General features: G+C 39.3%; 8 protein-coding genes across 9 annotated transcripts in view; 3 read left to right on the forward strand and 5 right to left on the reverse strand.

Annotated features, from left to right (window-relative positions):
• Nucleotides 1–19,314: 19,314 nt before the first annotated feature.
• Nucleotides 19,315–20,655, reverse strand: LOC134803154 (keratin, type I cytoskeletal 10-like). 2 transcript variants are annotated; one of them, XM_063775859.1, is made up of 3 exons: nt 20,508–20,655; nt 19,579–19,774; nt 19,318–19,548 (listed from the first exon to the last, which is right to left on the reverse strand). In XM_063775859.1, the coding sequence occupies exons 1-3, from the start codon at nt 20,565–20,567 to the stop codon at nt 19,439–19,441; spliced, it is 366 nt and encodes a 121-aa protein (XP_063631929.1). In that variant the 5' UTR covers nt 20,568–20,655; the 3' UTR covers nt 19,318–19,438. The 2 variants fall into 2 exon arrangements, with proteins under 2 accessions (XP_063631928.1, XP_063631929.1); XM_063775858.1 differs by having other exon boundaries at nt 19,315–19,774.
• A 3,608-nt stretch (nt 20,656–24,263) lies between these two features.
• On the reverse strand, nt 24,264–36,989 carry LOC134803195 (uncharacterized). Its single transcript, XM_063775896.1, has 6 exons — nt 36,893–36,989; nt 33,468–33,551; nt 30,553–30,654; nt 30,002–30,119; nt 26,753–26,829; nt 24,264–24,482 (listed from the first exon to the last, which is right to left on the reverse strand). Exons 2-6 carry the CDS (start codon nt 33,525–33,527, stop codon nt 24,408–24,410), a joined length of 432 nt encoding a protein of 143 aa, XP_063631966.1. The 5' UTR covers nt 33,528–33,551; nt 36,893–36,989; the 3' UTR covers nt 24,264–24,407.
• A 19,194-nt stretch (nt 36,990–56,183) lies between these two features.
• Nucleotides 56,184–63,468, reverse strand: LOC134803494 (zinc finger and SCAN domain-containing protein 12-like). The gene is made up of 4 exons (XM_063776293.1): nt 63,289–63,468; nt 62,447–62,660; nt 59,320–60,357; nt 56,184–56,866 (listed from the first exon to the last, which is right to left on the reverse strand). Exons 2-4 carry the CDS (start codon nt 62,650–62,652, stop codon nt 56,188–56,190), a joined length of 1,923 nt encoding a protein of 640 aa, XP_063632363.1. The 5' UTR covers nt 62,653–62,660; nt 63,289–63,468; the 3' UTR covers nt 56,184–56,187.
• An 808-nt stretch (nt 63,469–64,276) lies between these two features.
• LOC134803076 (uncharacterized) lies at nt 64,277–102,717 on the forward strand. Its single transcript, XM_063775783.1, has 17 exons — nt 64,277–64,389; nt 64,507–64,593; nt 64,939–65,019; nt 66,525–66,698; nt 67,310–67,456; nt 70,094–70,211; nt 71,562–71,734; nt 74,787–74,888; nt 75,760–75,892; nt 76,246–76,379; nt 77,167–77,301; nt 78,264–79,740; nt 80,331–80,510; nt 97,757–97,851; nt 98,668–98,751; nt 101,906–101,999; nt 102,349–102,717. Exons 1-17 carry the CDS (start codon nt 64,387–64,389, stop codon nt 102,447–102,449), a joined length of 3,318 nt encoding a protein of 1,105 aa, XP_063631853.1. The 5' UTR covers nt 64,277–64,386; the 3' UTR covers nt 102,450–102,717.
• Nucleotides 81,002–84,536, reverse strand: LOC134803236 (uncharacterized). The gene has a single exon (XM_063775933.1). The coding sequence runs from the start codon at nt 84,288–84,290 to the stop codon at nt 81,198–81,200; it is 3,093 nt and encodes a 1,030-aa protein (XP_063632003.1). The 5' UTR covers nt 84,291–84,536; the 3' UTR covers nt 81,002–81,197.
• A 3,000-nt stretch (nt 102,718–105,717) lies between the features above and the next one.
• On the forward strand, nt 105,718–110,406 carry LOC134803491 (uncharacterized). The gene has a single exon (XM_063776290.1). It carries the CDS (start codon nt 105,772–105,774, stop codon nt 110,077–110,079), a length of 4,308 nt encoding a protein of 1,435 aa, XP_063632360.1. The 5' UTR covers nt 105,718–105,771; the 3' UTR covers nt 110,080–110,406.
• Nucleotides 110,407–126,602: 16,196 nt separating this feature from the next.
• LOC134803077 (gametocyte-specific factor 1-like) lies at nt 126,603–126,908 on the reverse strand. The gene has a single exon (XM_063775784.1). It carries the CDS (start codon nt 126,906–126,908, stop codon nt 126,603–126,605), a length of 306 nt encoding a protein of 101 aa, XP_063631854.1.
• Nucleotides 126,909–130,556: 3,648 nt separating this feature from the next.
• LOC134803270 (probable tyrosyl-DNA phosphodiesterase) overlaps nt 130,557–144,179 on the forward strand; it is an 18,170-nt gene continuing 4,547 nt past the window's right edge. Inside the window, exons 1-12 of the mRNA XM_063776018.1 lie at nt 130,557–130,668; nt 130,747–130,845; nt 131,253–131,385; nt 132,557–132,795; nt 134,663–134,839; nt 136,615–136,717; nt 138,104–138,226; nt 138,525–138,620; nt 140,408–140,578; nt 141,589–141,757; nt 142,895–142,997; nt 143,653–143,752. Of these exons, the coding sequence (XP_063632088.1) occupies nt 130,632–130,668; nt 130,747–130,845; nt 131,253–131,385; nt 132,557–132,795; nt 134,663–134,839; nt 136,615–136,717; nt 138,104–138,226; nt 138,525–138,620; nt 140,408–140,578; nt 141,589–141,757; nt 142,895–142,997; nt 143,653–143,752 (1,550 nt within the window). The 5' untranslated portion in view covers nt 130,557–130,631. The remainder of the gene's footprint in view (nt 130,669–130,746; nt 130,846–131,252; nt 131,386–132,556; nt 132,796–134,662; nt 134,840–136,614; nt 136,718–138,103; nt 138,227–138,524; nt 138,621–140,407; nt 140,579–141,588; nt 141,758–142,894; nt 142,998–143,652; nt 143,753–144,179) is intronic.

Genomic DNA, 144,179 nt, shown 5'->3' on the forward strand with positions numbered 1-144,179 from the left:
AATTCAGTTTTTCATCTACTAATAGACCAAGATATTTTATTACATCAGTATTCTGTATTGAATCACAGTTACAGGAGTTGGAAATAGGGTAGTCTGTGCATGAATGGAATTTTATAATGGGGTAAAAAGTAAGCACTTAAATGTCAAAACACTTTGGTCACAGAATAGTTAATAGTAGTACCATACAGAAAGGAAACTTCCTACAAAACCGAAGTTTGACAGCGTTTCAGGGTCGAATCATGCCGTCCCTTTCTAATATATGGCACTATCCCTTTCGGCTATTTAGGGTTGTCAAAAATCAAGTGATTATCTTATCTGTGGTCGTGCACGCAAAAGGAAGTCAAGTGGTGCCAACCCTAATAATTGCTCGGAGCAATGCTGAGCCGAGCGGAGCCGAGTTTGACCGAAGTCAGGAGTTTCGCACCCCTGCTTTGGTTCAGAAATCACAAGTTTCGGCAAGTTTATACCACAAATATCACGGGATTCACTATAACTAGCAAAAAAGCAGAGCTTTGTAAGGGCTCGCGGAGGTTTTCTACCTTAACGTACCGAACCAGTTGCTGTCCGGTACGCCTGTCTGTTACAGCTTTTACTTTGTCCTTTAAAAACGTGTCCAGACGACAAAATCAAATTGCCAATATCATCCACACGTAATATACAATTTCATAAGTGCATTACATCCTACACGGTCGCCCAGTACTTTTTGTAAGGAACCCAACTGGCTTTCCTACATAATGTTGGGTCAGCGAGCCAATGTTCTTGAATTTATTTTTGCGTCCACTCCACACAATTGATCGAAAAACTATCCCGTCTGGACACCTACTGGCGGTAATCACGCTGCTCCGCACATAAACTAACACACACAGTTCCACTAGGTACAGCCAGGGTCCAGCATCAGCTTTATCTTGGGTACTGCTCTTCCAAGTTCTCATTAAGACGTGTCAGATGACCAAAACAGCGTGTGCCTATGTTGCACCAAACCTGAGTTCCACTAGGTACAGTCAGGGTTCAGCATCAGCTCTATCTTGGGTACTAATCTCCTAAGTGCTCATCAAGACGAGTCGGATGGCCATAACAGCGTGTGCCTATGTTGCAACAAACCTGAGTTCCACTAGGTACTGCCAGGGTTCAGCATGAGTTCTATCTTGGGTACTGTTCTCCCAAGTGCTCATCATGACGAGTCGAATGTCCAAAATAGCGTGTGTCTATGTTGCATCAAACCTGATCGAGTTCCACTAGGTTCAGCCAGGGTTCAGCATCAGCTCTATCTTGGGTACTACTTTCCTAAGTTCTCATCAAGACGAGTTGCATGACCAAAACAGCGTGTACCTATGTTGTATAATACCCGAGCTCCATTAGGCACTGTCAGGGTTCAGCATCAGCTATCTTGGGTACTGAAAGTACTGATCTACCCAGTGATCATCATGACGAGTCGGATATCCAAAACAGCGTGTGTCTATGTATGTTGCATCAAACCCGAGCTCCACTAGGTACTGCCAGGGTTCGGCATCGGCTCTATCTTGGGTACTACTCTCCTAAGTGCTCATCAAGATGAGTCGGATGACCAAACCATAATGTGCCTTTGTTACACCAAACCTGAGTTCCACTAGGTACTGCCAGGGTACTGGGTCATTTTGCTGAACTGCACGCCGACGTTTCGATTGGCGTGCAGTTCCCATACAAGTTGCAGTCGGGTTGTAGTCCGTCTGTATCGGCCCTAAGTCACTGAAGTTTGTATTAATTATGCTTATCTTTATTTATAATTTTAGCAGTTCCAAGCAATAGTAACACTAAAGGCGCCATTCATTAATTACGTAAGACAATTTTTGCCAGCTTTTGACCCCCTCCTTCCCCTATGTAAGAAATAATAAGAATAGGCTGACCCCGTCCAGCCACCAATATAATTTATTTTCAAAACAATATTTTTATGAATGTTTATTTGTACCTGTACAAAGGTACTTGAGCTCGTTTAAGCTAACTCTGCACCGTGTTTGATAGCATAGAGTGTGGAAGTATTATTTTAAACGTCATAATTTCATAGAAATTAAAAAAAGGATCGCATCTTTGTGATCTTACTTAAGAACTATGAAAACCCCCTCCTCCCCCTTGTAAGAAAAAATAAGATATGTTCGACCCCCCTCCACCCCAAAATCGTCTTACGTAATAAATGAATGGCGCCAAAACTGTATCTCGAACTGAAAATACCCGATTTAAGTTTGCTAACACAACATGACTGATCATCACATCGTCAGCGTCACAGAACATACGAGTAAATTGACCTCCGCAGTAAATATACAGCAAGATTGATTGTTCTAGTAGGTATTCACAAAAACTTAATTGCTAAAATGGGAATCAAATCAAGTGAAGCGAGGTGGGTTGAATCCAAAATTGTACCCACTTTGGTATTCATCGTTGTTAATGGCCTAAGCGCCATCGACATTATTGAACTTGAAAACACCACATAGGTATCGTATTGTCTGAATACCCACAACACAAGCCTTCTTAAGTAGTCAATTTGTATAAGAATGTCCAATATTTATTTATTTATTACTAACGCCATCTGTTAGAGAAAGAAATAATTAACCAATGTTAATGATAAAAGGCGCACTGGTTCAGTATAGTAATTTATTTCATGAAACCTGAGAGAAGACTGAATAAAAATATGGTGTCAAAAGGAACATAAAATTAAAAGCACAAAGGAATTCAAAATTACAATAAAATTATAAAAAGTAAACGTATAAAAAGGTGCGTCGTCCACATTCCCCCCTTTTTCATTAAAGGGGGAGCTTGATCAGCTTCCGCAGGGGCCGCCGCAAAACACCTCCAAGGCTGTGCACATCCGCAACTCTTATGATGCCATCAGGGCCTGGGAAGACAGCAGTAATGCGTCCACGGGGCCAGGAACCCCTTGGAGAATTACCGTCCGCAATGAGCACCAAGTCTCCGACTGCTATTTGGGGAACCTCACCTCGACCACGTCTGGGTGTTAACGTCGGGAGATATTCTTTTAACCAGCGGCGCCAAAAATGCTCTGATAATCCGACAGCCTTACGCCAGCTGGTTCGTGATAGGAGGTCCGTTTCTGATGATGTGACTGGAAGTGGGCGTCCCGAAGACGAACCCAACAGAAAATGCATGGGCGTTAGTGATTCCTCACTCTGAGGGTCGACGGAAACATGAGTTAGTGGCCGCGAATTTACCAAGGCCTCCGCCTCAGCCAAGAGCGTACGTAGCACTTCGTCAGTTGGAGCTCGCTCAGTGAGAGTCACCTTGAGTGCAGTTTTCACGCTCTTCACAAGCCTCTCCCAGCAGCCACCCATAAACGGCGCCGCCGGTGGGATGAAACGCCAGTTGATTCTCTGCGCAGCAGCGAACTGGGACGTAGCGTCGTCGTATAAGCGTCGAAGCTCCCGGCTGGCACCCACGAAAGCAGTTCCATTGTCCGACCACAGCTCGGATGGGGTACCTCTTCGAGCGGTGAATCTGCGGAGGCTCATAATCGCAGAATCGGTTGTGAGACTGTCTACGATTTCTAAGTGGACTGCGCGTACCACGAGGCAGGTGTACAGTGCGACGTATCTTTTTTCGCGTCTTCGGCCAACGGTAACTTGTATTGGGCCGAAGTAGTCCAGCCCTGTGAATGTAAACGGCCGTCTGTGGTGTCCAAGGCGTGCTTCCGGTAAGTCTCCCGTCACGGGTTGAAACTGCTTGGCCCGGCGTATTCGGCAAAATAAGCAGTTATAGGTGATATTGCGGACGGTACTTCTTAGCGACAATAGGTGGTAATCTTGTCGCAGCTCGTTCACCACGGTTATCTAGGCTTCTTAGTCTCGAGAAAAAGATGGCCCGTGATTTTCAGTATGCAGAGCGTTACCGTGAAAACATACACGACATGTTTCGGAAAGGTTATGCTGAACTGTGCACCGAAGAGCCTAGCGCCAAGTCGCCCGTTTGGATTTTGCCACATTTCGGCGTAACCAATCCAAACAAACCGAACAAATTAAGAGTCGTGCACGATGCTGCTGCTAAAAGTCACGGTGTTTCGCTAAATTCACTTCTATTAACCGGCCCAGATTTGTTACAGCCCCTGCTCGGAATCTTATTGCGTTTTAGAGAGGGAAAAATTGCCCTGACTGGTGATATTCGCGAGATGTTTCCTCAAGTTAAGATCCGAGCAGAGGATCGCGACGCTCAGAGGTTTTTGTGGCGCGACTCGCCCAAAGACCCTATCATGACATACCGTATGTCGTCTATGATTTTCGGTGCCGCTTCCAGCCCTTTCACTGCCATTTATATAAAAAACAAGAACGCAGTGGAATGGCAGGAGCGCTTTCCAGACGCAGCTCAAGCCATCATAGCTGACCACTATATGGATGACTGTATAGTTAGTTTAAATTGTGTTGACAAGGCCGCAAAACTTGCCGCCGAGATCACCAACATCCACAAGCATGCTGGCTTCGAGATGCGTTCTTGGACCTCAAACAATCCCTCTGCGCTGCGTCTGCTGCCCAAAGAGAGCTTGGCTGAAGTCTCTGTAGCTAGAAATGACGTAGATGTTGACCTTGGACGCCTCACTGCCCCTGTGCGCACACTGGGACTTATTTGGCAACCCGTTTCAGATAAGATTGGGTTTAATATCGGAATAAAGGGAGAACGTTTGTTGCCAAATAGGCTCACTAAGCGCGAAGTGTTAGCTCACGTCATGCGGGTTTTCGATCCACTCGGTATCCTGGCGCCAGTTGTGATTACGGGTCGCATCATGTTCCAAAATGCGTGGCGTAAGGGGATCGATTGGGACGAGGAGCTGTCGCAAAGTGACAGTGCAGCATGGAGACTCTGGTTCGACGATTTAATTGCAATTTCTGGTTTACAGATTCCACGCTGCTACTTACTTAGCGAATTAAAAATTGATAAGTGTGAGCTTCATTTGTTTTGTGACGCGAGCGAGTCGGCTTTCGCTGCGGTTGCATATTGGCGGTTCGTCTTAGAAAATGGTGAAGTGAAGCTGGCTCTTATATGCAGCAAAGTCCGCGTAGCTCCTTTAAAACAAATCTCCATAAATCGCTTAGAGCTCCAAGGAGCGTTGATCGCAGCCCGTCTCGCTTCTACGATTTGCGAAACACACAGATTCAAGCCTATAAATCGCGTATTCTGGTGCGATTCTATGACCGTTTTGGGGTGGCTTCGAAGCGAGGCGCGCTTATTTAAACCATTTGTTTCTCACAGAGTAGCCGAGATTATGGAAATAACCGACGTTAAAGAATGGCGATGGGTGCCAAGTCAACTCAACGTAGCCGATGATGCTACACGCATCAAGCGAGTGTCGTTATCTCCAGAATCGCGCTGGATTTCGGGTCCTGAATTTTTGCTCTCTTCGGAGTGGCCCAGTGAGCCCAGTTCACCAGAATATCCAGGCATGGAAGAAGAGAGCAAACGTGCAGCGCGTCCTGATTTAGTTCATCTCATTAGTGACGTTGAAAGGCACGAGCCAGTCTCAGCCGATCCTAAACGGTTCAGTTCTTGGGTGAGGCTGGTACGCGCAACAGCCATAGCTCACAAGTATTTGACGTTACTTAGAATTCGTTGCCTAGCTAGAAAGGGGCTAGGTGTAAACAATTTAGTCCGCTTAGAGGGGGGCTTGTGTAGTTTTGTGTTTCAGCCATCCAACCAATGGCAACAGTTCGCTGCCCCGCGCTCTGTGCGGGAATCTGCCGCGGGCCTGACCGCCACAGATCTTCGCCTAGCCGAACTCCACATCCTGCGCCAGTCCCAGCTGAACACATTTCCTGACGAGATGGCCAGCCTACATAGCCATCCCGCACAGCTTATGCCACGCACCAGCCGTTTATCCAAGCTATCGGTGACCATCGGAGACGACGAACTTATGCGTTTGTCTGGCCGTATAAGGGCAGCGTCGCAAGTACGGGATGAGATGAAAAACCCCATCGTGCTTGATGGCAAAGATCTAGCTGTGCGCCTGCTTGTCGAGCACCACCATCGCAGGGCTGCCCACGGCAACACGGAGACCGTGGTGAACGAGCTGCGACAAGATTACCACCTATTGTCGCTAAGAAGTACCGTCCGCAATATCACCTATAACTGCTTATTTTGCCGAATACGCCGGGCCAAGCAGTTTCAACCCGTGACGGGAGACTTACCGGAAGCACGCCTTGGACACCACAGACGGCCGTTTACATTCACAGGGCTGGACTACTTCGGCCCAATACAAGTTACCGTTGGCCGAAGACGCGAAAAAAGATACGTCGCCCTGTACACCTGCCTCGTGGTACGCGCAGTCCACTTAGAAATCGTAGACAGTCTCACAACCGATTCTGCGATTATGAGCCTCCGCAGATTCACCGCTCGAAGAGGTACCCCATCCGAGCTGTGGTCGGACAATGGAACTGCTTTCGTGGGTGCCAGCCGGGAGCTTCGACGCTTATACGACGACGCTACGTCCCAGTTCGCTGCTGCGCAGAGAATCAACTGGCGTTTCATCCCACCGGCGGCGCCGTTTATGGGTGGCTGCTGGGAGAGGCTTGTGAAGAGCGTGAAAACTGCACTCAAGGTGACTCTCACTGAGCGAGCTCCAACTGACGAAGTGCTACGTACGCTCTTGGCTATGGCGGAGGCCTTGGTAAATTCGCGGCCACTAACTCATGTTTCCGTCGACCCTCAGAGTGAGGAATCACTAACGCCCATGCATTTTCTGTTGGGTTCGTCTTCGGGACGCCCACTTCCAGTCACATCATCAGAAACGGACCTCCTATCACGAACCAGCTGGCGTAAGGCTGTCGGATTATCAGAGCATTTTTGGCGCCGCTGGTTAAAAGAATATCTCCCGACGTTAACACCCAGACGTGGTCGAGGTGAGGTTCCCCAAATAGCAGTCGGAGACTTGGTGCTCATTGCGGACGGTAATTCTCCAAGGGGTTCCTGGCCCCGTGGACGCATTACTGCTGTCTTCCCAGGCCCTGATGGCATCATAAGAGTTGCGGATGTGCACAGCCTTGGAGGTGTTTTGCGGCGGCCCCTGCGGAAGCTGATCAAGCCCCCCTTTAATGAAAAAGGGGGGAATGTGGACGACGCACCTTTTTATACGTTTACTTTTTATAATTTTATTGTAATTTTGAATTCCTTTGTGCTTTTAATTTTATGTTCCTTTTGACACCATATTTTTGTTCAGTCTTCTCTCAGGTTTCATGAAATAAATTACTATACTGAACCAGTGCGCCTTTTATCATTAACAATTAGCACGAATGTTAATTCATCATTTTGCCAACAGATGGCGCTAGTAGTAATACAAAGTTTATTTTATTTTTTTAGGTTTATAAAATGTTATTTTTATGTTTGATAACACATCTAGACATGAATTTAAATTACTATGTTAAATTTCAAACCTAACAGTGCAGTAGTTTTTCCGTAAAGTGTACCACAAGAATGCATAGTTCGTCGATTAGTGATAGGGCTCGCTTCGCTCGCCCTAATAACACTTGTGCATAAAGTTTGTTTGATAATAATTCACTGATGTTGATATTTCTTGATCGAAACATTGTAGTTTTTTTTATATCAAAGTAAAAATGCGAGACGTAATTTTGGATGATGGCGGTAGCAGAGCCACCTAGCGAAAAAAAGATATTCAGTAAAAAGGCTGGTTCAGGTAACATATATAAAAAAAAATAGGTAATCATTTCAAGTAAATTTATATTAGCAGGGTACAATACCAGGCATAAGTTGATTTTGAAAGCCTGAGCTACCAAGCATCCTGAGAGAAAGAGAGAGAGAACTGATGTTTGAAATTTACTCATGGACCCGGTCAGTCCATGTCACCTTAAGAGCGCTATTACATTTCGGCGTTGAGCGAGTTTAGGTATTTTACGCGCTGCGGCAGGCCGTGCGAGCTCAGTACGCCGATCCCTTCTACCACACTCGCACTACAATGATGGATTAAACATTCTTGATCCTTCGCGAAGCATATTGAAATCAACCATAACAACACTAACTGTACTTAACTTTTAAAGTTCTAAAACTGTTATTTGGTAAGTACGAAAATACTAAATGCAGTGCAAATGTACATAGGGGCTGTTCATAAATTACGTCATCTATTTTTGACGATTTTTGACCCCCCCCCCACCCCTCAAATCATCCAAAAATCAAGCTTCGGATGAATCTGTTTCCTCCTACGTCATGTTACCATCATCCGATGTCCAGACCCCCCCCCCCCACTCCTCCCATTTGAAACGACGTAATTTATGAATAGCCCCATACTCGTACTTATGAAGGTATATTACTCGAAAGAAATTATAGGTACCTACTCGCTTATTTACATGTTTCGTCATTGCATTTGGTACCTATAGGTTGTAAAGTTTGTATCAACGAGGGTTTAAAAACGAACTGGTACTGAGGATCTGATGATGATTAAGGTGGTCACGGATACCAATCAACCATGTAGTAACATGATTAGGCTCGTTTGATTCGTCTCAACAAGATCTTTGACACTGAAGATACACAGGGTCTGATGATGGAGCTGGAAGGTGGCCACGGGTACCAGTCTATCATGTAACTAAACAACTTCGTGTTTGGGCTCGTTTGATTCGTCTCAACAAGATCTTTGAGACAAGACAGTACTCAGGGTCTGATGATGGAGCTGGAAGGTACCATTACCAATCAACCATGCAACTAAACCACATCGTGTTTAGGATCGTTTGATTCGTCTCAACAAGATCTTTGACACTAGGTGATACTCAGAGTCTGATGATGGAGCTGGAAGGTGGTCACCGGTACCAATCAACCATGCAACTAAACCACTTCGTGTTTAGGCTCGTTTTATTCGTTTCAACAAGATCTTTGACACAAGATAGTACTCAGGGTCTGATGTTGGAGCCGGAAGGTGGTCACCGGTACCAATCAACCATGCAACTAAACCATTTCGTGTTTAGGCACGTTTTATTCATCTCAACAAGATCTTTGACACAAGGTAGTACTCAGGGTCTGATGATGGAGCGCGAAGGTGGCGACGGGTACCTGTCAATCATCATCAGCTCCATCATCAGACCCTGAGCAGTATCTTGTCTCAAACATCTTATTGCGAGGAATCAAACGAGCCCAAACACGAAGTGGTTCAGTTACATGGTAGACTGGGGGTAAGTAATAGAACGTATACAAACCTATAATATATTGCTCAGAATATATAAATTCAATTAGTATAATTTTGAATGGCATAACGTGCAATAAGTATAACGTGCGATACGTATAACAATGAATTCTGTAATTTTATAATGTATAATGAACTTTACATATAATATCGTTTCTGATAAGTATAAAAAGGTATAATGTTGAAATAATATAATATACAAAACAAATACCACGCAATAAACCTAACCTTTTATTTTTTTGGGGGGTAACAGTTCTAACCTAACCTAATACTTTTCTGGTAGCAGTTTCTTTCTCTGAGGGGTCACAGCTCTAACCTAACCTAACCTACCTTTCTGGTAGCAGTTTTTTCTGTGGGGGGTCACAGTTCTAACCTAACCGAACCTACTTTTCTGGTAGCAGTTTCTTTCTCTGAGGGGTCACAGTTCTAACCTAACCTAACCTACTTTTCTGGTAGCAGTTTCTTTCTCTGAGGGGTCACAGTTCTAACCTAACCTACTTTTCTGGTAGCAGTTTCTTTCTCTGAGGGGTCACAGTTCTAACCTAACCTAACCTACTTTTCAGGTAGCAGTTTCTTTTTCTGGGGAGTCACAGTTCTAACCTAACCTAACCTACATTTCTGGTAGCGGTTTCTTTTTCTGGGGAGTCACAGTTCAAACCTAACCTAACCTACTTTTCTGGTAGCAGTTTCTTTTTCTGGGGAGTCACAGTTCTAACCTAACCTAACCTACTTTTCTGGTAGCAGTTTCTTTCTGTGAGGGGTCACAGTTCTAACCTAACCTACTTTTCTGACAGTAATTAGTTTCGATGACCTATGAAATACTAAGCTATCCAAATAATTTTACTGATGTTTTGTTCAGATACTTATATGAGATGTTATTCATTATTTTAATTTATATGCATAATGAATGTTATATTAAATGTAATTAGTTTATTTGTATGTTATACCAAACAGCGGTATGTATATTGTATGTTATATTATTTTTATGTTATACTAATTGAAAATATAGATTTAGTGCATTATACATAAGATTAGTATACGTTTTGAACGTTTGTAAATTGAAATTATATCAAAAGTTCGTATTCATTATGATACGCACCCGTAGACTGGTACCCGTGGCCACAGTCCAGCTCCATCATCAGACCCTGAGTACTAACTTGTGTCAAAGATCTTGTTGCGACGAATCGAACGAAGCCAAACACGAAGTGGTTTATTTGCATGGTTGATTGGTACCGGTGACCACCTTCCGGATCCATCATCAGACCCTCAGTACTACCTTGTGTCAAAGATCTTGTTGCGACAAATCAAACGAGCCCAAACACGAAGTGGTTCAGTTACATGGTAGACTGGTACCCGTGGCCACAGTCCAGCTCCATCATCAGACCCTGAGTACTAACTTGTGTCAAAGATTTTGTTGCGACGAATCGAACGAAGCCAAACACGAAGTGGTTTAGTTGCATGGTTGATTGGTACCGGTCACCACCTTCCGGATCCATCATCAGACCCTCAGTACTACCTTGTGTCAAAGATCTTGTTGCGACAAATCAAACGAGCCCAAACACGAAGTGGTTCAGTTACATGGTAGACTGGTACCCGTGGCCACCTTCCAGCTCCATCATCAGATCCTGAGTACTATCTTGTGTCTAAGGTCTTGTTGAGACGAATCAAACGAGCCTAAACACGAAGTGGTTTAGTTGCATGGTTGATTGGTACCGGTGACCACCTTCCGGCTCCAACATCAGACCCTGAGTACTATCTTGTGTCAAAGATCTTATAGAAACGAATAAAACGAGCCTAAACACGAAGTGGTTTAGTGGCATGGTTGATTGGTACCGGTGACCACCTGCCGGCTCCATCATCAGACCCTGAGTACTATCTTGTGTCAAAGATCTTGTTGAGACGAATCAAACGAGCCTAAACACGAAGTGGTTTAGTTGCATGGTTGATTGGTACCGGTGACCACCTTCCGGCTCCATCATCAGACCCTGAGTATTATCTTGTGCCAAAGATCTTGTTGAGACGAATCAAACGAGCCCAAACACGAAGTGGTTTAGTTGCATGGTTGATTGGTACCGGTGACCACCTTCCGGCTCCATCATCAGACCCTGAGTACTATCTTAAGTCAAAGATCTTGTTGAGACGAATAAAACGAGCCTAAACACGAAGTGGTTTAGTTGCATTGTTGATTGGTACTGGTGACCACCTTCCGGCTCCATCATCAGACCCTGAGTACTATCTTAAGTCAAAGATCTTGTTGAGCCGAATCAAACGAGCCCAAACACGAAGTGGTTTAGTTGCATGGTTGATTGGTACCGGTGACCACCTTCCGGCTCCATCATCAGACCCTGAGTACTATCTTGTGTGAAAGATCTTGTTGAGATGAATAAAACGAGCCTAAACACGAAGTGGTTTAGTTGCATGGTTGATTGGTACCGGTGACCACCTTCCGGCTCCATCATCAGACCCTGAGTACTATCTTGAGTCAAATAAATACATATAGAATGTCAGGTCGTTTCAAATATTTTTAATCCTGTCCGGTAGTTTATTAAACTGTACCATTATAAATTATAATACTATAAAAACAGTGCTAGGATCAAAGTCTCTCGTTGCGGTTTACACGCACACAGTATAGCGTTTTACACGGCGCCCGCCGCACACAATGATAAAAAACCTCGTCGTCGCCGTTGAAAATGTGCGGAGCCGACCGACACACGTCCTGCCTCTACAAGCTCTGCCGCGGCACTGAGCTGGCGCAGCGCGCGTCATCGGTAATATAGAGTAGTTTTCAAAAAATTGCCAAAAAATTATAGTAGAATTTCATAAACACTAATGTATACCAACAGTATAAGCAAACGTTGCAGATTGCTTGAGTATGAAAATGACTTCGATATTAAGTAGATTTTCGTAGGAATTGACACTTGTTTCGGAGAGAAAATCGAGTTCGTTTTACTTTGATTTTCTCTTTCTCAAAGGTATGTAGGAAAAATATAGTTTGATATGCCTAAAGTACAGGGTATTAGTAATACAAAATAGCCAGGTTTAGCAGAGTAAAATTCTCAACATTTCCAAATAAGAGCTCGCCATTCAGTGCTTCACGGGGTTTTTCGGAAACGACCATCAGAAAAAAAATCATTACTAATTTAATAAGTCCTTTTTCTAATATTTACAACGATATTTATAAAGATAAGAAGACGCTTTTACTGGAACAAGTACTCATTGTTTCTAATAATGAGCGCAAAGTCCTGAATTTCGTCGACTAGTATCATCAATTTTGCATTATTTCGACTTTTCTTGTAAGAGCGCTCTTAATAACTTGATTGTGGGGTTTATGCAATTTGTTAGTTAATCATGTAGGTAGGAAAGTAGTGACCATAGAAGTAGACAATGTCAGAATGATAATTTAAGTTTTATTTATTACTGTAGTATGTTATAGAATGTCGTTAAAATTATTGATGACTTATGTTTGTATGAAATTAGTAAAAATGTTTTCCTGTTCAAGTCCTGTAATGTTTATGTATAGACTGCAGTGTTGTACACGGTTACCCCTGATGGATTATGTACAATAGGGATGTTTCCTGTACTTAAAATAAATTATTTCAAACCGTGCATGAAATAAAGCACCAGATAATTATTAGAAAAACATGGATAACAGCTATTTTTAAACACAATTTGTATTTCATAAATCGGATTGAAATATAAAAAGTAGGTGAGTTTACCGTGACGTCACTATATTTGTTTTCATATAAATTCCATATTAAAAAAAAATCGTTTTGACAGTTCTAAAAAAAGAAGCTGATTTGACTAGTAGGAATGTAGCCTATTCATTGGGCTCACAAGCTATTGCAGGCACTTTAGTGGCAGTCAGTTAGCGACTTATGAAAGTAAATTATACTCTACAAATTATTAAAACACTGACTGTTGTGTACTCTATGTGTATGTGTCCTTTAGGATGATTTAGGAATATATAACCTTTGCTAGACCCTTAAAGTAATAAATGGTTGAATTGCCATTTGCAGCACAGTTAGTAAATATGATTTCATACCTAGAGTTGCGCAATGATATAATTTTATGTCCGGTACAAGTTGATGTAGAACTTAATACAGAGGGTACTAAACTAATAAACAAGGTGTTAAGGCTTAAAAGATTTTTTTTGTGGGAGATAAGTATACTAGTATACATACATAGTGATTCAGAGTGAAAGCAGAGGGTAAATATGTTTACTATCACAACAATTGATATATGTTAATAATGTTAAAGATGTTATTAAATAAAAGATAATGATGATATATGTGAAAAGTAAGCTTGAGTCAGTCATTAACTATAGGAACTAAAAGACCGAAATAGTTCTTTTGACCGAGAGCAGAGCACTCTCTGTAGTGAATGAGCAGGCACAAGCCTAGTGAAAAGGTGTGATCATGATCAATTTGAGGTTTATTAATCATAATTTAAAATAAAGTAGTATTCATAGCTGTTGCAAAATTGAAATGCTTAGCAAACTAATATTTGTGATAATAACTTGGAATTTGGAATACAAGAGAGTCAAGAGACTTAAAAACTTAAATTATGCATGTGACTGTTTAAAATATTACCTATTTATCTTTGTGTTGAAATTGTGATGAGATCACTACAAGAGTAACAGTAATATGAATATAATGAAATTGTGAAAGATATATTCAATTCAATACAACTGGTTATGAAGTAAAACAGAGAAACTTATATTATTAAGAGATAGTTAAGTACCTGACCAGTGAAGATGTTCCCTAATATTTATTTATTTTATATATAGGTACTTATCCATGATCATTAAAAAAAAAGTGAGTTAGAGAATTTTGTGACCTTAAAGAGAAGTACTTATTGTATAATAATTTGTAACAACAGGAGTAATTATAAGAGAGAATTTTTAAAGAATAATACATTTTGTGACCTTAAAGAGAAAACGTATTGTATAATAATTTGTAACACAAGAGTAATTATTATAAGAGCGAATTTTTTAAAGAATAATACATTTTGTGACCTTAATGAGAAAACGTATTGTATAATAATTTGTAACACAAGAGTAATTATAAGAGCGAATTTATAAAGAATAATACATTTTGTGACGTTAAAGAGAAAAAGGTATTGTATAATAATTTGTAACACAGGAGTTATAAGAGCGAATTTATAAAGAATAATATAGCAATTTGGTAATACGAGTATGTCAAACAATAAAGAGTGATTCAGTATAAAAGACATGCAATTATTAAATTTGAGTGAGCTATATATGGTACATACATTAACAGTGAGGTATTGCAGGTGGAGAGCTGCAATGATGTAGTAAATGAATAATAGTGAATCAATGATATGTAAATCCATTTATTTTTGTATTCAATGAGTAACAGTGAGGCAATGGCATGTATTATGTACCTATTGATATAGTAAATGAGTAACAGTGAAACCAATAACATATTAGTCCATGTATTGATGTAACGAGTGACAGTGAGTTAATGATATATGTGAATCCATGTATTTTTGTATAAAATGAGTAACAGTGAGTAACTGACATGAGTCCATGTATTGATATAGTAAATGAGTAACTGAGTCAATGACATGTAAGTCCATGTATTGATCTATTAAGTGAGTATCAGTGAGACAATGACATGTTAGTCCATGTATTGATGTAACAAATAACAGTGAGTCAATGATAAATGTGAATCCATGTATTTTGTATTAAATGAGTAACAGTGAGTCTATGTAATGATGCATTAAGTGATTAACAGTGAATGACTTGTGAATCCATATAATGATGTATTAAGTATCAGTAAGTCAATGACTAGTGAACCCATGTATTGATGTATTATATGAGTAACAGTGAGTCCTTGTAATGATGTATTGATTTAAAGTGAGTCAATGACATGTGAGTCCATTTATTAAGTATCAGTGAGTCAATGACAAGTGAACCCATGTATTGATGTATTCAGTGAGTAACAGTGAATCCATGTAATGATGCATTAAGTGATTTAAAGTGAGTCAATGACATGTGAATCCATGTATTAAATATCAGTGAGTCATTAACATGTGAACCCATGTATCGATGTATTAAATGAGTAACAGTGAGTCAATGGCATGTGCATCTGAATCCATGTATTGATGTCGTTTATAAGTAACAGTGAGTCAATAACATGTGAATGTATGTATTGATGTAACAGTGAGTCAATGACATGTAAAAGCATGCATTGATGTAGTTTGTAAGAAACAGTGAGTCAATAACATGTGAAGGCATGTATTGATGTAGTTTATAAGAGTGAGTCGTTGCAGGCATTTGAGGAATGCCTGTAGTGATATAGTTCATAAGTTGAGTAATATTGATTCTATTGTTCTGTTGTGCATTAAGTATGTATAATGTGGATTACTTATGTTTAACTCTTTAAAACGCAGAGACGCGTTGTACTCCAGGATTGGCCGAATATTAGCATTTTATATTCTGTACTAGTTTATATTATATAGTATTATTCCAAGCTTAACAACGTAACGGCTTAATAAAACAATATGGCTAATACAGTGTACCAACGTACGATGATTGTAATATTAGTTCTAATGACAGTGCGTAGGGCTGATATATGTTATCTGTGACTCTTAGCTTTGCCTGTCAACTGGTGAAGTATGGCGGCTAAATGAGAAACTTGCTTTGTAAAACGAATATTAATTATAAACCTGTCAAGAAGAACATCGTCTTTATATTTGAAAGCAGCATAATAATCCCCAGAACAAGGCTCACAGGGTGGGCTTTCACTATGTACCTAGATTTTTATACTTTAACCAACGTGTCGGTTCGTTGTTATTATTAAAATACGGGTCTTCATACTCTTCATAAACTAGTTTGAAAAGTGTTTTTTTTATATAAAAGGAGTTAAAAAGAGGCTACAAGTTACGTTTTAAAGAAAACGGGCCCATAACCTGTATTTTTGACGTGATAACGACTTATAAATCGATGAACACCGGTAGCATGCACGAAAAAGTGTCACGTTATGGACAGATCTCCATGGTAACGTTACGGCCACGTTTCCATGTTTTCTTATGACGTTATCACGCAAAATTATCGTCCGTAAACCGACTTTACAGACAACCATATTTTTTGTATTTCTGTACTCTGTTTTTTATATTTCACGGCATAGTAAGTTACTCTATGGTTTACGGTTTATGCTAGTGCTGCACTCTGGCGGTAGTACTAAGCTCTCTATTACATACGACAGCCATATGTTAAATCGGGCATAATACAACCGTCGTAAATTCTACTAGGGCCAAATCCCTTTCTATTAATAGTAATAATTATGAGATAATAATAGATGTGTACGCAGCTGGTGGTCACGCGAATGATCTGCGCCTGTGCCGAGATGTGGGCGATTAATAATAACTTTGTACTTATATTATTAATATTATAAATGCGAAAGTGTGTCTGTCTGTTACCTCTTCACGCTTAAGCCGCTGAACCGATTTAGTTGAAATTTGGTATAGACATAGTTTGAGTCCCGGGGAAGGACATAGGATAGTTTTTATGTCGGAAATCATCCCTAAAGAGAGTGAAAAGGGGGTGGAATTGAAAGAGTTAATGAATTGCCTAATAATTGAAGTAAGCAATACGCGAATTGAATGATTGCTATTAGCATTATCCAGGCGCTATACTTTAGCTGCTGTCACTAATTCCACGCAGACGAAGTCGCGGGCAAAAGCTAGTAAGTTAATATTGATACAGGATTTGTATATAGAGTCTGTGCGGAATGAGAAGAGTCGTGGAATGTATTGGGTCCCATACACACACTTACAGACTTCGCTTTTTGTACAGACTCTACTCAGTAAATGGGCATTTTCACTTAACTGTGTACCATTGACGGCAGGTTAGCAATCGGTACAAAACTGACGGTCAATGTCAAATCCCATACATTTTCCCATGACAAGTTAAAATGAAAATGCCCAAATACACAAGATTTGTATGTCAAATACCAAAAGTTCGACCAAAATGCCCGACGACCGGTCTGGCCTAGTGGCTAGTCCCTGACCCTGCCTGTGAATTAAGCCTAAAGCCTAATTGGTAAGAAAACTGATGTATGGAGTTACCTCTCTTTCTTTACTTATATTACTCTGTGGTGTCTGTTGAATCATAGAGTATAATATAAGTAAAGAAAAAGTGGTAACTCCATATATCAGTTTTCTTTCCAAAACGCGCGTTATTTCGTAGTCGACATCTAACGTCAAGTAGTGGAACTATCAGTACCGCTACTTGACACCAGACGGCACAAGTATCGCTACTCACGAAAAATGTACTGCTAAAACAATTTACAACTAATATTAGAAGCAGAAGGAGTTGAAAATAGAGTTTCGAGTAATCCGGTTATAATATTAGCTGAAAAATGTTTGTTGTTTTTGTTCGCCGCGACATCTATTGTCGACTAGCAGTACTGACATATGGTTGAATACAGCTTTTCGCGTTCACCAGTCTGCTAATAACCTTATCTTTTGACCGCTGGTGACCGCTATGTGGTTACACTGTCACGTTTTGACATTTGTAGCCTGCCTCTTTCGCACTCATGAAAATTATACGTGAGTGCCTAAGGGATGGTTCACATTAGACCGGGTTGTGCCCGGGCCGAGGCGTCCGACATGTTATTTTCTATGACGGCTGATCGGTGATCGCGTGGTGCTCCCCATAGAATCCCTCCGGCCTCGCACGGGTTACGCATCGTACTACTTTGATACCTATAGAAGTGTCCTACGTAGGCGATCTCGTTGCAAATGCGAACGCCTTGGGCCCGCCGCGCCGCGCCGCGTCGCGCCGCGATGCGATCGCGAGTTGTTCGCTTACGAAAGACGCAGCGTTACACGAAACCTTAACATATTATATGCCTAAACCTTCCTCAATAATCACTCTATTGATAGGTGAGAACCGCATGAAAATCCGTTCAGTAGTTTTTGAGTTTATCGCGAACATTCATACACACAGACTGCAGACGCAGCGGGGGACTTTGTTTATAAAATGTAGTGACGTGTTATTGATACTTGTGTCCGAACGACGTTACAAACATTGCGACACCAATATCTACGCAAAAATCCGGACAAGTGCGAGTCAGACTCGCCCACCGAGGGTTCCGTACTTTTTAGTATTTTTTTATGTAGGTATTTTTTTTTAATATATGATTAACGTTTATTTATAAGGTAGATACAAACATTAAAAATAAAATAAACTAACTTATCTATAAAATAAAACTAAATTAAAACTAAAAACTAATACTAAATAAAATAAAATAAAATTAAATTAAAATACGTCTAAGAAATTGGGCCCCTTTGGCATGGTGCCGAGGACGCTGGCAGCATTTCCCCGCTGTATTGCGAAGCTAATACGTTGAGCGAGAAAGCTGCCAGCTCTTCGGTCACCAGTGAAATCGATAAGCCTTTTTGAAAGGTCTTTAATCGTCTTTTATGTATTTATATCACAAAACATATTATAATACAATTTGTTGTTATAGCGGCAACAGAAATACATCATCTGTGAAAATTTCAACTGTCTAGCTATCACGGTTCATGAGACACAGCCTAGTGACAGACAGACAGACGGACAGTGGAGTCTTATTAATAGGGTCCCGTTTTTACCCTAAGTTTAGGGTAAAAAATAAGCAGCAGTAGTGAGATTAGCAAATTTTATCTATTGCATGGTGTAACATATATGTAGCTATGTAGATAAATACAAGAAGGTTTGGTCTGACATTCAACAAGATATTACATTTTTGGGAATTATCGAAAGTCTTATCAACTTAAAAAGATAACCTCAATTATATTTTGTAGAAATTTGTTTATTATCAAAAATAGAAATCACTTATTTGCTAATTATCTAGCTTATCTTACTTATCTTGCAAATATCGAGAAGGTGTTTGTCCAACCCACTTATACAGAAATATCTCATAACTAAAACTAAGATTCATAGTAATGAGGCATATGTGTATTTACTAGAGTTAGACCAAGAAAAGTCTGCAGCGATTTTCATAGCCCACGCAGTGCAAGTGTCACACGTCATAATTTCATAGAAGTTGACGTTTAAATTGACACTTGCACTGCGTGGGCTATCAAAATCGCTGCAGACTTTTCTCGGTCTGACTCTAGGTACTAAATGCAAGTAGCGATTTTGTATTTATCTGTTTGGCCTGACGGTTGACTAGTCGAATACATTAAGTCCGCCGTTGTGTTTTATTTCCTATGCAATTAAATAAATAAATAAACGTCAAGGTGCCATAAGACCAACAACAAACTAAACTAATTCTATTCGGCTTCTTCTGGCTCCTCCTCCGCTTCCGCCGGTTCCTCCGCTTCCGCTTCCGCTTCCACTTCCCCGCTAAACGCCCTCATTGCTGATCCACCTCCATAACCACCTTCTACCACATTTACCCCACCATAATCACCTTCTACCACATTTACCCCACCATAATCACCTTCTACCACATTTACCCCCCCATCTACAAAATTTGATCCCCCAAAATTGCCATCTGCGACATTTATTCCATCGTGTACGATGTTTGATCCACCGAAATTGCCATCGGCTACGTCAATTCCTCCGTGGACGAAGTTTGATCCACCGAAATTGCCGTCATGGACTGGCTGAAAAACGATCATAATATTAGAATCTAAAGCGGAATAGGTTTATGTAGGTTTAATATAATTAATTAAACATAAAACATTAAATAAACTCCAAAATAATAATACAAACTATCTATAACCTTTCAGGTGGCATGGCCATTTTTGAGTTGTTGGAATTTTGATTCTTATCATCATCTTCCTCGCGTTACCCCGGCATTATGCCACGGTTCATGGGAGCCTGGGGTGCGGTTGGCAACTTAATCGACCGAAAAGACTGATCGAAAAGCGACTTCCAACACAGAGGGTAAACTGGGCCTTATTGGGATTAGTCCGGTTTTCTCACGATGTTTTCCTTCACCGAAAAGCAATTAGTAAATATCAAATGGTATTTCGTACATAAGTTCCGAAAAACTCATTAGTACGTGGTCGCACGCTTTTGCGGCTAAGCGCTAGGAATTTCGATTATATTTGAACTAATCAAATATCAAATTTAAATGACGTAAATTATCCGGGAGCCGGATCCTGCCACTTCAAGGGATAAATAAACTTAAATTAAAGCAGAATCATAGTCATCAATGTGGAGACCGTGCGTGGACGGTCTCGAAACCGCTGTGGGGAGCGCGGGGGTGACATACAGCCTGGTGACAGACAGACAGTGGAGTCTTAGTAACAGGGTCCCATTTTTACCCTTTGGGTAAATCTCTAAAAATGATCATTGTAACATCAAATAAATAAATATATAATTTTAAATTACCTGACCGTCCACAAAGTGAATGCCTCCGGCGCCGTCATCATGTGGAGGTCCAGCCCACATTTTTAATAATTAATTAATACTTAATTAATTAATTGACACGTAATACCATCAAGTAACCAGCAATAACGTTTGTACTAGACGGCGTATAATGTCCAGTTCACCAAATAAGTATTTTACTTATCTAGCAGATAAACGTATTATATAGTTGTCGCAGATTAGAAGATAAGATGTCCAAAGTGTGTAATTACAGGAAACTTATCTTACAAGCCAATTCGAACCTGTCATCAGACTGATATTTGAATCATGTTATTTAGTTATCGTACATTTCGTAGTACATTTCGACATATACAACTGTCAGATTTCGCATCCACGTCAAATCAACAGTTGATTTTATTGCATGTTGATTCTATCAAGTGTTGATTCGATCATTTGGTACAACCAAAACTCAATGAACTCGGGGTGGTTCGGTTTGGTTTGGTTGTCACTTAACTGTGGATTGCACATTGCCCGTAGAACCGATGGCCGTTGGGGCGGAAAGGTTCTCGAGTGGCGACCACAAGGTGGACTGATGACCTGGTTAAGGTCACAGGAGTCCGCTGGATGCGGGTGGCGCAAGACCGGTCATTGTGTCAATGTCCAGCAGTGGACGTCCTCTGGCTGATATGATGATGATGATGATAACTGTGGATTGCTAATGTAAAATTTTGACATTGTACGTATTCGAGAACTTATGATTTTTCCCACATCAACGGAGATTAAACTTGAAGTAAGAATATCGGAAGTATAGTCATCTTTTTCTTACTCACACGAGAACATAGAAAAATCACCGCCGCAGCGGGGTTAAGACAAGCGCAGATAGCTGCCGCACTGGCGGAAAGTCAAATACGGCCAAATACTTCCCGTAACCCAGCGATTGTGTTAAAACGATACGTCAAACGTCGCTAGTCGAATAGGGGTCCTTGTCCGTACATGTATTGTATAACTATCAACATTGTCGTCGCCTGCTTGAAAGGGGCCTTGACCCCCGCTCCGGATTTTTCCTGATGCAAAGGTTTTCCATCGCAATCCAACGCGGCAACGCAGCGAGCGTGATGGGCACCTTTGCGTCGGGGGGAGCCCGGGACGGGCTTCAGTAGGCAATTTATTTCATACTTATTGAAGTGAAAACTTCTTTAGAGGCGCTGTGCACTTTTTAAGCTGGGGAAAAAATGTAAAACTTGAGACAGCGTAAGGCGTAAGGCGTAACCCTCTCTTTCTACCGCGCGGCGAAAATGTATGCCTGAGCCTGCTGTTTCATTTAAGAATAGGCGGCGTAGGGCGCTTGCGTGACGTCACGTGTGACGGACAATGTCATTGTGTGTTTTGATTTAAATGCCATTTAGTGAGTTTCCCTCAAACTGGTATTAATATAACTGTAGTACTCACAGTGATGTGCTTAGGTTTCAAGTAAAGCAATGAAATAACGCTAGATGGCGTTTACCTCAATTATACATAGTGCTGCAGACATTTTGCACTAGATGGCGCTGTTATTAATATTTTGAGTTACAATGTCGTTGAGTTTTCACTTCTGCCGGCACTCCCGGGGTACAACCCGTTGTTTTTTTAGTTTATATTTATATTTAAGTTTAGTTTTATGTTTAGTTTATGTGTTATTTAAATTATAAAATAAATTTGTTTTTATTAATAACATTCAAATATCATTTTGATATTACAATTATAACATTGATTTCAAAGAATCTATCTATGTATATAGTACATATTAAATATAAAATAACTTATTTTAATAAACTAAAACTACAAACAAATTAAAATTAATACTAAAATAAAAGAAACTTACCTATAAAATAAAATAAAAACCTAATTATAAAAAGAATACCCCAATACCCCCTCCAGCAGGTCCGCCGGTGCCAATGGTACCCATTACGCTGGCGCCGTTTCCTCTTCGTTTTGATGTCAGGGTACGTTCGAATTGGCCTCTAGGCCGCTAAAAATATTTTTCGAAGTTATTGATTAGAAGTGCAGTCAATGATTGATTGCAATAACCTCATTTTATAGGAAATTAAAGAAATGTCTAATTAATAATGCATTTCATGACATTCGTGAATTTTGTGACATTTAATTTTAATTTATTTCATCTAATAATAGTAATCTAATATATTTATTTTATATAAAATATTTTAATTCATTTAAGAAGCAATTTTACCATCCTAATTATATGATTCAAATTCATCTTATGTAACAGCTCATTCATGGCATTAAGGCCGCCATTTTTTGCATTAAATTTTTTTATACAATAAATATTTCTAACATGAATAAATAAATATAGAAAAAATGTTGTGTATTTATTTTAAAATTTTAGACCCAGTAGTTTCGGAGATAAAGGGGTTCACCTTGACTTTACATTTCTAATAGGTTTTCCTGTCATCTTGAAAGATTCTAAAGGTGTAACTATTTTGATGTGTAACTATTTCAAAATTTTAGATCAGTAGTTTCGGAGATAAAGGGGTGAATGGTTATTTTTTGGCTATTCTCTTAATAACTTTTAACCTATTTATTTTAAATTTATACATATAAATTATTTATTTGATATTCTTAAAAATGAGCTCTTTCATTTTATATATACCTAACACGATATAGTTTGAAAATCTTTATTTTTTATCTTTCTCATTTACCCCCCAAAAGAGGCCCCCCCTGTTTGAAATTCATTTGTTTACGTAACATATCCGTCTTTGGGTCACTAATTTACATATGTGTACCAAATTTCAACTTAATTGGTCCAGTACTATTGGAGAAAGTGGGCTGTGACAGACGGACAGAGAGACAGACAGACAGGCAGACAGACAGACAGACAGACAGACAAACAGACAGATAGACGCACGAGTGATCCTATAAGGGTTCCGTTTTTTCCTTTTGAGGTACGCAACCCCAAAGACTAAAAAAAGTGACGTAACGTGTGAATTGAATGTAATGAACTTTCTTCCTTTAATATCGTTTCAAATATTGATCCTAGAGAAAAGTGTTCAATAATTGTTTTTCGTTGAAAATTTTATGTCGATTATTTGTTTACAACATACATCCATACACATCTATCCAGTAGGTACTCCAACAACCCCTCTGGTGTTGCTGGTGTCCATGGGCTACGGTCATCGCTTACCATCAGGCGATTCGTCTGCTCGTTTGCCTCCTATATTATAAAAAAAGTAACCGATATCGGAACGGACAGTGTGAAAACGCTTACGAACTATCCATGGTATAATAACATACTCCGCCTGGTACTCCATTCCCGTCTTTTCTAGGTCACCTAACTGACACAAGCCTACGTCATCATGCGACAGCCCTATATGATAATATGCGATAGCGCTATATATAGCGGCCATCTTATTGTGACGTAGGCCTGTGTCACTCTGGGAATAGAAGACCATGTTTTATTAGACTATGCGAACTATCAACATAACTATAGTCTGTATCTTTAGGTTTTTAAATGAAATTAAACAAACAATTTGTAAATTTTCGGGTAGTTATAATATTTATTGGTTAACCGACTAAATATAAAACCACCTGGATCAGTCTCACTGAACGACTTGATGTTAACCTACATTATTTGATCAGATCATGTAATGTTTTTAACTACCCTCAACTGGCTTAAGGAGCCATTTGAAAGTAGATTTTGTTTACTTTTATTTAAATACCTAAAGATACAGAGTATTAAGTGGAAATTTCATGAGTTTATCTATTTGAGTAAATAATACAAGTGCAAAGTTGTGAAGCATCTTTATTAATCATTTAATCATAAGTTTATTAGGTATCTAATTTAACTAAATACCTTCCACCTTATATTTCAATGGGAATATATTTAAACGAATTCACGATGATAATAATTTACCTCTCAGGTTTTAACATTTAATTTTTAATGTGATTTCGTTTTTTTTTTAAAGTCTCACGACCGTGAGGCGTGTCTTTTTTGTGTACACCCATCTGGAATAAAGTTAATAAATAAAATAAAAATGTTATTAATTTAGGTATCAACCCATTACATTTGACATTACAATGGGGTTGGCCTGTCGAAGTATTTAGCAGATGGCGCCATCATAGCTTGCCCTGTCAATCCCTAGACTTGTGTCAAATATTTGTTTGTTTAATGCCCTGGATGCCAGCCCTTTAAGCCAAATCTCATAGAAAAAGGAGCAATCTACGATGGCGACATCTATGCAAACCATTGACAGTTGCCAACCCCATAACATAATATTTTTAATTACCTATTTAAATTCCACTCTTACATAGAGGTAGACCAAGTTATATGAAACTTTAAACTTGTATGAAATTATGACATAAAAATAACACACTCACACGGCACACACACACGCACACAGACACACACACACACACAAACACACACACACACACACACACACACACACACACACACACACACACACACACACACACGCACACGCGCACACACGCACGATATCTTATCTAAAATGTTAATTAGCTACATTAGCTGCTTTGTTACTGCACACCGTTGTATGGGGACCTTGCACTTTGAGACTATGCGCTGAAACTTGGCACAGTTGATTCTTAGCTGGTCTTGAGCAGATACAGACCGGGAGCCGTCGAGAGCCACCTCTCATTTAGTGAGGGGGGAGGGGGAAAGTTCGACGCTGCCGCGCTTCACTTGGAGCAACATTTCTCTAAAACTATACCTATTAGGGAATGTAATATATCATTTTCGGATAAATTAAGGATGAGGAATCTAGTTTTGGAACAAAAACAATGCACTTTCTAACAAAAAAAAGCATAAAGTAGAAAAGACTAAAAAGCGTATTTTTGATTTTTTCATAATTACCAATTTTTTTTAAAGTGTAGCAGGAATCTGAAAACAAAAAATACAGTCGTAAAGCTACACTTATTACGTTTAAGAAAATATATAGTTTAATATACAAAACTGTTGATAAATGGGAGATAAAAAATAATATTAAGCGTGGGTCAGAGTGATCTCAATACAAAATATTATGAATGTGGGAAAGTTACTTATAATTTCTTCTACAATCGTTTATTTTTCTTGTTTTTCGTAAATAACTCGTAAACGGTAGCCCACAGTAAAAAAATATCTTTTACGTAAATAATCTGTTTCAGATTTCTTATAAAATAAGTACTACTGTTTTTCGGTACCATCAATATAAAAAAAAATATTGAAGGGAGCAAATAAATACTTAGGTCCCCTTTTTTAGTCATTCGTAAATAACTCGTAAACGAAGGCCAATAGCAAAAAAATTTTTAGTACATGAATAATATACATAAAATTTCCTACAAAAAAGGTCATTCGAACTTTTTCGCTAGGATCAATATTAAAAACGATATTAAAGAGAGAAAATAAATTCTAAGGTCCCCTTTTTAAATATTGATCCTAGCGAAAAAGTTTGAATAACCTTTTTTGTAGGAAATTTTATGCTAATTATTCTTGTGTTATAATATTTTTTGCTATTGGACATCCTTTACGAGTTATTTACGAATGACTAAAAAAGAGGACCTTAGTATTTATTTTCTCCCTTCAATATTTTTTTTAATATTGACCTTAGCGAAAAAAAGGAGCACTTATTTTATAAGAAATCTGAAACAGATTATTTACGTAAAAGATATTTTTTTGCTATGGGCTACCGTTTACGAGTCATTTACGAAAAACAAGAAAAATAAACGATTGTAGAACAAATTATAAGTAACTTTCCCACATTCATAATATTTTGTATTGAGATCACTCTGACCCACGCTTAATATTATTTTTTATCTCCCATTTATCAACAGTTTTGTATATTAAACTATATATTTTCTTAAACGTAATAAGTGTAGCTTTACGACTGTATTTTTTGTTTTCAGATTCCTGCTACACTTTAAAAAAAAATTGGTAATTATGAAAAAAACAAAAATACGTTTTTTAGTCTTTTCTACTTTATGCTTTTTTTTTGTTAGAAAGTGCATTGTTTTTGTTCCAAAACCAGATTCCCCATCCTTAATTTATCCGAAAATGATATATTACATTCCCTAATAGGTATAGTTTTAGAGAAATGTTGCTCCAAGTGAAGCGCGGTGGCGTCGAACTTCCCCCCCTCCGCCCCACTAAATGAGACGTGGCTCTCGAGGTCTCCCGGTCTGTATCTGCTCATGACCAGCTAAGAATCAACTGTGCCAAGTTTCAGCGCATAGTCACAAAGTGCAAGGTGTCGTGCACTAACAAACTAGCTACATACCTTCTCCATTTCTTTATTTATACAGACAGACACTTGCTCAGCCAGATGGCAGCCATTACTCAGTTTCTTATTGTTTACTGTAATCAAAGAGAATATATAGTATAGAGGGGTCCTGTCATAGTAAATTTTGTAGTCACCGTAAATTTACTGCCATCTATCGACACACACGATTACATCTCAAAATGTAAATCTATAAAACTATAAAATCTATATATATATATATATATGGTGTACGCTGCGGGCTGTCGATGGTGAATGAAAATGCGAAAAACTTATGCTGTACAGTATATAATACAATAATTACACAATCGCACGGGAAAAGACAAATAATATATACAAATTTACACATAAAATTACAACAGATGTGAAAATATAAACATTTGTGGCTCATTGACAGAGAAAAACTATCATACAAAAACAAAAGACGCGCGCTGGCCGCGGCATTCTTACCGGCCAGGCTGCCAGCACGCGCCCAGCAAAAAGGTTTGTACGTTCCGTCGCCTACATTCCCCACCCTAGTGCTGGTACAGCACTCAAAACCAAAGAGATATTACGGCAAACGGTGTGCGTTACAAATTCGCATTCTTTTCACTGGGTTAACCCTCGACATACCACCGTATGCGTCGCCGAGTACCAGAAGTCACAAGAGAGCCTTTATCACAAGGAGGTCTGTCGGGTGGAACCCGCTTCTTCTGTGGACAGTATTCAAGTGCGTCAAACTCAAGTAGTGTCGAGTACGACATGGTTAGGTCCTCTTGGCCATGCGAAGCGGTTATCACGCTGTGCATACACCGGTCCTGAAGTGTATGAGTAGCCGAATGTTCACAGGATGTAGCCAAACGTCCTCCTGAATGCACTGACGAATCACATTTGTGTGAGAGTTGTCCGACAGGAGTGTTTTCGTCACAATTTACAACAAGTACATTTGGCACTAGCAAATTCAGTTCGCTGGCACTACATGACTTATTATCTACACTTGAAGTTTCATTACATACACTTAACATAATATTTACATTAGTCACTGTAGTGTCGCACATGTGTTGGCTAGTACTACGGGTGTCTCGAACCTGCACGCTGTCCGCGTGTCTACACAGCTCGGCGTGGTCGGCGAGCTCGCGGTTCACGAGTGGTACCTCGGACACAGATTCGTCGTCAATATGAAGTGTAGCAGGCATAGCAGCCGGCGACTGGTACAGTCTGGCCGTATAATGACATTCGTGACCAAACAGTACCTGAGACTGCAGTGTAGACGTTGATGTGCTATATACTGCACTTTATTCGTTTTTACGCGTAGCACATTGCGTATTCACCATAGCAGCATGCGTGGTTCCAATCCGGCTCGAAGGACCAAATGTACGCTGTCGGGCTGCCGATGGTGAATGAAAATGCGAAAAACTTAAGCTGTACAGTAAATAATACAATATTTACACAATCGCACGGGAAAAAACAGAGAATATATACTTTACACATAAAATTACAACAGATGTGAAAATATAAACATTTGTGGCTCATTGACAGAGAAAAACTATCAACATATAAACAAAAGACGCGCTCAAACATCAAACATCAAACATCAACATTTATTCAGCAAATAGGCCACAAGGGCACTTTTACACGTCATCATTGAATTTACATACAAGGAAAAATAATAACATCAACAATTTTATAAAATAAAACTAACAATTCAATCTAACGTATTACAATTACTAAGAGATGTATATGGTCTCTTAATGTCGAATTACATAAAAAATACAGATACAAAACACAAAAAAAAAATCTATAATATTTAGAGGTGTAAATGTCTCTAGGTGTCAGAACTATAAGATTATATAGTTTATCAAGTTATCCTTAGAGATGTATAGGGTCTCCAAGAGTCAATATCCTGTATAATTAATACATTCATTAAGAGAAAATAAACATACGAGAGCAGAATGAGGCGTCTCACTGTAATTAATTAATAAAAATAAAGTTACTAAGTATAATAGCTTGTGTTAGCTTAAACAGACCAGTCTCCACAAACAGCACCCGTTCACGAGTATGACGCGTATCTCAGCCATCGCCTCCCTCAACCTTCATTCGGGAAAGTGGCGACCCGATCAACGACGCCACCGTAAGCAAAGACTTTTAAGCGAGCATGACATGTTCAAGCTACCGGCCTATAATAATATTAAAATAGTAATAACATGTAGCTGTAAGACACGGCATTTTGTGCTCGTATGTTACATAAAAAGACAGTATAGCTTCACATAATTACTAGCCTAAGTTGACTTAGAAACGCTGGCAGCGGCATCCGTACCGGCCAAGCTGCCAGCACGCGCTCAGCAAAAAGGTTTGTACGTTCCGTCGCCTACATATGGATAAATTATTTTATTATTTTTATATCATTTTGACCCACGTTCTTTCACTGATACCTATGTATTAAAATTGTTGAATATCAAACGATGTCGTCAACGCCATCTAGCCGAGCATAGGCCAAAAAGGTGTGTGCGCCATCTATCCGAAAATGACTTTTTCTTGATTTCCGAGGCACGTTTTTTCCTTACACTTCATTCATCTTATACGGAGTTACATATTTATGTCTAATAGTTGCTGTAATTAAACTTTTCTTGAATTTAAACTGTCGTGAGTATTACTACTAATAATCTTTATGGTTTAACTCAATGATAATATTACGGATAACTAAAGATAGGTTATAGGCATTCCAGAATTTAAGCACTTACCTTGTACAAATTGTACAAGTTGCCTTTAGTCGCGCCTAGGCAAGCGAGAAGTGTGCACGTGCTAACGAGAGCTCCCGCTCACCGAAGAGAAAGAGATAAACTGTGGGCGAGTCCGACTCGCACTTGGCCGGTTTTTAGGGTTCCGTACCCAAAGGGTAAAACGGGACCCTATTACTAAGACTCCGCTGTCCGTCCGGCCGTCCGTCTGTCACCAGGCTGTATCTCACGAACCGTGATAGCGTGATAACAGTTGAATTTTTCACAGATGATGTATTTGTGTTGCCGCTATAACAACAAATACTAAAAACAGAATAAAATAAAGATTTAAGTGGGGCTCCCATACAACAAACGTGATTTTTGACCGAAGTTAAGCAACGTCGGGCGGGGTCAGTACTTGGATGGGTGACCGTTTTTTTTTGCCGTTTTTTGCATTATGGTACGGAACCCTTCGTGCGCGAGTCCGACTCGCACTTGCCCAGATTTTCCTTTTGAGGAATGAAACCCTTATGAAGTGACGAAATATAATTACCACGGTTGCATATTTTGGCAATTTTGACGGCTTGCGGTTGTGTGATTATTCCTCCATTGGTCGCAATTTTCATCCATTCTACTGCTTTCCTGTCAACGTACTGACCGGCCTTATTTATCTGCAAAGTAAAAGCAATTATAACTGCCAAATTTGTGCAAAGTATGCGTGGTCAGAGTAGAAATACGTGGGGTGCTACGGACAGGAAACCTAGAGCAACCATTCTCAAAGTGTCCTCGGCGGACCCCTAGGGCTCCACAAAGCCTCTGTGGGGGCTCCATGAGCAAAAGCCAAAACAAATCAATAACCAGCTCTCCTATCTGGTCCACAGTTAATTTGTGAAACGATTTTTTTTTATTTAGGGTTTATTTATTTATTTAAACTTTATTGCACAAAAGAAAACTTATCGTACAAAAGGCGGACTTAATTCCAAAAAGCATTCTCTACCAGTCAACCTTAAGGCAAAGCAGAGAGATTGCAGACAGGGTTCCGTCGCCAAAACATGTCAGTCCTCCTGATCAGACGAAAGACGAATAAGTACCTTCGATACTTACGATTCCCATTTTCTTGAAGAGACATTGATGCATACATTTCGGGGTCTCGTTTTTGCAGGATTTGATGTGATGCTGCATTTTTTTTACTAGCGGATCTTCTGCCTTGAAATAAAAATATCAGGATATAATTTAGTATAGTTTGTGTTACAAGGGATCAAAATGATATATTTCCGTCAAGGGCGTAGGTACATTGAATCCTAAGCGTAATGAGGGATTCAAGTGTTAACGCCCAAGACGAAATAATTTTGATACCGTGTGACACATACTGCCTTTCACATCAACTATGAGGAAATTGTTATGTTCCAAAATATGTATTATTTGACCAAAAAAAAATAGTATGCAAGAAAGAAAAAATCGTGTCCTAGAACAGAAAAGTACAACTTTGATCCCTCCCAGCAGGGAAGAAAAGTGCCACTTTGATCCCTCCTAGCGGGGAAGAAAAAGCCCTTTTTCGAATAGGTGATGTGAAAAATTTATTTCAATCCTGATTGATATCAGGATTGATATAATAAATAAGTGGTAGGTAGGACATGTGCGAGACAATTTAAAAGGGCCCTGGTTCTGACCGTGTCTCCACATTAAAACAACTCACTGCAACTTGTATTAAAATAAATTTATTTCAGCTCCACCAAAACTTACATTTTTATATCATGACAACTCAATCTCTTCTCCTGTTTTTTATTCCATTGTTTCCTATCATTGTTTCCTAACATAGACAAGAGTACAGTAAAAAAACCTAAAGAGTTTTAATATAAATATAACTTGTGTTCGGTTATGAACAGGACATTCAGTGAAATTGCGCTTAAGTATATTGTACAAACTTCTACCAACACCTTTATGAAAAACAGCCGGCGGATAATAACACCAATTTGAGCAAGCAAAAAGACCAAAACGCGAACACACATGAGCCATACGATATCAAACCAATAGAAGAAAATGAAGTTTTGAAACATATCAAATATCTAAAAAAAGACAAAAGTCCTGGCCCAGATGGCATTACTAATGAACTTTTAAAAACGGGAGCTCAACTGCTTACAACTCCACTGACAAAACTATTTAATATGATAATAGAATCAGAAGAAACACCCAAACAATGGCATACGTCAGATATAACAATTTTATATAAAAAAGGAGATCCTAAAAATATAACTAACTACCGACCAATAAGCTTACTCGCATGCATCTACAAGCTCTTCACATCCCTCCTCTTAAATAGAATAACCAAACAAATTGACGACCACCAACCAGTAGAACAAGCGGGATTCCGATCAGGATACTCTACAACAGATCATATCCACACAATCGAACAAATGATAGAGCGCTACAAGGAATATAATAAACCTCTCTACATAGCGTTCATCGATTACACTAAGGCATTCGACAGCATCTCCCACAACGCTATTTGGAAGGCTCTTACTGACTGCAAAATACACTTTAAATATATCAACATCTTAAGAAACATATACAGGAACAGCACTAGTAGAGTTAAACTCGAGGAAAGAGGACAGGAGTTCACAATTGGTAGAGGAGTCAGGCAAGGGGACCCAATATCACCCAAATTATTTATAGCAGTGTTACAAAACATATTCTGTCAACTGGACTGGGAAAAAACTGGAATAAAAATATTTGATAAATATCTCAACCATTTGCGATTTGCTGATGACGTAGCAATTTTTTCAGAAGATACCAGAAACCTACAACAAATGCTAAATGACCTAGACAAGGAAAGCTGTATAGTTGGATTGGAAATGAACCATACTAAAACAAAAATCATGACTAACGGGGAACACACAAAAATCTTCATACAAAACAAAGAACTCGAATATGTAGACCATTACATTTACTTGGGAAAACGGATTTCATTCAGCACCGACAGCAACAGCGAAGAGATAGATCGCAGAGTTAATATCAGCTGGAGAAAATTCTGGAGTTTCAAAGAGCTCTTAAAGGGAAACTACAACCTAAACATGAAAAAAAACTGTGATGGACACATGCATCTTACCAAGTCTCACTTATGGTTGCCAAACATGGGTGCACACAAATAAGAACAAACTAAAAGTTAGAACCTGTCAAAGAGCGATGGAAAGGAGCATCCTAAAAATAAAACTAAAAGAGAAAGTTAATAGTAAACACATAAGATCCAAAACAAATGTCATAGACGCATTAGAGTTCATACTCAAGCAAAAATGGAGATGGGCCGGCCACATAGCCAGGATGACAGATGGAAGATGGACCAGCAACATCACTAAGTGGCCAGGACCATATGGGAAAAGAACAGCAGGAAAACCCAAAACGAGATGGTCAAAGGATATTATAGACATATATTTAATTACACAAACGGGTCTACCGCGATATAATTTCATTGTTTTTACCTTTAATTCCGACCCCGGGTCGGGGTAGACCCGTTTGTGTAATTAAATATGTGTACAAAACGCGAGAGTTTAAAGTGTTATATTATAGACATAGCCGGTGAAAATTGGGCAATTAAGGCCAAAGATCGAGATAAATGGAAAAACATGGAGGAGGCCTATACCCGACAGGGGTCCTTAATATGAAAAATATAATATAACTAAATATATTTAAGTTAGAGTTTAATGCATTAAGGAAATAAAGAAGGCTTTAATAATAATAATATTGTACAGAAGCGGTATTATGGTCGCATTTATATCACTTGTCATGCCATGCGTCACTTCCGCCATATTTGTTAGAACGTGACAGGCATGGTGACAAATGATAAAGAGACGACCATCTTAGCACTACTGAATAGGGAACTGAATACCTAGGTATTTACTATTTACTTATCCACCAAAATTTTCCAAAATTTGACGAAAAAGTTAAATCGCCAAAAAATGGCCCATTAAACGTGCTTGTATTAAGCGGGTTTAATATGTACCTAATATATTGTATTTACTAACATAACAATAAACCAAAACGGTCACCAGGACCACGGCGACCACGTAGCGCACGGACGCCATTTTGAAATATCTTGGAGAGTCTCACTGCAACAGAAGGTTTACTTTATTATAAAGGTGTTTACGAGGTCTAGTTTTTTACGTTTTACGTTCGGCCGCGACATCGCGCGACTGGCGGCGGCGGCGGCGACAATCATAGGTTAGAGCGGGACAGAGCGATCGGACCTTCCGTTCCCACCTATGGTTGCCGCCGCCGCCGTCACCGGTCGCGCATGTCATGGCCGAGCCGATAAGACATATATACGTGACTATACCCATTACTAGTGATCCAAACGACTCGAGCCTTTTAGCTCTTTTGACATTGGAAATGTCTTTTCGTTCGCTCCAGTATAGGGTCCGATTTCACGAAAAAGTGCGATCCCCTTATATCTCGGAAAGTTGTGAAGATATGATATTAAAAAATAGGCTCAAAAGACGCATAATCACGAGAGCTGGAAGGTGCAAAAATAATTATTCGAGAAAGTCAAAAACGAAAAAAGTTATGGTCGAAATAGTGAAAATAAAATTCAATTTTTTCCGAATTTTTGATTTTGGTGCTCGATCATTTGGAAACGAAGAATGATATCAAAAATTTGAGAAAAACGGCTCTGGACAATTTAGTCAGCTAGAATTTGAGCCTAAAACAAAGACGATCGGGTCAAGGGTTTGCCCTGTAGCCTAACCTTAAAATAGTCAAAAAGTCAGAACGCACTATTCGACAATCTATGCATTCTTGTGGTGGTGGAAATAGAAATAGAGATAGAGATAGAGGTAGAGGTAGAGGTAGAGGTAGAGGTAGAGGTAGAGGTAGAGGTAGAGGTAGAGGTAGAGGTAGAGGTAGAGGTAGAGGTAGAGGTAGAAATAGAGGTAGAGGTAGAGGTAGAGGTAGAGGTAGAAATAATTTTATTCGTGAGCACAAACACAAAATAAAAACTTATACAGAGAAACATAAAAAAGAAAAAGTGCCACGAAATGGTCTCACCTCAGCTTGTTGCTGGCGGCTGCTAGCAGATAGCTGATGCTGAACCCTGGCAGTACCTAGTGGAGCTCGGGTTAAATACAACATAAGCACACGCTGTTTTGGTCATCGGACTCGTCTCGATGAGCACTTAGGAGAGTAGTACCCAAGATAGAGCTGATGCTGAACCCTGGCTGTACCTAAAGGAACTCAGGTTTGTTGCAACATAGGCACACGCTGTTTTGGTCATCCGACTCGTCTTGATGAGCACTTAGGAGAGTAGTACCCAAGATAGAGCTGATGCTGAACCCTGGTTGTACCTAGCGGAGATCAGGTTTGGTGCAACATAGGCACGCGCTGTTTTGGACATCCGATTCGTCATGATGATCACATGGTAGAGCATTACCCAAGATAGCTGATGCTGAACCCTGGTAGTAACTATTGGAACTCAGGTTTGGTGCAACATAGACAAACGCTGTTATGGTCATCTCTCGTCGCGTCAAACTGCTGTCAAGAAAATTTCATATCTTGAAGCAAATGGACCGCTGCCGATCAAGACTCGAGTGACGATAACGGCGATGTGGCTACCACTTCTCGAGCTGACTACGGATTTGCCGTGTAATAATTTTCTTGTACTTTGAACATTAATATATCCTGCTTATTAATCGAAAAATGAAATATGTACCTATACTTATGCGCCACGGCGACAATTATTCAAACTTCGATACGCGTGTGGAAATTTTGCAATTTGTTTGTTCACATGCGTTATATCCAGGATACTTGTGTTAATCTAAGAATAAAATAATTATCATTCAACGTTGTAGTTTTATTTTGTAACTTTTTCCTTATCCAGACTTTCTCGTCGCTCAGCGACAATATTTTTTCGAATTCCGTAGATTCATTTCCAATGTGCTCGATAGTCGTGTGAGGCACGAAATCTGTGAATTTTTTTAGGGCTCGCCTCATTTCTTGACGCCTAAAAGGCTAAAAGCCTATTTAGCTCTTTAGTCCCCGAGCCTAGTTCAATTTAAGATCCTAGACTCTTGGGGCTAATAACCTTATTAAGGCTTGGGGCTAAAGAGCTAAATAGGCTTTTTTTAGGGGCTTAATAAGGTTATTAGCCCCTAGAGTCTTAGGCTCTCAAATAGAACTAGGCTCGGGGGCTAAAGAGCTAAATAGGCTTTTAGCCTTTTAGGCGTCAAGAAATAAGGCGAGCCCTAAAAAATAGAGCTCCAAAGGCTCGAGTCTTTTGGATCACTACCCATTACTATGAGCAAGAATTGGAGAACAACCTTAAAATAGCAAAAATAGTTATTTACGTTACATATGCGAGTTATTACTTACAAACAAATCATACAATGTACTTTTAGTTCATAATTTATTTTTTCTCTATTATTCCAACTGTCACTCATGACATACTAATGCATACTTGCGGGCTCAGCACGGTTCCATTTTTATCGACTATCACTATGCGCGTCCCTTTCGCACTTACATACTTGTTAGAACGTGACAGGCATGGTGACAAGGGATAAAAACGCGACCGTGCTAAGCCGCTTGGTCTCCCGCGGTACAGGCCTAGCCTAGTGCGGGGACCCCTGGGAATTCGGTACTATTTAACCCATGCTATGCACCCACCCGATGTCACAACAATTTATGTATTGTACTGCCTGTTTTGTGTGCAATAAACTTATTTTTATCTTTTTATCTTTATCTTATCTTTTTTTTTTTCGCACGTGTATCGTACAACGTTTTGCAGTACATATGGCCCTTTAACCTTTTGAACGCCAGCGCATCCATATTTGCCGTGCCACTGACGCCCCGGGGGTAAAATTTAGTTTTGTTAATAAATAATGCCAACCTAAAAGTGGGTTTTTTTCAGTAGATTTTCATCAAAAAACGGTCGACTTCAAATGCCGTCTTTGGCGTCGTTGTCACGATTTTGCGTTGACGTCAATTGCAGTCTGTGGCGTTCAAAAGGTTAAATTTTCGGCGTAGCTACGTAATGTCAGGCGCGGCTCACTCCGCGATTTCGTCGCTTTGCTACAGGTAGCTAAAAGTACATCCATTCGGCCCCAATTTTGGGGAAAGCCATAAGCCGCGCGTGGCGCTGTCGCCACCTAGCGGCCATATCTGTGCTGATCGTAATAGACGCGTTTTGTTAGAGAGTGAGTCTTCTGTACCTAGTACTATTATTTATTCTGTGGTGATGTGCTTATTAATGGAGCACCAGATGTATACTGTAAAAATCTTAATATTCTAACAAATTTCAATTCGACACAATGTACTCAGATATGGCGATCAGGATTTTTTTGTGAATTTCGAGTTGCTGCTATATCTAGTAGGTAGTAAAAGTTAATCATAGAAATGAGTTCATCGCTTACATAGGATACGCCTGAAAAACTGTTATCAAGTATATTTAATAATAACTCACCAAATTTATATCTCTATCCACCTTACAAAGCTGCGGGTAAAAGGAAATTGAGAAGTAGATATAGGCATTACAAATTCTTCAATTTTCTTGTGAAATTACTGATCGTTTTAATCACAATGCATTAATAAGCAATTACTGTAATTCGTTCTACTAGTCGCTGCCCCAATATTACAGGGTTCTGTTACATTTTCAAGATAGTTGAAATTCGACTTAATGGCACTATGACAATGTTCAAATTTCAGTTCGATAAAAGTGAAACATAGAACCCTCTAATATTGGGGCAGCGTAGTGACTCTTGGGTGGATATGGAAAGAAAATATAAGTGGCAGAAGTTAAAATTCAAATAAAAATCAACTAACTTTGAGTATTATTTAATTGGCTCCATCAATACTGTTGATAATTTCGTCAAGGCGTCTCGAGACTTGGGAACCTAAAGGCAGCATCTGATAGGCCTCTGCGTGTTGACTTCGGCCCCGCACATGCCTCTCAAATTGATTAATTACTTATCTTATTATTTATTTTCTCCAATGCAGTGTGTCTATGAATCTATTTTTTTTTTGTCAATCAAATTATATGGTATGTTTATGAAATAATGGAATAATTCTGATCATATATTACTAGTCATTAATTATAATTAGCAGGGGTGCGAAACTCCTGACTTCGGTCAAACTCGGCTCCGCTCGGCTCAGCATTGCTCCGAGCAATTATTATGGTTGGCACCACTTGACTTCCTCTTGCGTGCACGACCACAGATAAGATAATCTCTTGATTTTTGACAACCCTAAATAGCCGAAAGGGATAGTGCCATATATTAGAAAGGGACAGCATGATTCGACCCTGAACCGTTGTCAAACTTCGTTTTTGTAGGAAGTTTCCTTTCTGTACGGTAGTACTATTAATTATTCTGTGCAATTAGGTAGATTAAAATTAGTTTTATGTAATACGTAGTTTTTGGAGCGCCCTATCAGGGTCCACGTACTGTACTGTAACGCCTATCATTAAGTTGAATGTGTTTTGTACTTGATTGAAAATAAATAAATTGAAATATCCGACTGACGCATTAGGCATTGTCATATTGTGTACTCCCCACACCATACAAAAATTTTGGTATAATAGGGTATTTGACTACTAGTCAAATCAGTTTCATCTTTCGAACTGTCAAATGAACCGATTTTGCTACTATGGAATTTATATGGAGACTTCCGGTTCGAGCGCCATCTTGATGGCACGCGGCGAGATTAATTGATTCTTTTTTTGCTCATTAATATTGTTTAAAGTGTAATATCGATAGCCTATTATACAGTAAACTAATGTGGTAGTGTGCAGTGAATGGAGAATTTATCTTGAAGCACGTTTAACCATCATTTTGGAGTCGACGGCCGGTTGTCCACGTGTTTCTTGTAAAGCTCGCTATCGCTTTACAAGAGCTAAATCACCGTACACTGTCTTGTACTAACCGTACAATTTCAATCGTTTTACCCTGCTACTACGACCTTGACACTGGCGAAATAGCCCCAATGGGCTGAAGCCATAATTTTAAAAGAATGAATGAATTTATATGAAACACTATAGCTTGTGACGTCACGATTACCTACTCTTTATAGTTTTATCATAAAGTAATAAGTAAAGAAAGAGAAGTAACTCCATAGTCACACTCACATGTTTGACTAATCAAAGCATAGGTGGCATTACTATACACTCATGAAAAATAATATTGATGAATTCGCCACATTGTTTCACTTAAATAACCCAATTCGTAATATTTATAAATTTGAAACTTAATCGTACAAAATTATCACTTTATAACACCTAAAATGGAAAATCATTTAAGGCAATTTTTACCAGTCGGCTACTTGAATCAGCTTGAATTGATGGAACCTTTTTTTGTAAGTTAAATGACTAAATAACGAACGTCGTATTCCGGTAGATGGCGCGTGCGCAAGGTGCACACCAGTGCGTGCCAGTGTATGCTAAACAAAGTCGCCATATTGACGAAAAAAAAGAGAAACCTAAAATTTATATACAGGCACGGATTCCGATTAAAAATAAATATTGCTAAAAAAACTACATTTTTATACCCCAAACTTCTTTTTTACAGTTCCAAAACACATACAACATACAATAAATGACTTGACACCGTTCATCTTCGCTTGAAAATCACAACGGCGACAATTAATTTTATGTGGATGGGATTGTTTAAATTTCTCAGCTTATGTTGCCTACATTACAAATTTCAAATCTGGAAAGTCTATTTGAACATTTCATTAGGTACTAGAGCCTGTGTGGAAGGAGAAGAGTCGTAGGGTTTTCGCATAGACTCTGCATAATTGAAGAATTTTAGCTATATAAATCAACCATTACAGTATTTTGAACCAATTATTTAGCTCTACTCATTAATTATACAAAACTAGACTAGAACTAGACTAAAGGAATATTTTTATTTATTTTTTGTTTCATTGAAATGGCAACCTGACACTACATAACTCGAATAATGAGTAGGTACACAATGCAACGACAGGATGCGACGTTGTCTAGTCAGTGGTTTGGCGGTCATTGCGATTTGGCAACGCCGCGTGGTTCAGAATTTCAGATACACACAAATTTATTATCAAGATTGTGTTCGCATAACGTTTCGTTTCAAATTCTTATTATGACCACGGTAAAATAAATTAAGTATATCTTAGCTAATATAAATAACAACAACGTATTAATGTATTTCTAATAAAATGTTCTACAAAAAATATACTTAGTTTTTAGGCTGTTGCTAGAATGGACGCATGTATTTAAATTACAAATTATGTTCACTAGGGAGCCAACTGCGTAAATAGAAACTGTACCAAGTACGGGTTGTAATTCTATTAAAACAGTACCCTACTTCGGGGTGTTGGTATAATGCTGCTTCTTAAAAAACGACTGGAAATTTTAGGCATGTATTTTAAAACTCAAACATTATAGTAGATTTATATTTAAAAAGTATTTTTGGACATTCTTTTTTTATTTGATCCATTAACATGTGCAATTAAGAAGCAGAAACAATAATGACGACAGATATATTTAGGGAGACTAAAAAAATCAATGGCAACACTAAAAATAAACTGTCTACTAAAAATAAACGGCCTACCGCGAACCACGTCCGACGTGTTGCCTCTCTGTCGCTGTAAATTCGCACTTAAGTGTGACAGGGAGGCAACATGTCGTACGTGGGTCGCGATAGGCCCTCGGGATCATGGCGTCGACGGCCGCCTACCGTGTAGCGCCTGTTTATGTTTATAACATCATTATGAACTTTTTTAATTTCATGTGTTAAATTTAGTTCGGTTCGGTATTTGATATTATTCGAAATGTAGTTCACAATAGGTACTGAATTCCTGTGGATTCCTGAAGTACCATCAGAATTAAGCTAAAGCAGGTCAAACAAACCTGAGGAGAGGGTGTTTGCCAATCAATGATGAATATTGCCTGCAATGGATTAATAATATGCATCAGGTAAGTTTATTAAAGGTTATTTAATGTAAACTACTGAAACATTTTAACATATTCAACGCTCTATACATATAACTTTTTATTTTAACCTCTTGTCAATCCCGAACTAACGACCGTGAACACGGTAAGGTATGTAAACTTGAGTGGTGCTTTGACATTATTTACTGTCGAAAATAATGAAGCAAATCACTCATGGCTGGTTTTACTTTAGTGAACGGAATTTATTGGTTAATGTAATCTATTGGTTGCTCAGTTATTGGTAACGCTACGTCTTACGTAAGCGAACAACTCGCGACGGCGGCGCGGCGCGGCGCGGCGAGGAAGAAACAAAACGTTGATACGTATAGGTGTGTCCTACTCACACATGAGCGATTTAGACGCGAAGCGGCGCGGCGCGCCGCGGCGAGGTGAAACAAAACGTCGATACGTATAGGTGTGTCCTACTCACACATGAACGCGGCGAAGGCGCGGCGCGGCGCGGCGGCCTTGTCCGACTAGGGAGACACTCCACGATCGCCATGGCCGCACGCAGACACGGTTTATAGTAAATTCGTATTTAAATTATGAGTAAACTATGTCTTTATGTGGTTATGCAAGTAAGTGCAGCGTTCTTCGTTGTCTAAAATTTTGGTTTACTGGGATTTTGAATTGGCACCGCCATCAAAAACTAAGTACACAATTACCCGGGTGGTTATTAATTTGCTTATATTAGGTACTAGCTTTTGCCCGCGACTTCGTCTGCGTGGAATTAGTAATTTGGGTACCATAATTTTTAAACAAATCTGCTTTTTATTACATCCTTCTTTTCGCCCCCAAAATGGATGACTAATTACAATGAGTCAAAAATGCGAACTTTCTTTATTTGTAACGAAATTAAGATATTATTTTCTTTTATTTATTTATTAATTTTGACGTAATAACGTCTTATAAATCGATGAACACCGATAGCATGCACGAAAAAGTGTCACGTTGTGGACAAATCTCCATGGTAACGTTGTGGACAGATCTCCATGGTAACGTTACGTAATGTAATGGTAATGTTTTCTTATGACGTTATCACGCAAAATTATCGTCCGTAAACCGACTTTACAGACAACCATATTTTTCTATCTTAACATCACTTCCACCTCCACTCCAACTTGGAGGTTCGAGAAGTTGAAGAAGTTGGAGAAGCTGTAGAAGTTGGAGAAGTTGATAAAGTTGAATAAGTTGGAGAAGTTGAAGTTGGACAATTTAAAGTTGGAGAAGTTGGACAATTTGAAAAAGTTGAAGAAGTTCGAGTTGGAGAAGTTGAAGTTGAATTTGAAGAAGTTGGAGAAGTTGAAGTTGTAGTTGAAGAAGTTGAAAAGGTTGGAGTAGTCGAATTTGAAGAAGTTGGAAAAGTTGAAGTTGAAGAAGTTGAAAAGATTGGAGTAGTATAAGTTCAAGAAGTACGAGAAGTTGAAGTTAAAGAAGTTGGAGATGTCGAAGTTGAAGAAGTTGAAGAATTTCGAGCTGGAGAAGTTGAAGTTGAAGAAATTGAAAAGGTTGGAGAACTTGAAGAAGTTGAAAGGTTGGAGAAGTTGAAGTCTAAGAAGTAAATGTTGAAGTTGAAGAAGTGGGAGAAGTTGAAGTTGAAGAAGTTGAAGTTAAAGAAATTGGAGAAGTCGAAGTTGAAGTTGAAGAAGTAGGAGAAGTTGAAGTTAGAGAAGTTGAAGAAATTGAAAAGGTTGGAGAAGTTGAAGTAGAAGAAATTGGAGAAGTCGAAGTTGAAGTTGAAGAAGTAGGAGAAGTTGAAGTTACAACGGAAGAACAGCGCTGGATTTGCCAGCAACATGCTGAGTTGTGACCCTTTTATGGCATTTTTCACTAAATGTTATACATTGTATATTTGTCAACATGTTTTTGTCATCTGTGTTTGTTTGTCATAAATAAATGTATTTCTATTTCTATTTCTATTTAAGTTAGAGAAGTTGAAGAAATTGAAAAGGTTGGAGAAGTTGAAGTTGAAGTTGGAGAAGTTGAAGAAGTTGGAGAAGTTGAAGCAATTAGAGTTGGAGAAGTTGAAGTTGAATTTGAAGAAGTTGGAGAAGTTGAAGTTGAAGAAGTTGAAGTTAAAGAAATTGGAGAAGTCGAAGTTGAAGAAGTTGAAGTTGAAGAAGTAGGAGAAGTTGAAGTTAGAGAAGTTGAAGAAATTGAAAAGGTTGGAGAAGTTGAAGTTGAAGAAGTAGAAGATGTTGAAGTTGAAGAAGTGGGAGAAGTCGAAGTTGAAGAAGTTGAAGTTGAAGAAGTAGGAGAAGTTGAAGTTAGTGAAGTTGAAGAAATTGAAAAGGTTGGAGAAGTTGAAGTTGAAGAAGTAGAAGATGTTGAAGTTGAAGAAGTAGGAGAAGTTGAAGTTGAAGAAGTTGAAGTTAAAGAAGTTGGAGAAGTCGAAGTTGAAGAAGTTGAAGATGAAGAAGTAGGATAAGTTGGAGGAGTTGAAAAAGTTGAAACAGTTCGAGTTGGAGAAGTTGAAGTTGAATTTGAAGATTTTGGAGAAGTTGAAGTTGAAAAGATTGGATAACTAGAAGAAGTAGATGTTGAAGTTGAAGAAGTGGGAGAAGTTGAAGAAGTTGAAGTTAAGGAAGTTGGCGAAGTCGAAGTTGAAGAAGTTGATGTTGAAGAAGTCGAAGTTGAAAGAAATTGAAAAGGTTGGAGAAGTTGAAGTAGAAGAAGTTGGAGAAGTCGAAGTTGAAGTTGAAGAAGTAAAAAAAGTTGAAGTTAGAGAAGTTGAAGAAATTGAAAAGGTTGGAGAAGTTGAAGTTGGAGTTGGAGAAGTTGAAGAAGTCGGAGAAGTTGAAGTTGAATTTGAAGTTGAAGAAGTTGAAAAGGTTGGATAACTTGAAGAAGTAGATGTTGAAGTTGAAGAAGTGGGAGAAGTTGAAGTTGAAGAAGTTGAAGTTAAAGAAGTTGGAGAAGTCGAAGTTGAAGAAGTTGATGTTGAAGAAGTAGAAGTTGAAGTTAGAGAAGTTGAAGAAATTGAAAAGGTTGGAGAAGTTGAAGTAGAAGAAGTTGGAGAAGTCGAAGTTGAAGTTGAAGTAGGAGAAGTTGAAGTTAGAGAAGTTGAAGTAATTAAAAAGGTTGGAGAAGTTGAAGTTGGAGAAGTTGAAGAAGTTGGAGAAGTTGAAGTTGAATTTGAAGAAGTTGAAGTTGAAGAAGTTGAAAAGGTTGGAGAATTTGAAGAAGTTGAAAGGTTGGAGAAGTTGAAGTTGAAGTAGGAGATGTTGAAGTTGAAGAAGTGGAAGAAGTTGAAGAAGTTGAAGTTAAAGAAGTTGGAGAAGTCGAAGTTGAAGAAGTTGAAGTTGAAGAAATAGAAGTTGAAGTTAGAGAAGTTGAAGAAATTGAAAAGGTTGGAGAAGTTGAAGTTGAAGTTTGAGAAGTTGAAGAAATTGAAAAGGTTGGAGAAGTTGAAGTAGAAGAAGTTGGAGAAGTCGAAGTTGAAGTTGAAGTAGGAGAAGTTGAAGTTAGAGAAGTTGAAGTAATTAAAAAGGTTGGAGAAGTTGAAGTTGGAGAAGTTGAAGAAGTTGGAGAAGTTGAAGTTGAATTTGAAGAAGTTGAAGTTGAAGAAGTTGAAAAGGTTGGAGAATTTGAAGAAGTTGAAAGGTTGGAGAAGTTGAAGTTGAAGTAGGAGATGTTGAAGTTGAAGAAGTGGAAGAAGTTGAAGTTAAAGAAGTTGGAAAAGTCGAAGTTGAAGAAGTTGAAGTTGAAGAAATAGAAGTTGAAGTTAGAGAAGTTGAAGAAATTGAAAAGGTTGGAGAAGTTGAAGTTGAAGTTTGAGAAGTTGAAGTTGGACAATTTAAAGTTGGAGAAGTTGAAGAAGTTTGAGAAGTTGAAAAAGTTGACTAAGTTTGAGTTAGAAAAGTTAAAGTTGAATTTGAAGAAGTTGAAGAAGTTGAAAAGGTTGGAGAAGTTGAAGTTGAAGAAGTAGGAGATGTTGAAGTTGAAGAAGTGGGAGAAGTTGAAGTTGAAGAAGTTGGTGAAGTTGAAGTTAAAGAAGTTGGAGAAGTCGAAGTTGAAGAAGTTGAAAAAGTTGGAGAATTTGAAGAAGTTGGATGAATTGAAGAAGTAGGAAGATAAATAAGTTGGAGAAATTGAGGAAGTTGAAAAAGTTGGAGAAGTTAAAAAAAGTTGGAGAAGTTGAAGAAGGTGCAAAAGTGGAAGAGTTAGAGTTGGAGAAGTTGAAGTTGAATTTGAGGAAGTTGGAGAAGTTGAAGTTGAAAAGGTTGGAGTAGTCGAATTTGAAGAAGTTGAAGTTGAAGAAGTTGAAAAGGTTGGAGAACTTGAAGAAGTTGAAAAGGTTGGAGAACTTGAAGAAGTTGAAAAGGTTGGAGAAGTTGAAGTTCAAGAAGTAGGAGATGTTGAAGTTATAGAAGTAGAAAATGAAGAAGTTGGAGAAGTTGAAGAAGTTCGAGTTGGAGAAGATGAAGTTAGAGAAGTTGAAGGACGAGTTGAAGAAGTAGGAGTTGAAGTTGAAGAAGTTGAAGTTAGAGAAGTAGAAGTTGAAAAGGTTCGAGAAGTTGAAGTTGAAGTAGGAGAAGTTGAAGTTGAAGAAGTTGAAAAGGTTGAAATAGTTGAAGAAGTAGGAGAAGTTGAAGTTGAAGTTGAAAAGGTTGAAGTAGTTGAATAAGTAGGAGAAGTTAAAGTTGAAGACGTTGAAAAGGTTGAAATAGTTGAAGAAGTAGGAGAAGTTGAAGTTGAAGTTGAAAAGGTTGAAGTAGTTGAATAAGTAGGAGAAGTTAAAGTTGAAGACGTTGAAAAGGTTGAAGAAGTTGAAGAAGTAGGAGAAGTTGAAGTTAGAGAAGTTGATGAAGTTGAAGAAGTTAAAGAAGTAGGAGAAGTTGAAGTTAGAGAAGTTAAAGTAGGAGAAGTTAAAGTTGAAGTTGAAAAGGTTGAAGAAGTTGAAGAAGTTGAAGTTGACGACGTTGAAAAGGTTGGAAAAGTTCGAGTTGTAGAAGTTGAAGTTAGAGAAGTAGAAGTTGAAGAATTGTTGAAGAAAAGGTTGTTGATTCCCCATACAAACTTCCACCCCCTTTTACACCCCCTTAAAGAGGGATTTCTGGGATAAAAACTACCCTATGTCCTTCCCCGGGACTCAAACTATCTCTATACCAAATTTCATGAAAATCGGTTCAGCGGTTTAAGCGTGAAGAGGTAACAGACAGACAGACACACTTTCGCCTTTATAGTATTATATATATTTATAATATTAGTATTAATATAGTATGGATAGTATGGATTAATTACGTTTTGGCAGAAATTGGCTTTACGACGGGATAGGGACTGGACAAGGATAGGGGTGGGGTCTGGTATATAAAAAAATATTTTGTGCTTTTCAGTGGGTTGGAAGGACCTCAAAAGGAAAAAACGGAACCCTTATACTCCTTATAGGATCACTCGTGCGTCTGTCTGTCTGTCCGTCTGTCACAGCCTATTTTCTCGGAAACTACTGGACCAATTAAGTTGAAATTTGGTACACATATGTACATTAGTAAGTTAAAGATGGACATGTTTTTTTATAATTTTAAAATACATAGGTTCGAAGTTATTTAAGAAAATAGCCAAAAAATGTCCATTTATCTCCAAAACTACTGGGTCTAAAATTTTGAAAAAAAATATACAAAATAGTTCTTTACCTATAGATGACAGGAAAACCTATTAGAAATGTGAAGTCAAGCGGGAGTCGGAATTATGTACGGAACCCTAGAAACGCGAGTCTGACTCGCAATTGGCCGGTTTTTTTAAAGAAATTATATTAAGTTATTTTGCTTTTATGTTTGTTTTTTGTAATTGATTTATTTATATTTTTACTTTTTTATTTCGTTTTATTTATTTTTGTCTCATTATGACGATCGATTGATCTTGCTGCGCGCACGTAATACAGGGACCCACTCCCTCTCCCACTCGCACTCGCACTCGCACTCTCAATCCCACTGAAAACCGCATCAAAATCACGGACAAACATACATACATAAATACATACCGGTCAAACTGAGAACCTCCTTTTTTTTTAGGCGGTTAAAAACCAAAGTAGTTGCTCTTTTCTGTGAGCTGTAACTTCGCAATTAGCTTAAAAAAATTAAAATAATGACATAAATTACTTTGCCGAATCTTTATTACAGCGAACTCAGAATAGTCGTAAGTGCCATAGACGCTACTGGAGTTAAGTCTTTTATGCCAATTTCCGCGAATTTGAATATTTTTTAGTTTTGTGCCTATAGATTACAGGAAAACCTATAAAGAAATCAAACGGGAGTCGACTAATCAAATCATAGCCGGTAATTCTATATACGCAACGCCTCTAGCCGCGTCATATTCGCGTCTAAAAATCAAATGGATTGATCGCGCCCGTTCCGCGCCGCGCCGCGCCGCCGCCGCGCCGCTTCGCCATCGCGTCAAAATCGCTCACCTAGGACACTTCCATATGCAACAACGGTTTGTTTTTTCCGTGCCGCGTCTCGCCGCGCCGCCGCCGCGCCTCGCCGCCCGACATTCGCGTGCAAATCGCGCCGCGCCGAAAAGCCGAAAAGCCACATTATGATGAATGCTTGCTTTCCCTGCAAAAATGTAGTAAAAATCAGGGACCATTACCGGTATCCGGTATAACTAATAATAAAATATCACATAGCATTCACAGTATTTTTTTTATAGTTTAGAATAGTATTTAGGTAAGGATAGTGATTGATAAGATAGCTAAATTAAATGCTAAAATATAGTGAATAGCATCAGGAATCAAAAATATACATAAACAACCGTGATACTGAAATTGAATACCCGTTAATTTGTATGAAAAATATACTGGTATTCGGTCCCTGGTCAGAATTGTATCTTTAAGATGTTTTTGTATGCAACAAATTATTTTTTGATTTCAGGTGCTCCCGTTCTAGCTCCTATCGCCTGAAAAGCGAACAATTGGAAATATTTTTTAAATTTAGAAGGGGAAACATGTCGTTAAACATCGTACGCCTGCTAACCAATGGATAGAGTTACTACTGGTCAATGTATAATATCTGACTGAGCTGGAACGAGGCCAAGATGGATGCTCAAGACAGAAAAGCGTGGAAGGATGTTGTGGAGGCCCTACACACCTCCGGGTTGCCGTTGAACAATCAACAACAACAATGTATTATATCTGAAAAAATTAAGTGACAAAATATAATTTATATGGAATAAGAGGAGAAACATGAAATTGTCAATTCCTGCTTCAATGGATGCAGATCGATGCAATGAACAATTTTTAATTAGTTATTAATACCCATTAATAAATTTTATCCTTATTTCAATCCATGCTTTATTTTTGTCTACCCACCTTCATTATATTTGCTGAATTGCCACAACTGTGTTCTGTGTTCAATGATAGTTGACAACAGGATCCTATTTGCTGTAACTATAATTTGTAATATGTGGCTTTCCATCACAGAAGGGTCCTTATGGTTCAACTACAATAAGGTCCTTTCCATCTGAAATTCCAACTGAAATTCTGATAAAAAGGTCCTTATTGTACATGAACCACAAGGACCCTTCTCTGATGGAAAGCCACATTTATACTCTGGTACACCAACATTGTCAATAGAAAAAGGCAGCAAATTTTAAAAATGTATGCGTTTATTTACTGACAAGGGGGTTGTGTTTGTAGTTTAAAAAGTATTCTTCGTAATTTAAAATTTTAATTTCTTGTAAGTGTGTTGGCGTAGGGTGTAAAAATATGAAATAAACAGAATAAGCCTAAATAAAGTTTTACATGAAAAGCCATAGCGTTACGAGTAGGTATTCTAGTTTCTGACGTTAGCACCAAGAGGGGAGTTTAAATTTTAAGTCAACGCATTCAAAACATAAGTTTGGTTGTGTCAAATATTTCATACAAAACCCAACTAAATAAGGGAGTTTTTTTCGAAACTAAAGTGAAGGAAAATGAGGTTGGTGTCCAGGGGACAACTGCAATTTTAAGTTTGTATCTCAACATATCTCAATGATAGGTAAATATCTAGATTCTATTTGTAATAAGTATTATTCGTTGCATCACTAAGAAAAATCTATAAATCAGGAACAACTAATATTAACTATTTGAGAGAAACATATTACATACCTATCGGTAAGTATATTCTAGGTCCAAGGACTTCTTGTTTTAATATGATATATGAGCACAAATTAACATAAGATTATTATTGCTTTCATTTCGGGAAAACATACTTTTGAGTATTGTAGGTATGTCTTTTGTATCTCATTGAGATACAAAATGTAATGTATAGTGGCAGATACCATGGTATCTCCCACTATACATTACACTGTAGAACAAACGCTCTCACATTATAAATACATGGCGTTAAATACAAAAATATTGTTATTAATTATGTTTTTTACATATACTTATAGGATGTTTTTGATTTTTTTATAATTTTTAATATGTAGGGGTCTCTTCAGAGACATTTATGGATGTAACAATGTATACTTCATAAATTGTATGATACATTAAAAAAAAAAATTATTAAAATTTTTCGGATCAGAATTGCAAGTCAAATACTCAAACCTCTCGACCAAAACTGAAGTGGCGCAGGCGTCAAAATATTAAATCAATTCTTAGATATGGTTACTTGACGGTGTAATTCATTGCTACCTCACTAGATGTCACTATTATTTATTGATAACAACGCCATCTAAAAATAACGCGAAGACATTCGAGGTACCGGCGAAGATAACGCGATTTACGTAAGCCGTGTAGCAATGTACTGAGTTACTTTTCTTCGTTACTTCTTTATTCTATGGTTTTATATGGGGTTTAAAATTGAAATTGTATCTAAAAATAACTGCTGTCTACGTTTCTCTGTTGATCTTCTGGTGCTTTATTTCTTGCATGGTGTAAAATAATTTATTTTAAATACAGTCAAATGCCCTATTGATTACCTACTTAGAACCTCGTTGTTATAATAAATTATGATCAATTCCGTTTTTTTGAGAAAGCAATAAAACAAAAGAAATAAAGTTAGACCAATACAAGTCTGCAACGATTTTGATAGCACACGCAGTGAAAGTGTTATTTATACGTCATAATTTCATAGAAGTTTGACGTTTAAAATAACACTTGCACTGCGTGAGCTATCAAAATCGTTGCAGGCTTACTTTGGTCTGACTCTACCTAATAAATGAAAGGTAAAATTAGATTGAAATGAAGTGTTATTTACAAAGTTTAATATGTAATTTTAAAGACAACGCAAACCTACGTATTGCAACATTGACGTATATGTATATCTGAGGACTGGCCTTACGGGCACTAAAAACCGGGCAAGTGCGAGTCGGACTCGCGCACGAAGGGTTCCGTACCCAAAAAACGGCAAAAAAAACGGTCACCCACCCAAGTACTGACCCCGCCCGACGTTGCTTAACTTCGGTCAAAAATCACGTTTGTTGTATGGGAGCCCCACTTAAATCTTTATTTTATTCTGTTGGACGGACGGACGGACGGACAGCGGAGTCTTAGTAATAATAATGAAAAAATGGTACTAGTTCAGCGGTGTCACTCACGAATTCCAGCCAATCGTGCAGTCTAACGCAACTAGATGCGACCAATAGCGCGCGTAATGCAAATTCAACAACCAATCGCGCGCGTGACGCGAACTCATCAACCAATCGCTTTCTAGCGGTGTCACACCGCTGTACTGGCCCATGTCATGCCTCATTATTATTGCTCGTAAGGCCAGTCCCTAGATATCTATGTCAATGTATTGCAATGATTTTTGCATTCTATGTTTGTGTACACATTTACATGGAAACTATTTTGGTGATTGCGGCCATGGTCTAATAAGTATATTATTATACCATGATTGCGGCGAATCGATTCGTTTTTAATACGCGGTTGACATAAGCAGCGGCGTAGCTTGAACTAATGCAGGTATAAGTAAGTATAATAAGTCTGTTCGTTTATTTTAGCATTAGAAAGAAGGTAAACAATCTAGACGTGTCTTTTTATTGAAAAACATGTTTTAAAAATAAGTCACGGCAAATATGTAACAATTATGAATCTAATACGATCATTTATATTCTTCTGCTTTCATAAGTAGTAGTTAGTGATTTTTAAAAAGCGTTTTACAACTAAAAGACATGTCAAGATCGCTTACCTTCTTTCTAATGCTAAAAAAACGAACTATATAGGTACAGAAGATTCACTCTCTAACAAAACGCGTCTGTTACGATTAGGACAGATATGACCGCTAGGTGGCGACAGCGCCACGCGCGGCTTATGGCTAGCTACCAAAATTGGTGTGGGACGGATGTACTTGTAGCTACCTGTTGCAAAGCGACGAAATCGCGGAGTGACCCACGCCTGGTATAAGTAAGCATAATAAGTCTAGTAAGAAGTAAACTTAGTGTACTCACTCCCAGGGACGTCGCAAGGGGGTGGCACCCCCCTAAAGAATAAAATTTGTAACTAAATGTATGCCTCACCCCCTACCCTTGGCCATCGAGCCATATCAACTGTTCCATTCCAAAATTAAAGCACCAGCGTAGCGAATGGTTCGAAAAGTGGAATCTTGAGCGTTGCGAGGACAACTTTTGCCCCTTGTAAACAATTAAATAACTATTTGCTATAACTAGAGATGCACCGGATATCCGGTTACTATCCGGCATCCAGCCTATCCGGCCATTATTTTAATATCAGCCCGGGTACCGGATAGTGATCTACTATCCGGCCGGATACCGGATAGTCACTTTACTTGATTTCGGAGTAAACAAATTGGACTTAAGAAACATCATCAATATCATCATACTCGTTTATTATTTTAAAATAATTTAAACATTCCTCTCACTTGCACGCGCACTCATTTCGAACATAGAAAAGAGCGAACGTTCACTACGAAACAGGTAAAAACCTGCATAATGCGCACCTGAAAAACCGAAATGTAGGTATAGTTCCGCCGGCCGTATACCGAATATTCGGCCGATGGTCAGGCCGAACATCCGGTATCCGGTATCCGACCAAACAACTCAACAATCCGTTGCATCTCTAGCTATAACCAGGCGTGGCTCACTCCGCGATTTCGTCGCTTTGCTACAGGTAGCTAAAAGTACATCCGTTCGGCCCCAATTTTGGGGTTTGCCATAAGCCGCGCGTGGCGCTGTCGCCACCTAGCGGCCATATCTGTGCTGATCGTAACAGACGCGTTTTGTTAGAGAGTGAGTCTTCTGTACCTAGTACATACTATCATTTATTTCTGTGCTATAACACAAAAACGGCCTAACTTTACTGATCATGTCGCTGTATTAGTTTCATTGAATTTCTTTATTACGCTCTACTTTCGCGATTCTTTTAATATTTCTTGGACCCATGGTTCAAAAGTTAGAGGGGAAGGGACATTTTTTTTCTTTCGGAAGTTTCGGAGCGATATTATTTAAGTAAATATTTACTCCATCAAAAAGTCGTTGTTAAAGGCCCCTATTCTTCCCAAAGACCTATCCAATGACTCCCCACATTACGTATAGGGGAAGTACCCAAAGAAATATTTGTTTTTAGTTTTTATTTTGACATTTTGATTGATCTAATATCCATGCCACACTGCAACTTTTTAGCACTATCGATCACGGAGCAAAGCCGCGGCACAGAATAAATAATAATAGTACTAGTAGCAAAGTACTAAGTACACTCTCTAACAAAACGCGTTTGTTACGATTAGGACAGATATGACCGCTAGGTGGCGCGAGCGCCATGCGCGGCCTATGGCTAGCCACCAAAATTGGTGTGGAACGGATGTATTTGTAGCTACCATGAACTTATAAGATGGACTGCACTGTCACTTTTTTTGCCATACTAAATTGAACTTTATCACCGAGCTAGAAAGACGTTCGTACCAGACTAGAGAAAACGGTCCACTTGAGATAGCAAAGGTGGGTCGCGGTGTCTCACTCGCACATGTTGCCAATGTTAAAAATATACCGTTGTGGTAGTATTTATATCAATATACAGCTTGGCAAAAAAGAGTAGAAATTAAAAAGTAGCAACACTGTATTGTCGTCCCGTTTTCTTATATATATTGGTTTGAAAGGGACGACACTACAGTGTTGCCACTTTTTAATTTCTACTCTTTTTTTCCAAACTGTACTACTGAAATTAAATACCTTATTATATTTTTTAAGTGCTATATTCAGAGTAAGGTTCTGATATCTTTTAAGAAATTTGTAAATAATTATGATGTCAATATTATTAACTGATTTAACCAAGCATGTGCACAACAAAAAAAACTTTAATTTTGGTATGGTAGAAACTTTGAATGTTAATTGGTATCCCTAAAGTGATGACATGTTATCAAAACACGTGAATGCAAAATTTCTTAAAAATGGGGAATAAATGTTGCGTTAAAGGTTGTGGGAGTGAAAGAATTTCTATTTGTGGAATATTTTTTCACAAGGAAGCCACAATTATTACATTTTGCGATAAAAATACAAGACAACATTGTCAAACTCATTAGGGTGACTATGATGTCGGCATGATGAGAGTCAGCGTTACACAATTCTTATTACGTACTTAAGTAAGTTTATATAAATAGGTATGTATTTATTTCGGCATGTTTAAATTGGTGAAATGAGGAGGCCAATACAGAATAAATAATTGCCAAAATTGAAATCCAAAGTCCTTAAACATTACAGACAGATTTATGCATTGTTATAATAATAAAAAAAAACACATTGATTATAAAAGAAAAATAGAACTTTGTCGTAATTACTGACTTTTGGGACGATACCAGAAACGTTACTGGGAATTTACCCTCTTTGGAAAATTTACTAAGAACGGCACATCACTTCTCTTTTCGTACAGATGGCTTAGCACCGTGAACACCGAAGTTCGCAAATTACGGGCATCTTTCTCTTTTACTCCTATAAAGGAGTAATTACAGTGACAGAGAAAGATGCTCGCAATTTGCAAACTTCGGTGTCTATGCTCCAGTGATAAGCGTCCTAGTTAAAAACTATAGCAAACGGACGTAGCGGACCTACGACCCTGAGGAAGTTGCGAATTTGCCCTAAGCCCGAGTAGGCCCGGGCCTAGGGCGGCCAGATATTTTGGGCGGCAGTCTATATGATGGGTGCTCAGAAAGGGGCGGCTAGTGCTTGCTATGTAGGCCTTGGGGCCTAGGGCGGCAAAGACTGTATTTCCCCCACTGTCCTGAGAGCCTACCCCGAACCACTTTCGACATGTTGCCTCTTTGTCGTACTTGCAAATTCGTACGTAAGTGTGACAGAGAGGCAACACGTCGAACATGGTTCGCAGTAGACCCTCTGGTTCTGTCAGCATATCTGTCTCTCTATCTCTCTCACTCATACCTGTGTTCTTGACAGACGTTACGGCGGACCACCTTCCTGACGATCGACCATGTTCGTGGTCCAGTACCTACGCCTACTAGTAACAGCTTTTCTTCTTCTTCAGTCGGTCCCTAAATACTGAGGATCGTAACATCATATCCTTCTGTTGAAGACCAGGTTCCTCCATATGGTTCTGTTCCCCGCCAAGCGCATGGCCTCGTGCAGTTTTAATTGCATAGGTGCCGTAATTTGAGCACACCATTTAGAACAACTAAATTAAGTACCTAAGGTTGTGTGAAGCGTTTAACAGAAGAGAAAAAAAAACTATATCCATCCCTTTTTAGGCCATAACACTAGTACAGCGAAAAGACAGTATGATTTCTATTACTAATATAACCATGCACGAATAAGAAAAGATCCTGGCTAAACTATATATTCAATGTTATCCTAATATCCCACATACATATGACGTATGGTCACCCTAATTAGAAAGAGATGCAACGGCCCACTTTGACTTCTCATGTGGACACACTTTTTGGCCAATGTACTCTATCCAGTTTACTCTCTACGTCCGTGGTAGCTACTTGTTGCGACGCGACGAAATCGCGGAGTGAGCCACGCCGGCCGCGGATAGTCGGATGGGCTACGGAATCTTGAATAACTTATAAAACAAGACGACTAAGTACTGTGTAAAGACAGCGTCGCCCTTGCAAAAATATATTAACTTTAAAAGTATTTTCACAACAGACAGGAGTGTAACACCCGAACTGGTCTAATCGTGTTGACACATCGTTGCCTAGTTTGCGCTCGGTACAGCGCCATCTAGGGGCTATTGTGGTGTGTCACGGTGCGCTGAAAATAAGGGGTGCGAAACTCCTGACTTCGGCCAAACTCGGCTCAGCATTGCTCCGAGCAATTATTAGGGTTGGCACCACTTGACTTCCTTGTGCGTGCACGACCACAGATAAGATAATCACTTGAATTTTGACAACCCTAAATAGCCGAAAGGGATAGTGCCATATATTAGAAAGGGATAGTATGATTCGACCCTGAACCGCTGTCAAACTTCGGTTGTGTAGGAAGTTTCCTTTCTGTACGGCAGTACTATTATTTATTCTGTGGTATTACTGCAATGTTCTGCCGTCAGAGTGCAGCACTAGCACCTCTAATAAATACAGTGGCTACAGTGCCTTAAACTGTTTTTTGACAAATTTTCACAGACAATAAAATATGACATTGATGCATCAAGGCGGTTTGTTAACAAGGGCCTACCGGGAAACGCGAAAATCGAAATTTAGTTATCTGCCTCTTTATCGCTCGAAAATGCAAGAGTAGGTAGACGTTAGAAAACGAAAATTCGATTTTCTTGTTTCGCGGTAGACCCCGAGATTGTGATGGATTGTGGTAGTGGCGCTTGGAGCCGCCATTAACAGGCGTTCCCCTCTGTCGAAAAAAGGCGGCCAATGGTCAACGACATGTCAACAATATGTATGGACTGACGTTTATCTGACATGACGTACCTATACGTTTGATGTGCCCCTCCCCCGCAAAAAACGGCAGACTATTTTGTACCGAAAATTTTAGACATGGCGGCTCCATTGTTAATTACTCCGAGTAGTGGCGCCCCCTAGGCAGAGAGAGGAAAATGAGAACTACGTTTGTATGGAGAAGCTGCCGTCCCCTTTTCTCTTAATGTCATAAGATATTTTACAAATTGCCGACTTTTTACAATAGGGAGTATTACTGCAATGTTCTGCCGCCAGAGTGCAGCACTTATTGTTTAATAAACCATAGAGTAACTTATACATACTACGCCTTAAACAGTTTTTTCACAAGTTTTTACTATGCCATTGATGCATCAAGGCGGTTTATTTACAGGTGGCCTACCGCGAAACGCGAAATTTCGTTATCTGCCTCTATCGATCGAATAAGCAAGAGTGATGAGAGGCAGAAACCGAACTTCGATTGTCGTGTTTCACGGTAGGCCATGTGATTCGAGTTAGTGACGCCCTCTACGCATAGTTTTGCGTATTATTCCCTATTTGCCTGCTACAAATGCATTATGATTATTATGGATCTATAGTCTGTATCTTTAGGTATTTAAAAAAAGAGTAAACAAGATCTACCCTCAAATGGCTTCTTAAGCCAGTGAGGGTAGATGAACACATTACATGATCAAATAATGTAGGTTAAAGCCAGGTCGTTCAGTGACAGATCCAGGTGCTTTTGTATTTGGTTGGTTAATCAATAAATGTTATAACTACCCGAAAATGTACAAATTATTTGTTTACTTTTATTTAAATACCTAAAGATACAGAGTATAGACACGCGGCATTATTTTAATTAGGTCATATTTAAGTTGGTCGAATTAGTTCTTTAATTTACCACGCGAGGCGCTGCACATCAAAATTATGAAAAACGCTGGGGTGTCCATCAAATCTGAAGTTCGTCGGACTTAGGGGGATTTTGGATCTGTTTGACACTAGAAAATAAAACCACCATCAAAATTAAAACCTGCTAAGTTTATTAATCATTTTCAACCTCTGCTGTATATTCTTAAGCCTCTCCTTATTAGTTAAAACCTTTTTCTTGTCCCTTTCCTTTTCAAACGTGACTCTATCGCTCGATCTCCCTTTCATAATGCGTCGCACTTGAGTCAAATGGAAAAATTTATTACCACAATGTTCGCAGTCCAACCTGGAGCCTAACTCACTCACAGTTTCTCCAAATATATATTGGGTGTTCCCCTTATTTTTTAGAAACAGGCAGCATATTTCACACAATTTAAAAGTTGAAGAAACCGTACCCGGAACTTTATGGAATCGCCTCTGATGCTCTTGTATTTCGAGTTCCGACGCCACGAAATCACATTGAGCGCATTTTATTTTGACTAAATGCCCTCTAATATGATTTAATCTGTCAATTTCAGTGTCAAAACGTTTGTTACAAAGATGGCAGCGGAGTATGACGTGATAATTGTCCAAATGCGTTTCAAGATTGTTGTATTTTAGGCCACATTTGGTGCAAGATTTGTAGGTCCGGGGGCGGTAAGGCTTGCTATGTTTTGTAGCGATGTGGTCTTTTAGGGCTCTCTTGGTGGCTATGAAGCGGTCGCAGTACTCGCAGAGCATGGGCCGGGGCTTCCGGATGTGCATATGCGACATCTCGTGCTGTATCTGGTTGAACCTGGAAAAAAAAGGGGTAGGTTGTATTATAGAGTAATATAAGTAAAGAAAGAGTGGTACTCCATACATCAGTTTTCTTACCATAACGCGCGTTATTTCGTAGTCGACATCTAGCGTCATGTAGCGGAATTTATCAGTACTGCTAGTTCTCGTCTCGGACAACGGAATATTTTCTAGTAGATGAGCAATTCTCAAAAAGTTTGTACATTTCGATCACATCTTAGATTTCTATAATAATTGGTATGCTGGTAAAGTACATGAAGCTGAACAACTTCCACCATATTTCCCAAAATGTCCCAGAAAGTTTCTAAGAAACATTCCTGTTTTGTTACCAGGTTTCCATACAGATTTGGCAAAATAATTAAAAATATTGGGCTATTTCGGGTTTTACAAAAAAAACCGGTTCCGAGCCTTGGTTTTTGAGGTGATCCGTTCGTTACTGCGATTGTTGATGAAAATCTTATTAGAAATTATATTTTTCAGTGGTTACTTGGTTGATTTCAATACTTTGTGAGTTACTTTAAGTATACAACAACATTTTAAGTGATGATTATTGAGTAATTCCAGAGAAAAGTATGATAATGTCTTCGAAAAGTGTTTGTTTACATGATAGGGCAAGTAAGAATGAATATACTTTAGTTTAAATACAACAGGCACGTGAAGACGCACCATGGCCGTTAAGAAGCATAAAACCAATTTATATTTCTTGTCTGTTTTACACAGAACACCGCCTCTAGAAACCTAATATTGGCCATTTTGTTCCCGACGCAAATCACCAAACTGTGAGGTGCGGGAGGGGTGCTCACGGCGTTGCGATTGGTCGTTTCAAACATGGCGCGCTGACACGTGCAAGCGTAGGGATGGGACATATTCATTACAGGTAGTGGGTACTGCTACCAGTGATACCGAAATTTATTGTGGTAAAATTGTTACCAATTTAGTATACTTAGAGTAAACTTACTTAATAATTATATTGATTAATTTAATATTTCATTAAGTAATTTAACAATGTACCTGAAATTTTTACTTAACATATTAGGGCATTTCTGCTTAAAGTACCCAGAACATGAATTTTAAAGTTTAGAATTTTTATATTATTTCCACTCAGAATCGCAATCTCTTTTGATACGAGAAAAAAGTGTCGCTGAAATCTCATACAATTATTTTCTTTTGTCCGTTTTATTAAGGTCATAGAAGGTTGTATTGAAAACATATTCAAATGGACCAATAACATATGCCTATTACAAATCAACTCCGAGTTCTCTCGCACTTATTTGAAGTTCATCATCAGGTCCATCTCGAGACATGAGACCTAACTGCTCACCTACAGGATTCTAAAAAACCCATACAACATATGTCTATCACAAACCAACACCGAGTTCCCTCGCACTTCTTTGAAGTTCATCATCAGGTCCATCTCGTGGCATGAGACCTAACTGCTCACCTAGAGGATTCTAAAAAACTCATACAACATATGTCTATCACAAACCAACACCGAGTTCCCTCGCACTTCTTTGGAGTTCATCATCAGGTCCATCTCGTGACATGAGAGCTAACTGCTCACCTAGAGGATTCTAAAAAACCCATACAACATATGTCTATCACAAACCAACACCGAGTGCCCTCGCACTTCTTTGAAGTTCATCATCAGGTCCATCTCGTGACATGCGGCCTAACTGCTCCGCTGGCCTAGAGGATTCTAAAAAACTTACACAACATATTACCTATATATTAATTTATGTCTAAAATGGTACAATACGGTATGACGAAGCACGAAGTTTCCGCAACTGAAAAACCATCATCGTCACATCACTAGTCGAAAGGGAAAGGGATAGCGCATTGCATTTTCAAGTTGACGAAAAGGGACGGACATACTTCGCCTCTGCTTACTGACCAGTATAAAATGAACCCCGCGGACAAGAAACATTATTCAATGAAATAATGAATCTGACTTTCCTGTGGGATGTTATTCCATCTGTTTCGTAAGTAGATGTCTTAGATGACTTACCACACCATTTTACGCTGCAATATCCCATGATTTCCCAATGAATTCAATAGTTTACGATTTATTTTCTTAGACTCGTGCACACTGCTAAGGGGCTGTCCATAAATTACGTCATCGATTTTTGACAATTTTGGACCCCCCCCCCCTAAAATCATCCAAAAATCATGCCTCGAAGGACCCCGTTTCCTCCTACGTCGTGCTACCGTCATCCGATGACCAGACCCCCCCCCCCCTAATTTGAAATGACGTAATTTATGAATAGCCCCTAACAGGTCGTTACGTTGGGCGCAACTGATCGGAGCGGCGCGCGAACAATCTTATATTTGACCTATACACCATACGGGCGGTGACCGCGAGTCGTCCTATAAGCTCGGTCTATAGGGGTTGGTCTGTGCTGTTTTATGATTTATCACAGTATCTTGATATCTTAAAAGAACTTAAAAACTTACCTTGTGGGAAACATCTGCTGGCATTTCTTGCACCGATATACTCCTGGTTTTATCAACTCATCATGATGCGTACTAGGCGTATACACAGCATCTGTCTCTTTCATAACAACTTCTGCACTTTCCTCTTCATCATCATCATCAATAGATATAATCATATCATCATCAACTATGACATCATCATTTGTAATACTATTAGCAAGTTCATCAAACCAGGGCTCGTCAAAAAGGTTCATGTCGACTATACACTCTTTAGTTAAATCTTTCATCACTTCATCATCGCCAATATCATCAATTTCATCTTCAAATGTGAGACGACTACTTATTTTCACTTTATCGTTCGGTTTTGGACTTGCTTTTACAACATCAAACATATCAGGTTTTAGGTTACCTATTTTAGGTTGGTATTTAGGTATTTCATGGTCTTTTACATCTATTTCAAATTTCTCAGGCACTTTTGAACTGGTTACTGAGATTTTAGGTTCAACTTTATGTGAAAGTTCTATCTTCTCGATAACTACTTTGACATCTTTTAAAAGTGCTTGTCTTAGCAATTCAGTTTCACATTTAGGCGTTTTCTCAGTCTCTTTGATTGCTTTAGTATTAAATATTAATGGCAAATCATCTTCGTCATCTGACTTATACGTGGAAACTTTTATATCCTTTTTGTTACTATGATTAACCAATGGTAAGTCTTCATCATCAGAATTATCTATAAAAGTAACTTTTTTAATTATTCCTTTACTTTCTTCATTCTTAGATTTATCATTAACTTTTATATTAAGTTTGTCTGTATTTTCATTAACTTTTATATTAAGTTTATCTTTATTTTCTTTGACTGGGTCTATAAGCGTTTTGTTTTCTGTAATGACTGGTTTGATGGCTGCTTCATTTTTTATGTCATTTTTGTGTTTGTTTCTAGTATGATGTTTAAGTTTATACCGAGATGTGTAATAAAATAGACATAGAGGGCACTGGTGTAGCTCCTTCTTAATGAGTGGAATGATTATATGTTTCCCATTGTGGATTAAAGCGTCATACCTGTAAAATACAAAGATTTTAACATAAATTATATGCTCTATAATTATTTGTATAATTATATATTATAGAAACCCTTTTATTTATGACGGAAACTTAAAATTTATTCTGACAAAAGCTGTTATCTCAGATATCGAATATTATCTAATGTTGAGTCCAAAACTAAGATTCAGCGAGGAAATGCCGCCAGCATCCTTGGTACAATGCCTCAAGGGCCTATTTTAGATTTAAGCTAGTTATTAATTTCGTTTAGTAGTACCACTGTATATATATTGTATGTAAATAAATGTTTTAGATTTATCTAACACTTCAAAATTGTCAAACCATGTCATTAAATATTACCTTTTTATTTAATCTGATAAATAGGGTTTTTTATAAGTTTTAGACTGCAAAATACAATAAAATTAAATACAAATAAAAAAATGTAAAGCTAGCAATAACTATTGTTTTTAGCAAAATTATTTCACATCTATTAAGAATCCCACAAACCCAAGTACAATGAGGTTACACCCTCCTTTTAAAATGCCATGAATTCCATGAAACTGGGCGTGAACATTAAGGCTTCGTCACACAGGCGCGTTTTCCGGGCGGCGCGTGAGCGTTTTAAATGTAAAAGCGTGAAAGCTGTGTGACGAAGCCTTTAGTATTCCTAAATTCGGTGTTGTGTGAACAACAGATTTCCTTTAGATAAGATTGAACAGGCACTTGGGCCCAGCAACAAAGTTGAGCGTTTTGTATTGAAACCATAGAGTAATAATAAGTAAAGAAAGAGCTACCTACCACAGCCCTAGCCCTAACCCACCACTACCAACGAACTCTCCTCATATATGTGGCATTATCTATGAAAAGGGACCTTATTGTCGATGGCGCTTACGCCGCACAGCGTCGCGGGGCTATTGTATTTATATCGGAGCATTGTTAATAATGGCGTAAGCACCATCGACAATAAGGTCCCTTTTCATAGATAACGTCTCAATTTTCTTGTTACAGTTTAAATAAACTTGTTTCTGCTAGTAAAGAAAGAGTGGTGACTCCATACATCACTTTTCTTACCAAAACGCGCGTTATTTCGTAGTCGACATCTGACTTGACATTAATGTCAATGTTAATAAAGATGTTGACGACAGAAAAGCTTTTGTTAATTAATATATTGATTTACGGAAATGATTAATAAAATGTCTTTTTATTATATATTTCAAATTCCCGTTTCATTTACACCCAATATTATATATTTTCCCGTAATAAATAAATAATAAATAAATAAATAAAAAAGCCTTTATTTCCAAATTTCCCATTTTTACATTAGAAGTTTCTGCATATTGGTTAGTAAGTTTCGTATAGCTAGTAGTTAGTGTTAAGTTTATGTATGTTATTTACTATTCATTTATTTATATTGGACCCCTCTTCGAGTGCACCGAGTCCTCCAACTTTTTGCCTGTCTTCCGCTTCCGTAATAAAATGCATATATAATTACTGTAATAGTCTCTACCATATCTTACCATATCTTCATACCTGAAGCGCTGGTGGCCTAGCGGTAAGAGCGTGCGACTTTCAATCCGTAGGTCGCGGGTTCGAACCCCGGCTCGTACCAATGAGTTTTTCGGAACTTATGTACGAAATGTCATTTGATATTTGCCAGTCGCTTTTCGGTGAAGGAAAACATCGTGAGGAAACCGGACTAATCCCAATAAGGCCTAGTTTCCCCTCTGGGTTGGAAGGTCAGATGGCAGTCGCTTTCGTAAAAGCTAGTGCCTACGTCAAATCATGGGATTAGTTGTCAAGCGGACCCCAGGCTCCCATGAGCTGTGGCAAAATGCCGGGATAACGCGAGGAAGAAGAAGTCTCTACCATATATGCGATGGTTTTTCCTCTGGACCCAAAATTGACGATCTCCTTTAAATAGACAGTTATAATGATGGGAAAGAAGTTGGGATAGTTTTTATCTCAATTCCTTAAGGTTGTGAAAAGGGAGGTAAAAATTTGTATGGGGAATCAATATTCGATGAAACTTGCTATGGAGGTAGTTTGAGTCATTTTGAAACAGACTGTAAATTTTAATGCACAATGGGCCTAACAAGGATAAATAACCTACTTGTTCAGAAACACCCCTTCACAAAAGTCACAATGTTCCACACTGCGTGTCTTCAAAACGGTGGATTTAATTGGCACATATGAAGCTCCCAGCGCATTCACCGGCACATCAGCAGCAGATAGCGTCTTCAGAGGGACGTCATCAGCAGATAGTGTCTTCAGAGGGACGTCATCATCGCTGCTTAAGGAGATCGTGTCAAATGCCATTATGATTGCTGCAAAAAAATTGGTAGTTTTATACACACTTTTTTTTTTATCGTTTGCCACACTTTTATTCATGTAGTCAGAAAACATTTAGCTTAGGGTGGTATTCCTATCCAATTTCTTTGTCCAATGTCAGTGCGTTTCCCTCTCTCATTAAAGCAAAATGTGAGACGCAATACACATTTGACTCCAAGCTAAACAACGTTACACCATTTATATAATTCTACTTAAGTCTACTAAGGTAATGTGATGTAGTGGTGTAGGTAATACTTCACTACTACACCATTATTACTATTAAGGCCCCTGTACACAATGGGCCAGCGTGGGCCATTCTGGGGGACGCATTTATGCGTTAGAAGGAGCAAGTGATATTGCTATCTCATTCTACCGCATGGCTGCGTCCCTTGGACTGGCCGGCGCTGGCCCATTGTGTACAGGGTCCTTTAGATCTCATTACGGGGGTGACATCGTCACTGCGTGACAAATCCCCTTTAAAAAAGTCTACTAAGAAATAAATTCAAATACAATTCTTGTGACTCCAGAACACAGTGAAATTAACTGTGTGTAGCCATGAATCCAGATTAGTACAGAAAGTAAAGTATTAAAGCTAACAATATTAAATGAATTAATTATTATTACCTTAACTGCTAATTCACGCAAGAGATTACCAATATTTACGAAGTTATAGTATAAATAAACTTATAGTGAAATAAATTAAAATACACACACAACACCACAATTAAATGATTTTACAATTACATTATTATTAATTATTTACATAAAAATATTACGACGCGTACGTTACATGCTGCCATCTTTATTGCTTTTTTTTTATGCATATGTCACTTCAGCTAGGGATGTAGAACTTTTCAAATCATAATCGATCGATTATCAATGGATTATCATAAGGCATGAATCTAGTATATAACTGGATCTGGCATGAAAGGTGGGGGGAAGGGACCGAACAGGATAGTCTTATGTATCTTTCAGTAGGAGTAGCAGCGAACGAGCTATTATTGTTTGTCCTTGTCACAGTCTCACATTTTATTTGTTCCCCACCATAAATTTAGTATGTATTATGGTGGGCACATAGAAGGTAGGATTGTATAGAAGTGGTATACGCGTGCCACCGTGAGGGACAAAACATAAGCAAATGCGACACTGTGATTGGTCGAATTCATTTGTTGCCCACCATTATCCATACTAAAAAAAAGGTGGGGAACAAATAAGATGTGAGACTGTGACAAGGACAAAGAATAATAGCTCTTTCGCTGCTACTCCTACTGAAAGATACATAAGACTATCCCGTTCTGTCAGTTACCCCCACCAATCATGCCAGATCCAGGTATATCCTAGATTCATGGGTGGGCAACAAATAAATTCGACCAATCATAGTGTCGCATTGCGTATGTTTTGTCCCTCACGGAGCACGCGTATACCACTTTTATAGGATCCTACCTTCTATGTCATAAGGCTTTTTAAGCACGAGACGGTGATGGCGTTTTTATAGGAAGTAACCGGTTTTGCGTCACTACTTGCACAACGTTGAAGCGTTTTTCCGTACTTATTAATCTTATGATATTAGAGTTGTTCGTCAAAAAATGCCTCTTCACGGTCAGTGTCACGTCAAAGTTTGTTTTGTGTTTATGTCACGTCAGCTAAAAAACCTACTTTTGCGTTTATTTCTTGATAAATTATTGATAAAAGTTATATTATTTCTTTAATTATACATATTCAATGGTAAATATTAGTCCGTATTTAAAACAAAGTCTATGCTAGTACTTTATTCGAGTGCAATGTAATCAATGAAGTCATACTTCTTATTATTTAATTTTACCCGTACACACTTTGTTATAGGAGTTAAAAACCTTTGGAGAAGATGATTTTGATCCCAAAAAATGGATAAACAGAGCATGGAGTTCAAGCGGGAACCAGGAGAAAGAGGTGATGTAATATTTAACATGTATAATTTTATTCTTATATCCTAAGGGTGTCTCACCCCCTATCCCGTCACAAAGCTTTAGCATCCATGAAGATTACTATAGGTACTAAATGAAAAAAAAAAAGTCTTGAACTACCTATTTGGAGGTACAATTGCGGCTATTCAAGTCAATCAGAATATTAACACTTGAAGTTTCCAAACCAAGGAAAACAATGTTTGTGGCTCCCTAAGGTTCCTAAAACTAGTGATTTCTTGGCTCTTCTCAAAAGTTTGCCAACCCCTGACCCTGACATATACTAAACCAACTAAATTAATTATAAAATAAAAGTAAATTTCTGTTTTTTTAGGTGTTTGTAGCGAACACAGTGTCGAGACTACAACTCTACATGAAGCAACTTACCAACTCACTGGACGAGACAACCACACAAGTATATTCATTTTATTTATGATATACAGTCGACGTCAGAGATATGTTTACATTTTTCGCCTTATTACAAAGGCATAAGGTGCAAAAGTGTAAACATATCTTTGATGTCAACTGTACAGGTTGATTCACAAGAGCTGGCATGAATGGAATTAATGAGTGAATGATAAAAGGACCATGGGCAACTTTGTATGGAGCCTGGACCCAACGCCAACAGAAATGAGAGTAAGGTAATTAGATAGGTATTTCTATGTACTTCATTTTGTTCTATGGGCACGAAGCGGAATTCCATTGCAGAACTGAGATATTGGTAGTTTAGCCAAAATGTCGTCACCCTTATTACCTAGGCAATAGAGACTGAGTAAGTAAATTAATTGCTGCAGGGTAGATGTTCGCGCACCATCGTGCGAGCACACCGAATAATTTACCGCGCTCGCCCGGCGGTGGACTCTATTGCCTAGGTAATAAGGGTGACGACATTTTGACTAAAATACCAATTACTCAGTTCTACAATGGAATTCCGCTTGGTGCCCGTAGAACGAAATAAAGTACAGAGAAATACCTATCTAATGACCTAACTCTCAACTCTGTTGGTTTTGGGGCAATTTTGACGCATAGTCCTTTGTGTGTATCACTTTAACCTAGGGGTTCCCAATCTTTTTCAGTCCATGGCGCATTTGCAACTTGCACTTGTGCCTTTGTGAATCAACCTGTACATATCTTACTATCGCTATAGCTTATAGCCCTTTTATCTTGAGTATGAGACTCAAGATCGTGACAAATGGAGGATTCTTCTGCGAGTCCTATGTCCCTAACGAGGTATAACAGGAATGCATCATCATCATCATGAGACTAGAGTAAAAATAAATCATTTAACATATAATCCAATTGTTTATTCTCATAGTCATATAATCGGCTGCTAAAAGCGGCCTCTATCTCTGGACCATCCTGTATATTTAGAAATTTCTATTAATTTTTTTAGTTTTAAACCTGTGTCGAAAGATGGCTGTAAATTTACTGTGACTACAAAATTTACTATGGCAATAACCCTCTATACACTCTTTGGTATAAGTTAATGTATAAAATTTGAATTGTCGCTGGTTGTTCTTTCAATTTCTATGCGGGCTTGTTCTATCAGTAAAATATTCTTTTAGCTTTTCAGCCATAGTAATGACGTCATACTGCACTTACAACCCCTTGGACTTCGCTACTTTTAGGTTTGATATTTTTTTAATGAAAAGTGGATTTTCAAGTGAAATAAAAAACACGTATACCTACTTTAGAATTTAATTTTCAATGAAATGTCAATAAATTGTAAAAAAAATATCAGTTTTAAGTTAACAATGTACCTAACCTAATAGGTGAAGACTACTAAGACTATGAATAGCTTCAAGATAATATTTGCATGCTTAACCAGCAAATTATGTTTCTGTACGGTAATATCTTTCCAATAACACCTTGTTATACCATATTTTATGCGAATAAAGAATTTTCATTTTCATTGTGCAGATAGTAAACTCAATACCCCGCACCCTGCAAGATGCTGCGGCGCTCCAGCTGGAGGGAGCCCTGCTGCAGCAGAAACTCCTGTCGCTCGAGGAGAAGGTGGAAGGCGTGGAGGAGCAGACGGGGCACTCTATACTGAGTCTGCAGCGGATCGACCAGCTGAAGAGTCGGTTAGAGGTACGCGCTCTCACTATGACACCTATACAACCTACTAGAGATGCACCGGATATTCGGTTACTATCCGGTATCCGGCCATTATATTAATATCCGGCCGGATACCGGATTGTGACCTACTATCCGGCCGGATACCGGATGACGCCAAATATGTAACAATTATGAATCATATACGATTATTGACATTCTTTTGCTTACATAAGTAATAATTACTGATTAAAAAAAAAAGGATTTTTCAATAGGGGATATTACTGCTATGTTCTGCCGCCAGAGTGCAGCACTACCGACTCAGTAAATTCATACATAGACTAACTTATACATACTGTGCCTTAAACTGTTTTTTGACAAGTTTTCATACAATAAAATATGAAATTTAGTTATCTGCCTCTTTATCGCTCGAATATGCAAGAGTGATAGAGAGATTAGATAACGAAATTTCGATTTTCTTGTTTCGCGGAAGCCATGTGTCAATGTGGTTTGTTTACTGTATGTGCCACAAAGGTGCCACCTACGCAGAGCTTTGCCTAATATTCCCTATTAAAAGACTCGTCAAGCTCGCGTTGTCTTTTTCTAATGCTAAAAAAAACTTATGTTTTGCCTCTCGTTTTATTCAGAACGCAGCTTCGGCGCTCCGCGAGGCAGACAAATGGGCAGCCCTGGCGACCGCTTTAGAAGATGTGCTTGAATCCGGTGTGCCCAATAAACCAGAGGAGTTGGAGGCCCTGGCTGGACAGGTCACAGCCCTGACACACAGTCTTGAGGTAAGTAAATATCTACTCGTACCACGTATCACAGGCTGGCACAGAATAAATAATAGTACTACCGTACAGAAAGGAAACTTCCTATAAACCAGAGCAGTTGGAGGTCCTGCCTGGACAGGTCACAGCCCTGACACACAGTCTTGAGGTAAGTAATTATAATTATTTATTTCTTAATATTTCTTAAGTAAGAGCTATAGGCAGTCAAATCAGAGCTGGCGACCGCTTTAGATGTGCTTGAATCAGGGGTACCCAATAAACCAGAGGAGTTGGATGCCCTGACAGGACAGGTCACAGCCCTGACACACAGTCTTGAGGTAAGTAATTATTTATTACTTAATATTTCTTAAGTAAAAGCTATAGGCAGTCAAAGCAGAGTTGGCAACCGCTTTAGAAGATGTGCTTTAGAGATGCACAAAACGCTTCACTGAGTTGAAAACATTATAGAAAAGATATGAATCATCTTTCGCTCGCGGTGATATGTATCACTCATTTGAGTCGCTTAACTTCAAACTCGGGTAAATCCATCTGTCAGATTATGCGATTTTGGTATTAAGAAAAGGTTATAGGGTAGATATTTGCTGAGAGGGTCGAATGGATTTACCCGAGTTTGAAGTTAAGCGACACATTTCGCTCAGTGAGAGATGTCAATCAGATGACATAAGTGCGACCAAGATTTAGACGCACCAGCATCAGCTGCCTGTCTAAAACGAAATAATAATAATAATAAGATGGCGAATCACGCGATACAATCCCGTCATGTTTTCCCGACACCCCCCGAATTCTTCCGAACCGCTCCGAAACCTATTCGCAACGTCTCACTCGCTACTCACGCTCGGCCGGCTCATTCGAATCATCAGTGGGAAAGAGCGAGCAAGGAACACTGAGATAGATGAGTTACCGAGTTCAGTCAAATGATACAGTTCATTGAAATCGCTCACTCGTGACCGACACGCCTAATGTGCTTGAATCCGGTGTACCCAATAAACCAGAGGAGTTGGAGGCCCTGGCTGGACAGGTCACAGCCCTGACACATAGTCTTGAAGTAAGTAAATAGTAGATTGTATCACTGAAAAAAAAAACCAACTCTTTTCTCTAATTTTAAAAGTACAATCCCATCCAGAAGCATAGGAAGAGATCCCTCTTAGGGATAAGTTCGCCCTTGTACTATATTTCTCGCGCGCAAGTCCATACTTAAAGTTGCGCTAGATATATGGAGTCGCGCGCGAGAATGCAACTAATACTAGACCATGTACCTGTATTCCTCTCGTCCGTACAATAAAGTGTTACTTACTTACTTACATAGGTAAAACTTGGCATGTATAGTTTAGTATAGGGTAAAACGGGACCCTATTACTAAGACTTCGCTGTCCGTCCGTCCGTCCGTCCGTCTGTCACCAGGCTGTATCTCACGAACCGTGATAGCTAGACAGTTGAAATTTTCACAGATGATGTATTTCTGTTGCCGCTATAACAACAAATACTAAAAACAGAATAAAATAAAGATTTAAATGGGGCTCCCATACAACAAACGTGATTTTTGACCAAAGTTAAGCAACGTCGGGAGTGGTCAGTATTTGGATGGGTGACCGTTTTTTTTTGCTTTTTTTTGTTTTTTTTTTTTGCATTATGGTACGGAACCCTTCGTGCGCGAGTCCGACTCGCACTTGCCCGGTTTTTTTATACTACATCGGTGGCAAACAAGTAGTCAGAAAAACAATTAGCTGTAGGTATGTATGTAAAGCTCGGCTCGACAAGTAGTGGATTTATCAGTACTGCTACTTATTAACACCATACCTGCTAGCATGAGTCGTTGCGTTCTCGCGCGACGTCAAGTATGGACTCGCGCGCGAGAACCCAACTTATGCTAGACCGCCAGATGCCACGAGTGTCGCGACTGACAAATTTTTATTAATTGTAAATACAGATGTCAATCACAATGATAAAATCAACGATCCGAATCTGTATTTACAATTTATAGATTGTAATAATGACCACATCATAATAATGTACCACGTAATGTACGTACCAACGTCCCACAATAATGTTGTCGTAGTTTGTAGTGGTTCTTTCCAATAAAAATGGTCAAATTATGCACTATACTTTTTATTTAAACTATATAGAACAATACACAGTACATTTTAGGATAATTAGCGAAAAGAAAAATAAATGAGTAAATTAACGTCCGTTCGGTATGACTCGCATTCGGATCTCTCGTTGGTGGGGTCCCTGCCCCGCGCGCCCTCACCCCGAGCGCTCGGTACTTGTCGGCAACAAATGTATTAACATTTAAAAAATGTATTGCTAAAACAATTTACAACCAATATTAAAAGCAGAAGGAGTTGAAAATAGAGTTCCTGTTAATCCGGTTATAATATTAGCTGAAAATTGTTGAGCATTAGACTTTGCATTCGTCGCGACATCTATGGTCAAGTAGCGGTACTGATAAATCCACTACTTGATCCAAAACTGATGATGTTAGTATACATGACATACACTTTTATATACACTGGCGTTTAAAAGTGCATGGACATGTTTCAACCGTAATATTAAGGTATTACGGTCGACATCTGTCTATGCACTTTTGAACACCGCTGTACATTAGTTACTTAACCTAATATGTGGTTAAATATTTTGTAGGTGTTAACAGAGGCTTCAGACTATGAAAGCAAGCGTTTGCAGTTGGAGGCGCTGTATAACCGGCTCGAAGCTGCGCTGAGCGCGCCCTTCCTTACAGCACTCGACCAAGGAGACAAGGGTAAGTGTATCCACACTAGTATGTTGACAGGCATTAGACTATGAAAGCAAGCGTTTGCAGTTGGAGGCGCTGTATAACCGGCTCGAAGCTGCGCTGAGCGCGCCCTTCCTTACAGCTCTCGATCAAGGAGACAAGGGTGAGTGTGTCCACACTAGTATGTTGACAGGCATTAGACTATGAAAGCAAGCGTTTGCAGTTGGAGGCGCTGTATAACCGGCTCGAGGCTGCGCTGAGCGCGCCCTTCCTTACAGCACTCGACCAAGGAGACAAGGGTGAGTGTTTCCACACTAGTATGTTGACAGACATTAGACTATGAAAGCAAGCGTTTGCAGTTGGAGGCGCTGTATAACCGGCTCGAAGCTGCGCTGAGCGCGCCCTTCCTTACAGCTCTCGATCAAGGAGACAAGGGTGAGTGTTTCCACACTAGTATGTTGACAGGCATTAGACTATGAAAGCAAGCGTTTGCAGTTGGAGGCGCTGTATAACCGGCTCGAAGCTGCGCTGAGCGCGCCCTTCCTTACAGCACTCGACCAAGGAGACAAGGGTGAGTGTGTCCACACTAGTATGTTGACAGGCATTAGACTATGAAAGCAAGCGTTTGCAGTTGGAGGCGCTGTATAACCGGCTCGAAGCTGCGCTGAGCGCGCCCTTCCTTACATCACTCGATCAAGGAGACAAGGGTGAGTGTGTCCACACTAGTATGTTGACAGGCATTAGACTATGAAAGCAAGCGTTTGCAGTTGGAGGCGCTGTATAACCGGCTCGAAGCTGCGCTGAGCGCGCCCTTCCTTACATCACTCGATCAAGGAGACAAGGGTGAGTGTTTCCACACTAGTATGTTGACAGGCATTAGACTATGAAAGCAAGCGTTTGCAGTTGGAGGCGCTGTATAACCGGCTCGAAGCTGCGCTGAGCGCGCCCTTCCTTACATCACTCGATCAAGGAGACAAGGGTGAGTGTTTCCACACTAGTATGTTGACAGGCATTAGACTATGAAAGCAAGCGTTTGCAGTTGGAGGCGCTGTATAACCGGCTCGAAGCTGCGCTGAGCGCGCCCTTCCTTACATCACTCGATCAAGGAGACAAGGGTGAGTGTGTCCACACTAGTATGTTGACAGGCATTAGACTATGAAAGCAGGCGTTTGCACTCGACTCGACTCACGAGTTAACAATAATCACACTGTCACACTTTACTCTGTCAAAGTCTATAGTAATCTTGATTGAATAAGTGAATGTATAAGGATTTTCGTAAAGGGCCTTAAAAGTGATTATATGAAGTGACCTCACGTTTTCTCTAATTATAATCATATTAACTGTATTTATAATATAATTTCTGTTTTTTTTTTTCAGAACGCACGGCATGCTACGTGTCTCTATTCCGCGGCATGAATCGCGCGTCGTCCGCCGCGCGATGTTGGCGACGTTCTGTCTGCGCGTCTCTGGCGACGCAGTGGCGCCGCTCGGCGGGACAGCCGTCGCCAAGAGTCGCTGCGCTCGCGGGGAAGGGGGAGGCACACACGCATGTAAGATACTATCTCTGTCTGCGCGTCTCTGGCGACGCAATGGTGCCGGTCGGCGGGACAGCCGTCGCCAAGAGTCGCTGCGCTCGCGGGGAAGGGAGAGGCACACACGCATGTAAGATACTATCTCTGTCTGCGCGTCTCTGGCGACGCAATGGCGCCGGTCGGCGGGACAGCCGTCGCCAAGAGTCGCTGCGCTCGCGGGGAAGGGGGAGGCACACACGCATGTAAGATACTATCTCTGTCTGCACGTCTCTGGCGACGCAATGGTGCCGGTCGGCGGGACAGCCGTCGCCAAGAGTCGCTGCGCTCGCGGGGAAGGGAGAGGCACACACGCATGTAAGATACTATCTCTGTCTGCGCGTCTCTGGCGACGCAGTGGCGCCGGTCGGCGGGACAGCGGTCGCCAAGAGTCGCTGCGCTCGCGGGGAAGGGGGAGGCACACACGCATGTAAGATACTATCTCTGTCTGCGCGTCTCTGGCGACGCAGTGGCGCCGGTCGGCGGGACAGCCGTCGACAAGAGTCGCTGCGCTCGCCGGGAAGGAGGAGGCACACACGCATGTAAGATACTATCTCTGTCTGCGCGTCTCTGGCGACGCAGTGGCGCCGCTCGGCGGGACAGCCGTCGCCAAGAGTCGCTGCGCTCGCGGGGAAGGGGGAGGCACACACGCATGTAAGATACTATCTCTGTCTGCGCGTCTCTGGCGACGCAATGGTGCCGGTCGGCGGGACAGCCGTCGCCAAGAGTCGCTGCGCTTGAGGGGAAGGGAGAGGCACACACGTATGTAAGATACTATCTCTGTCTGCGCGTCTCTGGCGACGCAATGGCGCCGGTCGGCGGGACAGCCGTCGCCAAGAGTCGCTGCGCTCGCGGGGAAGGGAGAGGCACAAACGCATGTAAGATACTATCTCTGTCTGCGCGTCTCTGGCGACGCAATGGCGCCGGTCGGCGGGACAGCCGTCGCCAAGAGTCGCTGCGCTCGCGGGGAAGGGGGAGGCACACACGCATGTAAGATACTATCTCTGTCTGCGCGTCACTGGCGACGCAGTGGCGCCGGTCGGCGGGACAGCCGTCGCCAAGAGTCGCTGCGCTCGCGGGGAAGGGAGAGGCACACACGCATGTAAGATACTATCTCTGTCTGCGCGTCTCTGGCGACGCAATGGTGCCGGTCGGCGGGACAGCCGTCGCCAAGAGTCGCTGCGCTTGAGGGGAAGGGAGAGGCACACACGTATGTAAGATACTATCTCTGTCTGCGCGTCTCTGGCGACGCAATGGCGCCGGTCGGCGGGACAGCCGTCGCCAAGAGTCGCTGCGCTCGCGGGGAAGGGAGAGGCACAAACGCATGTAAGATACTATCTCTGTCTGCGCGTCTCTGGCGACGCAATGGCGCCGGTCGGCGGGACAGCCGTCGCCAAGAGTCGCTGCGCTCGCGGGGAAGGGGGAGGCACACACGCATGTAAGATACTATCTCTGTCTGCGCGTCACTGGCGACGCAGTGGCGCCGGTCGGCGGGACAGCCGTCGCCAAGAGTCGCTGCGCTCGCGGGGAAGGGGGAGGCACACACGCATGTAAGATACTATCTCTGTCTGCGCGTCACTGGCGACGCAGTGGCGCCGGTCGGCGGGACAGCCGTCGCCAAGAGTCGCTGCGCTCGCGGGGGAGGGGGAGGCAGACACGCATGTAAGATACTATCTCTGTCTGCGCGTCACTGGCGACGCAATGGCGCCGGTCGGCGGGACAGCCGTCGCCAAGAGTCGCTGCGCTCGCGGGGAAGGGGGAGGCACACACGCATGTAAGATAATATCTCTGTCTGCGCGTCTCTAGCGACGCAATGGCGCCGGTCAGCGGGACAGCCGTCGCCAAGAGCAGCTGCGCTCGCGGGGCAGGAGGAGGCACACACGCATGTAAGATACTATCTCTGTCTGCGCGTCACTGGCGACGCAATGGCGCCGGTCGGCGGGACAGCCGTCGCCAAGAGTCGCTGCGCTCGCGGGGAAGGGGGAGGCACACACGCATGTAAGATAATATCTCTGTCTGCGCGTCTCTAGCGACGCAATGGCGCCGGTCAGCGGGACAGCCGTCGCCAAGAGCAGCTGCGCTCGCGGGGAAGGGGGAGGCACACACGCATGTAAGATACTATCTGTCTGCGTGTCTCTGGCGACACACAGACAGCCGTCACGCATATTCAATATACACACTGTACGTAGAGTGGGACAGATTGCTCGAGACATTTGAGTATAACATAATGTTAATATTTGAACCACCTTTTACAAAAACCGTTGTGACTACATCCCTTTTTAGTAGAGCGAGTGAGCGAAGCGAAGTTCTTACATTCAACTTGGAACACACGGCTGGCTAGAGGCACGTCCCGGTCCCGGCATTTCGATGTTTTTAAGCTATCACAGGATAATTTGATGGACAATAACTTAAGTAAATTTGTTCCAAATTAAATGAAATTGGCTAAACGTGTAGTTGAGGGCATTATATTTTAGTCATTAAATTATGAGCAGGCTCGATCAAGGGGTTATTGAGCTAGAAGAGCCTCTAGAAGACCAAAAAGCTATTTTTGAAGGGTCATGCTATACTGGTCATCTTACTTGCAAGAAAGTATGGTCGAGTTTGATATCAAATGAAAGTGCTCGGTTTACACATTTATAATATTGTTTCTTAATTTATGATATAAAAATAATGGACAAGAAAAAAAACCATAATATATACCTATATTATGGTTTTTTTGACAAGAAACGAGTTGACATTTGACAAGAAAGACGGCTTACCACATATACAGTTTATTTTAATATCTATGGTGACTTAAATCTATCAGTTAAGGGCTCCACAGACCTATAATTCGCAACTATTCCATTCTCTCAGAACTGTATGTACCTAATGTACAGTCGCCATCAGATATATAGGAGCGGCCAAGGTGTTCACAATATCTGAACACGCGCTCTAACGCCCTGACAATAGAGGCGTGTTCCGATATTTGTGAGCACCTTGGCCGCTCCGATATATCTGATGGCGACTGTACCTATGTATCTTTTAACACCCACAGGTGGAGTGGCTGACCAATGTGCTGAAATCGGAGACTCCGTACGCTGAGCTGGTGCGGTTATATACGGACTTACTGCACTCATTAGACCCCTCGCCTGCTAAGGTGAGTAAGCGTTTCTTTTATTTTATGCCATTTTTATATATTGAGACCTTTTTTGCCACTTTTGTGTTATTTCTACTCAGAATCACGAGCTCTTTCGATCCTGATGGGATGAAAAAATTTCCCAGAGCTCTTTTACTATTGTGTTACCATTTCCCCATATACTTTGTATGGCGGTAACAAAAAGGGAAGTTTGAAAAATGTATGGAAATTTTAAGACACTTTTTTTCTCCTATAAGGATTTAGAGGGCTCGCGATCCTGACTAGAAATAGCACAAAAGTGGCAAAAAAGTCACAATATATAAAAATGGCAAAAAATAAAAGAACGCTCTAAAATGAAAATTTTGCCAAAAACTTATTTGACACATTTATGACGACCGGTCTGGCCTATAGTTCGTTTTTTTTAGCATTAGAAAGAACTTGAAAGAAGTTAAGCAATCTTGACATGTCTTTTAATTGAAAAACGCTTTTTAAAAATCATTAACTATTACTTATGAAAGCAGAAGAATATAAATGAACGTATTTGATTCATAATTGTTACATATTTGTCGTAACTTATTTTTAAAATGTGTTTTTAAATTAAAAGACACATCAAGATTGTTTACCTTATTTCTAATGCTAAAAAAAACGAACTATAGTGGGTAGTGATCCTGCCTGTGAAGCCGATGGTCCTGGGTTCGAATCCCAGTAAGGGCATTTATTTGTGTGATGACACAGATATTTGTTCCTGAGTCATGGTTGTTTTCTATGTATTTATATATTATATATATCGTTGTCAGAGTACCCACAACACAAGCCTTCTTGATCTTACTGTGGGACTTAGTCAATTTGTATAAGAATGTCTTATAATATTTATTTATTGATTTATGTCAAGGTGGTGTCAGCGAGCCTCAAACTGTGCTCGGACCCCGAAGAGGGCATACTCCTCCTGACCGAGCTGAGGCGAGATATCGACGAGTTCCTCGTCTCCATTAGAGCTGTCATCGACGGACCCGCTAAAAATAAAGGTAAACTTCAGTTTATTGTAATCAGTATGCAAAAAAATTATTCTCGGCCTGTGGAGATTGTATTAAAAATTTCATAATTAGACTGTATTAAAAATTTAAGAATTTATTATTTTACACCGTGCAGGAAATAAAGCACCAGAAGATTAATGGAGAAACGCAGACAGCAGTTGTTTTTAGACACAATTTCCGTTTTAAAACCCGTATAAGACTATAAAGAGTAGGTAATTTAATTGTGACATCACATGCTAGTGTTTCATATAAATTACATAGTAGCAAAATCGTTTTGACAGTTCGAAAAAAGAAACTGATTTGACTAGCAGTCAAATACCCTATTAATTATGTTTTTTCTACAGAAGTGGTACCAACATCCACACTACAAGAGTTAGGCGTCGCCGCCTACGCTCCACTCAAAGCCCTGTTGCCTAAATACACCGATTTGCAGCGACAAGTGTTCTTAGCGTACCTAGAAGGCCCGCAATTGAGACAGGTATGTTTCTACAAATATGGTACCATCGAGATAGGATTCTATAAACGTGGTACTGCTGAGGAGATCAGTTCAAAGATGGGCTGTCTAAAAGGTAATACTAAATATGAACGTGGTACCACTGTGGAAGAGCTCAGTTCAATCAAAGGTTGTCAAAGGCCTGATGCCTAAATACACCGATTTGCAGCGACAAGTGTTCTTAACGTACCTAGAGGGCCCGGAAATGAGACAGGTATGTTTCTACAAATATGGTACCATCGAGATAGGAATCTATAAACGAGGCACTACTGAGGAGCTCAGTTCAAAGATGGGCTCTCTAAAAGGTAATACTATATATGAACGTGGTACCACTGTGGAAGAGCTCAGTTCAAAGGCCAGTTGCCTAAATACACCGATTTGCAGCGACAAGTGTTCTTAGCGTACCTAGAAGATCTTCAATTGAGACAGGTATGTTTCTACAAATATGGTACCATCGAGATAGGATTCTATAAACGTGGTACTGCTGAGATCAGTTCAAAGATGGGCTCTCTGAAAGGTAAAACTATATATGAACGTGGTACCACTGTGGAGGAGCTCAGCTCAAAGGCTTGCTACCTAAATACACCGATTTGCAGCTACAAGTGTCCTGAAGCTACCTAGAAGGTCCTCAATTGACACAGGTATGTTTCTACCATAGAGAAATATAAGTAGGAAAGAGTGCTAACTCCATACATCAGTTTTCTTATGTAGTCAGTTTTGAATACTTTTGATGCTACCTACTATATGACGCTGACTGTAATTTTTTTGGCAGGACGACATCTTAGAACAATCACGTGCAATATTAACCGTATCCGAGAGGTGTGAAGGCTGGCTCGACGCGGCGTACGGGAAAGCTAAGAAGATCGCAGGCGACGCCGCGTGGCCACACTATGCTCCCACTGTTGAGGTAATCTTCTATCTATATATCGTCAGGTGACAAGCAAACCTCACTAATTACTAAAAAAATATTATTATCCGATTTACATACGCTTGCTAAATCTCAGTGAAAATTTCATGAAAACTGGGTCATATTTAGCTTCCATGATTTGACCCACACTAACTAATATACATACCAAAGATAAAAACGTGACTCGGAAAATCAAGATTTAATTATGCTCGAATAGATGGCGCCACACCTTTGGCCTATACTCGGGTAGATGGCGTTTGCGACACCGTTTCATATTTAACAATTTTAACACATACCTCTCAGTAAAAGAACACGGGTCAAAGTCATATCATATGGCGTTCTAGAATAATTCAAAGCGTTCTATTTTATTTGGAAAAAGCTGTTCGTAGAAAATATTTACTCGTAACACCAGGAATACCTAAGATGTACTAATAGGCTAGATGACAAATTTTTATTTATGGTATCATTCGATCAGGTTTGTTTTTAGGATCAAATGTCTATATGGGACCCATTACATTAAAGCAATACAAAAGTCAGAAATGATAGTCAAAGTCCGACTCGTACTTCACTCGCGAAACGCTCCTAACAAAACGATAAGTGAACGTGACGTCAAGGTCACTGACAGTCCACTTTGAAGTATGGACGAAACAAGAAAATTGCGTTTTTGTCGGTAAAATATTGCGTTTATGTATATAGTTGCTGTACAATCTTTTTTTGGATAAAATGTAAGACGAATCGAATGGTATCCTTACTTATTTCCTTTTTGGAAGTTCAAAAAAAAACTTACATTTTGAAACTTTTAGATCCTATATTTTTGTATTATTTCCATATATTATTTTAATATCCACATTATTGTCATAAATTGCTCATTTGCTATCTATTTTACAAAATTTTGTTATAAAATTCAACATGTGTCATCATCCCTATTTCCCACTGTTTATATAATATATTCTTCCACACAGGCATTCTTCACCGCCCTATGCGGCCTAATATCATCCCACAGCCGGCGCATAGAACAGGAGTTCCACACGAGCAGGGGCGGAGTCCTGAGCGCCGCGTGCCCGGCCGCCGTCACCCTGGAGCGGGCCGCCGCTCAAGCCCTGGAGGCTGCCGGGAAACCACAAACATATGACTCAGGTAGATACTTAGCGCATGCTATCATACTACGCGGCCTAATATCGTCCCACAGCCGGCGCATAGAGCAGGAGTTCCACACGAGCAGGGGCGGAGTCCTGAGCGCCGCGTGCCCGGCCGCCGTCACCCTGGAGCGGGCCGCCGCTCAAGCCCTGGAGGCTGCCGGGAAACCACAAACATATGACTCAGGTAGATACTTAGCGCATGCTATCATACTACGCGGCCTAATATCGTCCCACAGCCGGCGCATAGAGCAGGAGTTCCACACGAGCAGGGGCGGAGTCCTGAGCGCCGCGTGCCCGGCCGCCGTCACCCTGGAGCGGGCCGCCGCTCAAGCCCTGGAGGCTGCCGGGAAACCACAAACATATGACTCAGGTAGATACTTAGCGCATGCTATCATACTACGCGGCCTAATATCGTCCCACAGCCGGCGCATAGAGCAGGAGTTCCACACGAGCAGGGGCGGAGTCCTGAGCGCCGCGTGCCCGGCCGCCGTCACCCTGGAGCGGGCCGCCGCTCAAGCCCTGGAGGCTGCCGGGAAACCACAAACATATGACTCAGGTAGATACTTAGCGCATGCTATCATACTACGCGGCCTAATATCGTCCCACAGCCGGCGCATAGAGCAGGAGTTCCACACGAGCAGGGGCGGAGTCCTGAGCGCCGCGTGCCCGGCCGCCGTCACCCTAGAGCAGGCCGCCGCTCAAGCCCTGGAGGCTGCCGGGAAACCACAAACATATGACTCAGGTAGATACTTAGCGCATGCTATCATACTACGCGGCCTAATATCGTCCCACAGCCGGCGCATAGAGCAGGAGTTCCACACGAGCAGGGGCGGAGTCCTGAGCGCCGCGTGCCCGGCCGCCGTCACCCTGGAGCGGGCCGCCGCTCAAGCCCTGGAGGCTGCCGGGAAACCACAAACATATGACTCAGGTAGATACTTAGCGCATGCTATCATACTACGCGGCCTAATATCGTCCCACAGCCGGCGCATAGAACAGGAGTTCCACACGAGCAGGGGCGGAGTCCTGAGCGCCGCGTGCCCGGCCGCCGTCACCCTAGAGCAGGCCGCCGCTCAAGCCCTGGAGGCTGCCGGGAAACCACAAACATATGACTCAGGTAGATACTTAGCGCATGCTATCATACTACGCGGCCTAATATCGTCCCACAGCCGGCGCATAGAGCAGGAGTTCCACACGAGCAGGGGCGGAGTCCTGAGCGCCGCGTGCCCGGCCGCCGTCACCCTGGAGCGAGCCGCCGCTCAAGCCCTGGAGGCTGCCGGGAAACCACAAACATATGACTCAGGTAGATACTTAGCGCATGCTATCATACTACGCGGCCTAATATCGTCCCACAGCCGGCGCATAGAACAGGAGTTCCACACGAGCAGGGGCGGAGTCCTGAGCGCCGCGTGCCCGGCCGCCGTCACCCTGGAGCGGGCCGCCGCTCAAGCCCTGGAGGCTGTCGGGAAACCACAAACATTTGATTTAGTGAACGTCGTTTTTGATTTCTGAATTCTGCGTCTTACTGTCTTGGAGACCGTGGTGAAACAGGAAAGGGACTCACCTTTATGTGTCACTTTCAGCCCGCTACGCAATGAGCCACTTTCAGAGCATGAGAAATTTAACCCTCGTGCCTTGAAACCCTCGCAACGCTCGAGATTCCATTTTTCGAAGCACTCGCTACGCTCGTGGTTCAATTTTGGAATCTTTCGCTTGCTCGGGTATCAATATTGGCACGAGCGGTTAAACAACAACTTTGCCCCCTTGTAAAACAAATAACTATTTTTAGTTTATAATAATGCATATATATGTTAGTCTGTAAGGTACATATTTGTAATACGGGCCTCGTTGCCTGATTTAAAATGTTAAATAAATACACATTTTTGTCGACAGAGCAACCGACACACGCGCTGACCGACCTACCGGCCTTGCTCCTGGACGCCGACGTCCGCTGTAACCTGGCCGCGAGGAGGGCGGAGCCCCCGGGCGCCTTGTCCGCGCTGCGGCGCGCCGCCGCGCGGCTGCGCGCGCTGGCCCGCGACATCGTGCGCGGCCCCGTCGACGCGCAACTCGGTACGACTCTCATAATGCCCTCTCACTCCGTCGTCCCCTCGACGCTGTTATCCGCTTGAAGCTGGCGTCCATGATAGCGGAGCCCCGGGGCTCTGTCGCCGCGCAGCGACTGCGGACGCTTGCGAGAGCCATCTTATCAGACTAAACCATAGAATAAAGAAGTAACGAAGAAAAGTAACTCAGTACATTGCTACACGGCTCACGTAAATCGCGTTATCTTCGCCGGTACCTCGAATGTCTTCGCGTTATTTTTAGATGGCGTTGTTATCAATAAATAATAGTGACATCTAGTGAGGTAGCAATGAATTACACCGTCAAGTAACCATATCTAAGAATTGATTTAATATTTTGACGCCTGCGCCACTTCAGTTTTGGTCGAGAGGTTTGAGTATTTGACTTGCAATTCTGAGTACTCGGGTTCGAGTCCCAGCTCCGGTGGCACTTTTTTTATTTTTGTTGAATGCAGTAAGGTTCATTATTGAGTGGGAAATTAAAACACGTCCTGTTGCTATGATTTTTGTAATGCGACTAAATAAGAAATGCATGTATAATGCTGTCACTAGGTATGATGATAGGTATTTGTGTGCGCGTTAACATACCGCCGGCCAAAGGACTACTAAGTCCTTTAAAAAAAACAATTATACATTTTAAGAAATTAAAAGCATGCAAAATAGATTGATAGGTACATTAATCATTAATCTCTATTGGTAATAAGCATAGTTTTGTAACAGGTCTTTTCACCACACTATCACCACTTTTAACACTATACACTCGCGTAATATGATCTGGACCTGGATGTTTAGCGACTATTCGGCCGAGAGCCCATTTTCCAGGTGGAAGATTGTCGGCTTTAATGAGAACAATCTGTCCCTCTTTAAACTCTTCTACTCTTTTCAACCACTTTGGTCGCTGTTGCAAACGTGACAGGTACTCTTGCTGCCATCTACACCAAAGATCTCTAACCAATTTCTGTGTATGCTGCCATCGTGATAGTGAGCTCATTCTAACATCTTTCAAGTCGGGCGATGGGACGTTTATGGGTGCTTCGCCGATCAGAAAGTGCCCGGGTGTAAGGGGTTCTATGCTGTCTGTATCGTCGTTATCAATTGGACATAACGGCCTTGAATTTAAGCATGCCTCAATTTCGCAAAGTATCGTGTTAAATTCTTCGAAGGTAAGGTGAGAGGTGATGATTCTTTTTATGTGATGTTTCAGGGATTTTACACCAGCCTCCCACAAACCACCAAAATTCGGACTATAGGCGGGGATGAAATGCCATTGCGTACCATCTCTAGCCAAGGAATCGGAAATTTCACCAGCGAAATCTAGTTGTGCCTCTTTCCATGCATTAATCAATTCCTTATTGGCGCCAACAAAGTTTCTTCCTTGGTCGCTCCACAAATGGTTGCATTTCCCTCTCCTGGCCACAAATCTCTTGAAGGCAGCTATAAAAGCTTCAGAAGTCAGGTCACTGACTAGTTCTAGATGTATGCATTTGACTGATAAGCATATAAATATAGCTACATACGTCTTAGTGGTCTTTGCTCCTCTACCCTTAGACATTAGGGTAGTGAAAGGTCCTGCAAAGTCGACGCCACTATGTAAAAACGGTCTAGCAGGCGTAACTCGTTCTCTTGGCAGGTCTCCCATCAGCTGTGGTTTAGGAGCAGCGTTTTGTCTGACGCATACAAGGCATTTATTGACGTGAGCCCTTACCATGTTCTTTGCCTTTATAATCCAAAATTTGGAACGTAAATAACTCATCGTGAGTGTTATTCCACCGTGCAAGGTCTTCAAGTGTGCGTCAGCTATTATGAGAGGAATTAAGTTATTTCTGTTACCCAATATTAAGGGATGCTTTTCTTCGTTGTTTATGTTTGCAAGTCTAAGCCTTCCTCCCACTCTCAGTAGACCTTCTTCCAAATAGGGATTTAAAGATTTTATAGAGCTCCGTTTGTGTACTTGTTTGTTTGTCATTATTCTGTCTATTTCTTCTCCAAACTCTTCTTTTTGTACAAGTCTTACACATATTTGCAGTGTGCGTTCCAAGTCGTGAGTAGTTAGATTTAAATTGTCTATTTTCAGTTTTTTCATGTTCAGAAATTTGCGGCAATATGTGATTGTTTTTATTAATTCTTGTAAATTATCAAATTCTTTAAATTGGTCTGTCAAATTACTCTCCTTCTCGCTTCCATGCACGTTTAAATTTGTCTGTATCACATTCTTGCTTTCTATGTCAGTGGAAATGACATTTGGTCTTCTGTATTCTATTTCTTTTCTAGATAGCCATTCTGGCCCTTCCCACCATAGCTTAGAAGCCTTCAAGTCGGACAAGTACATTCCTCTGGAAGCGATGTCGGCGGGGTTATCCTCTGAAGTGACATGATGCCATTGGTTTTGACTAACATTGTTTGTTATTTCCACAACTCTGTTTGCCACAAACGTTTTCCATCTTTGTGGTTCGCCGAAAATCCATGAAATTACAATGGAAGAATCTGTCCATGCGAATATTTGTGAAGCTGGTATTCTCATAGCACGGCTGACTTGTCTTAACAATTTTGCCAACACGACAGCTCCACACAGTTCCAATCTGGGTAATGAGACAGTCTTCACGGGAGAGACTCTTGTTCTCGAAGCAATCAACCTTGTTTTAACTGTACCATCCGCCCTTTCTACTCTAATGTAAACGGCTGCCCCGTATGCGGAGATAGAGGCATCACTGAACCCGTGTATCTGAATATTTGCTCCTTCAGTGCTCAAAGTGTCAAGCCATCTATCAATACGGATCTCATTGACATGTCTCAAGTCTGCTCTTAATTGAAGCCATTCATCTTTTAAGGGTTGACTAAGTTCCTCGTCCCAATTCACCTTTGCTAGCCACAACTTCTGTATCAGTATTTTAGCCATCAGGACACATGGTGAGATCCAGCCCAGAGGGTCAAACAGTTTCTGGATATCAGACAAAATTGTTCGTTTGCTGATGTGATTGTTTACTTCTGGAAGGTTGAGGTTGTACTCGAATTGGTCTGTTCCCATGTTCCATTGGACACCAAGTGCCTTAATCGTGCCGTCCATATTCAAATCAAGATGCGCGTTAGCTGATCTATCTTCGGGCTTCAAACTTCGCATAAATTCAACACTATTGGATGACCATTTTTTTAGCTGAAATCCACCCTTTCGCATAACTTCTTGCAATTGGTTGCTGGCTTCTATGGCTTGTTCGGTGGTGTCACATCCCGACATCAGGTCGTCGACGTAGAAGTCTTCTGTGATCATCTTTGCTGCAACAGGAAACTTGTCTCCTTCATCTATAGCCAGCTGTCGCAAAGTTTTAACTGCCAGATATGGAGCTGAAGCTGTTCCAAAAGTTACTGTAAGGAGACGGTAATCTTCTATTTCCTTGTCGCTGCTACTTCTCCATAAAATTCTCTGATAGTCGGAATCTTCTTTGGTTGTCAGCACCATCCGATACATCTTGTGAATGTCTGAGACGAAGCATATAGCGTGCATTCGCCATCTCATTATCAAACTTCGCAAATCTTCTTGTAACACTGGCCCAACCAGAAGGTCGTCGTTTAATGAGAAACCATTGGTACCCTTACACGACGCGTCATACACGACGCGCGTTTTTGTAGTTTCCTTCTCTTCTCGAATAATTGCATGGTGGGCTAAGTATACACTCTTCTTTGTATGTATTTCTTCGGTTGGTACCTTTTCCATGTGCTTCTGTTCGATGTAATCGTCAATCACCTTTACATATTCTTCTTTGAGCTTTGGCATTTTTAGAAATCTTCTCTCTAGTTGTATTAATCTGTTCTGTGCTATTTCTCGTGTATTTCCTTCACATGCTCGTGGTACTTCTGTTTTTAAAGGTAATTTGACGATGTATCTTCCTTCTTCATTTCTTTTGTAGGTACTTTCGTAAATTCTTTCACATGTTTGTTCTTCTTCAGTTAATGTTCTCTTTGTATCTGGTTCTACCTCCCATATAGTCTTCAATAAATCATCAACATCGACTTGATGATGCATCGTCTTCTTCTTCCTCGCGTTATCCCGGCATTTTTGCCACGGCTCATGGGAGCCTGGGGTCCGCTTGACAACTAATCCCATGATTTGACGTAGGCACTAGTTTTTACGAAAGCGACTGCCATCTGACCTTCCAACCCAGAGGGTAAACTAGGCCTTATTTGGGATTAGTCCGGTTTCCTCACGATGTTTTCCTTCACCGAAAAGCGACTGGTAAATATCAAATGATATTTCGTACATAAGTTCCGAAAAACTCATTGGTACGAGCCGGGGTTTGAACCCGCGACCTCCAGTTTGCAAGTCCACGCTCTTACCGCTAGGCCACCAGCGCTTGATGATGCATCGTAATGAAAGATTTTTCTTGTATACTTGTATCCGTCTCTCCATTATCTCCAAACAAGATCCAGCCAAAGTATGTTTTCTGAGCACATGGTGTACCCGGTGGACCCTTAATTATTGGTGTATTTTCTTGGATAATCTGTGCATATACTTTCACTCCAAGGAGAAGATCTACTGGACCTGGTGTATTATAACTTGGGTCAGCCAGGTGTAGATTTTGTATGTGAGACCAGTTGCTTGTATTCATAGTTTTCATGGGCATTTGAGTGGTCAATTGCTTAGAAATCACATAGGCTCGAAGCTGTATGGAATACGACGTTTGATATTGCGACGAAACCTGTAATTGAACCACTTGATTTGCGTTCGCCTTTATAGGCCCCAATCCAGTTATGCTTGCTCTTGTTGTCTCTCTTTTAAGTTTAAGTAATTGGGCCGCTTTCTCACTGATGAAAGATGCCTGTGAGCATGGGTCAATGAGAGCTCTCAGTGCAATGGTGTGACCTTGCTCGCTCTTAACGTTTACGATTGCAGTTGCTAATAAGCCATCACTATGTCTAGCTGTGTGATGAGATGCAATTGCCACGGTAGCTTGAATTTCTGGTTCAGTCTCGTTGACCTTGGAGAGCGTCGGTTGAGTCTTGCTATCTTGTTCTGCTGTTTCCGGGCTCTTGGAGACATGGACGAGTGAATGATGGCGCTTGCGACATATACGACATGACATGGGCAATCGACACTTGAAAACCGCATGCCCTGGCGCTAGACAATTATAACACAGCCTATTGTTTTTTGTATATTCACATCTCTCAGTGGGTAGCATCTTTGTAAAGTCTTTGCAATGAGCGAGTGTGTGATTACCTTTACACATGACACAACTCTTCTCTGTGTGTGATTCTGTAGCGTGGAACGTGCGTTCTTTGTTTACTGTTCTTTCGCGCGGAGTTGATGAAGCAGCGGTGATGAGCTCGAGCGTTCGGAATTTAGCTTCCAGAAATTTGACGAAGTCTGTCCACTTAGGTAATTCCTCAGAATCGTCCTTGTGAGCGTACTCCTCCCAATCCTTATGTGACTCCGGGTCCAATTTCTGCACTACCAGAAAAATGATTAAAGGATCCCAGGAATCGGTGGCCATGTTCAAATTTTGTAAACTATTTAAGCATTCAGTTGTAGTATCCAATAATGATTTCAGTTGAGTGGCCGACTGAGTATTTAATTTCTTTTGCATAAATAACCGCTTCAATATAGAATTCACTATTAACTTTTTGTTTCCATACCGTTTTTGAAGAATGTCCCACGCTTGTGTATAATTACTCTCGGTAATTTGAACGTGCTTTAAAATCGCCTCTGCCTCGCCGGATACACTGGTCTTCAAATAATGCAATTTTTGTACATTACTAAGCGACGCATTGTTATGCACAATAGACAAAAACAAATCTTTAAAAGTGGGCCATTGTTCATAACCACCAGTAAAACTTGGAAGTTGAATTCGAGGTAATTTTCCCACTTGGTTATCCGAGTTACTTATATTGTGGTTGATTTGTTTTGTGTTGTTGTTCAATAAGTCCTTAAGATCGCCTTCAATGTTCAGGTATAAATCTTCGTAAATAAAGTATTCTTCGTTAATAAAATATTGCGTGACAGCTCGTTGTTCGCGTGGCATAACCTTTATAAGTTCTTGATGTGTTTGTTTGAACGTCGCCCAGTACTGTTGTAAGCAATTTAATCTCGCCTCAACATAACCTCTTGTTAATCGTGCCTTAGGGCATTTCTTTAAATTCACTTGTGTTTTCTGAAGTAAACTTGCCGTATCTTGCAAAACAGTCATCAATTGATCCGCCGTAGCCATTTTTCGTAACTTCAATCTTCACTTATTCACGTAAAAACACAAGTAAACACAATGTTTTGAAGTAAATTATTTAAGTCGAAACTAAATTGCATTGAAGTCGTATCGTTTTAACTTGTTTCTATCGGCTTGTTTATCACATTCTTTTGTTCTCGCGGCCAGGTGTCCGACGGCGGGCGCTCGATGCACTTTTTCCTTATCCGGATCGTTTGGACCATATGTTGAATGCAGTAAGGTTCATTATTGAGTGGGAAATTAAAACACGTCCTGTTGCTATGATTTTTGTAATGCGACTAAATAAGAAATGCATGTATAATGCTGTCACTAGGTATGATGATAGGTATTTGTGTGCGCGTTAACAATTTTATTTTACATTATCCGAAAAATTTTAATCAAAAATGTTTTTTTTTAATGTATCATACAATTCATGAAGTAAACATTGTTACATTTGTTACATTCATAAATGTCTCTGAAGAAACCCCTACATATTAAAAATTATAAAAAAATCAAAAACATCCTATATGTAAAAAACATAATTAGTAAAAATATCTTTGTATTTAACGCCATGTATTTATTATGTGAGAGTGTTTGTTTTACAGTGTAATGTAGATACCATGGTATCTGCCACTATACATTGCATTTTGTATCTCAATGAGATACAAAAGACATACCTACAATACTCGAAAGTATGTTTTCCCGAAATGAAAGCAATAATAATCTTATGTTAATTTGTGTTCATATATCATATCAAAACAAGAAGTCCTTGGACCTAGAATATACTTACCGATAAGTATGTAATATGTTTCTCTCAAATAGTTAACACTAGTTGTTCCTGATTTATAGATTTTTCTTAGTGATGCAACGAATAATACTTATTATAAATAGAATCTAGATATTTACCTATCATTGAGATACAAACTTAAAATTGCAGTTGTCCCCTGGACACCAACCTCATTTTCCTTCACTTTAGTTTCGAAAAAAACTCCCTTACTTTAGTTGGGTTTTGTATGAAATATTTGACACAACCTAACTTATGTTTTGAATGCGTTGACTTAAAATTTTTAACTCCCCTCTTGGTGCTAACGTCAGAAACTAGAATACCTACTCGTAACGCTATGGCTTTTCATGTAAAACTTTATTTAGGCTTATTCTGTTTATTTCATATTTTTACAGCCTACGCCAACACACTTACAAGAAATTAAAATTTTAAATTACAAATAATACTTTTTAAACTACAAACACAACCCCCTTATCAGTAAATAAACGCCTACATTTTTAAAATTTGCTGCCTTTTTCTATTGACAATGTTGGTGTACCAGAGTATAAATATGTAGCTTTCCAACAGAGAAGGGTCCTTATGGTTCATGTACAATAAGGACCTTTTTATCAGAATTTCAGTTGGAATTTCAGATGGAAAGGACCTTATTGTACTTGAACCATAAGGACCCTTCTGTGATGGAAAGCCACATACTACAAATTATAGTTACAGCAAATAGGATCCTGTTGTCAACTATCATTGAACACAGAACACAGTTGTGGCAATTCAGCAAATATAATGAAGGTGGGTAGACAAAAATAAAGCATGGATTGAAATAAGGATAAAATTTATTAAGGCGACGGTAGCGGTGGGTAAAATTTCAGATTCTGTCAATTTACCCCATTTCACACACAAGCGCACTTCACGCACACTACCTCACTTTACTGGGACAGGTCAGTGACCCATCATGTTTTTTTAAGATTGGACTTTTAGTTTAGTATTGACCACTAGCCTCCTTTGAGGGTAAAAGCGTTCCATTGAAAGATGAAAGAGAAACAATGCATTTAATCTTGCTTTCCTTGTCTGTTCATGTCACACGTGACGTACTTACCTATTTAATTAATTTGATTGTTGACTGTTTTACTACCTAATATTGCTTTGTCGAGATACGCGTTTTGTACAATTAAAGCGAATAAAACAAGATGTCATTAAGTCAGATGTAAAATGTTATTTACTACTCTATACGGTTTTTCATAAGGTGCAAAATCCATTCAATAGGAATTTAAATAAATAATGTTTCAGCAGGGTGGCAATTCCATTTTGGCGGATAAAGCGAAACAGAATAGTTCTATCGAACCTGCTTACAAATTTTCACGAGAATCAGTTGAGAAATGTGATCTGCAAAGGAGAACATACAAAAGCATTTTTGCCCAAGCTGAAACGGAGACCTTTGCTAACGCTCGGCCAATGATGGTTTAGGTACACCTATAAAAAATGGTTGTCCCTGCTGTAATTTTAATATATTTATATTTCAACGGTATAGTTTTGCCTTCAAAAATAATCGGTATCGCTAAACAATAGCGGTACCTTACTACTTATACGTTCACGAAATCGGTATCTGCATAACTTGATTGTTAGTAAACTAACCTGAAAAATAATCTCAAAATCACCGAAACATTTATGTACAGTCACCTGCAATAATATGTTACGTCATTAGCGCCAACTTTGCCTCCAGGGAAACTTTGCCCAAAACGACAATTTTAAACAAATTCGTTAATGTAGAAAAAATTATAATAGTTATGGCCACCCTGCTATTTTTAGTAGAAAATAGGTTATATTTCTGACAAAACTATATACCAAACTTGTGCATATCTTGACTTGGGAATTTAGAGTTTGAGCGAGTTGTCTAATATAGGGTATATTTCGGCGGGCAAAAAATTGATAAATAATGAATGCAAGTAGAAAAAATTGAGAACCCTTTGACAAATATTTCCAGGTTTGAGTTATAACACATGAAGCATAGATTATGTCTATTGAGATTTAAACTAAAAAGGCCTAAATACACAAAAGTTTTAGCGGTGGGCAAAGTAATCCGGTAATTTGGCATCTATACCAACATTGCCCACCACCAAAAACGGATTAGGGTTGTCACTTTCATCTAATTTACCCAACTTCGCAAGTAAAAGAAGGTTATGTTTGTACACTAAAATAAGTTTATAAATATATACTGTATTTAATTTGTCTTATTATCCTTTATTTAGATGTTTTATCCCGTTAACGAATGAAAAACACAACAAAAATCATATTTTTTGCCATTAAACTATTGTAACAGATTTTCTCAAAAGTGACAACCCTAGCCTTTGTAAAATGCTTAGGCGAGCCTTATTTGGAAATGGGCAAAAACGGGTAGGCAACATTGCCCAGCAAATTTATTTTAAAGTTTTTACACTTATCGCTAAGTTATTAACAGGGAATGGTAGGATTGCCCAAAACCTTTAAGTGATCCTTAGACATCATCATCATACGAGCTGTATTTGAATACCAAATTGACGTGGGCAATGTTGGCGAAAACCCCGGATATCTTTGCCCGCCCTCTAAAACGCAAAAAATGAGTAAAAACACGATAAAAAATATATTTTTTTTTTCAAATAAACTGATGCGTTTGATCACAATGGACGTGCTGAGCAAAAAAAGTCATATGATGTGATGGTTTTTGAGAAATTCGTTTTAAAAAATAAGCGGGCAAAGTTGGTGATAATGACGGTACCTACTCTTCGAAGGCCGCAAAAATATGTGACATGGTCTTATGGTTCTACAAATAAGATCGTGTCAGATATTTTTGCGGCCTTCGTTGTGTAACATAAATTGCAGGCGACTGTACATTTGGAATAATTATTTTATTTAGTTTCAACGAAAGTTTCAAGTTTAGTACGAAAATACTTCAGATATGCAATATGCACAAAATGTAGACGTAATCGAAATAAAACATTGCTTTTTATAGGTAATTTATAAAACATTCGATACATAGGTATACATAACAATAACTAGAGCGCTATTGGCCTGTAAGCTTCATCTCGGTCTCCAAAGCCGCAAAAACTCGCTAGTACTTAGTGCTGGTCTAGCCGTTATTTTTTCTTGATGATTTTCAGAGAACAGCACGTACACGCATTATACATATAGACGGAACGAACCGCATAATCATTATCATTTATTCGTCGCAATCCATGGTATTACAGATCTAGGTACAAGACTTTCAGGTATTACTTATACGAATTACATAACTCTTCCTGTTAATAGGCATTATTTTAAGATAAAAGTTCTATAATATAATACAAGATTACAATTGTCATCAAAATTCATTGACGTACATAAGTCAAATACTTACGTTTTTAAACTGACGCAAAATGATACCAGCATAATAAAAATTGATCCCAATCAGTAAATATGAGTCTTTAAACTTTTTTCATTTTAAGCGAGTTTTGAAGGAACATAATACTTAAATTCGACTGTAATCGTATTGTTTTAAGATAGTTTACTGCGGTTTTCAACCATTATAACAGCAAATCAAATTTAAATGAGACGCGAGCTGATATTTATGTACCCTATTTTTTGAAATACAATTTATCTACTGGTATACTTTCTCGTGTGCGTATATGATTTAATGTCAATATAATTGTCAAAAGCAAGAAAATCAAGCTGTCATTTTCATTTGAAGAAGTACACGTGTGCTCCGGTGTAGCCCCAACGGGCATCTGACTTGAAGAAGAATTTTGAGTGATGTCGTCAATGTATGGAAATTGTTCGAAAGTTTACATTTGAGATTGAATTTCTGTGTTGTCTTTGTGAGTAAAAATATAAATCGATAATAAATTGGTAGCTGGATTATCTAGCTTTCAGAATCATACAATAATTCAATTACTGTCAAAGACAAAATTGTTTTGCTTCCGTCTCAAACGGAACTCCATATTTTGATTTTTTGATACTTTTAGTGTCGATTTGTAGAGAATAACAGCAAATTAAAAATACAATGGCATGAAGAGTCGGTACACGGTTTCTTCGTGAACAAATTTACGTGTAATTTAATGCAATTATTAAACATTTATTGAACAAATTATGGTTACAAAGTGAGGTCTAAATCGAAAACGTCATATACCGGCCCCTTAATGGGTATTAATAACTAATTAAAAATTCTTCATTGCATCGAACTGCATCCATTGAAGCAGGAATTGACAATTTCATGTTTCTCCTCTTATTCCATATAAATAATACTTTGTCACTTCATTTTTTCAGATATAATACATTGTTGTTGTTGATTGTTCAATGGCAACCCGGAGGTGTGTAGGGCCTCCACAACATCCTTCCACGCTTTTCTGTCTTGAGCATCCATCTTGGCCTCGTTGCGGCTCAGTCAGATATAATACATTGACCAGTAGTAACTCTATCCATTGGTTAGCAGGCGTATGATGTTTAACGACATGTTTCCCCTTCTAAATTTAAAACATATTTCCGATCGTTCGCTTTTCGGGTGATAGGAGCTAGAATGGGAGCACCTGAAATCAAAAAAATAATTTGTTGCATACAAAAACATCTTAAAGATACAATTCTGACCAGGGACCGAATACCAGTATATTTTTCATACAAATTAACAGGTATTCAATTTCAGTATCACGTTTGTTTATGTATATTTTTGATTCCTGATGCTATTCACTATATTTTTGCATTTAATTTAGCTATCTTATCAATCACTATCCTTACCTAAATACTATTCTAAACTATAAAAAAAATACTGTGAATGCTATGTGATATTTTATTATTAGTTATACCGGATACCGGTAACGGTCCCTGATTTTTACTACATTTTTGCAGGGAAAGCAAGCATTCATCATAAAAATCATTATTTTTTCAAAATAAAGTCCATAACTTGAGTGTTTATAACTATATACATCTGTATTTTCTAAAATTGTTACTTTTCAAAAAAATTAAAACAACCTTACATAAAGACCTTTCTGTTGGTAAAACTAGATTATATTAACAACTTACATAGATTCAGTAAAATGTTACTGAGGATTATCTTACATGGTTTGAAATTAAGAACTGGAAAACTTATAGTTACAGAATAATTATACTTTTATTACCAATAACTGAGCAACCAATAGATTACATAACCAATAAATTCCGTTCACTAAAGTAAAACCAGCCATGAGTGATTTGCTTCATTATTTTCGACAGTAAATAATGTCAAAGCACCACTCAAGTTTATATACCTAACCGTGTTCACGGTCGTTAGTTCGGGATTGACAAGAGGTTAAAATAAAAAGTTATATGTATAGAGCGTTGAATATGTTAAAATGTTTCAGTAGTTTACATTAAATAATCTTTAATAAACTTACCTGATGCATATCAGGGATGTTACGGAGCTCCGGTTCCGTTTCCGTTAAGGCGGAACTTCCGTTTGGTATTACACATCCGTTTCTGTTCCGGTTCCGTTATGTTTGAAACGGAAGTTATAACGGATGTCAATGCTTCGCGCGGCGGCAGCGTACATCAAAAACAAACAGGTTCATACCAGTCATTCGCTCATCGCCCCGCTTGCCACGTGCTACGCTAATTTGTTGTTTGTTTGTATACTTTGTTTTATTCGTGTTATTCAAATTAAAATCGTATGTGTTCTGTTGTGTACTGACTACTGACTGTGTGTAGTGTGTGTGGTGGATGTTAGTGTGTAAAAAAACGCACAATGAAGCCGAAATCAAGTTCGATTTGGAACTATTTTGATGAAGTTAGTGGGGACACGGCTAAGTGTAAACTTTGTTTGAAGGTTTATTCTAGAAAGGGGAAAACGACTACTTTGTTAAAAAGTCATGCTCCGATTCTGGTTCCGGTTCCGTTTTCGGTTCCGTTTCCGTTTTCGGTTCCGTTTCCGTTTTCGGTTCCGTTAAACTAAATTGAAAATATCTGTTTCCGTTTTCGGTTCCGATAAAACCATTTCCGTTACATCCCTGATGCATATTATTAATCCATTGCAGGCAATATTCATAATTGATTGGCAAACACCCTCTCCTCAGGTTTGTTTGACCTGCTTTAGTTTAATTCTGATGGTACTTCAGGAATCCACAGGAATTCAGTACCTATTGTGAACTACATTTCGAATAATATCAAATACCGAACCGAACTAAATTTAACACATGAAATTAAAAAAGTTCATAATGATGTTATAAACAGACGCTACGCGGTAGGCGGCCGTCGACGCCATGGTCCTGTCCTGAGGGCCTACCGCGACCCACGTACGTCATGTTGCCTCCATGTCACACTTAAGTACGAATTTACAGCGACAGAGAGGCAACACGTCGAACGTGGTTCGCGGTAGGCCCTCTGACAGTTTATATTTAGTGTTGCCATTGATTTTTTTAGTCTCCCTAAATATATCTGTCATGTCATTATTGTTTCTGCTTCTTAATTGCACATGTTAATGGATCAAATAAAAAAATAATGTCCAAAAATACTTTTTAAATATAAATCTACTATAATGTTTGAGTTTTAAAATACATGCCTAAAATTTCCAGTCGTTTTTTAAGAAGCAGCATTATAACAACACCCCGAAGTAGGGTACTGTTTTAATAGAATTACAACCCGTACTTGGTACAGTTTCTATTTACGCAGTTGGCTCCCTAGTGAACATAATTTGTAATTTAAATACATGCGTCCATTCTAGCAACAGCCTAAAAACTAAGCATATTTTTTGGAGAAGATTTTATTATAAATACATTAATACGTTGTTATTATTTATATTCGCTAAGATATACTTAATTTATTTTACCGTGGTCATAATAAGAATTTGAAACGAAACGTTATGCGAACACAATCTTGATAATAAATTTGTGTGTATCACGGACCTAGAGAGTAAACCGGACAGAGTACATTAGCCAAAAAGTGTGTCCACATGAGAAGTCAAGGTGGGCCGTTGCATCTCTTTCTAATTAGGGTGACCATAAGTCATATGTATGTGGGATATTAGGATAACATTGAATATATAGTTTGGCCAGGATCTTTTCTTATTCGTGCATAGTTATAGAGAATCATACTGTATTTTCGCTGTACTAGTATTATGGCCTGAAAAGGGATGGATATAGTTTTTTTCTCTTCTGTAAAACGCTTCACACAACCTTAGGCACTTAATTTAGTTGTTCTAAAAGCTGTTGCTAATAGGCGCACTGGACCACGAACATGGTGGATCGTCAGGAATGTGGTCCGCCTTAACGTCTGTCAAGAACACGGGTATGAGTGAGAGAGATAGAGAGACAGATATGGTGACAGAACCAGAGGGTCTACCGCGAACCAAGTTCGACGTGTTGCCTCTCTGTCACACTTACGTACGAATTTACAAGTGCGACAGAGAGACAAAATATCGAAAGTGGTTTGGGGTAGGCCCTCAGGGCAGTGGGGGATTTACAGTATTTGCCGTCCTAGGCCCCAGGCCCTGTAGCAAGCACTAGACGCCCCTTTCTCAGCACCCATCATATAGACTGCCACCCTAGGCCCGGGCCTACTCGGCCTTAGAGCAAATCCGCCACTGCCTCAGGGTCGCGTGGATCCGCTACGCCCGTTTGTTATAGTTTTTAACTAGGACGCTTATCACTGGAGCATAAATTAAATTAAAAAAATAAATATCATTTATTATCAGGCGACTAAGGCCCATAGATACATACCTTACAAACTAACATACGTACAATAGTAAAAATCTTACAAGCTAAAAATTATTTCGGCGTCACCGAAAACCATAAACACCAAAGTTCGCAAATTGCGAGCATCTTTCTCTGTCACTGTAATTACTCCTTTATAGGAGTAAAAGAGAAAGATGCCTGTAATTTGCGAACTTCGGTGTTCACGGTGGTAGGCCATCTGTGCGAAAAGAGAAGAGTCGTGAAATGTAAAGAAACTAGTGATGTGCCGTTCCCAGTAAATTTTCCAAAGAGGGTATATAAGCCCTCATTAGCACGAGCGCTTTTTCAACGCGCGTTAAAAAAGCGCTTTAGAATGAAACAAATGGAAACATGTGTATTTGTTCACACGATGGTGGTGGCGCTTTTTATCAAGCCTTGTTTTTTTTTTCGACTTTAAGCGTTGGTCGTTAAATCGAATTTAGCGTGTGAACGGATTCAACCCCTTTTGTATTACGCGCGTTGAAAAATCGCTCGTGCTTATGAGGGCTAAATTCCCAGTAACGTTTCTGGTATCGTCCCAAAAGTCAGTAAATTACGATAAACTTCTTTTTTTCTTTTATTATCTATGTGTTTTTTTTATTATTATAACAATTTATAAATGTGTCTGTAATGTTTAAGGACTTTGGATTTCAATTTTTGCAATTATTTATTCTGTATTGGCTCTCATTTCACCAATTTAAACATGCCGAAATAAATACATACCTATAGACTGTCAAGCAAATCTTGTCAGTAGAAAAAGGCGCGAAATTCAAAATTTCTATGAGACGATATCCCTTCGCGCCTACATATTTCAAATTTGCCGCCTTTTTCTACTGACAAGATCTGCTTGACCAAGTATATTTATGAAAACTTACGTTTAAGTACGTAATAAGAATTGTGTAAAACCATAAAGGAAGTGGTAAAACTGGTTCACATCGTGCCGACATCATGGTCACCCTAATGAGTTTGACAATGTCTAACTTGTATTTTTATCGTAAAATGTAATAATTGTGGCTTCCTTGTGAAACGATATTACACAATTAGAAATTATTTCACTCCCACAACCTTTAACGCAACATTTCTTCACCATTTTTAAGAAATTTTGCATTCACGTGTTTTGTAAATATGTCATCAGGTTAGGGATACCAATTAATATTCAAACTTACTACTACAATGTCTACCATATCAAAATTAGTGTTTTTTATTGTTGTGCACATGCTTGGTTAAATCAGTTAATAATATTGACATCATAATTATTTACAAATTTCCTAAAAGATATCAGAACCGTACTCTGAATATAAGAAGAATATAATATAAGAAGGTATTTAATTTTAGTAGTATATTGATATAAATACTACCACAATGGTATATTTTTAACATTGGCAACATGTGCGAGTGAGACACCGCGGCCCACCTTTGCTATCTCAAGTGGACCGTTTTCTCTGTACTGGTACGAACGTCTTTCTGGCTTTGTGATAAGGTTCAATTTAGTATGGCAAAAAAAGTGACAGTTCACTCCTTCTTATAACTCCATGGTGTGTATCTGAACCACGCGGCGTTGCCAAATCGCAATGACCGCCAAACCACTGACTAGACAACGTCGCATCCTGTCGTTGCATTGTATTGTGTACTCATTATTCGAGTTAGTGTAGTGTCAGTGTTGCCATTTCAATGAAACAAAAAATAAATAACAATATTCCTTTAGTCTAGTTCATGTTCTAGTCTAGTTTTGTATAATTAATGAGTAGAGCTAAATAATTTGTTCAAAATACTGTAATGGTTGATTTAAATAACTAAAATTCTTCAATTATGCAGAATCTATGCGAAAGCCCTACGACTCTTCTCCTTGCACACAGGCTCTAGTACCTAATGAAATGTTCAAATAGACTTTCCAGATTTGAAATTTGTAATGTAGGCAACATAAGCTGAGAAATTTAAACAATCCCATCCACATAAAATTAATTGTCGCCGTTGTGATTTTCAAGCGTGGAAAACGGTGTCAAGTCATTTATTGTATGTATTTTGGAAACTGTAAAAAAGAAGTTTGAAGTATAAAAATGTAGTTTTTTTAGCAATATTTATTTTTAATCGGAATCCGTTCCTGTATATAAATTTTAGGTTTCTCTTTTTTTTCGTCAATATGGCAACTTTGTTTAGCATACACTGGCACGCACTGGTGTGCACCTTGCGCACGCGCCATCTACCGGAATACGACGTTCGTTATTTAGTCATTTAACTTACAAAAAAAGGTTCCATCAATTCAAGCCGATTCAAGTAGCCGACTGGTAAAAATTGCCTTAAATGATTTTCCAATTTTAGGTGTTATAAAGTGATAATTTTGTACGATTAAGTTTCATATTTATAAATATTACGAATTGGGTTATTTAAGTGAAACAATCTTACGAATTCATCAATATTATTTTTCATGAGTGTATAGTAATGCCATCTATGCTTTGGTTAGTCAAACATGTGAGTGTGACTATGGAGTTCCTTCTCTTTCTTTACTTATTACTTTATGGACTAAATTAAGTTGACAGCTAAAAATGTCCTATTATGTTTATTTATTAATATTTATTTATTCCAGATAAAATCCCATCTCTGAACGTATGGAGCGACAACGACGCCCTGTCCACAGACTTGCCAGATTTCTCGCTGTCACCACAGGAGTATATCACTGAGGTATGTTAAGTTTAAAACTACTTAATATTGTAAATTTAAATAAATATTTATTGGTAATTTTTTGACCAATTAACATCCAAAAGGTAATCCAAAAGTAATTTTATACATTTCGCGTTTGCGTTAAATCCGGTAGTTCTGATTTTTTGCAGACGTGTTTATGATGTTGGCCCAATGAATAATACAAGTTTGTGACTTCGAGCGCCGAACGCAACTTTATCAAATATCGAAAAACCCACGAAAATTTCGGTTTTCTTTTAGATTTGGGTGATTATAACCCTAAAGGACTAGTTTTTGATAGTGCCTTCTCAGGACATTAGTGGACTAAATTTGCTACAATACGAGACTAGAATTGTCTGTGGAAACTTGTCAAAAAACAGTTTAAGGCACAGTATGTATAGGTTACTCTATGGTTTACTAGCTAGCTTAGTGCTGCACTCTGGCAGCAGAACATTGCAGTAACACCCCCTATTGGGTATTTGACTACTAGTCAAATCAGTTTATTTTTTCGAACTGTCAAAACAATTTGCGACTATCGAATTTATATGAAACATTACATCGTGACGTCGCGGTCAACTCACCTACTTTTTATATTTCTATCCGATTTATTAAATAGAACTTGTGTTTAAAAATAACTGCAATCTGTTTTGTCTAATAATTATCTGGTGCTTTATTTCATGCATGGTGTAAAATAATTTATATTAAATACAGTCAAATACCCTATTGTTTTAAACGGTTTTTTTCTCAGTGCACTCTGGCGGCAGAACATTGCAGTAAAGTAATACCCGCTATTGTGTTATTAATGTTTTTATTTTACAGATCGGTCAATATCTGATGACGCTGCCGCAGCACCTGGAGATGCATTTGTCAGAGAAGCAGGCGCCATGGCAGTTTCTATCTGAGGTACAAAATATCTAATAATGTACTATTACAGTACATCTGGTGCTACATTACGACACACTGTGCTATAATAAGTATATTACGTAACTACGTTGAAAATTTAAAGGGCCATATCGTCGGGTGACAAGCAAAAGTCACTAACTAACACCATTGAATTTTTTTTTTTTTTTTTTTTTTTTTTATTGAGAAAACCAAACAGTCATATAAACATATCAAAAATACAATACAAGATGTACTGCAACAAAAGATACAATAAAAAAGACCTGGAGGTTCATAAATTATAAATTATGTTAACTGTGTAAGTACAATTATAACTACTGCATATTAATACCAGATAGAAAAAACTGCTATCAGTACTTAGGTACTAAAACAACTTACGTTTAACTATGGTTTTTAGACTAGACATCGAATTTTGAAAGCAATCTATTTCGGAGAGATGTTTATTATAGTAACTAGGAACCCGTCTGAAAAAGGTATGCCTGGAATAGTTCTTGACAGAAAAACTAATATGAAACAGCGATCGAGGGCGTAAGGGGTGATGCGGACAACTGAAAGTAACTAATCTTAGGAGATTAGGACAATTAATAATATTTTTAAGAATTTTAAACAAAAACATAACGTCCAAGGTTAAAAAGGGAAGGTACACGAAAATGTTTTGCGGCCAAGGTAGAATTTACAAAATAAGTGCCTGTTCTATAACTTACCGATTTTAAGAAAATGTTTTGAATTCTCTCCAAACGGTCAATATGGACTTGATACTGAGGTGTCCAAATTACACTCCCGAATTCGAGGATACTCCTAACAAAAGAATAAAATAATAATTTATAAGTATTTGGCCGCTTGAACGGTTGTCCGACACGAAGAATCATTCCTAACCTTTTATATGCACGTTTACATAAGTTATCAATATGCTCGTTAAAGTTTAGTTGCGAGTCCATAGTGACACCCAAGTCTTTAGTGGAAGAGACTCGTGCTATGTTATTACCAGATAAATTATAATTATATTCTATATATTATACAATAAACCGTGTTACAAGTGTAATAAAGTGCATTGTTATTTTTTTTTTATAGTACTTAGTGCTTGTCACCCGACAATATGTACTGCAAAACGTTGTACAATACACGTGCGAAAAGGTAATTCAATGGGGTTGGCAACTGTCAAAGGTTTGCATAGATGGCGCCATCATAGCTTGCCCCTTTTTCAATGATATTTGGCTTAAAGGGCTGGCATCCAGGGTATTAAAAAAACAACACTTTGACACAATTCGGTACTTTCCTCTACATAAAATAAATTATTTCACACCGTGCACGAAATAAAGCACCATATAATTATTAGAAAAACACAGATAGCAGTTATTTTTAAACACAATTTCTATTTAATAAGTCGGATGGAAATATAAAAAGTAGGTGAGTTGATTGTGACGTCACTACACACGCTTTCATATAAATTCCATATTAGCAAATCGTTTTGACAGTTCTAAAAAAGAAGCTGATTTGACTAGTAGGAAAGTACCCAATAGGCCTGATGACAAATTTTGAAAACCCTTTTAATATCGTCGGTACACTTGTATTAGTTCCGAAAAACACTATATTTCAGTTATACTCATAAGATTTAACATAGATAATTGCATTTTATTATAGCTAGTTTAAACTTCGCGCGAAAACGCCTCGCATGCCATTTGTGACGTCATCATTTAGTTGGTGGTAGGGTGGTAGATATTGTTTACATACTTACAGTTACGAATTTCCCTTGAATCCGAATGATATTGTTAATTCAGCACCATATATTACGATTAGGGATAATAAATACATTACAAAAATTTATCACAATAACTCATTTTACACAAAAACTCTCACACGGTTGCAGTTTAAGATGAATATTAGATACATGTAAATTTTGAGTGAAAATCACCGAACGCCGGTTTTACTTTTTAATTTTTAATTTTTTCTAGTTACGACAGCCAACATGGCAATGATAGTTCCATTCAGCCAAATAATTAAAAAAGTTTGTTGTTGAAATATCGTATTATTTAAATAATAACAAATAGATATCTACTTTATATCGTGTAATAATATTTTTTGGACGTAATAAATGTTTAGTGGCGAAATAACATTTTTTTTGCACCTTTCGAACTCTTTGGTGCCCACGTATAGATTTCGGTCAATGAGGTTGTCTATGTTGCTCTAAGAAATATGTTATGGATTGATGACGTCACTGTTTGGAACGTTTCTGATTGGCGTTTCAGTAAAAATGGCCGATTGGAGAATTATGCACTTTTATTTTATTGAATATATTAATAATCCTTCAGTTTATACTGAGATTGGGCCATTTTTTAGAATCATATTAACATATATGTTTCGTTGAAACCATTATTTCCATGATTCTTTGTTACTTGCAACAGGCCTATTCTAGGGACTGACAGGGCAAGCTATGATTTCGCCATCTGCTAAAAACTTCGACCGGCTAACCCCATTTCCTACAATTCGCATTTGTATCGTAATGTACTATTATTGTTCAAGTTATTATGAACATCAAATAAAGCTACACCGGCTCCAACACTACACCTCTGCCTCGAGAAGATTTAAATCCCCCCCCCCCAATTGGAGGAGGGTATCCCAATATGGGACCGGCAACAAACTCGGCGAGACACATCTTTTCAAAACATTACATCTATCAACATGCATTACCAGTAAATAAGACGCCGGTTCGAATACTACATCACTTTTTTTTTAGTATGTGACATCTGAGCGTTTCTTTTATTTTTTGCCATTTTTATGTTATTTCTACTCAGGATCACGAGCTCTTTCGATCCTAATGGGATAAAAAAATAAGTATTTAGTCCCTATTTTTCATACAATATAAATATTATCTTCAATGGACGCCATCGCCACGCCATATCATCGTGATTGACGTTGCTTGTCACGCCTTAAACATAACAATATTCGCAATACATTGCGTCTTAAAATAAACTTAGAGTATTAAAAATCAAACCACAAGTTATTTTTAAAAGTTGCTGAACAAATGTTGGTCATTATGAGGAGTACAGCCTACAGTTAAATTTTTTGCTCGTATTACAGGCCACAGACTGTATAAAAATGGCAAAAAATAAAAGAAACGCTCATTCTATTTGAGTTTATATTTAAAAAAATATTCCAGATTTGCACGCACACATGCGAGGTGTACGCGGAGAAGATCCTAAATATCAGAAACATGGACGCACTAGGGACCAAGCGGTGTCTCACAGACATAGGTAACCTTGTCAACTGCTTATATCAGTGGTGGGCAAAGTACGGCCCGCGGGCCATCTGCGGCCCGCGAATGGATTTTATCCGGCCCGCCGCCGGTCCTATGAAATAATTAGTATATGAGCTATATGGCATTGGCTCACGATTATCACAAATAAATAAAAAATGGCTACAATTCTGGCCCTCCACTTAAATTTCCTAAACTTTCTGGCCCCCCATGAAGAAAGTTTGCCCACCACTGGCTTATATAGTTCGTTTTTTTAGCATTAGAAATAAGGTAAATAATCTTGATGTTTTGTCGTGTTTTTTGATAGCTGATTTGAATTGTGACATTATCCTATTGTATATATGCAGTGTACCTATCCAGCGTTGTGGAAGACCTCGGTACCGCGGTGACGCCATCTTTGAAGAACCTAGAGCGATCACTACGCGCTGCCACGCCGCAACACGAATAAACCTCACAGCGCCCAGTGTCCAATATAATGTACACAGTGGCGGATTTGCAGTCTTCGCCGCCCTAGGCCTCAGGCCCTGTAGCCGCCCCTTTCTCAGCACCCTTCATATTATTAGAAGTATTAGAACAAATTAAATTATTTTAAGGAAATATTTTAATTTGTTTTTATCAAGTAGAAACACTACTATATAAATTATAAACTGAAATAAATGTCATATACTAAGAAAAAGTGACTAATGCCTCCAGTACCCCAGGCTGGAATCGAACTAGCGTTCTCTGCTATCGCGGCAGGTGCCTGTGCCATTCGGCCACTGCCCACAGCGGCATAGGATAGGATAGGATTTTTCTTAGTATATGACATTTATTTCAGTTTACCCTTCATATTGACTACATTTTGCTTCGAGCAACACCGGCTTCCGACACATCGGAAGGGAGGGGCCCAAGCGATATCTCACCGTACAAATCTTTCTGCCATTTTTCGCGGGGGGAAAGGTGCACACAGTCGCACTTCTCACACACTTACATACAAAATCCAATCTGTAATGACGACACAAATACATAGAAAATGACACACGTCAAAGACAAATCTTGCAAACCTCGATCTCTTAATGTGTACGGACGAGTGACAAGTGTCACAACACGCACACTAACACATTTTCGTTGAAGTATGTTATTGTATTCTGAGAGATGAGAAGTCGGATTTGTCGCTCGACCGATCCGCAATTTGTACTGAGCGAGCAAAATCGATAAATCCAACAATTACATGAGACTAAAATATAATAATTGTGTTTGAATGTAATTAAACGTATGATATGTAAAAAAAAATATTACATGTGAAATGTAACACTTTCTTTTTGTAAATTTGATGTCCCCGACCTCTTTTTATAACAAAAAACCGAGCAAACAGGCATTTTTATGCAGCAGTGTTCACGCGCGCGTCTGGACTCGGTCTAGTGAAAAATCCAAGTGCAACTAGTTTTATCCCGTGTTGCTCGAAGACATTTTGAGTTATATTTCTTGTTACCATCAGCGAATTTTTGTCACGATTTGCCGCCCTAGGCCCGGGCCTACTGGGCCTTAGGGCAAATTCGCCACTGATGTACAGTCACGAGCTTTAATTTGGGACCCACCTAAGGTTGAATATCGTGTAGCGAACTGACGCTATTTAGAGCTTTTAACGCAGACATAATGTTTACCATCGACATTTACTTACGTTTACGTTTCTAGGGGCAACCACGTCAATTACGTCAATTTGTGAAATAATATTTTTGAAAATGTCTCTTTATACAGATTATAAAACCGGAGTGATAACTTTTTGCAAAGAGGTTATCATTTCAAGGGTCGATTCGCTATGACTTTTAAATGTCTTAATTTGACATTTCAACACCATCGAACTGAAGTTTCAACCTTATTGCATTACGAATGTTCTAACAACATTTAATGGAAATGGGTCCCAAATTAAAGCTCGTGACTGTACTGGTACAGATATAGCGCATAATTATTTTCCTTTGTATTTTCACGGAAAACGTCTTGCTATTTCAGTCAGTCTCGGTACAAAAAGTACTGAGGTTGCTTGAAGTAGCATGACAAATACCAAAGAGGATTTGAAGAAGAGAGTTACTGTCATGGTAAATTATGTAGCTACAGTTCATTTACTGCTATCTTTCGACAGAAGATTAAACCTGTTTGAACGCCATTTGACTTTGATCCTTATTCTTTAACTGATATGTGTTAACTTTTTAAATTTTAATATTCACGCCATCGACTCGAGCATAGGCTGAAGGTTGTGGCGCCATCGCTCGAAAACATGGAACCATACCTTTGGCCTATAGTCGAGTAGATGGCGTGAATATTATATTTAATAAGTTAACACATATCACTGAAAGAATAAGGATCAAAGTCAAATGGCGTTCTAACAGTTTTATGTTCTGTCGAAAGATGGCAGTAAATTTACAGTGGCTACATAATTTACTTTGACAATCCGTCTCTATAGACTTTATTCTCTTTGCAAATACGAACGTTTCTGAGAAAATACAAAGGAAAACAATAGGGTATTTTCCTACTAGTCAAATCAGTTACTTTTTTAGAACTGGTAAAACGATTTGCTAATATGGAATTTATATGAAACATTACATCGTGACGTCACGGTAAACTCACCTACTTTTTATATTTCTATCCGATTTATTAAATAGAACTTGTGTTTAAAAATAACTCCTTTCTGTGTTTTTCTAATAATTATCTGCTGCTTTATTTCATGCATGTGGTGTAAAATAATTTATTATAATACAGTGCACAATAGGGTATTATAACCCTATTGTGCACTACATCTGTATGTAGGAATCTAGGAATACCTCGGTACAGTGACGTTTGAAGTTGAGTTGAGTTTGAAGAACCTCGAGCGACGCCCAGTGTGCAATATAATGTATCTACATTTTATTTAAATCAAATATAGATATTTTGCAAAATGTGTGTTTTTTTTACCTAAGCCATAATAAGTAAAGGTAATGATATGATCTTAGCGAAGGGTCATATGAGTCGGTTAATGCCTTGATGGGATTATTCCCACTAGTTACCACCAAGTTGTTACCAGTGGTAGTGGTAACTACTGGGATTTTGTTCCCACATTTTAGTACTGGTAACTACTGGGAAAAATAATTCCCAGTAGTGACCACTGACTCGGTTTGGTGGTAACTGGGAATTTTTATTCCCAGTAGTTACCACTGGTAAAAGGTGGGATTTTTTTTTCCCAGTAGTTACCACCAAACCGAGTTGGGGTTAAGAAAATCATAACTCCTAAACTACGAAAAAACGGCTAACATACATGGGGTATATTATGATAGCCCACGACGTGAGGAATTAAAAAAAAATTGTTGGATGTCACCATCATTGTTTATTTATATACAGGTTGGTCCTGGGTAAATAAACAAGAGTTGCTCGTTTAAAGGTATTCATAAGATAAGATTAGATAGATAGATTTTGTATAGTTGGTCAAACCAATTTGTCAGTCAGTAAGAGCCAGGAAAACTATACTCATCCTTTTCTTTTGGGTGCTAGTACTAGTGTAAAACAAAGATAGTATGATTCTCTCTGTCTATGATTGAAATGCGACAGTCCTTTGACAAACTATAGATAGTAATATGTTGTTCACTGTACCCGTGTGCAAACATAAACATAATACTACCCAGTTTTGGAACGTTCCTCTATCCAAGTGTCAGTGACATGATTGACAGTGATAGTACAAACTTTGTTTATTTATTATTTCTAACCTTAATTCGCGCGTGAAAATCTTTGTACTTAACCTTTTCATAACTTTAAATGAAACTATGTCGAAGCTAACAGTGCACTCGGTCTGCCCTAAAGGACCGATTTATCCCAAGTTATTACATTTCCAAAATGGCTGTCCGACGCAAGACTTTGAAACAAACTGTGTCGTTTTACAAGACCAGAATAAGTCTAGAACGATAATAATGGAGACTTCAGAGCTCGTCTACGGCGGTAAAGAGGAAGAGGAAGACTCTGGTACGACCCTGATACTGGCCAGAGACAGGATATCCGGTAATGTTCGTCTAATAGAGGTAGGCAGCGCCAACATGAAACCGCTCACCGAAACTTACTTAGACGATTTAGAACATCAACGCGAAGCGAAAGAGCATAGAAAGATTAGAAAGATGGGATCAAAGAATACTAAGACACCGAATATATTAAATGACGTTCAAATGGACACAGGACAGATTATTCAAAGAAATACGTTTGAAAATCTAGTAACTAATATCGGCATAGGTGAGCTCGATATTATTATAGATAAAGAAGTAACTGAAGATGAGTTTTTAGAATTTGAGAAGAAACAATTAGAACAGCAAAAAAAAATAAGAATTAATCTTGAAACTGAATCAGAACAGACGGATATGGAGGTTATGGACCAACAAAATATTACAGTGGAAGAGAATTACTGCGAAGAGTTCCACATACCGCCTATTAATAGAGGAGCTTGCAAAGTTGAAGATGTTTATCACATAGAGAAGATTTTGTCTAAATACGACTATGAAAAGATTTCACAGGAACTAGAGGAAAATAACTATATGGCTGATTTGCATCCATATATAAAGTCTTACATGAAAGACAGGCAACTATCACGACAATTAATGGTACTCGCTGTCTATGCCAGTTGTCTTATTAAGTACTTACATGCTAGCAGAGAACAAATCAGAACGAGTAAATTTAAAATATGTCAGCATTCAAAAACATTGAATGATATACTAATGAAAAAATTTACAGAACTAGCTGTGATTGGATCAAAAAATATTGAGGAGAAAATTATATGTCATATAATTGTTCTCATGTTGATATTAAATAATTATAGATTTTATCTTGCACCTCTATGTATTGCAATGGGTATACCAAAGAGATTTAATATTAAAGAGCTAGTCCACTTCACTGGAGCATCAGTAGTTACATGTGAAATTGGAAAACAAGTAGTACTAAGGCTACCGTTGGTCAAAAAACCACATTCTACCTCTGATAAATCAACCGTATGTGACGATACAGACTCACATAAGCAGCTGAAAGAAGAAAGAAGATTCAAAATTAGTAAAGATCTTATTCAGTCGGTATCTAAAGTTCACAATGAAACTGGTACTGATCAGATAGAAACAGTGACTGCCAATGATACGGTCAACAATGATCTGTCTATAAATGGCAAACCTGACTTGGATGACTTCTATTTGCCATCTATAAACAGAGATGCAACTCAAGTTGAACATGTATATCATGTAGAGAAGATTTTATCCAAAGATGAATATGAACAGATCTACCGTGAATTCGTGGAGAATAAAGACACAGCTGATTTACATCCATACATACTTCCCTTCATAGAAAACGCGACTCAGTCCTTACAATCAACAGTGTTAGCTCTATATACAAGTGAACTTTTGAAATTCTTGCATGTTGACAAAGGAGAAATCATGAAAAATTACTTTATATTATGCCACAATTCTAAAACATTGAATAATATCATAATGGACCGTTTTACAACACTTGTTATGTTTAAACGTACGAGGTTGCAAGACATGAAAGATAAAATTGTATGTCATATAATTGTATTTACTTTAATCTTAAGTAACTTTAGCTTTAAACTGATGCCACTCTTTAAATCAATAAAAGCTAATTATAACCATATGATGAAAATGATAGCTCTCATCGGAGCATCAATCATAAACGAAGACAGTGAAATGACAGTGCAGTTAAAATTACCGTTAGTTCCCAAACCTCAGGCCCCTATAAGAAAAACAAAGCCGCATAAAATTGACATGAACTTGCAGCACAAAGATGATTCCGAAATCGACCCAGATGAGTTTTATGTGCCGTTTCTTAACCGAGAAGCAACCAATGTTGAAGATGTATATGTTATAAAGGAGATTTTCTCGGAAGATGAGTATTTACAGATTTTTTTTGAGCTAGCAGAACACAATTATTTGGGCGATTTACATCCGTACATACAGCAATTTGTGGAAAACAAGACATTATCTTTAGAGTTTACAGTGCTAGCTGTATATGCAAGTGATCTCATAAAATTCTTGCATGCCAGCCTTAGCGAAATCAGAAATGTGAACTACATAATTAGCCACCATTCTAAGACATTAAATGCAATTTTATTTGAAGGGTTTACAGAACTTGTTCAATATAAAGGGCAGAAACGTGCAGAGATTTCAAGGTCACGAGCAATGAGAAGAAAACTTGTCTGTCACATAATAGTATGTACGTTGATCTTGAATAACTTTCAATTTAAAATGGATTCTTTTCTGGATGAGATAAAAATGGAAAAAATACAAGAACCCTTACGAAAGTTGGTCAGTTTTGCTGCAGCAACAATTGAAGTTGGGGACGATGGAACAATGGTAAAGTTAAAATTGCCCTTAGTTCCAAAGACTCGAGAGACTATACGGAGAAAAAATGCTCAAATAATTAAAATGGACTTGAAGCGGAAGGGAGATTGGGAGGAGGCAGAGACTGTTAAAATTGACCCTGATGATTTCTATCTACCAACTATTGACAGACAAGCAACTGAAGTTGAAGATGTATATCCTGTAGAGGAGATTTTGCCTAAAGATGAGTATGGGACAATTTATTCTGAGTTAACAGAATCTGATGAAAATGTTGAAAATATTATAGATCCAGACGACGATGTACTAAATACACGGAATAACATAAGTGGAGCTTCTAAATACCCATTGCAACATGATGTTGAGAAAGGAAATGAAAAACCTAAGACTGAGAATGTTGATCAAGAAGATCTATCAGATAATGAAGATATAAAAGACGCTGACGACGTTTATTTACCGCCTATTAACCGAAAAGCAACCAAACTTGAAGATGTATATCCTTTAGAAAAGTTATTTTCTAAAGATACATACAAGAAAATTGATTGCGAGTTAAAAGATAATTACAAAAAAGATTTACATCCATGCATACAGTCGCTTGTGAAAAAGAAAAGCTTGTCTTCCGAGCTAACAGTGCTGGCCGTGTGTGCAAGTTCGCTTATAAAACACGTAAATTCTCTAGGGAGAGAAATCAAGAAAGCTACCTACAGAATATGCCCCAATTCCAAGACATTGAATGATATCTTAATAAAAGGATTTACAGAAATTGTTAAATATCAGAATAACAAAAAATACAAAGTTAATGTAAGAATCAAGTCGGAAAAAATGAAAACTAAGTCTGTGTGTTATATAATGATATGTATATTAATTTTAAATAACTTCCATTTTAAACTGGACCTTCTCAATGACGCATTAAAGAAAACTGCATGTGGATTTAGGTTTATGCTGGAGTCTGTACGCCTTATTGGAGCGAGTATTGAAAATAGCGACGGTGGAACTATAGTGAAGTTACAATTACCATCCGCCCCAACTCAACTCCCCTTAAAACCATTGGATCGTAAAATTGACTTGTCTAAATATGACATAATTGACCCAGACGATTTCTACGTACCGCCAATTAACAGAGAAGCAACTGAACTTGAAAATGTATATCTTGTGGACAAAATTTTCTCTAAAAGTAAATACAAGAAGATTTACTGTGATTTGGAAAAGAGTGATTATATTGAGGATCTACACCCATACATACAGTCAATCATTGAAAACAAGTCACTCTCCCTGCAGTCTACAGTGCTAGCAGTCTATGCGAGTGAACTGATAAAATTCATCCATGTCCCAAGCTCGCAAATCAGGAAAAATGACTTTAAAATATGCCACATATCTAAGACGTTGAATAAGATACTAATGAAAGGATTTACAGAATTTTCTGAATATAAAAGTGGTGGTAACAGAAAATATGTGTTTAGAATCAGCTCACCAGATTTGAAAGGAAAAATGGCGTGCCATGTAATAGTGTGTGTTTTGATATTAAATAACTTTCAATGTGAACTGGAACCTCTGTCCGCTGCAGTAAAGCATAATAAAAATATAAGTAACGTACAAGGGATGGTCCGACTTGTCGGTGCGTCTATTGTAGACGGAGAGAACGGGAAACTTGTGCAGTTAAAATTACCATTAGCCCCAAAAACTCAGGTAACCAGAAGAAAACAATCGACTAAAATCATAGCAAGATTAAGCAAGAGGAGTAAAAACAGCTAGTCTGTAGCAGTCGCATTGTGCATAAAACAAACGCCCAGTGTCAGTGGCGGATTAGCCCCAAGGCCCAGAAGGCCCGGGCCTTGAGCGGCAAGATATTAGGGGCGGCAGTCTATAGATGGGTGCTGAGAAAGGGGCGGCTTGTAGTTACTACAGGGCCTGGGGCCTAGGGCGGCCAGCACTGCAAATCCGACACTCGTACCGTTTTTGAACTACAAGCAAAAAACTGAAAAAGCAAAAATTTTCCACAACTCCTAGAATGGAGTAAACTCGGATTACGCTAATTTAGAACCAAATGAAGGCATTAAGACAATTTCCAGCTTGCTGGGAATTAATTCCTGAAAAAAATCTCATTTGATTGGCCTATACTAAAAAGCGTGAGAAATTCAAATTTTCTATGGGACGATAACCCTTCGCGGCATATATTTGTCAAATTTGCCGCTTTTTTCTACTGGCGGAAATACCGTGACAGAATATTATAGGCATAAATCTAGGTAGGTATTTTTGATATGCAAGTGATTTTTTTAGGAAAGAAAAACAACAGCTTATAAAAATATATTTATTTCGTTACTTGCTCATCGCTGGCAGGATTGAACAGTTCAAAATGCTAACTGTAAACGGAATATCGAGTGGAATAGGTATCTGAGGTGAAAGGAATCATGGCCTACGCCCTACATCGAAAGTAAGTAGGCCCTTGCCTCTATCAAGTCAATCCTGAATAAGTTTTTCCGCCCGGTTCCGCTGCGCTTGCAATGAGTCTATAAGCTACTATTAAATGACTAATAACTGAATACCTAAGGGATACGCGGGATAGCTTCAGGGCCTTCAGGCCAACAGACAACTAGTTAGGTACCTATTGCAGTGGAAGATATTTGTAAAATAGGTAACTTAATTCAATTCAGTTCAATGAATAACACTGTATCCAATGATATATAATGGCCTAAAACGCCAAAACCAAATACAAATTGGCAAGCGTTCTTATAACTGTGTAGTACTTATTTATACCCTACACCCTACGTATCCTCATACCCCCCTTTGCCACGACGTTCCTAACCTAAGCGCGTGACAACCCCGTGGGAAGAGCTACGTCTGCTGCATGCTTTAGTGCTGTTCACACATTCTGGCATTGTGCCTTCGTTATATGTGAGCTTAGGCATCGTCTTCGCCTCTGCGACCAGCTCAAGGAAGCACTCACACTCCCAAGGATTATTCGAGAAATCAAAATGAGTGAGATTTGGCAGCTTACCGACAAAGTTAGCAGGCAAGTAGCTTAACCTATTCTCTTGCAAGCCTAAACTTTTAAGCTTGCTGCTTTCGAACATTTGATCAGGAATAAAATTAATCTTGTTATTATATAGGTACAATTCTTTCAATTCAGGTAAAGATTTAAACAAATCCGGGTGGAGATGTTCGATTTGATTATTTGACAGAAATAATCGCTCCAGTTTATTACAATGCGAAAACGTATCAGCATTGTTTATGTTTTGAATCTGATTGTTCCATAGGAATAACTCAGTTAAACTATGGCATGAATTCTCTACGAATACAGGGGCTTGTTTTAACTTGTTGTACCCTGACTCTAATTTTGTTAATTTCGGAAGAGAACGGAACGCAGTGGAGTCTATATTTTCAATCTCATTATAATGCAAGAAGAGGAAGACCAGGTTGGGAAGGCCGTCGATGTCGTTAAGGGTTATGTTTTTGATGCGGCATAGTGCAAGGTTTAGCCAAGTGGCTTCGGTGTCGGTTGGGTATTCTCTGACGCGTTCTCTTCTGCCGTAGCGCTTGCATTGAGCCCAGGTAACGTAGTCTGCATCTGTTGGCAGCAACAGGGAGAGTAGGAATAGCAGCGCCGACACTAGCCCTGCAATGAGAAATCCGAAAATTAAAAAAATGCGAATTTTCCACCATGAAAAAATTCGGAAACAGAGTACCTATATTTTTTTATATTCCTTTTCCAAAATGAAAGTTTAGTTAATAACGAAATTTCCGAGAACTTTTCCTACTTTATTGAAACTTTCCGCAAACTTGTCTTGTAGGTACATCTTTATCCATGGACGTTTGAAATGATTGATCTAGTTCTGAAAGTTCTTTCTTAGCGGAAATCTTTCGTAACCTCAAGACATTCCCGAATTCCGTTTAAACCACTGGTTTAAACATACTAGGTAACGTTATTCTATTTTCAAACACAAGTACCTATCCAATAGTCCCAAATACCGGTATTATCTAGAATCTAGATAATACGCCGGACCTAGGTCAGGGGTCTCCAAAATCCAGCCCGCGACGCGTTCCAATTCGGCCCGCCGACACCCAAAGCGGGTGCCCACTGTCCGGCCTGGGAGCCAGGCTCCAGGGGTTCAGCATTCATTGAGAGTGAGTAAGCCCATTCATAATAAAAAAAACCGGCCAAGTGCGAGTCGGACTCGCAAACGAAGGGTTCCGTACCATCATCATATATATAAAATCGAAAAACCAGAACGGGATAAAAAACGAGGGAAGAAGCGAGATGGCGCCTTACAAATTTCTAAAAAAGTTTTTGACACGTTTCTCTAATAAGACGCACGTATGATAAGAAAACACTGTTTCAATCTATTATCTAAATATGGGAATAGAACTAGAGCATAAAAACTATCGCTTTCGATACGTATTTAATTTACAATAATAAGCAAAATAAATTTGCATAACAATCTTTATTTTACGACGGTCGGCCGTTTCTCGGCAACTCTCGGTTAGTTTCGTTTCGGTGGTGCCACAGACAAATTATTCGTAAGTTAAAGTAACCTAAATTATGTTTGTCATGTTGGTATACAGTTATTTCGTCGTTTTTTTACACGAAGTAAAATAAAAAGTGCTGTCAACCTCAACCTTAGTCTATAGCCTAATATACGAGTGACTTATGCCACATATGACTTATCATTATCAATCAAAATAATATTATCATATTATTAATAATTTGTATGGGCTTCCGGTTCGAGCGCCATCTTGATGGCACGCGTCGGGATCATTTGCTTTGTTTTTTGCTCATTAATGTTGTTTAAAGTGTAATATCGATAGCCTATTATACAGTAAACTAATGTGGTAGTGTGCAGTGAATGGAGAATTTATCTTGAAGCACGTTTAACCATCATTTTGGAGTCAACGGCCGGTTGTCCACGTGTTTCTTGTAAAGCCCGCTATCGCTTTACAAGAGCTAAATCACCGTACACTGTCTTGTATGTACTAACCGTACAATTTCAATCGTTTTACCCTGCTACTACGACCTTGACACTGGCGAAATAGCCCCAATGGGCTGAAGCCATAATTTTAAAAGAATGAATGAATGTATAATTTGTATTTTGTTGTTTTAAATTTCTTTTTAGAATAGAATAGAATAGAATATGTTTATTGCTCACATATTGATCTTACTCTCCAAGTACAATAAGGTTACAACATGTTACCCTACAAGGGCATTGCAAATACACGTGCATATAAAATATGTATACACATAAGAAAGGTACACTATAATTTATCTATTTCTACGCCTATTAAATATAACAAAATTATTATTTTATTATCTTTGAATTATACTTATTTTCATTGAAAAACTATGTTATATTATTCAGATTGACTTTCACGGCTTCGGCAAACATTGCTATTCGTCCGCGGAACGGGCTGCCGAGATGGGCCAAAAATACAAAGTTGATAGTAAGTTATAATGTAGGTAGATAAAGTACATGTTCAGATATTTTTGAGCGACCTGATGAAAATAAGCAAATGTACAGTCAGCAGTCAGCCAAATATCTTAATATAACTTTGTTGCCATAGAAATAAGGATGTGTTCCGATATAGTGGCGCAATATTGAGAGACCAAAGCTAGCCGCTTTAGTGGCTCGGACACTTAGAGAGAATGGGAGAGGATCGTGCCGTGAAGAGAGCGTACTTGGGACAACAAAATGGGACACGCCCGAGTGGACGTCCTATTAGGTACCGCTGAAACGACGTAGTTGCTCTAGACCTGCTCAACCTCAACCATGGCGTTGGCGACTGGCGAGAGCTATCGCAAGACCGAGAAACATATGGCGTATCTGGTGTCGGAGGCCAGGACTCACTTTGGGTCGTTGCGTCACCGTAGCCGTAGTAAGTAATGTTAATATCCAGAAAGGGAAATGGGGACTACCTACGTTTGTATGAAAAGGCGATTTATGGGCGGTGGTCGTCCATATTCATCTTAAGGCGGAAATTAATCTAATGAACGTTTTCGCAACTAGGCTTATAAAAATAAATAATAATTTTATGTTGAAACAAGTTTTAAATAAATACCTACGTAGGTAGATGAAAAAATACAATATTGCCTTTTATCAAATCACATAATTTTATGAGAAATTTACAAATTAAGTTATCCAAATAACGGCTACAAATAAGAAATCCCTATCACAGTTATACTTAAACCCTGGCAGGGTTGAATACATAAATGGGTTCAGGCGGAGTATGTCACTTTCTTAGGACGTCACATTCTGAGGACGTCACATTCTGAGTTCGTCACTTTCTGAGTACGTCACTTTATGAGAACGCCACTTTCTGAGGACGTCACTTTCTGAGTTCGTCACTTTCTGAGTACGTCACTTTCTTAGTTCGTCACTTTCTGAGTACGTCACTTTCTGAGAACGCCACTTTCTGAGTATGTCACTTTCTGAGAACGCCACTTTCTGAGTACGTCACTTTCTGAGTACGTCACTTTCTGAGAACGCCACTTTCTGAGTACGTCACTTTCTGAGGACGTCACTTTCTGAGAGCGCCACTTTCTGAGGACGTCACTTTCTGAGTACGTCACGTTTTTTAGCATAGCTACGATATCATCATCATCATCATATTTCCAAGCAGATGAAGTCGCGGGTCGAACTTGCGCAACATATTATCTACAGTCCGTAGATATAAATCTCTCCATAACTCTCAGAATGACCTTCGGATTTTAGAAAGATACATCGGGTATCGGCGGTAGCACGCGAAGGTGATACTGTTGTTCTGCTTTCTTACTCACTCGCAAAAAGTTAGGGATACCCTATTGTCTCAATACTCTCAATGTAAAACAAGCCCTAAATTAATGACTTTATGCTTAATATTTGGTTGATGACTATATTGCGATTTGACTTTTTGTCATAATCTAAATAAAATAGAATCAGAATTTGAAAGCAGAACGTCACACCGTCATTTACTACTTCTCGCTGAAATTATACAGAGTGGTAATAATAACAGGCATATTTTTTTGTAGGTAAGGGGCTGTTCATAAATTACGTCATTTCAAATTAGGGGGGGGGGGGGGGTCTGGACATCGGATGATGGTAGCATAACGTAGGAGGAAACGGGGTCATTCGAAGCATGAATTTTGGATGATTTTAGGGGGGGGGGTCAAATATCGTCAAAAATCGATGACGTAATTTATGGACAGCCCCTAAGTATATTTTTTATAGTTTGTGTTTGTTTTTATTTAATCTCTAGTTTTAATTAAAATTTACTTTAACATAAAAAAGTAAATTAAAACAAAAATTTTAAATTTAATTTGTAAATAATTTTACAGTACTTAAAAGTCACATATTTTAATATGAATATAAATATTTACCTACTCTATACAGGTTGGTACAAACCTCGATGTCCAAAATTTTTAAGTGAAAACTTCTTTAGCGGTGCTGTGCACTTTTTGTGATGGGGAAAAAATGTTAAACTCGCGACAGGTCACGTGACCGTAAGATTCGTAAGACGTAAGACGGACACGTGACCTGATCGAAAAACTGTTACAATGTCATTGAGTTTTCACTTCTGCCGGCACTCCCGGAGTGCAACCCGTTGTTTTTTTTTTTAGATTCTTCACTACGTGGGCTATCAGATTACTAATTTGGGAACTTTCCACCTCGATTCCTTTGAGCGGTGACTCTGTCAAATTATGACTATTGTCACTTTTTTTTACCTTTAAAAAAAACTTAGGGACTAGCAGTTTCTAAAATAACCAAAAGTCGTTGAACTCGCATGTTTTTTTTTAATTAGGTAAAATCTAAACTTGACCTGCTTGAACGTAAAACTTTGACTTTTGTCTTTTTTTCCAACTCGCAGCCAAGTGAGGATGCTGATTTTTTTAAGCAACTGCGTCGTTTGTAAAGGATTATGTTATAAAAAGAAACATTCAAAAAAGTTCAATAGTTTTTTTAAATAAATTAATTGGTTCGGCCCGGAATTTCTTAACAAAAGTTAAAAGTTCAAAAATTCATAACTCGAAAGCTACGAAAAACCGGCTAACATATTCTATAATTGAATTGAGGAATCTAAAAAAAATTTGGACGTCGTGGTATAGACCACCCTGTATAGTTTTGAGTGTTGGATTGCAAGTTGCAACTAAATCAGTACGACGCTGTCATTTTCTATTACGCGAATACGTCCGATTTTACCCGAAAAACGAAGTTCATTCTGAGAGTTAACGGACTGTAAGTGGTCAAACAAATTTGTCATTAAATAAGAACAATAAAAACTACACTCATCCTTTTCTTTTGGGTGCTAGTACTAGTGTAAGACAAAGATAGTATGTTTATCTCTGTCTATGTTTGAAATGAGACAGTCCTTTGACAAACTTTATAACCTTTTTGTAGTTTCGGATTTTAAATAGAAAAAAAATCAGCGATATCAAATCGGCGACATGATAGATTTTTATTGTCAGGCTAAAAGTACAATGTAATATTAATTTAAAAATTCATCGTGTAACCTATATAGGAAGAAAACAAACAAATAAATTACATTAAATATATGCAGAACATGAGAACTATGAGAGTATGGATCACTCCATACGCAGAAGTGATTGATGGCTGAACATATATTCTGAATATGCCGTTGCCGATATGAAGAAAAAATCCTTTGACGCCTATTCTCCACAGGTGACACGAGAAGAAATATTGTCTGAACCAAAACTGCAAGAGCTGATTTTTATACTGGTGTCAGCGAGCTTGCCATGATACCTTCACCAGCTAATCACAGCGGCGAATGATAAAATCATGGTTCCTACTGTGCGAAACATTTATGTGTATTGAATCGAAGCTGTTGCCGGCCTAACTCCAATCTGTGGCTAAATGTTTTGGTGCTTGTAGTTTCTAAGTATTCTGAATTAAATAATGATTTAAACATAATTAGATTGTGTAGCGCCAGCTAGCTCGGGGTTCGGATGACTAGGCTATTTAAAAGTGAAAACGACACCGATAACTGAATAAAAGTGTATTATATTGAAAGTAATTGCACTGGTAACGTACATAAGGGAAACTTATTAGAAATTAAGCACTAAATACTGTAGTGATTTACAAATTATCATTAGACACATATTAATCGTATCGCGTCGGTTGCCGGACTGCGCGGGAGCGGCGAGAACGTATCTGTATACGGTCGGTCACGCGCAGTGCGTCAGGATTCGGAGCCGTGATTGGCTCATGCGGTGCAGCAGGTAAGTCGTCCAATCCGCGAGTTTCGTTCGGCCGGGCCGACGTTTGAGGTTGGCGCGTTATACACTCCCCCTCCAAGTTCCCAGAACGACCCGTTGGGGACTTGGTAACACTAACATCTCGCGCTAAGTTACGAGGGCGACCACGTAGTCGCCGTGGTTGGACAGGCACCGAAGGAATACCTTGACCTGGTGAGAATGGTGTTAAATCAGAACTATGGTATTTACCCAGGTCGGTATTGGTTTGTACGTCAGCTATAACATAAGAAGTTGGACTAATTATTTTACTAATGCGATAGTGACCATCCCGTTTTGGCATGAATTTCTTTGTTAAACCTTTAGAAGCGTTACTAAGCAAATGAGTGTCTACCAGAACTAGGTCATTAACGCAAAACAAAGGTGACTGCCGTCGGTGCTGGTCAGCGTCGCTTTTCTTCTGGTCCTGCTGGCGTACAGCTTTCTCCTTTATAACATCCCAGTTTTCGAGAAACTTCTTCAAGTAAGGAGTTATTTGCGGCAGAAAGTTTTCTTTTGACAGAATAGCCTTTAAATCGCGTTGAGCGTCAAAAGGAGTCCTCATCTCTCGAGCGAACATCATGTGAGCTGGACTGCATCCAGTGGTGGCACAAAGAGCACTATTCATCGAGAACCTGATCGCTGGCAGGAACTTGGGCCACGCGCGATGATTGTTCTTCACTAAAATAGATAGTTGAATCTTGAGGTCTCTATTCTTGCGTTCTGCAGGGTTGGCCTCAGGATGATAGAGTGGTATTAAATTCTGCTTGATTCCCAGCAAGAACATGGTCTGCTGCATCACAGCTGAGACAAACTGAACTCCATTGTCAGAAATGACTCTTCTTGGGAATCCATACCGTAGGAAATACTGCTCGATAACGGCTGGAGCGCAAACTTCTGCTGTGGCGTCCTTGAGGGCTATCAGCTCCACCCAGCGTGTAGCCGTGTCCTCGATGAGCAGCACCCATTTCTCTCCATTATCTCCTTCAGGTAAAGGGCCAAAGAGGTCTATAGCAAGCACCTCTCCTCTTTGATTAAGCACTGGGGTCTGTAGTAGTCCCATAGGCTTCTGGTTACTTATCTTGTAACGTTGGCATTCTTCACATAGTTTTAAATATTCCGTGATGTATTTGCGCATTCCTGTAAAGTAATACTTTTGACAGATGCGTGCGAGAGTCCTTTCTACGCCCTGATGACCAGCTGTTGGGGCGTTGTGGTACTCTTTTAAGGCGGCCTCCTTCATAGAGTTAGGTACTACCAGCTGAGCGTCCTCCGACTCAGAGTTGGGATTGTAATAGTAGAGTATCCCTTGGGCCATGACATATCCTCTCTCTAGCCATCTGGTCGAGTTAATAGGTTCAGAGTCTTCCAGGTCTTGAATAATCTTGGCGACTTCTGGATCTTCGAGCTGTGCAGTACGTAGTTCCGTCGGGTTAACTTGTGGAATATCAATAATAATAGAGCAGACTCCACATTCTTCTTTGGAGTTTTCATCGCAGACAGGTCGACTCAATGTGTCTGCTATGACATTGGCTTTTCCAGGTGTGTATTCATATTTGATGTCAAAACCTTGCAGTTTAAGTGCCCACCGGATAAGGCGACCACTTGGTGACTTGTGAGTCAACAGCCATTTCAACGGCTGATGATCCGTCTTCACTAAAACTGTATGACCATCAATATAGGGCCGGTACTTCTCAACCGCCCAGATCACAGCCAAACACTCCCTCTCAGTTGTGCTGTAACGGCGTTCTGCTGGAGTGAGCAGCCTGCTGGCATACTCAATGGGACGCTCATCATGTCCTTCGCCTTGCATAAGACAAGCTCCAAGAGCATAGTTGCTCGAGTCAGTCCGCAGAATAAATTGTTTGCTGTAATCCGCTTGCACCAGGATTGGAGCAGAAGTTAATCTGGTTTTGAGCTCCGTAAAAGCCTGTTGTTGCTCGTCTTGCCATTTCCATGGTTCATTTTTCTTTGTAAGCTTGGTAAGCGGCTGAGCTACCGCTGAGAAATTTGGAACAAACTTTCTGAACCAAGCGCAGGTTTGGAGAAATGTCCGGAGATGCTTGAGATTAGTTGGCTCCTTCATGGCTAATATAGCTTCAACTTTCCCATTATCTGGCTTTATACCGTCAGGGGTGATGAGGTGTCCAAGGTACTTGACCTCTTTGCAGGCAAAAACACATTTCTCTCGGTTTGCTCTTAAGCCAAACTGACGTAGTCGGTCGAACACAAGTTGCAGGTCTTGCAGGTGTTTCTCGAAACTGTCAGATATAACCAGGAGATCGTCCAGGTAAGCTAGAACTGTAGTATTTTGCAAGCTGGCACCGGATTTACATTTATCCATCAACCGCTGGAAGGTTGCAGGTGCATTCTTTAAGCCGAATGGCATTCGTACGAAACGGTAGGTACCGAATGGTGTGATCACTGAAGTCTTATCCCGATCAGCTGGATTCACACTTACTTGCCAGTATCCGGATCTCAGATCTATGGTACTTATGTAGCAATGTCTTCCGGTCGACTGCAGCAGCTCATCAATTATGGGTAAGGGATAGTTATCTGTCTTTGTGACGCTATTCAGCTTTCTATAATCAGCACAGAATCTGACAGTATTATTCTTCTTAGGGACAAGAACTGCCGGTGAGGTCCATGCAGATTCACATTCCTCTATTATCCCTTCCCGGAGCATCTTCTCAATCTCCGCTTTCATTATTTCTTTCTTTGCAGGAGTGAGCCGGTATGGAGGTACAGATATAGGTGCATGGTCTCCTGTGTCGATATGATGTTCAACAATTGGAGTGGGCACTCCCCCTAGACTGAAGACTGCACTATTCCTCTCTAACACTTCGGCTAATTTCATCTTTTCACCTTCGCTGAGCATTGATCCTTCTTCAGCATGAAGTATATTGCTTGCAGCAATTGACAATTGCGTTGGCATGTCAGATTCATACTGTATGGGATATCTCTCACCACCTGGGAAACACCAAGTATGGTTATCAAAGTCCAGGTCGAGCCTAGATGCTTTTAGAAAATCGATTCCCAGTAAAGTTTCATTTTCTTCAGCTTCAGGTAAGATCAGGAACTCTTGAGGTATTACTCTATCCTTCACTTTGACATCTAAGGTAATTTTGAGCACATTTCTAATTTGAGTTATACCATCGGCTAATGTCACTCTCATTTGCTTCTCGCAGAACTGTTGCTGTCTCTCAAGTAACAGTGAGTAGAGCTTCCGACTTGCCAAGCTTCTCTTTGCGCCTGTATCCACTAAGGCAATACCTTGCATGTCTAAGATTCCAATCCCTAAAATTGGCCGCTGACGCCTTTTTGTGTATTCCTCATATGTGTCAAATAAATCCAACACGGGGTCCTCAGAGTCATTCTGGTCCATTAGGGCTCCAGGTGTAGGCTCCTTGGAGTCCTCATCCTTCTGGTTTGTCCCTGAAACGTCCACAGCTGAAAATAAAATTCCCTCACAAGGCGTGGTTGAGTTACTGGAATTATCTATACTGTGACCCGAAGATGACATACTGTAGTTAGTTATATTGTGACCATTCTTGTTATCAGCTGATCCTAAATCAGCTGTAGTCAACCTAGATTTGGCGTCAATGACCTGATCTGGCAGCACAGGAATGTTACTAATATTATTTGACACGGTGCAAAATGACATTTCCTCACTATGGGAACTATTTACTTGCTTATCACTGTTATCAATAAAGGACTTTGCAAAAAGTGTGCACGATTGTTGAACGACTATGGGGTCGTCCTGGGAGCTGTCGGCGGCGCGGGGCATCACCGGCTTTGCTACTAAACCGTCACCAAAGAAATTTGCAGGAAGTGCATGTCGAAAATCAGTGGGAGACAAAAAGATCTCGTCAAGCTTATCATTTTGAACTTTAGGTATAGATTTAAGAGTACTACTCACCGGGGAGAGCTTCTTAGTCTGCTTACCAGTGTCCTTTAACCCTGGATTGGACGAATCCATGCTGCAGTTGACAGTACAGAAAGTAGCATTACATTTTTCGCAATTTGCACGTATAACACCTACTTGACCACAACCATAACAACGTAAGACATTAACATCTGATGTGTTATTATACTTATCGTTAGATATACCACTAGAGTCTTTATTTAGTTTTCTACATTCTTCTTTTACGTGGCCGTAACGTTTACAATACCCGCATTTCTTACTATACGACTTAGATTTCGCGGCGGACGCGGACGCTGTATTGTTATCACTGTTATCATCTAAACGACGCGGCGGAGGCGCGCGGGGCTCGCGGGACGGCGGCGCGGCGCTCGCGCTCGCGGCAGCGCGCGGCGACTTTGACACGGCGACGGGACGACTCGGCGAGGCGTAGCTCACGTTCTTGGAAGCGGCGGCGGCCTTTGTATCGTTCGTACTCTCGTTCAACGATTCTTCGACAGCGCGCGCCTTTTGTAACAATATCTTAAACGTTGCGCACTCTTCCCTCTTAACACGTTTACGTATACGTTTGTTTAACAGTCCGTACACCATATCCAATTGTACCTTCTCAGCCAACTCGCTACGCGGCAATTTTGCCAACAGCGCTCTGCACTTTGCGACGAAAATATGAGTATTTTCGTCGCCTTGAGGTGTAGCAAATAAGTCGCGGTAAATGCGTGGCGGAGCTCGATTGTCGCCGTAGGTATGGCGCAAGCTGTCCAATACTTCGGCCCATGAAGTTGTCTCCGGTTTTATGCCCTGCCACCAATCTGCGGCTGAATGCGTTAATAGCATAGATAACCCTCGAATGGCGTTATCGTCCGAGATGTTTGCACAATCTTTGTAGGCTTCAATGGCGTCAATAAAACCTTCGATGGACTCTTCTGCATTTCCAGCGAATCGAGCTTTGCAGCGAGAGAAATTTCCTCCTTCTACAGGAAACGGTGTCGATGTAGTAGACGACGACGGGTGCCTAGAAGTTGTGATGACGCTTTCCAGCAGTTCCCTGAAGGCGTTGGTTTGCGACCGTTGCAACGAATCCACAAGCGTCGCGACGTCATCTCTCGTGAAAGAACCTTCTCGAGCGGGCTCGAGGTCATCTCGCGTCGGCGTCGACACACGTCGATTTCTCCTTGATTTAGGCGGCATTTTAGTACACTATATTGTTTATTTTAATGAATCACGGCACAAAAGTCCACTTTTTCACTATAGCCTCACACTTGGGCAGCCATTTTGTAGCGCCAGCTAGCTCGGGGTTCGGATGACTAGGCTATTTAAAAGTGAAAACGACACCGATAACTGAATAAAAGTGTATTATATTGAAAGTAATTGCACTGGTAACGTACATAAGGGAAACTTATTAGAAATTAAGCACTAAATACTGTAGTGATTTACAAATTATCATTAGACACATATTAATCGTATCGCGTCGGTTGCCGGACTGCGCGGGAGCGGCGAGAACGTATCTGTATACGGTCGGTCACGCGCAGTGCGTCAGGATTCGGAGCCGTGATTGGCTCATGCGGTGCAGCAGGTAAGTCGTCCAATCCGCGAGTTTCGTTCGGCCGGGCCGACGTTTGAGGTTGGCGCGTTATAATTGTTTTTTTATTATTTATTTCTCTATTTTTCACTTTATTGCACGAAACATAGGACGTTTTGCCAAATGGAATTCTCTACCAGTCAGGCGTAAGGCAAACAGAGATTGGTATTGGTATGTAGGATATAAAAGCGACCGTATGTCGAACAGCTAATCTGGTTGCTGGCAGTATACATTTTTCGTGCAGGTATATTATACTGTTAAATCGTATCTATGCTAAAAAACGCGACGTACTCAGAAAGTGACGTCCTCAGAAAGTGGCGTTCTCAGAAAGTGACGTCCTCAGAAAGTGACGTACTCAGAAAGTGGCGTTCTCAGAAAGTGACGTACTCAGAAAGTGACGTACTCAGAAAGTGGCGTTCTCAGAAAGTGACGTACTCAGAAAGTGACGAACTCAGAAAGTGACGTCCTCAGAAAGTGGCGTTCTCAGAAAGTGACGTACTCAGAAAGTGACGAACTCAGAATGTGACGTCCTCAGAATGTGACGTCCTAAGAAAGTGACATACTCCGCCTGAACCTAATAATGTCGGTATTTAACTAAACATAAGACAAACTTTTTATTTCACTTACGCGAGCGGAGCTGCGGGGCCGTCTAGTTATCTATAAAAACGGTCACCCATCCAAGTACTGACCCCGCCCGACGTTGCTTAACTTCGGTCAAAAATCACGTTTGTTGTATGGGAGCCCCACTTAAATCTTTATTTTATTCTGTTTTTAGTATTTGTTGTTATAGCGGCAACAGAAATACATCATCTGTGAAAATTTCAACTGTCTAGCTATCACGGTTCGTGAGATACAGCCTGGTGACAGACAGGCGGACGGATGGACGGACAGCGGAGCCTTAGTAATAGGGTCCCGTTTTACCCTTTGGGTACGGAACCCTAAAAAAGAGGAGTGGAAAACCGACGGTGGCCCGCGCGAAAGTTTCTGAGGGGCAATATGGCCCTCAGGTAAAAAAGTTTGGAGACCCCTGATCTAGGTACTCTAGGTAGGTTAACCTATTAAGATACTAAGCAATAAAAGTGATTAAAATTGGTATAAAAATAGTAGGTAGGTAACACAAATATTGCTCCATAGGATAAAATATTAGGACGAAACTCACCCATGATGGAAAACGTCATCAATCATCATTGAGTCTTCGATTCTCGTTTCTTGAATGCAATTTGACAAGCTTTTTAAGTGCGTCTGAACATGAAGAGAGCACACGAACAACACACAAAAGTTGACTGATGGCCAATTCATTATCACAATATTTTAAGATAAAGCTTTTAACTAATACTTTAAAAATTAGACCTTCTTACCTCCAAATAAGATTTATATTCGTTCTGTAGTAGCAAAGATGTTATTGTGTACCTGAACCAAATCCTTGCTGAGACGGTTAGCGGTCAAAAGGTTAAATGTTAAACTTTGATACCTCCTTTGGTGGCTTTTCTCTTATAGTTGATAAAAATGTGATAAACAAGATTATAAAGAAAAAAATATCTACAGCGTGTATTTTTAATACAATCGCAAATAATAACTATGAAACGTTAGGGGGCAAAGTTGTTGTTGAACCGCTCGTGCTAATATTGATACCCGAGCAAGCGAAAGATTCCAAAATTAAACCACGAGCGTAGCGAGTGGTTCGAAAAATAGAATCTTGAGCGTTGCGAGGGTTTCAAAACACGAGGGCTAAACAAAATTTGCCCCCGAGTGAAACACAAACATTTTCACCACACCAACCCAAATAAATATTAATGTAAGATATCAAACAAAATGAAATTCAAATGAATGTTATTAAATATTTAACATTCAAAATCATCATTTAAAATTCAATTCAACCAGCAAACATAAGAAAACAACTCAAAATTTGCATTTTAATTACTTTGCCTCACATGTGGATAAAATATGATAAAATGCAACTTTGCTATCGGTTTTTGAACAATCAAGAGTGAGAGAGCCTTTGCCAGTTGGTGTGGTGAAAAAGAAATTTTTAATTTACCCTTAACATGGAAGAATGATTTTTGTTTTTTTTTCGATCTGCAATATTACGTAGGTACTGCCCACACTGTTAACTGTCCATCGGTCGAGTTTATGCCTTTTGTAATAAGGTCCACTGATGGACAGTTATGATATTCCGTTCCGAAACGCATTGGTACTTGGTACTAGCTGGTACTAGCCACGATTTGAACCCGCGACCTCGGGATTGAAATTCAGACGTCCGATCCACTTCGCCCTTAGCTAGATATAGTAATATTTATGTTCTATCTGATGTACAGTCAACTGTAAAAATATGGGTGCACAAATCATCTCAAAAATATGTTCCATAGCTCTTATGTCAGCGAATTAAGAACTGTGGGCCATATTTTTGAATAAGTTGGCTATTTTTACAGTTGAGTATACTGACAGTACCTGTATTCCTCTCTTCCGTAAAATAAAGTGTTACTTACTTAGCCCCCATTCCCACGGGCGCTTTTACAACGCGCGTTAAAAAAGCGTTTGAATGACACAAATGGATACATGTGTATTTATTCACACGACAGCGGTGGCGCTTTTAATCAAGCGTTGTTGGATTTTCGACTTTAACCTTTTCGACGCCGTGTCAAACACAAAAGCTGTCACGCGGACGCCACGTCACCGAAGTGTCAAAACTGAAATTGAACTTTATGCCTATGCACGTAGGTCTATGTTGCTCTGTGGTCTGTTACCGATTAATCAGTCTTTGGCGTTGAACCTGTGGTGCGTATATATCGGTCATTGGCGTCCAAAAGGTTAAGCCTTGGTCGTTAAATCGAATTTAGCCCCCATTCGGACGGGAGCTTTTTCAACGCGCGTTAAAAAAGCGCTTGAATCTGTCTGCACTCTAAATTCGATTTAACGACCAAGGCTTAAAGTCGAAAATCCAACAACGTTTGATAAAAAGCGCCACCGCTGTCGTGTGAATACATACATGGTTATCCATTTGTGTCATTCAAACGCTTTTTTAACGCGCGTTGAAAAAGCTGCCGTGCGAACGGGGCCTTAGAGTGCGGACAGATTCAGGCGCTTTTTTAACGCGCGTTGAAAAAGCTCTCGTGCGAATGGGGGCTCACTGTTTCTTCTATGATACTAGTTTAAAAAAACATTAATTGAATCTTAAAACAACATGTAATTCTTAATCACAGTGTCACAAACAAAGAAATCACGTATAACTAAACACTTTAACTTAGATATTATGGAATCAGTTCATTTAATGGACACATCTATACTCTGTATCTTTAGGTATTTAAATAAAAGTAAACAAAATCTACCCTCAAATGGCTTCTTAAGCCAGTTGAGGGTAGATGAAAACATTACATGATCAAATAATGTAGGTTGAAGTCAGGTCGTTCAGTGACAAATCCAGGCAGTTTTGTAATTGGTAAAGATACAGAGTATAGTAATTTAATACATATTTTTATACTCATTTGAGTTGGAATATTTAGAACAATTTTCAGTGGTGAAATGGTTAATACCATACAATAAACACAGGATAAAACGGCATCTTAGTTATCCCAAATCTCATGATTGGGGTCAGTCTCCGGTAAATACTCCCTCTGCAGTATTGGTTTAGGCTTCGTCAGGGCTCCGGCGGCCTTTGCAGGCACGTCCTCAGGAAACATAGCCTGCTTTGTGGGACAGTTGGCTACATGATGTTTTATTTGAGCTGCGGGATATCGGTGTGTAGCATTGAACGGGCAGATCGCGAGCTCTGGGTAGTTTTTTTGGCATTTTACGATGTGGGCTTGGATTCGGGACCGAGGGACCCGGTGGTTCGGCTCGTAAGGGCAGGAAATGAAGGGGTCATCCATTTCTGGAAACAAAAGTTATTACTTTATTCAAACTTTATTGGTCACATAATAGGGTGGTATTCCATCTGCCCAATTTCTTTGTCCAATGTCATTGCGTCTCACTCTCTCATTAAAGCAAAATGTGAGACGCAATACACATTGGACGAATATATTGGACAGATGGAATACCACCCATAGGAAGGAAAAATAAATAATTCTCACATGGATTATAATGAACGAAGTAATTTCTGCTACGCTAATGTTCATTAAAAAACCGGACAAGTGCGAGTCGGACTCGCCCACCGAGGGTTCAGTACTTTTAAGTATTTGTTGTTATAGCGGCAACAGAAATACATCTGTGAAAATTTCAACTGCAGCTAGCTATCACGGTTCATGAGATACAGCCTGGTGACAGTGGTGACAGAGAGACGGACAGTGGAGTCTTAGTGATCGGGTTTACCCTTTGGGTACGGAACCATAAAAAATGGAATCTTAAGCGATTTATTTTGGATTCACCTGGTTTTCGTCTGGAGTGGTTACTTTCGTATACTTAAGAGTAGAATGGTTACTAAACAACTACGAGCTTATTAAAGATTAGTGTTATCACGCTGGAGGCAAATGTAATGAAAACTACAATTTCACAGATTGAATTATGACGGCGTATAACTTAAATAATGATTAAAGTATCTTAAAGAGATATTTACCTTATAAATAATATTTGTGCGTATAATTAAATGGTTATAGATGTAACCAATTTGTAGTTTTATTCGAGTAAATAATAAATTTTATGTTTTGCAACTTTTGCAAACGCCACAGGTGGTATTACCACCTACAGAATGCAAAAATCCCTCCAAAAATCTTTTATTTGATAATTATGATTCTGGTACAGAGTAATTTAAAAAAATGTTAAACATTACAAACAAACATTGTTTAATTGTTAAAATTTATCTGATACGAGACTCAATCAAATCATAAGAAATTAAATAATTTTTAATTTAAATAACGTAAGTAAATCCATTAATTAGGGGTGAATTATGTAGACTAGCAACCCTCTACGAAATCATTGACAAGATAGACGTATTTAGAGTTGCGACAGATCAATAAATATTGTATTGTTTACCGGTTTTTAAAAACGAGAGTGAGAGTACAATACAGATATTGTTTTAGATTTTAATCAATCACAATCGAGGAAACAGAGGGGCTACCGCGAAAACCGAAATTCGTAAATTGCGGGGATCTTTCTCTTTTCCTCCAATGAAGACGTAATTAGAGTGACAGAGAAAAATGCCCGCAATTTGCCAACTTCGATTTTCGCGGTTATAGCCCAGCATCCCTACCATAGATATAATATTCCTGTATAGACCATGGTATAGACATTTCGACATCTTGTCAAATATGTCATCAAGGCCTGTTCACTTCCTAAAGCCCCCTCCAGACTATCCGCGTGAATCGTGGGCGAAGCCGCGAACGCGAGTGTGGAGTCGATTTCGCTGTCTGCGAAAATCGACTACACACTCGCGTTCGCGGCTTCGCCCGCGATTCACGCGCATAGTCTGGAGGGGGCTTATGAAAGTTATGTCCCCAAATAATTGCGCATGTGTGCGCCTTAATCTTCTATGTGTGCGTTGGCCTCCGGGAAAAAGTTGCGAGTAATAAAAATAAAAACATTTTTCTACAGCAGCAGCAGCAACATTGCTCCCAACTCTGATTTAAATTATCACGAATTTTATACAATATTAATCATAAAACGGGACTTAAAACGCTTAAAAATTAATTACATGCGATTAAGTTTTATAATGAATATTTGCTTCCAACTGTCTTTATCAATGTTCATAAAATATATGGAGGGTAGGTACGTCTACCCACCATAATAAAAAATATATTTGTCAATGACTCTGTCCAACCGCTGTGGTTAAAGTTCATAACGAAAATTTTATTTATTAACTCTTTAAATAATACATACAACGTGTACCGCTACGTACCACTTAAGACTGTAAGTCTGTACCTACATGGATTACAGCAATGCACATAGAAAATGTGCTAAATGCGGAGCAACGGCTGTTGAAGCAGCCAGAGTGAAATTTACAACTTTAGTGGGTTCAGAAGGAACCGAGTCATAACGCATCTGGAAAGCGTATTAATTAACCGTGAAGAAATGTATGAATACAAGTTGGAAATCTGTGTAAAATGCCGTATGTAAAGTGTAGTGTATCTGTGTGTAAAGTGTAATAGGTAGGCATGCCTAATGTTATTTGTATAAAAGGTACTGAAAACTTTGTGAATGCGCTTTATTAATGTCTATTTTTTTATTAAGTTGCCAGTTGCCAGTTTTCAGTGTATATTTTTATATGTAAAACATTTTTTAATAAATAATATATATAATGTTATAAACATAAACATGCCTTTTATTTAAATCAATTGATAATACCACAAACAAGGGGTAATATTTGCATCTTGCATATATTTCGTGATATGAAGATAACAAATATGTTTATCAACAGAATTACTACCTACCAATACCCGCCAGGCTAAACCGGTTGTCAACTTTAGTTCCATTGGTACACAAAGACGGCGCCACTAGTATAAACGTATAAACGGTTGGGGACATTTTTTTGTATGGAGTTACCGTTCTTCTCCTAGTGAGTATTATATTCTTTGTATGTCATTCTACAGACCTTAAAGTGGTAACACTCTATCGCACCGCACCAAGGTCATTGTGCGACGCACCCATAAGTAAGAGCGAGAAAGCGATATCTCTTTCTCGCTCTTACTTATCGGTGTCGATTGAATTCGTTTCTCCTACTTACCCGGCAAATGTCTAAATATCATTGCACCTTGGTGCGTCGCACCCATAAGTGAGAGCGAGAAACAAATATCTCTTCCTCGCTCTCACGGTGCGGTGCGATAGTGTGTTACAACTTTTACAACAAATGGTATGCGATTTTAAACAATTGCCGGGTAAGTAGGAGAAACGAATTCAATCGACCAAACAATTACCGCAATGTATTCCATATCGCAAGGGAATATCGGTGACGTTTGTAGAGGCAAAAAGAATAGATAGAATAGAGGGGTCCTGTCATTGTAAATTTTGTAGTCACTGTAAATTTACTGCCATCTATCGACACACGACAAAAACTCAAAATGAAAACGCATAAAGTTATCAAAAAATGTATATATATGGATAAATGATTTTATTCTTTTTATATCATTTTGATCCATGTTCATTCACTGATATCTATGTGTTAAAATTGTTAAATATGAAACGGTGTCGTCACGCCATCTAGCTGAGGCTAGGCTAAAGGTGTATGCGACATCTATTCGAGAATGACTTTTACTTGAATTCCGAGGCACGTTTTTGCCTTAGACTTTATACGTCTTATACGAAGTTACATATGTCTTTGGTAGAGGCCATTAGATTCTTGAATGACAACATATTGATGTCAAAATTGACGAAATGATGACTGTCCGGCATTTTAATGCTATGCTATAATATTATAGTAATAAAATATTTATGTTACTTTAGTTTTAATGCTATAGTTACTTCTAATTGCTGTTTATTAAACGTTTTCGTTTTCTACAATGTCGAAATGTTCTTATATTCTGAACGTCGCCGTGAGCTTCAACATGTTGTCAATATGTCAATGTCACTGGTGACACTGACAATTTAAACTTGTGGTTTCTACGTTATAGCGAAAGTTTGTAATTTAATGCAAATTTAATGAAACATATTAATATTTACACAGTATGAATGCTCCAAATAAGCGAAAGGATAATATGGAAGGTAATTTTCTAGTTACATTTTTACTTCCATTGATTAACTTGCATTGTTACTTGTATGATATCAACATATTGTTTTCAGTTGATAAAAATGCCAAAAGAATGAAAAAGGTGTGCAGTTACGGCGATAAGTGTTACAGGAGGAATCCAGCGCATCTGAGGGAGTTCAGTCACCCGCATTGTAAGTCAGAGTCCTATTTATATATTGTCATGAAAATTGGAATTCATAACGATAGTTGTAGAAACCTGCGGGCTCAGCACGGTTCCATTTTTATCGACTATCACTATGCGCGTCCCTTTCGCACTTACATACTTGTTAGAACGTGACAGGCATGGTGACGGATAAAAACGCGACCGTGCTAAGCCGCCTGTAAATGTTTTTTTTTAATTCTTAAGTTATTCTTAAGTTATCGTTATCCAAATATGTATTTTTAAGGGCCACTTGCACATCCCACTAACCCAGGGTAAGTGGTTAAACTGTTAACCCAGGGTGAAACTGTAATGGTAACCATGGTAACTCCAGGATAAACCTGTTAACCAACCTGGTTGGAATGGTGCAAGTGGCACTAAGTAGTATATCATTTACAGTAGAAGCAATCCTCGATGCAAGTGACGGAGGGGACTACACAATCCCACCGGAGTTGAGTCTACAGCGGCAACTTATATTAGAACAGCTGGAGATCATTGTTGAGAAGAAACTGTATGAGCCACACTCTTCTAGGTGAGTGCTATGAATTACTAGCTTTTGCCCGCGACTTTGTTTGCGTGGAATTAGCGACAGCAGCTAAAGTAGGTATAGCGCCTGGATAATGCTAATAGCAATCAATCAATTCGCGCATTGCTTACTTCAATTATTAGGCAATTCATTAACTCTTTCAATTCCACCCCCCTTTGCACTCTCTTCAGGGATGATTTCCGACATAAAAACTACCCTATGTCCTCCCCCGGGACTCAAACTATCTCTATACCAAATTTCAACTAAATCGGTTCAGCAGCTTAAGCGGGAAGAGGTAACAGATAGACTATGATAGATAGACAGATAGATATGGATTTATGACCTACACCCTGATTTCCAATAAGAACCTAGAAATTGCAATAAAAAAGAAAATTACACTATGACTTTTTGCAAAAAATGTAGCAATATATTTCATACATAATATCCTTTAGTGGATGTATTACTTACTAAGTAAAATTTCCACAAAATGGGTCAAAAACTTTGATCAATAGAGCAAAACCTATAAAAATTATAAAAAGTAATTATTGAGACAAACTTTTTTTTTAAACAATTTGAAATGATAATATATGTTATCTTTATCTGATCCATGTTTAATATAAGTTTTAGTGAATCCTCATACTGTCTCTCTTGCCCTGAGGAAAATAAACTATATTTCACTTAGAGTCACCCCAGACTATTATTATTTATTACCAGACGGTTCTGGTCTCTGATGATATATTTTTCAGCCAGTTGTAGATCTTCTACGTGTTTTACACACTTGGCCCAGTTTTCTCGGGCTTACTTAATATACTTATACTAATAATAATACTTAAACCAATTGCTGTATTTATTTTTAAAAATATTAATGAAGCAATCTGTATTATAATAAATGCAGATGTACAATACTGTTTCATCGAGCAAGCATAATTCATCGATAAGCAATATCGACTTTAGGCGCATCCTTGTTGACAGCTCGTTTTATTACCCTATCGGAACGATCGTATGGCGTATATTATAAGCGTCTTTTGAGCGCAGGCGTCTAGTCAACTCTACGGCTGATGCTCGACGCAACATCGGCGCGACCGCGCAGCGACGCCATTTTCCATACGCTGAAGCTCAAAAGACGATAGTGTGAGGTGGCCCTTAGCCCACATGACCTGACTTCCTTTTTTTACAGCACTAGTACCACAAGACCAAAGCCTCCAGACCCACCCTCCATAAAACAGCCGACCAAACCAACTGCAGACCACAAGCTCCCAGGTTCAGTGTCTAAAGAAACACAACCGAAAGCCTCAAACGATGCAAAGGACTCAAATTCAGCTGATAAAGATACTTTAGCATCAAGCTCTGATGAAAAGGATACCTGTAGAAAAGATGAAAAAGAAAATAAGACAATGGATTCAGTAAAAGTTAAAGGTATGTTTTTATTTATGAGAAAAATGTACAAATTTAAATGTTTGCATTTCAATTAATGTAATATTTGAGCTATCTCTCCCCCCCCCTTGTCACATTTGGTCACATTTGGCAAACCCCTCCCCCCTAGTGTGACGTCACATTTTTTCTACGAAATCGCCAAATCGAATTAAGTAAGTACCTAAGTATTATTAATATTTTATCAAAATATTTTTGACGATATAAATATTAGTAATTTTATAACCCAAAACTGCTTAGGAAAGAAAATTAAAAGAATAAAAACGATTATCGTTTTAAAAACTTGTTATTTAAATGTACAGCGAATAAAATAATAAAAATAAAAAATTCGGTTACTGATGAAGTTAAAGTGACGTCACAAAGTTTGTGTCTCCCCCCTCCCCCATGTCACAATATGTCACATTTTCGTGACCCCCTCCCTCCCCCTAAACGTGTGACGTAATTAATGGATGACCCCTTTCATAAAAGGTTGTTCTCTGTGAAATCTACAAAATAAAGTTAAAAATTTTGTAACCGGCTAGCTAGAGCGGTAAATGAAAACTAGGTTCTTTGTAGTAAATAATATAATATGAAAATAATATAATAATAAAATAAACTAATTTCTGTCAGTACTTGAATCTAAACCAATAAAATATCGTCACTGGCCTTAACGTTCTTGAATCCCATTCTTTGTCGAACCGTACGATCAACTTAGGCCGCGGGTGCGGGAATCAGCTTTGGCAACGCAGGCTCAGCGAGGTCCGTGGGTAAAGAAAAGCTTCAGCAGCAAACGTCCAAATAATAAGCAGCAACAGTAATAAGTAGCTCTTCAATTTAAAGGTAGAAGGAAGGGCTGGAACAATCGTACGTTTTTAGACTTGTAGTCGAAACCTAACCCAAGCCTTATTCCGTTACGAGAACCAGTGACGTACATTTCGTACAAATAAGACTTGGATTAGGTTTAATTTCAACATAAACCTAAACTTAATGCTATATATACAATTATACAAACTTTACCTGCATTAGTGGCAGCCCTAGTATTAAACTTTATCACTAATTATAACCATACAGTCGCATTAAAATAATAATTACAGAATTGTGCTATATCCGACAACATTTCCAAAGGAAAAATTTACGAAGAAAAAACAAAAGACGGCGAAACCCTTAGTTTTTTATTTCCAACCGGCCAGTGCGCGCGGTGGCTGTACATGCAGGTTTGCCATGTTACAATTTAGCAGCATAATTTTTGCCACACTCAAATTAAAAGTAGCATAAAATCCAATATGAAATTATTCATAACAGTTTTCACATTTTTTTTGTTGTATGTTGCTTGTTAACCTGTTTGGTTTTATTTTAATAGTTATCATGATTTGTACAGAAAGAGAAAATGGCGTATCAAATGCGTTATTAACAAAATAATTGGTAACTAAAGTCTTCTCAACCTTGTTCGTCACAAAAAAGGCGGTAACAGAAGTGTAAATCTTCCGCGCCGGTTTTTGAAGTGAAAACTTCTTTAAACTCGCGACAGGTCACGTGACCGTAAGATTCGTAAGGGGCTGTCCATAAATTACGTCATCGATTTTTGACGATTTTTGACCCCCCCCCCCCCCCTAAAATCAACAAAAAATCATGCTTCGAATGACCCCGTTTCTCCCACGTCATGCTACCATCATCCGTTGTCCAGAACCCCCCCCCCCCTAATTTGAAATGACGTAATTTATGAATAGCCCCTAAGACGTAAGAAGGACACGTGACCTGATCGAAAAACTGTTACAATGTGTACCTCAGCAATTGTAATTACGTTAACTGACAGCTTATTACCGTTAATACAGATACTTATTACATATAAAACAAACAATATCTTTGCCTACAGATGACTACCGACCCATAGTGCCTCCAACGCGTCAGGCGACCGAGTACCTTACCGTCGTGCGACCCGCGGGCAACATGGCGGCCAAGCACGCCGCTAGCGCGCCTTACCACATCTTTTACACTACCATAGCTTCGGCTAAGGAGACGCATAGTCAGCCCTACTCTGTCACTCTCCTAGGTAAGTTTACAGTACAGTTGTTTGGTGGTTAAACACGCCGCTAGCGCGCCTTACCACATCTTTTACACTACCATAGCTTCGGCTAAGGAGACGCATAGTCAGCCCTACTCCATCACGTTTCTAGGTAAGTTTGCAGTATAAATCTTACAATAGTGCGACGTGTAGGTTGTGTGGTGGTTAAACACAGCACGCCTTACTACATCTTTTACACTACCATAGCTTCGGCTAAGGAGACACATAGTCAGCCCTACTCCATCACGTTTCTAGGTAAGTTTACAGTATAGATCTTACAATAGTGCGACGTGTAGGTTGTGTGGTGGTTAAACACAGCACGCCTTACTACATCTTTTACACTACCATAGCTTCGGCTAAGGAGACACATAGTCAGCCCTACTCCATCACGTTTCTAGGTAAGTTTACAGTATAGGTCTTACAATAGTGCGACGTGTAGGTTGTGTGGTGGTTAAACACAGCACGCCTTACTACATCTTTTACACTACCATAGCTTCGGCTAAGGAGACGCATAGTCAGCCCTACTCCATCACGTTTCTAGGTAAGTTTACAGTATAGATCTTACAATAGTGCGACGTGTAGGTTGTGTGGTGGTTAAACACAGCACGCCTTACTACATCTTTTACACTACCATAGCTTCGGCTAAGGAGACACATAGTCAGCCCTACTCCATCACGTTTCTAGGTAAGTTTACAGTATAGGTCTTACAATAGTGCGACGTGTAGGTTGTGTGGTGGTTAAACACAGCACGCCTTACTACATCTTTTACACTACCATAGCTTCGGCTAAGGAGACGCATAGTCAGCCCTACTCCATCACGTTTCTAGGTAAGTTTACAGTATAGATCTTACAATAGTGCGACGTGTAGGTTGTGTGGTGGTTAAACACAGCACGCCTTACTACATCTTTTACACTACCATAGCTTCGGCTAAGGAGACGCATAGTCAGCCCTACTCCATCACGTTTCTAGGTAAGTTTACAGTATAGATCTTACAATAGTGCGACGTGTAGGTTGTGTGGTGGTTAAACACAGCACGCCTTACTACATCTTTTACACTACCATAGCTTCGGCTAAGGAGACGCATAGTCAGCCCTACTCCATCACGTTTCTAGGTAAGTTTACAGTATAGATCTTACAATAGTGCGACGTGTAGGTTGTGTGGTGGTTAAACACAGCACGCCTTACTACATCTTTTACACTACTATAGCTTCGGCTAAGGAGACACATAGTCAGCCCTACTCTATTACTTTCCTGGGTAAGTATACAGTAAAAAAAAATTAAGCTGTTAAATTAATTCTAGGAGGTATACGATATATATGTAAACGGTAAAACATAAACTTCACATTTCCACCTAAAATATGTGCTAATTGTGCTTTTGAATAAATATAATAGGGTATTTGGCTACTAGTCAAATCAGTTTCTTTTTTCGAACTGTCAAAACGCTGTTGCTACTATGGAATTTATATGAAACACTAGCATGTGACGTCACAATCAAATTACCTATGAACTATAGGGGGCAGCATAGGAGCCGTCAGATTTTTGGCGCGAGGCGTAAATGTGCCGCTTATGCTTCCGATGTAGCCCACAAGATGGCAGAACCTACTATGCACAAAAAAACGTACCGACGTGAACGGTAGATGGTAGCACTTGCTTTGGCAATGTACATGTGCACATATATTTCCGATTCAGGCCACTAGATGGCAGACCCTCCAACGCGCACGGTCCCTATAAGAGTAGTGCAATATTGTATTGTATTTTGCAGAGATCTTGGACCGCAGTTTGGGCGAGTTGCAATGCTCCCTCCAAATCAATTTCATGGTGGAGCCGGCGTGGCTTCTGGCCCAATACTACTTCGCGGGTTACAGGTACAGTCTGCACCAATGACCTTTTATTTATGTAGACGTGTGACGTTCATAGTTGACAAAACTAAAATTTGATCCAACGATTTTGACAACTTGACAGGTTGGCGTCACCCATACGACTAACTAAATATAGGTTCCGGAACCTATATTTGATGGCTCACGATCGTGCGCCTGGTACCATATCTACCTCTTTTTACTTACATCCATGGTCTGCACCAAAAGTAATGGATCCTTATTATTTATTCTTTATTCTTTATTCAGGCAAACACTAAGTATAAGTTTTCAGCTACAGCCAAGACATACTGTTATTAATACATATGTAGTCAGTATCATGAAATTACTACACTTGTATTACACATTATACACTTTTCGAACTATCTCTAGAATTAAACATACATATTATTACTAAGTTACATAGGGATTAAAAAAAAATCTGATATTAAGTAACATACAAGTAGAGTTTTAAAAAATCCTGATACCACGTTGTAGGGACGGCCACTTGTCTGCGAATATGTCTGCGTTTTGGACTGTAGCTTAGAGCATTTAATAACTGGAGTTGCCATTACCTCTGCCGAAAAACTTGCACAATTGTGCAAACTTTTGTATGGACTGACATGGCTATTTGTACGTTACGTTACCAAATCATGGGTTGCCAGATTTTTTTTTTTGAGATATATAGTATTTGGTGGTTTAAAGGTCCCAAAATAAAGTATACGCAGAAAAAATAAAGTATTTCTTTATTTCTTACACATTTTTTGCTTGTTCTAGTTTCAGTTTAAAATAAAGTATTTTAGCATACTTTATGTGTTTCGTTTTTATAAAGTATACGGAGGCCAAATAAAGTATAATACTATCTATTATAGTATGTCTGGCAACCCTAGTCCCCTCCCCGCAAAAATCGGCAGACTGTTTCGTACAGAAAATGACAGCCATGACGTCTCCAGTTACTAAATGCTCTAAGGGATGAAACGACGCTTCAAAAGTATCTACACTATCTACCATTCCGTAACAGCTTAACAAAAAATGATTCTACAGGGTGGCTAAAAAAAAACTGTGTTTTTTTTTAACAAGCTTTTATTAGGTCGACCTGTATGTAACTAACTATGTAATGGAATCTAAGGTAACTAATTTAACCATCTTCCAAGGATCGTAGCGTCATGAAAATTGGCAGCTGTATGTAGTTCTGATGACAATATGGTACTGTCGAACTGATCTGATGATGGAGACAGGAGGTGGCTATAGGAACTCTGTGATGAAACAACGCAACCTAATTGTGTTAGGGGTTTTTAGAATTGTCTCGATGAGTATTAGTTGTCTGGCGTTAGAAAAGTACTGTCAGCGATCAAAGCTTGTACCAAAAATGAAATTTTTGCCAAAAACTTATTTCAGTGAAAAGAAGTTAACAATCTTGTATGGAGAAGAATGCTCGGACCTCAAGAACATCAGTAAGAAGAAACCCCAAGTGGAGGCGTATCAGGTGCCCATGGCGACCCCTTTTGGCAAGCATCACACGTGAGCTAAATCTCTTTATAGTGGTGTCAGGCGTGGCTCACTCCGCGATTTCGTCGCTTTGCTACAGGTAGCTAAAAGTACATCCGTTCCACACCAATTTTGGTGGCTAGCCATAAGCCGCGCGTGGCGCTGTCGCCACCTAGCGGCCACATCTGTGCTGATCGTCATAGACGAGTTTTGTTAGAGAGTGAGTCTTCTGTACCTTGTACCATTATTTATTCTGTGACTATACTTAAATGTGGTAAAAAATAGTCATCAATAAAAATATCTTAAATTAAAAATGTTTGTATTGTTTCAGAAAAATGATGATTTTATGCTACGAGGACGGGTCGCTGCGGGTGGTAGTGTCCACCGCCAACCTGTATGCCGATGATTGGGAAAACAGGACGCAAGGGTAAACATACATTTTGTGACAAAATATCCAATTTATTTGTACAACTAAGCCAACTCTAGTCTAGACCAAGGACCGGAAAACCCCTCTTTACGCTTAATCCTGTCAATTCGGTAACCCAATCGATTCGGTTACCTTATCATTCGGTAACCCTATCATACTGTTACCTGATTGTAATGGTAACCTTATTGAAACGGTAACCCTAACCTTTAACCGAGTTAATCTCAAAACCCCATCGCGATAGGGTTTTTGTTAAGGGTTATTAACAGGTTTTCATTCAGTTATGGTAACCTTTATTATCGGTTGCTTACTGATTTGCTACATTAAAGTAGTTTTAGTGATGTGCCGTCAGAACTAAAAAAAAATACTAAAAAAATTGTTTATTTTGTTTGCTTTATTTATATTTTGTTGATTTTATTGATTTTATTTATTTAATTTATTTAATTTATTTAATTTATTTAATTTATTTAATTTATTTAATTTATTTAATTTATTTAATTTATTTAATTTATTTAATTTATTTAATTTATTTAATTTATTTAATTTATTTAATTTATTTAATTTATTTAATTTATTTAATTTATTTAATTTATTTAATTTATTTAATTTATTTAATTTATTTAATTTATTTAATTTATTTAATTTATTTAATTTATTTAATTTCTTAATTTATTTAATTTATTTAATTTATTTAATTTATTTAATTTATTTAATTTATTTAATTTATTTAATTTATTTAATTTATTTAATTTATTTAATTTATTTAATTTATTTAATTTATTTAATATATTTAATTTACTTATTTTAATTATTTTAGTTATAATATAATAATATTTATAATAAGAACACACCACACAGGTAGGTATAAAGATAAACAAAGGAAAGGCAAAAAAACTTGTTTGTGTTGGAGCCGTTGGAGGCTTCATAGACCGCCCATGCCAACCTCGGTTATTCAATAATAAGTTGAATTTAAGTGTGCGTAAAGATTACAATCGTTTGAACTGGTCAAAAACCTCATAATGAGGTAACTGAATAGACTGGGTTTTTATTTCGGTTACCGGTAACAGAGGTTAACTCGATCTGATACGGTTACCGAATCAAAGTGTTACCTTATTAAGCGGTTACCGTTATGGTAGGGGTTTTTATAAACACCTCTAAAATAACCCTATGAAAAACCCCGGTTAAGGTAACCGGTTCCTGTCCCTGGTCTAGACTGATATGAAATGTCACTTTCTACGAAAGTCGAACCCGTTTTCATTAATATTCGTAATTAGTTATTTGTTTCACTCGGGGGCAAAGTTGTTGTTTAACCGCTCGTGCTAATATTGATACCCGAGCAAGTGAAAGATTCCAAAATTGAATCGAGGGTTGAACAAAATTTGCCCCCGAGTGAAACACAAAATTTTTCACCACACCAACCCGAAGCAAATATTAAATGTAAAATATCAAACAAACTCAAACCAAATCAAATCTAAATGAATGTTATCAAATATTTATCATCCAAAATCATCATTTAAAAGTCAATTCTACCAGCAAACATAAGAAAACAACTCAAAATTAGCATTTGATTACTTTGCCTCACATGTGAATAAAGTGCAACTTTGCTATCAGTTTTTGAAGTGCAAAGTAAGCCTTTCCGAGCTGGTGTGGTGCAAAATATTTTTTATTAGCACAAGCGGTTAAACAAGAACTTTGCCCCCATGTAAAACAAATAACTATTTCTTTTTTTTTTCTCATATGTTTTTCTGTTATAAAGTAATGATTTGTTATCTTATCTTATCATTGTGCAGGCTTTGGTTCAGCCCCCGCTGCGCCCCGCTGCCCGCGGCCGCCATGCCCCACGCCGGGGACTCCGCCACGCAGTTCAAGAGGTCGCTGCTCAAGTACCTGTCGCAGTACAGGACTCCAATGTTGTCGAGATACGTAGCCAAAGTGCAACGTTGTGATTTTAGCCATATCAAGTAAGGGGCTATTCATAAATTACGTCATTTCAATTTAGGGGGGGGGGGGGGGTCTGGGCATCGGATGACGGTAGCATGAAGTAGGAGGAAATGGGGTCATTTGAAGCATGATTTTTGGATGATTATAGGGGGGGGGGGGGGTCAAAAATCGTCAAAAATCGATGACGTAATTTATGGACAGCCCCTAAGTTATAGTCTGTCAAGCGGAATATGTCAGTAGCGATGTAAAGCAAACTAAAGCGTGGTATCCATAGGAAACGAACAAAACGCAGCAATGTACATCGAACAACGATGAAATGTAAACGAAACAGTTCCACAGATAAGATATAAATAACACGCGATTTTCGAAAAGGTCTAGCTGTCATAATCCACCAATCATGTTTAACCATGTTTTTTATTGGTGGATTTTGGCAGCAGCTGTCAAAAAAACCTCACGTCACGGTGCTGCCATCTAGTGAAAATCTCGATCGCGGAAACCCTCATTAAAACGTAGTGTTGCTAACCCGCGATTTTTCAAATTTGCCGCCTTTTTCTACTGACAAGATTTGCTTGACTAAGTATATTAAACAAATTTGGATCAAACTTCTTGACGGACCATGGACAACTTTGTATGGCGCCTGGACCCAACGCCAACAGAAATAAGAGTAAGGTCATTATATAGGTATTTCTATGGACTTCATTTCGTTCTATGGGCACCAAGCGGAATTTGATTGCAGAACTGAGATATTGGTATTTTAGCCGAAATGTCGTCACCCTTATTACCTGGGCAATAGAGTCCAAGTAAGTAAATTAATTGCTGCAGGGTAGATGTTCGCGCACCGCCGGGCCAGCGCGGCGATTTGCCACGCTTGCACGGCGGTGGACTCTAGAAAAATCTGAAAACTATAAAAAAAAAAAATATATATAAAATAAGTTAAATTTGTACGGAGCCCTCGGTGGGCGAGTCCGACTCGCACTTGTTTATTTTTAGGGTTCCGTACCTCAAAAGGAATTATTTAATATTTCCACAGTGTGTTCCTGGTAGCATCAGCCCCGGGGGGCCATTTCGACATGGAGTGGGGCCTGACCCGCGTGGGGTCCCTGCTGCGGCAGCACTGCGCCGTGCCGCGGGGCGAGCAGCCGCGCTGGCCGCTCCTCGCGCAGGCCAGCAGCATCGGCAGCTACGGCAAGGAGCCCAGGGTACTTTACTCATGACTAGTAACAAATGAACATGTAACATCAAGTGACAAAATAAAATCAAGTGAACCAGCGACACTAGCGACCCGCCCCGGCTTCGAACGTGTTACACAAAACCTTAGCAAATTATACACCTAAACCTTCCTCAAGAATCACTCTATTGATAGGTGGAAACCGCATGAAAATCCGTGTAGCAATTTTCGAGTTTATCGCGAACATATATACACACAAACAGAGAGACGCGGCGGAGGACTTTGTTTCATAAGGTGTAGTGATATTTCAAATTTTATGACAAATATTTCTTGATTATGTTTAAACTAAGTGTACACTTGCAGATATCTAGATGCCACTTGGTACATTAAAGATACTAGGTTACTTGATGTCGCTGGTTCACTTGATTTTACTTGTTCACTTGATATTACACGTTCACTTGTTACTACTTGATCACCTAATGCCACTTGATACGACTTGTTCATTTAATGCCCCTTGTTCACTTAATACTACTTGGTCATTTTATATTTGACACGTATATATAAGTATTGGTATAAAACATAATGATTGGATTGTATATTGGGCAACCGGCCTGTCATTTTCATATCTAGAACGTAAATAAAGCTTGTGTACATACAATTAAATTGGTATATAAACTAATGAGAAAAATGTTATATAAAAAAAACCGGCCACGTGCGAGTGGGACTCGAGTTTCTAGGGTTCCGTACATAAGTCCGACTCACGCTTGACTGCACATTTCTAATAGATTTTCCTGTCATCTATAGGTAAAGAACTATTTTGTGTATTTTTTTCAAAATGTTAGACCCAGTAGTTTAGGAGATAAAGGGGGGGAATGGTCATTTTTTGGCTATTTTCTTAAATAACTTCGAACCTATGTATTTTAAAATTATAAAAAAAACATGTCCATCTTTGGGTCACTAATTTACATATGTGTACCAAATTTCAACTTAATTGGTCCAGTAGTTTCCGAGAAAATAATCTGTGACAGACGGACAGACAGACAGACGCACGAGTGATCCTATAAGGGTTCCGTTTTTCCTTTTGAGGTACGGAACCCTAAAAATAATGATATATCTAGATAGATCCTGTTATTTGAATAATCCAAGTTTCGAACTTCCTTTTTCCCAGTTGTGGTTGACGGGTGATTTTCTCCACCACTTCACGAAGATTAAGGAGCAGCCTCAGACGCTATCGCAGCCTCCGGAGTTGAAACTCATCTATCCTTCATTAGGTGAGTTATTTTGACGACCGGTCTGGCCTAGTGGGTAGTGACCCTGCCTATGAAACCGATGGTCCCGGGTTCGAATCCTAGTACGACTAGCTTTTCGGTGAAGGAAAACATCGTGAGGAAACCTGCATATATCCGCGAAGAAATTCCCTTTGTATGTGAAGTCCCCAACCCGCATTGAGCCAGCGTGGGGACTATAGCCCAAACCCTCTCGTGCTCGAGAGGAGGCTTGTGCCCAGCAGTGGGACGTATATAGGCTAAATTATTATTTTATTTATTTGAATTCTTAGGCTAGGTGATTTATAATATGAATATAAAAGTAAAATATAAAAACACTTACAAAACATTACAAAAAATATATATAAACACATTATAAGAAACCTAACCTAGGGTGCCGCCGGCAGCGGGGCAGGGCCCAAGCTGCCGGTGGTCAGGGCTGCAGAGAGAGGAACCGGCGGACTATCCGCGCCGTGTCCAAGATCACCGCCTTCTGCATCTGACCCTTGATCCAACCACCCAGCGAGAGTCTCTCTAGGTGTTGGTCGAGACTCTTCGCTATGAGACCGTTCGCTGACACGACTATAGGAACAATGATCGTCGAGTCAACATCCCACATCCCAATTATTATTATTATTATATTTGTGTATGTATATTTCAGAGAACGTGAAGCAGTCCCACGACGGCCTGCTAGGCGGCGGCTGCCTGCCGTACGCGGCCGAGGCTCACTTCAAGCAGCCCTGGCTTAACAGTTTCCTCTAGTGAGTAAGCGTGGTATTCTTATACAATTTCTTTTTCACCTCAGCAGCTCAAACAAGGGTACTTTGCTTCTTAAAAACAGTGAGCAAAATGCGATTTTGCTCACTAAGTCATTTTGTCTCACTCAGTGAGCAAAATCGCATTTTGCTCACTGAGTGAGACAAAATGTCATTCAAGTGATCTTTATAGTCAAATGTCATTTCAACATGCGGGGTCTAATACAAGTTCGATATACTTGGGTTCTATTATCTCTGTCCCTCTAGGTATGTTCTCACTGCTTAGGGTGAAAAATTTTGTGTACTACACGAGATCAAAGTTATTTACATCTCGTGCGCTTTTGAATCCCTTACTACGCTCAAGATTCTAAATTAGATTCACTCGCTACGCTCGTGAATCTATTATAGAATCTTTCGCTTGCACGGGACTCAA

The sequence above is a fragment of the Cydia splendana genome, chromosome 26 (genome assembly GCF_910591565.1).
Source record: "Cydia splendana chromosome 26, ilCydSple1.2, whole genome shotgun sequence".
NCBI lineage: Eukaryota > Metazoa > Arthropoda > Insecta > Lepidoptera > Tortricidae > Cydia > Cydia splendana.

Excerpts from the sequence above, each read along its gene's own strand:
- LOC134803491 (XM_063776290.1), top strand. The coding sequence starts at position 105,772 with ATGTCGAAGCTAACAGTGCACTCGGTCTGCCCTAAAGGACCGATTTAT.
- LOC134803236 (XM_063775933.1), bottom strand. The coding sequence starts at position 84,290 with ATGCCAAAGCTCAAAGAAGAATATGTAAAGGTGATTGACGATTACATC.
- LOC134803154 (XM_063775858.1), bottom strand. The coding sequence starts at position 20,567 with ATGTGGGCTGGACCTCCACATGATGACGGCGCCGGAGGCATTCACTTT. Across the intron at positions 19,775-20,507 it reads TTCACTTTGTGGACGGTCAG|CCAGTCCATGACGGCAATTT; the intron begins GTAATTTAAAAT and ends ATCGTTTTTCAG.
- LOC134803195 (XM_063775896.1), bottom strand. The coding sequence starts at position 33,527 with ATGGCGTCCGTGCGCTACGTGGTCGCCGTGGTCCTGGTGACCGTTTTG. Across the intron at positions 30,120-30,552 it reads TCTTCAAGAAAATGGGAATC|ATAAATAAGGCCGGTCAGTA; the intron begins GTAAGTATCGAA and ends TTTACTTTGCAG. Across the intron at positions 24,483-26,752 it reads TAAATAAAGAAATGGAGAAG|ATGGGTGTACACAAAAAAGA; the intron begins GTATGTAGCTAG and ends ACTTTATTCCAG.
- LOC134803494 (XM_063776293.1), bottom strand. The coding sequence starts at position 62,652 with ATGGCATTTGACACGATCTCCTTAAGCAGCGATGATGACGTCCCTCTG. Across the intron at positions 60,358-62,446 it reads GAAGGGGTGTTTCTGAACAA|GTATGACGCTTTAATCCACA; the intron begins GTAGGTTATTTA and ends TGTATTTTACAG. Across the intron at positions 56,867-59,319 it reads CAGCAGATGTTTCCCACAAG|GTTCAACCAGATACAGCACG; the intron begins GTAAGTTTTTAA and ends TTTTTTTTCCAG.
- LOC134803076 (XM_063775783.1), top strand. Across the intron at positions 77,302-78,263 it reads ACTATGCTCCCACTGTTGAG|GCATTCTTCACCGCCCTATG; the intron begins GTAATCTTCTAT and ends TCTTCCACACAG. Across the intron at positions 80,511-97,756 it reads CCCCGTCGACGCGCAACTCG|ATAAAATCCCATCTCTGAAC; the intron begins GTACGACTCTCA and ends TATTTATTCCAG.
- LOC134803077 (XM_063775784.1), bottom strand. The coding sequence starts at position 126,908 with ATGGATGACCCCTTCATTTCCTGCCCTTACGAGCCGAACCACCGGGTC.